Source organism: Molossus molossus, unplaced genomic scaffold (genome assembly GCF_014108415.1).
Source record: "Molossus molossus isolate mMolMol1 unplaced genomic scaffold, mMolMol1.p scaffold_m16_p_6, whole genome shotgun sequence".
Taxonomy (NCBI): Eukaryota; Metazoa; Chordata; class Mammalia; order Chiroptera; family Molossidae; genus Molossus; species Molossus molossus.
Genome location: NW_023425399.1, coordinates 105,318,585 through 105,462,251, shown reverse-complemented (window position 1 = coordinate 105,462,251; position 143,667 = coordinate 105,318,585). Strand labels below are relative to the sequence as shown.

At 44.9% G+C, this 143,667-nt stretch overlaps 2 protein-coding genes across 3 annotated transcripts; both read left to right on the top strand.

Moving 5' to 3' along the window:
- Positions 1 to 56,777: 56,777 nt before the first annotated feature.
- Positions 56,778 to 117,678, top strand: ATP8B1 (ATPase phospholipid transporting 8B1). Its single transcript, XM_036244200.1, has 27 exons — positions 56,778 to 56,958; positions 71,361 to 71,458; positions 72,748 to 72,861; positions 74,965 to 75,063; positions 75,180 to 75,241; positions 77,834 to 77,906; positions 78,005 to 78,075; positions 79,328 to 79,410; positions 79,530 to 79,688; positions 80,166 to 80,254; positions 82,106 to 82,296; positions 84,708 to 84,916; positions 86,264 to 86,307; positions 87,226 to 87,382; positions 94,361 to 94,549; positions 96,822 to 96,934; positions 99,377 to 99,541; positions 100,281 to 100,392; positions 101,418 to 101,493; positions 104,843 to 104,975; positions 105,629 to 105,917; positions 109,704 to 109,927; positions 111,043 to 111,126; positions 112,547 to 112,792; positions 113,104 to 113,242; positions 115,974 to 116,104; positions 116,749 to 117,678. Exons 1-27 carry the CDS (start codon positions 56,778 to 56,780, stop codon positions 116,971 to 116,973), a joined length of 3,756 nt encoding a protein of 1,251 aa, XP_036100093.1. The 3' UTR covers positions 116,974 to 117,678.
- Positions 117,679 to 126,237: 8,559 nt separating this feature from the next.
- Positions 126,238 to 142,622, top strand: LOC118618168 (asparagine--tRNA ligase, cytoplasmic). 2 transcript variants are annotated; one of them, XM_036244194.1, is made up of 15 exons: positions 126,238 to 126,418; positions 127,486 to 127,568; positions 128,998 to 129,063; positions 129,163 to 129,255; positions 129,342 to 129,431; positions 130,567 to 130,645; positions 132,604 to 132,674; positions 133,645 to 133,731; positions 135,975 to 136,196; positions 136,298 to 136,497; positions 137,156 to 137,291; positions 137,931 to 138,044; positions 140,456 to 140,587; positions 140,892 to 141,023; positions 141,538 to 142,622. In XM_036244194.1, the coding sequence occupies exons 1-15, from the start codon at positions 126,376 to 126,378 to the stop codon at positions 141,667 to 141,669; spliced, it is 1,680 nt and encodes a 559-aa protein (XP_036100087.1). In that variant the 5' UTR covers positions 126,238 to 126,375; the 3' UTR covers positions 141,670 to 142,622. The 2 variants fall into 2 exon arrangements, with proteins under 2 accessions (XP_036100087.1, XP_036100088.1); XM_036244195.1 differs by lacking the exon at positions 127,486 to 127,568 and having other exon boundaries at positions 126,241 to 126,418.
- Positions 142,623 to 143,667: the final 1,045 nt, after the last annotated feature.

The following is a 143,667-nucleotide window of genomic DNA, read 5'->3' as shown; positions in this document are numbered from 1 at the left end:
TAAAGAAGAGAGGACAGCCCGGCCACTGGGCTCCGTGGTTGAGCGTCGACCCATGCTCCAAGAGGTTGCCAGTTCGATTCCCGGTCAGGGCACATGCCCAGGTTGTGGGCTACCCCCAGTGGCGGGCATGCAGGAGGCTGCCAGTCAATGTTCTCTCTCATTGATGTTCCCATTTCTCTTCCCTTCTCTCTTTCTCTCTCTCTCTCAAAATAAAAAGAGCCCTGGCCAGTTTGGCTCAGCGGTTAGAGCGTCAGCCTGCGGTCCGGAGAGACCCGGGTTCGGTTCCCGCTAAGGGCACGTACCTCGGTTGCAGTTTGTCCCCGGCCCTGGTTGGTCGTGCGGGTGGCAGCCACTCGATGTGTCCCTTCACGTCGATGTTTCTCTCTCTCTCTCCCTTCCTCTCTCTCCCTCCCACTCTATCTGTACAAAAAATGGAAAAATATCCTCGGGTGAGGATAAAAAAAATAAAAAAATAAAAAAAGAGGGAACAACACAAAACGTGAAGTGGAAGTTCCCATTTTGATCTCTCAGGAGTCCTTTTGTGTCAGACCTAAAATGCCATTCATAACTCGGCCTATTGTTGCAGACCTTATTAAAACCCACTATAAAGGTATATACTGTGCAGAAGATGATTAATGGTTGTTAGCAGATTACTGTCTGGGGAGAAGCCTGCCTGGCCTGCAATTACCTCTGAATTCGCCTAATGGTTTCACTATGTAGTGGGGCTTCCTTCTGCTTTTAGGCACCAAACCACCTTTCTTCACTAGAGAGGCTGGTGCTTTGGTAATTTTTAGTGATTCTTTAAAAATAATTTTTTTTTCTTTATTGATTTTAGAGAAAGAGGAAGGGAGAGGGAGAGAGAGCTAGAAACATCGATGAGAGAGAACACTGATTGGCCGCCTCCTGCACACCCCCCACTGGGGATCAGGCCCATAACCTGGGCATGTGCCCTGACCAGGAGTCGAACCTGCCGCCTCTTGGTGCAGGGGTCGACACTCAGCCACTGTGCCACACCAGCGGGGAGCGATTCTTTGTGTCTGTTATTGAGCGTCAAACAAGAGTCACGCTGCTCAGCACTAGTGAACACAAATGCCATCTGTGAGAGCAGCTGCCGATACTGTCAAGCTTTCCTTCTGGTTTTTATTGTAAGGGAAATGCATACAAGTATGTATGTAGTACTTGCTAGTTACTGAGAGGACCAGGAGGGGTTTGGTGTGTGTTTTTGTAGTCTTTTTTTTTTTTTTTTTTAATTGAGCCTTTAAAATAATGATTTGGTAAAGCAAATGGCTCAACAAAGGAAGATTGCAGGTGTAAACCAGGATTAGGTCCTTGGTTTACCTGGATTTCAGGCTCTGGGATCTTAGCACTAATGACAATGACCAGATCTGGCTATAGAACATTTTTCCCCTGCCTGCAATCCTCCCTCCCTCCTTCCCTCCCTTTCTCCCTCTCTCCCTCCTTCCTCCCTCCCTCCCTCCTTTCCTCCCTCCCTCCCTCCTTCCCACCTTTCCTCCCTCCCTTCCTTCCTTCCTTCCTTCCTTCCTTCCTTCCTTCCTTCCTTCGAGTAGTGGAAAACATATGAATTTAGATTCCCACAGATTTGGTCCTTTTACTTACTTTAAATTATATTTAAGCTTTACAATGTAGTTTTAGTATACTTATTTACTTTTAAATTTTACTCAGGTGAATTCCTAAGTTTTCTGAAACTCGGTTGACTCATTTGCTGGGGTAAAAAGATATCAACCTGCTTGGGTGATTGAGAAAATTGAATGAGAGAACAGGTGAAAGTCTCTTGTACATGGTAGGGATTCGAATGTTGTTTTCTTATTTTCTTTATTAAACATATATTTTTAAAATCAGTATGATGTCCAGGTATTTGGTGTCTTTTTTAATGGTTTATTGCCTTATTAATCTGAATTCCATTTGGATTTTTCATAAAGAACACTCCCGGAATCCAGGTGATCCTTATAGTCCACTGGAGAGATTTTCATCTGCTAGTTACCTTTGCTTTCTAGTTCCATGCTCTCCTGAATGCAGAGGAACTTGCTTTTTAGGCCCCAGAACAAGTTTTATGGGGTTCATTCATAACCCATATCTCTCAAGAGAGGCGCTGTTAAAGTTTCTTAAGCACTTAATTTTAGAATTTGCTTCTGTTTTTGCTTCTAGATTAATCTTGTGGGAAGTTTTTATTTGTGGTGTCTTTAGGTATCTTGTGAGTTTTCAGGCCTGTTTGTTGGCAACATTCAATTAGATTCATTGTATTCATGCCTGTAGGTGTTATGTTACTTATTAAGATAAGTAAAAATTAATTGGCTGCCAGAAGAGTTTTAATAACATAAAAATGATAGCTTGTTCTTTTTTATTCTGTTAACCAAGTTACTCCTAAATCTCCATTCTTGTACCTAGCTAAACATAGTGCCCAGTCTAAGATCTTTTCAGGTCCCAGGTCATTGAAGACCTGGCATTATGGAAGAGTAGTCTAGAAAGCACACACACACACACACCAGTCTCATTTTCTCATTTTTATTCTTAGAAAACAAAGAATATTTTATTGTCTGGTCATTTAGAAACACTTAAGTACTGTTCCTAGTACTTCTAAAATGCATTGCACTTTTTACTTATTTATTTATTATTATTATTAGTTATTATGATTATCATTATTAAGGGCAGAAAGAGAGAGAAACATCAAAGTGAAAGGGAAACACTGATCAGTTGCCTTCTGCATGTGCCCCTGCTGGGGACCGAACACACAATCCAGGTATGTGCCCTGACGGAATGAAAGGACCAACTTTTCAGTGCACAGGCCAACGCTCAACTAACTGAGCCACTCTGGCTGGGCAGCGCATTGCACTTTCAAATAAATTATTGCCAAAACCATGCCCAGTGGGAACTAGTATGTTGGCTAACTGGTCCCAGGGGGCACTGAGCCCAGAGGCAGGGGTAAATAGAGGTGGGTTGCGCACTCTGGATTCCTTTGACCTAGCTTGGAATCCAGGTCTCACCACTGCCTGGATGTAAAACCTCCAGCAAGTCACTTAATCCCTCCCTCTGGCTTCAGTTTCATTATCCATAAAATGGAACAACAGCAGTTACTACCTCACATGGTTGTATGATGGGTTCCAATGGAAAGAATTAATCAAAAAGGCTTAACACACAGCTCAATAAAGAGTAGTCATTACTGTTGTGTTGCTGATATCACTCAGCAAATATTTATTGCTCATCCATCGATTGCCTTTCTCCTACACTGTGTAGGAACCAGGCATTACCCTGCTAGTATTTATTTAGCAAACACAGGTGCCTGTTCGCACCAGGCACTGCTCTCACCCTAGAGCAGGGGTGTGATTCTGAACCTCCGAATCCAGGACTTGGGTTCTGAAGCACAGGCATCCCAGGGTGACATGAAGGACCCAGGTGCTCAATAATCTAGGGACGTGCCCACTCAGCCACAGGCATGTGGTCCCTGGCTGCTCCCACCTGGGTGCTCCCCTGCACGGGGTAGGCCCTTGGGACCTCCTGAGTACTGCTGTGTCTCCTTGATCCCCACTTCCGGTCTGTCTCTCCTCTCCCTCGGCCTCTGTACTCCTGTTTCTAAAAATATTATTATTCCCTTTTCGAAATTCAGGAATTTCTAAACCTTGAGTTTTTTTGTGTGTGTTTGTTTTGTTTTTAAGGATCTGGGCTCTCCAGGTGGTTTCTTAGTGGTGGCACCTGGTAAGTGTTGCTAGTGACAGACCCTTAATACAATGCCGTTCATCCAGTCATCAGTTTTGTTTTTTTAATCCTCACCAGAGGATATTTTTCAATTGAATTTTAGATGGAGTGGAAGGGAGGGAGGAAAGGAAAGAGAGGCGAGAGAGCAACATCTGTGTGAAAGAGATACATCGATTGGTTGCCTCCCTCATGGCCCCAGTTGGTTGAGGATTGAATCTGCAACCCAGGTACATGCCCTTGACTGGAATCGAACCCAAGACACTTTGGTCCGAGAGCCAATGCTCTAACAGCTGAGCCAAACCAGCCAGGGCCAGTCATTAGTTTTTAAAATGGCTTGAGCATCTTCTCCAGGCACCGCACTGCAGATGACCCCCATACTTCATGGAAGCCTGTGCAGTGTTCAGAGGGCCTGCGTTGTGTGTTCTTGTTCTTCTTCAGTAGGAAAGTAGATCAGACATTCTCTGTCTCCCTGCCCTGGACTTTGTCCCTCTGTGTGTGGAAGAATGGTCGCCTTAGGCCCTGGAGGATGGCCCGGGACTCTTCCACCTCTGAAGCCTGTTTCATTATCGGTCTCCAAGTCTAGTGACTTTGCATCGAATCAGGGAGAGCTGGGCCTGGAAGTTGGAGGGTCAAGGTGAGAAGCCCCCTGACTGCTGAGGGGCCAGAGGTCAGTCCTTCGGCGGTGACAGCCACCTGCCTGAGCGGGACTGGGAAGCCTGCCCTTTCTGCACTGAGTGCATGTGTGTCCTGACCTTTGGTTGGTAGCTTAGGTTGTTATTTTTACAGGGCTCTCGTTTATGGCTTTGTCTCTTTGCTGAGTGGCTTTTGTTCACCAGAGCTGAGGTCTGTTTGATTTAGCGCAAGCAGTGTGTGAAACCAGTTTTCTAACCTTTACTCATATTGAGTGGAGCTGAAATATCCCCGTTGGAACTCCCCAGGCACTCAGCAATCTCCGCACACAGTCTGGCCGTCCATGTTCGCTGTTTGGGAAGCGTCCATGGGTTGGGGGCATATTGATTTTATGAAGTGCAACGTGACTTGTACACAAACCCCTCCTCCGTCTTCTTGGGACGCAATGAACTGACACATTCTCTAAGATCTGTACCTGATCGGTGGATCCAAGAAAAACTGTTTAGTCTTTTCTATAAGGAAATAGATGAGCATTTGACTTGGGAGGTTTAAAGTGAGGACTTGGATGGGTCAGGTTTCGCACGGAAACAAGCATGAGGGCCTCCAAGCCAGACACTGAGAACTTTCGAGGACCTCTAGCCTGCAGAATCTGTGATGAAACAAGGAAAACAAGTATGTGGGGTTCATCAGACTGCAGAAACTGCGAGAATTAAGTGAAAATCTATGCTCTGGTTTTGGAGCCAGAACAACTCTGGGAGAAGAGGAGGCTCCTCATCATCTCACCTTAGTGCAGAAATGTATTGTATGGGAGTCGTGTTCATTGTGGGGAAATGTTTATGGAATTTGCCATTTTAGCCATTTTAAAGTGTGAGTTCAGTAGCATTCAGGACATTCACAGTATTGTGAAATTATTGCCACTATCCCTGTCCAGAACTTGTTGATCACCCCAAACTAAAACTCTGTGTCCATTCAGCAGTAAATCCCTATTTCTTCCTCCCCCACAGCCACTGATAACCTCTATTCTGTTTGTCTCAATGACTCTGGCTATTTTTTTTTTTTCTTTATTGATATTAGAGAGAGAGGAAGGGAGAGGGAGAGAGAGATAAAGACATAGATGAGAGAGAACATTGATTGGTTGCCTCCTGCAAGCCCCCCACTGGGGATCAGGCCCACACCCTGGGCATGTGCCCTGACCGGGAATTGAACCAGTGACCTCTTGGTGCATGGGTCGATGCTCAACTATTGAGCCACACCGGCTGGGCGGCTATTTTTTTTTCCCCTTAATCTTCACCCAAGGATATGTTTATTTTAAAGAGAGGAAGGGAAAGAGAAAGAGAGAAACATCAATCTATGTGAGAAAGAAACATCGATTGGTTGCCTCTGTCACACACCTTGACCAGGGATTGAACCCACAACCTGGGCATGTGCCCTGACCAGGAATCAAACCAGCAACCTTTTGGTGAATGGGATGATGCTCAACCAACAGCCACACCAGCCAGGGCTAAATTGGGCTATTCTAATGTGCCTGATGTAAGTGGAATCATGCAATATGGATATTTGCCTTTTGTGACTGGCTTATTTCACTCAGCATAATGTCCTCAAAATTCATCCATGTCATAGCATATGTCAGAATTTCCTCCCACTTTTCAAGGCTGACATTCCATGGTGTGTACATAGTACATTTTATTTACCTGTTCATCTGTCGATGGACACTTGGGTTGTGTCTACCTTCCGGCTATTGTGAATAGTGCTGCTATGAACATGGGCATATGAATATCTCTTCATCGCCATATTTGAGATCCTATTAGGTTTTGTGAGATTTATCTTTCATAGAAACTGGTTAAGATGGGCAGGGATGTGTAGTATTTAACATCACCCTTCAAAACATCCTGGAGATAAGCACACAGGAACAGCGGGGAGGAAGTGGTGTTGAAGACATTTGTAGGGAAGCCACATGCTTCTCCTTTTCACTGGCAGCTGCTCTTCTGAGGCTGGGGGTCCTTTGGCATCCCATTACCCACCCGCCCGTGGTGTGGCCGACCCTGCCCTGCCAGTGTGGGCACGCAAGCTCGGGAGACCTGCACGCACAGCTGCCTTCTAGGCAGGACATTCTGTAATGGAGGGAAAAAATCCTTCACTTTCCTCCAGAATTAGCTTGGATTACAATAATAAATAAATAAATAAGCAAAGATTTTGGTGGAGGGAGAGTTAGATTGTGAGGAAAACTGACATTTAAATGTTTGAAAAATTGAATACTTAAAGTCGGATTGTTTTTCCATCTTGGGATGGAACCCGTGTCTTTCAAAACCAGCTTTCAGGGAAAAGGCCAGTCGCAGGCTGTAGAATGGCAGAACGATCCACTGCCACATCGGTGCAAGAATGTGCAGGTGTGTGTGCAGGTGTGTGTGCAGGTGTGTGTGCAGGTGTGTGTGCAGGGTGGACGCCAGGAGCCCTTCTCTGATGAGTCCATGTTAGTCTGCATGAAAGACATCTCTGCATTTTCTAGAGAACAATAGACTCTCGTGTGAGTTTATGCTCATGCTGTGCCCTGAAAATTAACCAAAATAAGGACTTGCATGTATAATTGTAGCAGGTTAAAAAAAAAATCTTTTTTAAATTAAAAAAAAAATCTTGAAACGAACCCCAAGTGCCACCACCCCTGGGTGTCGTTCCACCTTTCTGTCCTATACCAGGTGCAGCCACGGAAAGAATATTGGGGCTAACACAGCTGGTCTCTCAGCTCTGGTTCTTTGTCTAGCTCAATTTGATTAAGACCATTTAGATTTTTTTGTAATCAGTCTTAGGCTTCCCCCATTATATAGAAAACCACGTTGATAACTCCAATGTGTCTTTGAGATTACTCAGACCAACAATCTTTTTGTTTATTTATTTATTTTTTCCTTTATTGATTTTAGAGAGAGAGGAAGTGAGAGGGAGAGAGAGAGAGAAACATCGATGAGAGAGAACATCGATTGGCCGCCTCCTGCATGCCCCCCTCTGGGGATCGGGCCCACAACCTGGGCATGTGCTTGACCAGGAATCGAACCCGTGACCTCTTGGTGCCTGGGTCGACGCTCAACCACTGAGCCACACTGGCCGGCTCAACACTCTTTTTAAAGCTGATGTTTGCTCAGGCCCTGACCTCTTAGTTAACTCTTGGTCTCATTTCCTGAGTTCTAGCTTGAATGACCAAGGAAATGAACCGGTGGCTTCTGCTAGGGAACTTCCTGTCTCTGCGGTCATTCCACATAGGAGACCCTCCTTGGCCTTACCAAGTCTGAAACACACCGGCCTCACTGGCCCAGCCAGCGAGACGGCCCCCACACCTACAAAGCACACCCTGTGTGCCAGGCTCCGCCCTCTCAGTGAATCAAACCGGTACAGAGCCTGCCCTCAGGGGGCTCACGTCCTAGAGCGGAGAGAGACCCCAGGGAATAGAGATAACAAACAGGTCGATTGTGCTTCCGGGGATAAAAGGAGAAGCTGAAATAGGGCGAAGGGGACTGGCAGAGAGGCAAAGGAGCAGGATGCAATTGTAGCAGAAGTTGTGTTTTGACATTTGAGCAGAGACTGACCACGAAGACGGTGAGTCATGAGGGTTTCCAGGGAGAGTGTGCCTGGCAGAGGGGACAGATGTCTCGGTGCAGAGGCCCTAACATGGGGGTGCCGGCCTGCTCTGGTGCAGTCTGATGTGTTCCTCATGCCTGTGAGGTAGGAGGGAGGGGAAGGAAAGGCCGGAGCAGAGAGGTAGGGGAACCTCCTGGTGCTGGACGTCCTAGTGCAGTAAGGACTTTGGCTTGACCCCTTGTGAGAGGGGGTGGGGAAGTCAGGCCGGACATTGCCCGTTGGAGTAGTGTGATCTGTGATTTGACTTGCGGTTTCAAAGGGTCATGGTTGCTAGGTGGAGACCAGGCTGGGGGAGGGCTCCCAGGTAGGAGACCCTTCAGGAGGTTTGGATCCACCCGAGGGAAGAGTCAGAGAGAGAGAAGGTTGTGAATACATAGATTTTAAATGTAGAGCCAGTAGGATTTCCAGGCAGCTTGGATACGAGGTGTGAAAGAAAGAGGAGCCAGAGGTTCTTGGCAGAGCGGGTTGCAGATGGAAGTCTGAGTTTGTGAATGTGTCCAGATCACTCCTAATCGTTAGGAAGAGGCTCTTCAGAAATACGAGTGTTTATAGAAGGCTATGGGTCAGAAGACTTTAACCGTGTTTATCATCAGAGCATGTCTTTCTAGCTTGGGTGGGAGGGGGGTGGTGTTAAAAAGGAGATGGTGTATGAAGCAGAGGCCTTCATTGTGTTGGCAGGAAGGTGGTCTGGCAGGTGCTGGCCAGACCTGCTCCCTCCCCCTGCTGGGTGTGCCTGGGAAGGCGCACTTCCTAACCCCAAATCCAGCAGCCACCCCCCTCAATGCCCTTAGGTTATCTTTTTTATAGACAGCTTTACTGAGAGAGTTCATATCCCATTAAATTCATCTTGTTAAGAGTACAAGTCCCTGGTTTTTAGTCTATCTATAGATTTGCCCAATCATAACCAGAATCTATTTTATTTTTGTAATTTTTAAAAATATGTTTTTATTGATTTTTAGAGAGAGGAGGGGAGAGAGAGAGAGAGAAACACCGGTGAAAGTGAGACATCAATCATCAGTTGATCGGCTGCCTCCTGCATGCCCCTCACCAGGGATCGAGCCTGCAACCTGTCATGTGCCCTGACCAGCGACCTGTCAGTGCATGGGACGATGCTCAACCAACTGAGCCATACCAGCCAGGGCTCCACAATCTATTTTAGAAAATTTTTATCACCTCCCCACAAAAAGATACCCTGTACCCTTTAGCCATCACTCATGTTCTCTTCTGTCCTCGGCTCCTGGTGGCCTCTCATATGCTTTCTGACTCTGTGGCTTTGCCTGTTCTGGACATTTTACATACATGGAATCAAGTATGTCGTCTTTTGTGTTTGACTGACTTAGCATCATGTTTTCACGTTTCATTCATGTTATAGCATTAATCAATACCTACTTAATTTCTTTATATTGCTAAATGTGCACATTACCTTTGCACATGATGTCTTCTGAAAAAGAACACAGGAAATGGAGCTGTGCTGGTCACAGATAGACTGACGTCCCTGTTACAAAGGGAATTGGTGGTGCCCAGAGAGCTGAATGTGTGTGTGCATTCATTAATTTGTTCTCTGTCGCAGTTGAACACTAAGTCCATGGAATTTGCCAGGGAACATAGGCTAGTGGCTTTCTGGTGCCTAATGATTTTCTTTCATTCAACGATTCAGCAGTTATTTGTTACATACCTATTACACTCCAGGCCCTGTGTCAGGAACTGGTGGTTAATCAGGAATGAACAAAATGAACATGTCCCTCCCCCTCATGGAGCTTACAAGGTTGTTGGGGGTGGGGTGACGGGAGTAGATATTAAATAAAATAGTGAACAAAAGAGATATGAAACAAGCTGATGTTAGAATTCCGACCTATGAGAAGCACGTCAAAGAAAATAAGACATTCCTAAGATAATGAGAGCCTACTTTAAAATGGCCCGAGAGGAATGAAATGGCCTTTGAGGGGTGAATAGATAAACAAAATGTCATGGATCAAAAGGAAGGAAATTCTGATCCAACACGGACGAACCTTGAAAATACAGTGCTGAGTGAAATAAGCCAGACAATAGATAAATACCGTATGATTCCACTTACATGCGGTACTTAGAACAATCAAATGTATGGAGACAGAAAGGAGAGCTTCCAGGGACCTAGAGGAGGGGTCTGGAGAATTATTGTTTATGAGCACAGAGCTTCAGTTTGGGGAGATGAAAATGTCCTGGAGGTGCATGGTGGTGATGACATTACAATGTGAATGTTCTTAATACCACTAACTGTACATGTAAACATGTTTTACAATGGTAAATGTTATGTCTATTTTACCACAATTGTTTTTAAAAAGCTCAGGAGGGTCTTTTGGAGGAAATTATACTTGAGCTGAGACCTGAAGGACGGGAAAGTAGCAGCCCGTGCTTCCCCTGGTCCAGCCGATGGGAACAGCGTGCGCAGAGACCGGCGGCGAGAGGTCAGCGCTGCGACCGTGGAACCGTGAGAAGGGATGGTGGGGCCAGGGACCAAGCTGATGGGGGCACTGCTGTAATTCTAAGCAGTGGGGCGACCCCATGTGATTTCTGATTTAGTTGCTAACTCAGGCAGTGATGTGGAGAACAGACTGGGGGCGGGGACGAGACCAGTCAGGTGACTACTGCAGTGGCCATGAGCGAGGAGGGGCTTGGGCCAGGGGGCCAGGAGGGGACTAAGAAATGGAGGGTGGGAGCTGCGTTTTAGAAGTAGAAGTGGAATCGTGGTCTTGGAGACACATCAGATTTGACAACCTTGTAGAAGGGAAGTGTCCAGTGATTTCCAAATTTCTAAAACAAGTACCTAAAAATCATGGTGTCAGAGACAGAGGCCCAGGCTGGAGCATGAAGAATTTAGCTTTGGGCCTGGCTGGTGTGGCTCAGTGGGTTGAGCATCATCCCGTGGACCAAGAGGTAGCTGGTGTGATTCCAGGTCAGGGCTCCGGGTGCGTTGCAGGCTTGATCCCCAGTAGGGGGCGTGCAGGAGGCAGCCGATCCATGTTTCTCTTCTGGATGTTTCTATGTCTGTCTTCCTCTCCCTTTCTCTCTCTCTAAATCAATAAAGACATATATATTTTTAAAAAAGAATTTAGCTTTGGTCACGTTCAGTTTCAGTTGCTGAGACACCCAGGCGTGGCCACAGGTCAAGCTTGGACAGATTCAGAAGTCTTGGCTGGAGACATGAAACCTTGAGGCATGGAGCTGGGTTTGGGGAACTCTACAGAGACATCAGGAAAACTTAGGAAATGAGTTTCCTATCCTTAGGGTCAGCCTTTAAGTTTTGACTGTTTTTGTGAAATCACACATTCAACTGTTTTTTGAGCTTTATTGCCTTTACATTTGAGCCATAAAAGCACTTGTGCAAATTCACAAAACCAGAACAAGCCCGCCTTCTGCACGAAGGGGACGAGGGAAAGCTGGTGCGGTGATTTCTGACAGACAGGACCACCAAACGCAACGCAAAGTGCTGATCGGACGCAGGAGACGGCCAGTTTGTGTTTAACGGGAACTTGCTCACGTTAGGGGACTTCTCATGGGACACGGGGTGTTTGAATTGGCTTGTGTGGCCTCCCCTAAAAGCCAAATCACTCTTTCTAAGCGTGTGTATAGGGTGGGTGACCTGACAAAAGGGTGCTGCCTTTGCTGGCAGAGTACAGTACTGTCCACGTTGGTATTTACCCACTCAGTCCTGTGGTGCAGGTATGACTGGCCTCTTCTCGCAAGTGAAGGAGCTAGAACTTGCACAAGGTCTCAGAACTAGTAATTAACCAAACCAGAATTTGAACTCAGGTGTCTGCACTCCCAAGATGAAGGTTCTCTCCAGGGCCTCCCAGCTGACCGTTGGAAAAACAGTACAAGGGATCCAGAAGAGATTCGCAAATAAAATCCAGGGCACACGGTTCAATTTGAATCTCAGATAAACAAACATTAAAAAAATAATAATAATCATAAGTATGTCTCATGTTGTATTTGGGACATACTTACACTAAAAATTATTTACTGTTTATCTGAAATTCAAATGTATGCGCGCGTCCTGTATTTCATTCGGCAGCACTACCCAGAAATGAACTTCTGGTCCTAGAGCTGTTGGTCACTTGAGGACTACCTGTATGTTTAAGCTCCGCTTGGCAACTCCTGAATCGTCCATGCAGGTTTTGATATTTGGGGATGAGGTAGAAGGATTGATTTTCCTAGCCTCGCAAAGTGACTGTGCTATGTTAGTCTCCTGGTCCTGAGTGAATATTTGTGATTTATAACAAACAGCAGCCTGGTATTGGGGACAGGCCTTGGGTTCAGAGGGTGTCCCACTCCTTCTCCAGCTCTTGGACCTCGGCTGGCAGTACCAGGGCTGCTTGTTGTTATGCCACTTCACAGACTTGAAATCTCCTTTGGGAGCTGTTAGGACAGCTGTTATCCCCATGGGACAGATGAGAAACCCGAGGGAAAGCAGGGTGTGGGGGGGTGGTCGGTGGCCAGGACTATCTCTGCATTCACCGGTCAGTTCTTGTATGTGCCCTGACCGGGGATCGAACCCACAGCATTGGGAGGATGCTCTAACCAACTGAGCTACCTGGTTAGAGCTCATTGGTTCATTTTCTAAGCTCCCATTTCTTCATGCTTCAAATCAAGGCCCTGATGTCTCATAGGTCATCCTTCTGATGCAATTCCTTGACTTTTTGTGGTCTCATTGGCCCTAAGATTCCAATATGAAATGTACATGATGTAAATTTCAAGCATTGAAGGTTAGGAAGTCAATGAAACATATGCTTTTCTGATGGCAGATAAGTGCAATAGGTTCTGTTTTGATCATTCCACCTATTCACGTTCATAAAGGAATTTTATGTCAACACAATGATACTACAGATCCCTTTCAGAGGTGTATAACATTTCAACTGCAGCCTTTTTATTTTAAAGGTTTTCTTTCTCTTCCATTTTGAGAAATTCTAAATCTTTAGAAAAATAAAACCAACGTTTGTGTACCTGACCGCGGAGATTTGGCAAAATGAACATTTATAAAAACAAGACTCCTTTTTAGCTTAATTCATTTATTTTTGTTACAGATTTTTTTCTCCCACTGACACCCTCCTCCTATTCCCACCCCCACCGGCCAGCATTGTTGTCTGTGTTCACTGGTTATGCTTATATACATAAGTTCTTCGTTCTACTCTTCCCTCCCTTCGTTCCCTCCTCTGAAGTTTGTCGGTCTGAACCCTACTTCTATGTGTCTGGGTCTGTTTTGTTCATCAGCTTATTTTGTTCATTATATTCCACAAATAAATGAGATAATGTGGTATTTGTCTTTCTCTGACTGTCTTATTTCACTTAGCATAATACTCTCCAGGTCCCTCCATGTCGTCTCAAAGGATAAGAGATCTTTCTTTCTTACAGCTGCATAGTTTTCCATTGTGTATATGTACCACTGCTTTTTTATCCACTCATCTATTGATGGACACTTGGGCTGTTTCCAGATCTTAGCAATTGTAAATAGTGCTGCTATGAACATAGGGGTACATATATTCTTTCTGATTGGCGTTTCAGGTTTCTTAGGGTATATTCCTAGAAGTGGGATCACTGGGTCAAATGGCAGTTCAATTTTTAACTTTTTGAGGAAACACCATATTGTTTTCCATAGTGGCTGCACCAGTCTGTATTCCTACCAGCAGTGTACTGGAGTCCCCTTTTCTCCACACCCTTGCTAGCACTTGTTGTTTGATGATTTGCTGATTTGTTGGTGTATAGCATTTTTATATAACAAGACTCTTAAAAAAAAATTTTTTCTTTATTGATTTTTTTTGAGAGAGAGGAAGGGAGAGGGAAAGAGAGAGAGAAACATTGATGAGAGAGAACATCGATTGGCTGCCTCCTGCATGCCCATCACTGGGAATTTGGCCCACAACCTGGGCAAGTGCCCTGACCAGAAATTGAACTGGCGACCTCTTGGTGCATGGGTTGATGCTCAACCACTAAGCCACACCAGCCGGGCATAAGACTCCTTTTTTTAAAGTTGAAAATTCATAAAGCTGTGCAATCAATAAGGCACTAAAAGCCAGTTTTGGAAAAGAAACTCATGGCAAGGACCAAGTGAGAAGAAGAAGAAGAAATCTACAGTGTGCCCGTACTGCCCAGCTTCTGTGCTCCGGGCCGGCTCCTGTGCTCCCTTTTCATCAGATGAAGTTCTGTCTTCTTATATGTAGGTTCCTTTGCATGTGTCATAAGGAAATCAGTGAGTATAATATGGCTTTAACTGCACTTGGCACAGGACAAGGGCATAGAAAGGTTGCAATAACTTAAGTAGATTTTGCTTGCTAGTAAAATTGTGTTTGCTGTGTTGTCTTAGCCTTTGTGTGGTGACTTCCAGTTCAGAGTACCTGTAGAATTTGATATGAATATCATAACATTTATTGTCTTCAATATTTGAATACTTCAGATCTTTTAAATATTATTTCTTCTCTAACATCCTGTTGGCAGTCCTTGTATTCTTTAGAATTTGTCTGACTAAGGTCTAGGTTGTTGCAGATCATTTTTCTGTCCCAGCGTGGTCAAAGTCAATGTTATCGTCCATATCTGGCTGTAGTTTAACCTTTCTTACCAGACAAAGATGATAGTATCTCTCCTTTGTACTCAAGCAAGTCTTGATTTTTTTTTAAACTTCCTTTAACATGTTTTGGGGGCTCCTATTCTTTTATGAACTTTTAGAAGATCACATTTCATTATTGAAACGAAGGGGTTCAGTTTAGAGGATAATCAGCAAAATGTCCAGCTCTCATATCCCTGTTTATGTTTGTTTTTTTTGGATCCTTCCCTCTGCCCCAATCAGTTTCAACTTCAAAGGTGATCCTGGGACTTTTTTATTTCCTCACTCATTTCCTGGACCAGTGCCGGCACTAGCTTTAGACTAACAAAGCGCCCCACGTTTCACATATTCTTAGCAGTGATATTAAAATGGGGGGTTATTGCTATTTAGTAATCCTGCATTGTGATGCGTTCTAAAGCTCGGCTGTTGTATAAGGAGGAAGCATTGAGTACAGAAGGATCACAGTGAAATACAGCCATCCTCGGTGTCTGCAGGGGATGGCCTCCAGGACCCTGCGTGGTTACCAAGTTCATAAATGCTCAAGTCCCTCGTATACAGTGTGGTATTTTCATATAGGCTCCAGCAGGGTGTGTCTACACATCACTTCATTCACTTCATTGGAGTGGATTCAGTGTTCGTGCTTGGCACATGGCGAATTCAAGGTTAGCTTTTTAGTACTGCCTGGGATTTCCCCCCCAAATGTTTTCAATCAGTGGTTGGTTGAATCCAAGGATGCAAACCTATAGATATGGAGAGCCCACTATATTTGATCGTGAAAATGCTTTCAATAGAAGGAACGTTTTTATTCCTGAGGTTAACGGTGTAGTTGCTTCTGGTAACTTTGCCCAACATTAAATGTCATTTCTCATTTTACCTAGAAGTCTGCTGGGACAGGGCATGTTCCCTCTGTCTCAGGGTCTCTGCCTTTGCTGTCCTCCCCTCCCCCCTCTACCTGCTGATCAGGTGCTACTTCCTCCTGGACGATGTCCTAATCTCTCAGCTTTACTCTTCTCCCTCCCTCCCTCCCTCCCTCCCTCCTGGGTCAAAGTGAGGGCCCCTCCTTGGTTCTGGTGCCACTCTGCCCCATCCCTGTCCCATCCCTGTTCCGGCTGGGACTGAGCCATCTCAGAGATAGTAGCTTTTATTTCACTGTCTGGTTACTAGCAGTGGCCCGGACACTGGTTTTCAGAGTTCGATCCCTGGACCAGAAGCATCAGCATAACTGGGGGCCCCACCGAGACTTACTGAGTCAGAAACTCGGGGTAGGACCCAGCAATCTGTGTCTGAATGCAATTTCCAAGGGCCTCTGATGCCTGCTGCAGGTCGAGAAACACTGGCCGAGAGGCTTTTGACAAGTAGGATTCCAAGGTAATGAGTGTCCAGCCATCACGGGGCAGGGAAGGGGTGTGTTAGGGTTCCTCAGTGATCCCACCCTACGGAGGTGAGGAGAAGGACAGACATGGGCCAGGAGCACACCCTTCCTGAACTGCGCTGTCATTGTCGATCTATTTGTCTGTCTGGACAAGGCTGTGACCTTGACGAGAAGAGAAGCGCCCCCCCCTGCCCCCCCCCCCCCCCCCCGGGAATTGAACCAGCAAACCTTTGGTGCGCAGGATGGCACCCAACTGAGCTTCATTGGCCAGGGTGGGAAGAGCAGCTTTTTTTTTTTTCCTCACCCGAGGACATTTCTCCATTTTTTGTACAGATAGAGCGGGAGGGAGAGAGAGAAACATTGACGTGAAAGGGACACATCGAGTGGCTGCCACCTGCACGACCAACCAGGGCTGGGGACAAACTGCAACCGAGGTACGTGCCCTTAGCGGGAACCAAACCCTGGTCTTTCTGGTCTACAGGCCAACGCTCCAACCGCTGAGCCAAACCGGCCAGGGCTAGACCTTTTTTTTGATGGAAACTTCTAGACCATTCTGTAACTCTGAGCTGTAAAATATTTGCACACAAGGGAAAACAGCTAGCACCTATATTCACTCACTGTTCTGGTTTGGGTTTATGTTATTGTCAAAAGACAACAAAGAGAAAGAGTTTTCAACCCTTGAGAGTATTTTGGGGGTCAGTGTAACTATAGTTGTTTTCCATCAGATGGAGCAAAGTCCAGCTTAATACTAGGACTGGCTTTATTCTTTCCATTTTAGGTGCATGTCCACAAAGCCAGAACATGAGAAAGGAGAAATGATTGGTGGAACTCTTACCCTGGGTTGGCTATGAAATTGTTGAGACAGAAGACAGGCACCAGGTTTATGAAAGAGTTTGCAAAAGTATCCATAACTAATAAGCCAGAGGCAGTTTTGGCCCCCAGGGGATACTTTAGGTTGTCACAACTCAGAGGAAGCTACTAGCATTTAGTGGTAGAAGCCAGGGATGCTGCTGGCCATCCTACAATGCCCAGGGCAGTTTGCACAACAAAGAAACCTTCCCCCAAAGAGGTCAGTAGAGCAGAGGTGGAGAAATCCTGCTCTAAACCACGGACAGGAATATCCCCCAAATGCTGGGGTTCTTCAGGACTGTCCCAGGCAATTTCTTCTTCAATGAGATAATCTCCATTTCTGTGGTTCTTAAATACCACGAATACGCCAGCTTCCGGTGAATTCACACTGCAGCCAGCCTGTCACCTCCACCTGTGTATCTCCAGAGCACCCCAGCCAGTTTGGATGATGACTCCTCTTGAGCCGGTGCTTAAGCCAGAACCTTGGCCTTGAACTGTGATCCCCTTTTCTCCCGTTTCCAATCCATTTCCAGATCTGTTCCTCTACCTCCACAAGATCTTGAATCTGCCTGGACATCTGCCCTGCTATCCCCTTAGTTCAAGCCACCACCCTCCCTCTCCTGGGCCATCCCAGAAGTCTCCGAACTGATGTCCCCATTTCCGCCCTGCCCCTTTGACCCAGAGCAGCGCCGAGATCCTGGAGCATGCCCACACCCAGCTGCAAAACCTCTGCCCGTCGCCATGACAACATTTACCTCCTTTCTTGGCTCACCAGGCCCAGCCTGCCGTGACCTCTGCTTCCTCCCTGCAGTCCCATTCTTGTCCTCCTTCATCTTCTGGAGCATGAAAGCCCCTTCCTGTCCCAGGTCCTGCATATTCGTTGTTTTCTCGCCTGAAAAGCGCTTCCCCTTATCTTTTGCTGTTGGGCTCATGTCATTTCCTCAGAGCGCCCTAATTAAAGTAGGCCTCTCCCCTGGTATGCCCTCTGCTCCTTTCCTTGTGCTTAGTACAGTGTAAGCTTTATTTGTGAGATTGGTGGTGTGCTGCTCCATGGGCCTGGAAATTTCCTGAGGAAGAACCATGACTGTACTGCTCGAAATAGCTTAGCGGCTGATGATGGCTGAAGCTTGCCTGAATATTAGGTCAGTGGGATATTAGTGTTGTCTGGTTGGATCAGTGGCACATTGCTCCCTGGGTGGGTGAGTGAATGAATGGAGACTAGCCTGAAGCCATGAGGCTCTGGGAGCACCCAGAAGGGGTTACTAATTCAGTTTGGGATGTTCGGGAAGCTTTCCAAGAAGGGTTACACTGGACGGCAAGCTTGAAGAATGACTTGGGGTTCCTCAGACTTGGGAAATAATAAGATGTTCCACCTGGGGTGGAGAAAGTACTTGAAATTAAGTGGATCCTAAAGAAAATCCGGCCTCTGATCATGCCCCCACATGGACGCCATGGGCCATGCAGAAAGGAAGTCCTTCCACAGTGGCCACCAGTCGCTTCTCAAACGTAGCGTGCATGCCGATCTCCCGAGACAGCTTGTTACAATGGAGATGCCAGGTTTGGTGGGTGGTGAAGTGGGGTCATTCTCACAAGCTCTCGATGCTATAGATGCGACTGGCCAGTGACCTCAGTTTGAGTAGCCAGGACACAGGACATGGAAGACCAGCCATATTGTTGGACGGACATCAGCTGTGTCAGCACCTGCCCTTTGATGTATGTCTGAGGAGAGGGTTCTGTCTTTTCTCCAATACTTAATTTTCTTCTACACTTTCTTTTGTGAATCATGTAAAGAAGTATCTTATGACTTCATTTTAGGCAGCATCTACCAGGTATATTTGATATCTTTAAAGTTCTTTTTGTTGTTGTTGTTCATTCTCACCTGAAGATATTTTTTCATTGATTTATTTTCAGATGGAGATAGAGTGGAAGGACAAAAGGAGGGAGGGAGGGAGAGAGACACATCAATGTGAGACACATCAATTGGTTATTTCCCAAATGACCCCGACCACCAGGGTTAGGGATTGAACCTGCAACCCAGGTACATGCCCTTGACCAGGAATCAAACCCATGACCCTTTGATCCATACCTTAGGCTGTTGCTTTAACTGCTGAGCCAAACTGGCCAGGGCAAAGTTCTTATTTTACATGGGCTCTCCTATATTATTGAAGGAAATGGAAACATAACAGAGCTGTGTTTGCGTCCACCCTGTCACACGCTGGCACCAATGTCACAGGCCCACGAGAGGCACGGAGGTACTTCCGTTAAGCAGAAATCCGCCTCGGTATCTTCTTAGCCGTCCTGCCTGAGTTCCTTCAAGTACTTTCCCTCTCCTAGTATCTGCACATCATCTATTTTATGGTTCCCCTGCTGAGCATTTTTAGTCTGGACAGTCTGTTCTCTGCCACTTGTCATACTTCTGGGCACCCCAACTCCCTATCTGCCTGAGTATCTTCAGAAAAGACTGATTAATATTTATCCAAGCCAGTATCATCCAGAGGGTAAATCTGTTTTCCTGAAAGAACCATATTACAGTCCAAACTCAAACACATGGATCCCACATTACCCGGGGTCAGAGGGATTCTCTGTGTGTGGGTGTGTGCAGTCCATTCTTGGCTTTGCAATAAATGATGTCCTCAAACGTGGCTGCACATGAGAAATACGCGAGGAGCATCAAATATACTTGTGGCTGAGCTCCCACCCGGAGATTCTGAACCCACCGGGGACATCGGGGTGGCTCTGACGTGTAGCCGCTCGCAAGGCAGGGATCGTCTCTCTGTGGGAGGCCTCAAGTGCAGCAAACGTTCCCTCGGGTTTATGGAAATATCGGGATCTAAACACATGGGGGAAGTGATTAAAATGAATGACTGGTGTAACTCCAACATCAGACTGGAGTCTTGGTGCATCAGCTGTGGGTAGCCTCCAGCAAATGGCTTAATAACCTCGGGGCTCACATCTGTGCAGTGATGTGCCGACTGGAAAGCACCATCACACAAAATGTCTTCTTTTCACAAGAATTCCAAAGGGAGAGGGCAGGCACCTTTGCCCCTTCTGCCCTTTCTCCAGGGAACACAATTCTTCATTGTTTGGATTCAGCTGCAACATCCTTCTGGCCTGGAGCGCCTGCCCAGCTCTCCCCGGACTGGGTTAGGTACGGCTTCTCTGAGCTTCCGCTGATTCCGGGACACATCACGCCCTCCCGGCACTTACCATATTGAACTGTAACAGTGCTGCGTGATGGGTTCTCTCCCCATGAGACGAGGGCCGTCATATTTTACTCATCCCAAGCATCGATTACTTAGTGGGCATTCAATAACTGTTTGACGATGGAATTAATACATTAATCACCATTTTACAGATGGGAACACTGAGGCACAGGCCTGATACTCACCTTCCCTAAGTTCTGAGCTCCAGGTTCTTGTGAAAATGAAGAATTTGGAAATTTGCTCTAACAACCCTCAGAGCTCTAAAATAGATGCTGTTGTCAAAACTCAGCAAAGCTCCCCAGGCTGGTATGGAACAGTCTCAAGAAAAAAGAGTATGATCAAAGTAACCAGACTCAAACACATGGATCCCACATTACCCAGAGCCTTCTTTCAGACGTATAAACCAGAGGGGTCAGAGGGATTCTCTGTGTGTGGCTGTGTGCAGTCCATTCTTGGCTTTGCAATAAATGAGGTCCTCAAATATGAGAAATTCATATTTGCACTTCAGCCTAGACCAGTAGCCCAGTTACTGCTGTGCCTCAGGTTCCCACGAGAGACTGAGAAAGTAGGAGCTCCTGTCTCGTTCCCTTATTTCCTCTGGAGTTCCCCAAGAGATTTGGCAATGGACCCACCAGGAGTGGAGGCCCACGTTCTGGTGGAGTGGCGATTGCTCCTGTCTGGCCTGCAGTAGTTCTGTGAATGGTCTTTGCGTCTGTTCTTGTGAATTTCAAACAGCTGGCTGGTGCGAACACAGTCACGTACATCACACTTGCATTGCGGAGACGAGGAAGGTGTCTTCTGCCCAAGTGAAGATGGAGTCAGGGATGTGGCTGCTGAGACTGGCCTCTTGGCCACTTAGAAACCATGTCCCCATCAGCCAGGGGGAGGAGCGGTGTGGGTGTTCTGGAAGGCGAAAAGAAAAAGGAAATGTGAAACTCCACCTTCTTTCCCAGGGTAAAATCATTCACAGAAGAAATATGTTTTTTGCAGAGTGTGCACTATAGTATTTCCATCAGGCAACCCCTCTGGCCAAAGCCAATGAAGAGATTTTTAACAGTTGCAAAGTGTACGGATTAGGCAAGTATATCTGAGAATGTATTTTTTATTTTTATTTATTTTTGAGAAAGAGACAGACAGACAGACATCGATTTGTTGTTCCACTTATTTATGCATTCATTGGTTGATTCTTGTACATGCCTTGACCAGGAATTGAACCCACAACCTTGGTGTATCGGGGCAACTCTCTAAGCAACTAAGCTACCGGGTCAGGGTCAGTATATCTGAGAATTTAAATGAAGGAATTTCTCTGGCCTGACGTGGAACTGCCAAACCATTGAAAATCTATATTCAGATGTAATTGTTTCACCCCCACCACACATTTGCATGTTCCGAGAAATTTTCTTTTTCTCTGTCTCCCACCAACCCAGCCCTGGATTGAAAGCCAACTACCATAGTTTAGCCCAACGATTAAGATTTGACACTTTAATTGTTAAGTTCCCAAAGCTGTTACTCTACGCATATACGCAGCAGGATGTCCTGACAGCTGCAGCAGGGACTTGGGAGCCCAGCCAGAGGGAGCCCCGGACAGGGGAGTCCTGCCAAACCTTCCTCTTGTTCGGAGGAATCACGCATTTTCATTTTCAAAGGACTTTTTAAAGAAACTGACAAATTGAGTATTTCTTAATCTTTTTGAGGATTTACTTAAGTTAGTAAAAGATGGAAAACGATCTTCTTTGCTTTACCTTTTCCAACTTCAGATTTTAATTTTTTTTCTCTATATTTATTGACCTCTCCAAGAGTTTTACATACCCAGGCACACTTGTAAATTTGAAATTCATAATGATAAAATATGAGGATCAGAAATGTGGCCTTCAAAGTCAGTTGATTTATTCAGCTTTTGAACTCTAATATTTATATGCTGTGGTGATTTGCAATGTGCTCATCAAAAAAAGAATGTTTAACGTTATACAAGAGTACTTCATTTCTCTTCTGTTGCACAATACAAGAATTGATACTTAATCGTTCTGAAAAATAAGCTAGAAACACCCTTTTTAGTGTTGCTAAAATAAGAGTGAGCACAATAGATCACAGCTGATACCAAGTTTGATTTTACAAGTTAACTGGGAATTTCCTTTCTGCCTCTGCTGGATGCCCTCCAGCTCGGTCCGCATGCTCACGAGGCTGGCGGCTCCCAATGCTGTTTTGAGTGACGTCATGTCTCTGGTTTTCATTTACCACTAGACCTCTCATGCTTGTTCCATAAGAGCTGTCTCAAAGGGCTTTTGACCATATTTGGGACCCTGCTAAAATGTCAGGATTTTTGTTAAGCGTAAGTTTGAGCTGCTTCTATTTCTGGGTATCTTCTGGCCCGGAGTGCGGGCTGGACCCGCTGCTGTGCTTCTGATGACTAGAATGTGGCCAGTGGGAGGGGGAGTCACCTCCAAGGCCAGTGTGCAGAGGCCCGCCTTTGACTTGCTCTATGAGAAGGCGGATACCATCCATGTTCTGAGCTGCCCTCCGGAGAAACGTGCATGGCCAAGAACGGGGGGTAACCCCTACCCAACAGCCCTCGGGAAGTGAATCTGGCCACAGCCCTGTGAGTGGGCCTAGAGCCTTCTCAAGTGGACCTTTGGATGCCTGCAGCCTTGGTGGTCACCTGGTTGGAGCCTTGAGAGAGACCCCGAACCACCAAAACCGAGGTCGCACTTGGGTTTTAAACTGCTGGATTTGGGGTAATTTGTTGTGCAGCAATAGATAATTAATACAAGGACAGAGATTTAAGGCACGATTGATTGATTGATTGATTGATTATTGATTGATTTTAGAGAGAGAAGAAGAGAGAAGGGGAGAGAGAGAGAAACATTGATCAGTTGCCTCCCGCACACACCCCAACCAGGGGTTGAACCCACAACCTAGTGCCCTGACTGGGAAGAGCACCCGTGACCCTTCTGTGCATGGATGATTCTCTAACCAGTTGAGCCACCTGGCCAGGGCAAGGCACGATTTATTTTTATTTTTTTTATCCTCATTTTTTTGTTAAGATAGAGTGGGAGGGAGAGAGAGGAAGAGAGAGAGAGAAAAAAACATCGACGTGAAAGGGACACATCGAGTGGCTGCCACCCGCACGACCCAACCAGGGCCAGGAACAAACTGCAACCGAGGTACGTGCCCTTAGTGGGAACCGAACCCGGGTCTCTCTGGACCACAGACTGATGCTCTAACCGCTGAGCCAAACTGGCCAGGGCCAGGGCAAGGCACAATTTTAAGTGTCTCTTGCTTCAGGGAGCTCACCATCTGTTTTGTAAGTTCTGTAGTTATCAAGTGTCACGGTTATACCAAGATGTGAAATCATCATTGCTATTTTTGTATGAAGGGTTCCAACAAAAGTAGTTTCCAAGCTTTGGTTTTGTTTCACATATTCTTTGTTTTTCCATTTAATTTTATGAATAAGTAATATATGCAAATGATACAAAAGGATATAAAACAGTGTATCACAAATTTAACTGTCCCCTTTTATCCCAGTACCCAACTTCCCTCTTCAAAGGCATCAGCTATCACCAGCTTATTGATTAATCTTGTAGAGTTAAACTTTTCATGTACAAATGTGTACATACATATTTATCTCCACCCCTCGCCAGAACAAAAACAAAAACAAAAACAAAAAATGCCAATGGAATTTGACTTTCAAGTTCTACTTGAAATCAGGAGTATGATTGATACACAGCAGATTGAAATCTTACATAATTTCTGCCAATGGATTCTGCTCTCAACTTAATAGATAATTAACTTGGAGAAACCGTTGAAAAAGCTTTGAATGAAAGGAAAATAACGTGTCACGTAATGATAGGGCTGGAGTGGGACCTGGAGAAGCTGTCTGGTTAGTCCGCTTGCCTTGGGGCAGATAGTATTCCAAACATCAAGAGGAGCTTCTCTTGAGAGGCTTCCTCCATGGAGTATCTTGTTGGTCTTTGGGGGGGGGGGGATATGCTCTCCAGATCAGAAATGTCCTAGTGATTGCTCCAGCCCTTTCCCGCCTTTGTTTTCCTATGAACTTCTCCCGGACTTCATACTGTGAAAAATTAGATCAATGCGTGTGTGTGTGTGTGTGTGTGTGTGTGTGTGTGTGGTTTGCTTCTGCTCACTTTGGCTCTGGGTTAGATGTGGAATGAGCCCTGAGAACAGGTATGAAGAAGGAAGTGAGGGCTTAGTCTTGCTGCTTTTCTACTTCTTTCCAGTGCCCCAGTGGTGGGGACTGGGTAACTTGGTAACTGTGTGGACGGGGTCCCAGGCTTGCAGGACAGGACTGGTCTCCTTCCCTGGTGGCCCCGAGACCTCGCCACACAACCTGTTCATGCCTCCGTTTCCTTGCTGCAAGGCGAAGACCCTGGAACCAGATGACGCAGCACTTCCACCGTGGTGGCAGTCGAGTTAACATGGCTTCCGAAGACTAATAAACGCTCTAGAAAAAAGGCTCTGTGTGAATTTGAGGTGATATTTTTATTACAGTCATTACCTTTAAAAATTATAGGCGGCATGCCAAACAAGTCGCAGTGGAGGTAAGGGAGTAATTGGACGGCATGCAGCTGAACACAGATGTCAGTTTTGTTTCCTTAGTGGGTAGTATCGGCTTTATATTGAACTGAGTCACAGAGGACGCTCACCGGTTTGTTATGCAAATCCCGAGATGGGCCAGTCCTTTAAATTTATTATTCAGAGAACCATAAAAGAAAGCAGCCAGAAATAATGATGATAATTGTTATTCAGTGACTCATGATTCCTTTGATTGGAGTCCAGTGGATTGCTTTGCCCTGTCCTGACATGGTTACTAGATATTTTCCCTAAAGGAACGTGTGAATGGATATCTTTTAAATAAATGCTTACTTATTTCCCTTCTCTCTGACAGACCGTCTTTCTGTACTAGAAGGACCAATTGTTTGTTTCTTTTAGGCCACTCATGTGCGACCCCGATGATGGGAGTGAGAATTTCTCTCCCCTCTCTCTCCTCCCACACCTCTCTCCCTTCCTCCTCCTCCTTCCTTCCTTCCACTCACTTACCAAACATTTAGATTCTGCTTCCAGAATCAAAAACCTCTCATTCCCTACCGCCTTCCCACTGTGTGCCAGGTACTGTTCTAGGGGCTGTGGATACAGCCAGGAGAAAGAGAGACGTGAGGGGCGGAACCAAGTCCTCTGCTCTCCTTCTGGCTGGTCTAATAATCAAATAGACACGAGGCAGATGAGGAAGAGAAATAACCAAGTTTAATACATAATGTGTATGGGAACCCCACACACATGAGAGCATGAGACCCCCCACCCCAAGCATGAGAGGTTCAGAGACAGACAGGACGATCGAGGTGTGTAAGACATTCTGACCCAGGGATGAGGTCATGCGCTTTGGGGGCTTTGAAGGTCGCTACAGGATGGTGAGAGCGGATGTTTAGTAAATGAAAGTTGGCCCTGCCATAGAGGGGGTCCGAAAGGTTATCGCCGATCAGCTCTTATTATGGGCAAGTCCCCTCGTTCTTCCAGGTGATTAAAGGGAGGGGCAGGGGTTTCTCTTGAGCCAGAAGCTAAAATTGCCTTTAGCTCAAATTAATTCGCATACCACAGAAGCACATCTTGGGGTGGCTCGTTCTGAACCCCTACAAGACAAAGTCCCTGCGCTCATGGAGGTCACAGGCTCACATGGAGACAGAGAATGTGTGTTGGTTGATGATAAACATAAAGGAAAAATCAGTCGGTACATGGGTGGGGTGAGTTGGGGAGGACCCCTCAACAAGATGAACTTTCATCCAACCCACAGTATCTCCAACATGCCTACTTCGAGCTGGGCGATGCTCTAGATGCTGGGAGAGTGTCTGCACAAAGAAACAAAAATCCTTCCTGCAGGAAGTGTGCGTGCTGGTGGGAAGGGACAGGCGGTCCATGAGCGCACGTCAGAGTCTGTTAGAAGGGGAGCAAGGCGGTGGGGAACCAAGTAAAGGACAGTGCGGGGCGTCAGGAAGGTGGGGCGGCAAGTTCACATTCAGTGGTTGTTGGGAAGGTGGCCCAGAGAGGTGCTGTTTGAGCTGTGACAGATGGGGGCTGAGCTTTGTGGGGACTGCAGGAGAGTGTTCCAGGTACAGGGCACAGACAGCGTGGCCCCCAGAGGGCCCAGGGCCAGGGAGGGGCCAGTGTGTCTGGAGCAGAGCGGGTGAGGGGTGGCGGTGAGGCTGAGAGGTAAAATAGCACGTGGATGTTGGGTTTTGCTCTGAGAAAAATGAAAATCCGTGGCAGGGTTTTGAGCAGCAAAGTCCCATGATCTGAATTAGCTTTGCAGAGAATCAGTCTACTGCCTGTGCTGAAATTAGGCTGACAGGGGGCAAGGACAGAGGCAGGAGAGTGATCTGGGGGCTACCTGTAATCCAGGTGGGGGAGGACCATGGTGGCTTAGCCAGGTGGCCAGCAGGGAGGTGGTGAGAGGTGTTGGATTCTGGAAACATCTGGGAGGCAGGCCAGTAGGGTTTGCCGAGGGCTTAGGGACAAGGTGTGGGGAGGAGCCGAGCCGGGCAGGACTCCAGGTGTTTGTCGTGAGCACTGGAAGGTCAGAGCCTCGTTTTACTGAAATGAGGAAGCCCGGGGAAGAGCGGGTTTCAGAGGGAAAGCAAGGGGTTCCACCTTGGTGGGGTTTCAGTTAGAGACCTACAATTCTAAATTTAGCTTCCTTGGGCAACGTGGAAACACTCAGGGGAGCCCCCTTCCTCTTGAACAAAACGCGAGGCCCATTAGAACGCTGTTGCTAAAGTGAGTCTCAATGAGAAGGGAAAACTAGGAATATGCCCCGTGTTTAGCTGCCCACTCTGCCACCCGACCTAGAAGCCCAGTATCCTCCTTGATCTTCATCCTGCCTGACCCCTTGTCCCAACCAAATGAGCTGTGAAACACTGTTGCTTGTCCCCCTGGAGGGTTTCCATGACCCCTCTCCACCGGCACTGCCTTTGCCTGTGTCTTGACCATCCAGAGGTCAGAGGATCCTGCAGTCGCGTCTTGGCCGCAGGTCAGCATCACCTCCCTCTGGGGTGTGGTCAGGTCTGATCAGGCCGGCTCCTGTTGAAGAGGCGCCAGGCTCTCTTGCACGGTTTCCTAGAACAGAGCTCCTTGTCTGCTGTCACTCTGCTGATCCCAGGGCTGACCTCAGTGTCCTTGCTCCTGTGGAACACATCGCTGCCCGTCTGGGCGGACGTAAGCTTCAGAACGACAGGAGCCTGCCTTGCCCCCCAGCAGCTAGCCGAGCGCCTGTCGTCGAGCTCAGAGACAGTCCGCACCTCTGCCGCCCCCTCCAACCACCTTCTGCACCCGCCTGCACTTAGCGCAGCTAACCCGTGTCCTTTCGTCTTTGGAACTTGCTCTTCCCTGTTTCCTCTCCCGAGAGGCCTTTCTCTCCATCTCCCAGCCTGATCGCGGCCCAGCTCAGAGAACCCCTTCTCACTCTGCCTTCTCTGAAGCCCCTGCTCATGAGGCACAATCGACAGCTGTCTCCTGTGGATTGTCCTTCGCGCATCTGTTACACCGAAATACAGGCGGTGTGCGTTTGCAGTGCTGCCCACTGCGGCACAGGGGGACCAGGCCTGTATTTTACATATCTCTGTATGTGTATACATACTTCGTGTGCTCAGGCCTGTATTTTACATATCCCTGTATGCGTATACATACTTCGTGTGCTCAGGCCTGTATTTTACATATCCCTGTATGCGTATACATACTTCGTGTGCTCAGGCCTGTATTTGCATATCCCTGTATACGTATAAATATATCGTGTACTCTGTGTCCTTTCAGACTCTATCCTGCATGCCGTTTCTTCATGTAGTTACATGTAACTATTCATTTGTTTATTGCACTGGTTTCTGGATTAATAGAAGAAATAGTGAAATGTCACCGTTTTAGGAGGGTTGGACCTCACAGAGCACAGGAAGGATTTGGGGCTGGGAACATGGGGTTCTTATCGCAAAACTGAAGGTACAGCCTGCCTGCTCCCTGTCAGGTGCTTCATCATCAGTTTCCGGGCCTCGGGCTGTGTCCCCTCCCGTGTGTTTTTCTGGTTGTTTCAAGGAAAATGCTGAGCATGCCCCTTGATGTGACTGGAAAACGAACTTATTTCTTTGATATAATTCAAATCTTTAGAGACTGCGTTCTGCTCAGGTCATTGGTGCCCCTCGGCAGAGATTCTGGTAAAGTTGAGACCTGAGACAGTGCCTGATAGCAAGCTGCCTCTGGAGGTGGCGGTGGAGGGGGGCCCTGAGGCCCCGACTCTCATCGTGGCCGGTCAGAAAGGAAACTGCAATGGACCGAACGTCCGGATGCCTTTGCTGGCTCAGCGCTTAGGGCGTCGGCCTGCGGACTGAAGGGTCGTGGGTCTGATTCCTGGTCAAGGGCACGAACCTGGGTTGTAGGTTTGATTCCCGAACCTGGTTGGAGTCATGCAGAAGGCAACCAGTCAATGTGTCTCTCTCACATCGATGTTTCTCTCTCTCTCTCTCCCCCTCACTTCTACTCTATCTGAAAATCAATGCAAAAATATCCTCAGGTGAGGACTGACCAAAAAAAGTAAAAATAAATACATAAATAAATAAAGTGCTGATGCCTAAACACAACTCCTTGGCCTGATTTTTGGAAGCTCAGATCATGCAGGAACTACAAAATGAATTGAGGGGTGAGAAGTAAGATAGAGAAGGGAATTGTCTCAAAATAGCTGTGCAAAGCCCAGTGCTGAGGAGTGGCCTGTGTCGTGCTCAGTGAAACCGTCTAGTGGGTGATGGACAGACTGCCAACATATCCCCTAAAGCAAGCCGTTTGTCTCCAACAGAAATACGTCTATTTTGCCCTGGCCGGTTTGGCTCAGCGGTTAGAGTGTCGGCCTGCGGTCCTGAGAAATACGTCTATTTTGATTTTATGAGGCTGTTATGCTAAAAGATTTACCATCTTAACTCCCCATCAGGTGTACCAGCATGAAGTTGACATTTCTTCCTAATAAAAACGGAAGTCCATATCCCTAGTAGAGTGGAGATGCGAACTCACCCATTTCTGACTATCCCTTTTCTGCCCTTCAGCTTCTCTTTGTTTTAATGTTCTTATTGATTTTTTTTAGAGCGAGAAAAAGGGAGAGGGAGAGAGAGATAGAAACATCAGTGAACGAGAGAAGTATCAACATTGATCGGCTGCTTCCCACATGCCCCCTACTGGGGATCAAGCTTGCAACCTGGGCATGTGTCCTGACCAGGAATCGAACCAGCGACCTCTTGGTGCATAGGTCGTCACTCAAACACTGAACATCACTGGCCGGGCTCAACTTCTCTTTAACAGTAGGGTGTGTCGTGATGTTTTCACCTATGGGCATATTGCCATGAATTTGAAATCTGCTGCAGCCAGCAGGCCCCGACATACCTGTTCTTTGCATGTTGTTTGCCCTATGAACAAGCCACCCCTCTGTCTGAGCGGCTGAATGAGTCTCCATCGCAGCCTCCTCCTCTAGCCCCTCTCACCCTGGAAGCTCTTGTCTTCATGGTTTGCCTCTGGGGCACCCTGTTCTGAGTGGGCTGTCTGGAGATAGTGGAAGGAGCCTGGTGTCTCATGGGGGTTATGGGGTGAGGAAGATAAGGAGTGGAGAGGAAGCTTCTGACATTGCAGACTGAACATTAATGGCTTGGTGACTAAGTCTGATGGTACCATTTGGTGAAGAACACAGACTCTCAAAGCAAAGGAACATTGTGCAGGCTACTCTGGAAATATCCCTTCCAATTTCTAGACAAACTAAAATCTGGGGTTGCAATTCCTATCTGCAGCTTGGATGAGTGGGGCACCTGGGGAGGCCTGCTGGGCTGAGGTCCTTCTGAAGCCTGAGAGCAAGACAAAGGAGTTCCAGGCATGACGGTTTTATGAGCAGGATGCTGGGACCAGACCGGCTAGATTGGAATCTAGGCTGTACCATGTGCTACTTGTAAGATCCTGAGCAGGTTTTCTTGACCAGAGGAGATGCTGTAAGAACTGACATCTAAACCGAGACCCATCCTCCCTGTAGGAGTGAGCCAGCTGAAGGGAAGGGCAAGGTCATTCCAGGCAGAGAGCATATTTGCAAAGGTCTCAAGGTGAGAAAGCGCACAGCCTGTTCTCAGAATGCAAGCCTGTCCCTGTGATGGGGGAAAGTCAGAAGGTACCGAAAGTAATGAGCAAGTGAGTGAGAGGTGAGCAGATAACCCAGGGCATGAAGGAGCCTGAAGTCTATCATCAGGGCAACAGGAAACCTGCAAGGACTTTCAGCATTAAAGGCTTTATACTCTAAGAACTAAGGTGAGATCATTCCTTCCTATGGCTTCCATCCAGCAGAGACACTGCCTGGGGAGTTGGGGAGGGGACAGTGGCGTGTGTCCCCTGTCCCTCTGATTCCAATCATCCCAGTGACCCCTATCAAAGCTCTAGCTCCTCAGAAAGCCATTGCCGCCTGAGTTACTGGGTGTAGGTAAGAATAGTCCAGGTCCACTGTGAGGTTCCATCATAGAAAGTTCTACGGGGCAGCACTGGGCCAGGATAGACAAGCAGTATTGGATCTAAGACTTGCCAGGCCTCTTGGTTTTACTGCATTAAACCAGCTTGCAGCTGGGTTGGGCATCATTCATGAAAACACACACACAGAGCTCTAAATCCAGTTTTTAAATTACAGAGTGAAGACCTGGACAACTGGCAGTCCCTCACAATATATATTCAAGCTGCAAGTATCCTAGATAACATTTACATAAGGGATAAAAGGAATATTATTTTTCAGGCCACTAAGAAGAATCCTAGAATCACACATTCTCCAAAGCCATTTCTAAATCCTCAAAATAACTGGCCAAGGGAATTGAGGGAGGATAATGCATCCTAGATTAAAATTCTAGCCCTGGCCAGTTTGGCTCAGTGGTTGGAGTATTGGCTTTCAGACCAAGGAGTCACAGATTCTAATCCGGTTAAGGCACATACCTCAGTTGCGGTTGATCCCCAGCCCTGGTTGTGGTCCTGTGGGAGGCAGTCAATTGATGTGTCTCTCTCACATCGCTGTTTCTCTCTCTCTCTCTCTCTCTCTCTCTCTCTCCCCCCTCCTCCCAATCTATCTGAAAATCAATGGCAAAATACCCTCAGCTAGGATTTAAAAATAAATAAAAAATATCTGCATTTAAAATATCCTCCCAATCTGTCTGAAAATCAATGGGAAAATATCCTCAACAAGGATTTAAAAATAAATGAAAAATATCTGCATTAAAAAAAATTAGATAATAAATAAAAACAAAATAAAATTCTAAAAGGCCATTTCGAATCATGCACCAACAAGCTAAGCTTTTAAGGCCATTTCTCTATTGTGACTCAATTCTCAAGATTCATGTTATCACAGTACCAAGTCTTATGCTAAGTTCTAAAAATAAAAGGCAAGACATATTGCAGGCCGAATGGGTGACAAACCCCAAGGCAACAACAGAGCTGGAAATTGATGCAGGGAGGAAATGAGTTATACTGTGAAATGAAACACACGCCCAGGAGGAAAGCTTAACCCTTGGGTGGACCATGACGGCTATCATTTTTAGCCAGCTAACAAACCCAAGAAGCCAGAGGCGGGTCACGATTTCCACAAAGAAAAATCCAGAGATGTTTTTCTTTTCCCTGCTGTTCAGGAAGTAACTGACCAGCCTGAGTAGAGAGGCGCCCCTGGTGGTATGTATCCCAGGCCGATGCCCAGCGCAGCATCTGCACGTGCTCGGAATAGCTTATTTACCGACAAGTCTCTCCCCTGACATGAGACTTCTCCAAGTGTGGCCCTGGACTGGCAGTAGCAGCATCACCTGTGAGCCTGCTAGAAATCTATATTCTCAGGCCCCAGCCTAGACCTCCTGAATCCGAAACTCTGAGGTTGGACCCAGCAGTCTGTTTTGCAAGCTCTCTAAGGTCTGATGCCAGCTAAAGTTTTGAGAGTCACAGTGTCCCTGGCCTTTGGCACGCTGCCCGGCTTAGAGTAGTCAGTTCTCCAGAAACCCCCCCAGAATGGCTATCTCAGTTATTCCTTGGGCAGCTTGTCCAGTCAGGAAAATTTTAGACGAAAACAATTTAAATCTCTTTGCCTTTCTCCAGAGGAAATAAACAACAACAGAGTACTTTTTTTTAAGTTGAGGTAAAATATACATCATGTAAATTTTAGCATTTTTAAGTGTGCAGCCCAGTGGCATTAAGTACATTTACATTGTTGGGCAGCCATCCCCACCATCCCATGTCCACAGCTTCTCCATCTTCCCCAAATGGAAGCTCTGCCCCCATTAAACAATGTCTCCCCCTCCTCCCCAGTCCCTGACAAACACCACTCGACTTTCTGTCTAAGAATTTGACTCCTCCAGATACCGCATAAAAGTGGAACCGTAGGATGGCTGTCTTTTTGTGACAGCTTATTTCACTTAGTACAATGTCCTTGTGGTTCATCGTGGGGTGGCCTGTGTCAGAATTTCCTTTTTAAGGCAAAGTAATATTCCACTGTGTGTGTGTGTGTGTGTGTGTGTGTGTGTGTGTGTGTATAAGAGAGAGACCGAGAGAGAGAGAGACAACTTGTTCATCTATTCTTCCATCAATGGACACTTGGGTTGTTTCTGCCTTCTGGCTGTTGGGGATAATGCTGTTGTAGGTAGTGCCCAGTTTCCCCGGTCTCTCTAAAAACAGCAAACAAAGAAAAGAACTGGAGATGACTCAGCCTGCCATTTTTGCTGGACTAGTCCTCTATTTTCTCTCGTTTCAAGAAAATCTTTTTAAATCTTTTTTTCTTTGTTGATTTTAGAGAGGGAGGAAGAGAGAGGGAGAGATAGAGACATTGATCAGAGAACATCGATTGGCCGCCTCCAGCATGCCCCACACTGGGGATTTGGCCCACAACCTGGGCATGTGCACTGATGGGGAATCAAACCAGTGACCTCACCCTGGCCAGTTTGGCTCAGCAGTTAGAGCGTCAGCCTACGGTTCGGAGAGACCCAGGTTCGGTTCCCACTAAGGGTATGTACCTCGGTTGCAGTTTGTCCCCGGCCCTGGTTGGGTTGTGCGGGTCGCAGCCACTCAATGTGTTCCTTTCATGTCAATGTTTCTCTCTCTCTCTTTCTCTTCCTCTTTCTCCCTCCCACTCTATCTGAACAAAAAATGGAAAAATGTTTTCAGGTGAGGATAAAAAAAAATCCCAGTGACCTCTTGGTGCATGGGTCAACGCTCAACCACTGAGCCACACTGGCAAAGCAAGAAAATCTTTTTTTTTAGCAAGCTGCTCACCTGGGAAGGTGAAGATACTTTTATGATGTCATGCCTTTTTAGTAATAGAGATGCTTAGTGAGCACGATTCTTGAGCATGTTATTTCAATGAGACATACTGACCCTTTTAAATACTTTCTGTGGAACAGAGCAGCTTTTTCATTGTAGAGGAAAAATTAAATTAGAATCCATTACATACAAATTTGGGGTGTGTGAACCATATCTACTTCTATTAGGCATGTTTTTTTTGTTGTTTTGTTTTTTAAGGAAGAATTTTGGGGCCTTTTAAAGTTTGGTTTTACAAATAGAACATCTTGGTGGACAACAAAGAGGATAACTGGAGTGTGGCCATCCTCCTGGTCAGAAATTTCAGGAAGGGGAAAAGATTTCGCTGCAGGTCTGGGGTTCGAGTCCAGGGTGTGTGTTCCTCGGGAGCTCTGTCTTGTGAAAGCCACTGGATTCTCCTCCCATCCAGGAAGACCAGGGCTCAGGTTGGGGAAGGGGAGAGGGAAGAGGTGAAGGTGGAGGAGGGGTTGGCCAGAGGAGGGGACCTCGGGCATTGCTGGAGCTGGTTCTGCCCGTTGTCACGTCCCAGCCAGCAGGGTCTGAGCAGGACTTTGCGTCAGCCAGAGGGGATGGGGCTGAGCCCGAGCCCCTCAGGTGGCTCATCCACCCAGGGCCTTCTCCGATAGATTGTGTTGCTTTCATATGAATCCCCTGAGACCATTAATTATTATATTATTCTACTGAATTCATCTGTGGCTTTCTTCCCTTCATATGTCTGTATGCTCTTTAGAAGCACTACGGTGGGAATCTCTTGTAATCACTGTTCCCCCTGACATTTCCATGTGGGAGAGATCGGCCAAGTTGGAAAAGCCCAGCACACGGTACGAACCCCCTTCTTGTTGGGAGCAGAAGGTTTGCAGTGCAAGCTCCCTGGAGTGCCTGTGAGTTCGGGTGTGGCCACATCAAGTGAGGGCCTCCTGCAGCTCTCTTCGCCTGGGATGGGGGGAGGAGTCGGAGAACATTGGCCTTGAACTGCAGTTGGCTTGCCAAGGGCAGGGCTGGCAGTGGGTTTCCCAACAGTGGTGCTGGGTTTGTTTTGAGTCATCCTAATACCTGCTTTTCTTCCCTAGTTCCTGTGATGGCCACTTGATACAAGCTGCCAGGTTTAAAGGTTCACAGAGTGATCTTTCCCTTTTATTCCCTATACCTGAATATTTACTTAGTTGTTACTATTGGGGCCCCCATTCTAGATTAAAATTTTGCCAGTCACAAGTCCCTGGAAAGTCATAAGCATCTCACCTAGATGTTAGTAAATTAACTCTAGGCTTGGACGATGTGGCTCAGTTGGTTGGAGTGTCGTCCCGAGCACTAAACGTGGCCGGTTCCATTCCTGGTCAGGACACATACTTGGGTTGCAGGTTCAGTCCCTGGTTGGGGCATGGCAGGAGGCAACTGATGGATGTTTCTTTCTCACATCAATGTTTCTCTCTCTCTCTCTCTCTCTCTCTCTCTCTCTCTCTCTCTCTCCCTTCTTCCCTCCCTCTATTTAAAAAAAAAATTTACTCTAGCCCTGGTGAAGTTGTGTCTTTAAAGACAAGCCAGACTTAGGACATGGAGTGGTGGATGATGACTTCTGTCTTGGAGAACAGAGAGCAGCAAGGGAGCAAAGCACAGTGGAATCTATGGATTTCTTTAAAAAGTTATCCAAGAAAATGATTTAGACACATAGTATGTTTCTCTACTTGTAAATAATGCCTGAAAAGTGAATTTTAATGCTTTCCAGGAGATACTAAGTTAGAAAAGCAAAGTACAAAGGAGCATATATATATTCAACTTCTGTATAAGAAAGATAAAATTAAGAAATACATTTATCTGCTTATCTTTATAAAAGGAAATACAAGAAGAAGAAATGGAACACAGTGAAGTTGGTCACCCATCAGGAGCGGGTGGGAACAAGGGGCCATGTGAGGAAGGGCCCCTTGGCTGAATACCTTTTAGCAATGTTTGACTCTGGGGAGCATGTTAATTTTCTGCATATCCAAAAATATAAATTCAAATCAATAAAATGTGAAGGAAGGGAAAACCCTAAAAATAAAAGCAAAATAAAGTGAATGAACCCAATTGAATTTCAGATGATTAATTCAGTCACAATGAAGAGGAGAAAAAAGAGAAAGAATCCAGGGAACACACACTATTTTACTAGAAATGCTCAGTCTTAGACAAGGTGTGGGAAGAAGGCAAAAAAAAATCCTAAAATATTTTACTGTGTTTTATGTAGTGATATTGGCAAAACAATTCTGAAAAAATTCTGGATTTATGTTAGCATTGAGCAAATGAATGAATGTATTGTTTGGGGGCGGGGGCAGGTTTCTCACTGAGGAAGAAGGGGCCTACAGGTAACATGGAATGGGAGAAATTGTAGGGACCAACTGGAATTGAAGGTATTGCTGTGAACTCATTTGTGAAAATATATGCTTGCACAAGCATTCTCATGTAACATATGTGCATGTATGTTTGTTTGCATGGTCATGTAGATATTTCTTAACTCTGTCCACCAAAGGCCAAGAACCCCAGACACCCCAGTAGCAATGAGCACTCTAGGGCCCAGATCTTGGTCTCTAATATCATTCCCCACTAGAAGGAACAGGACTGGGGCAGTGGAGGTGCAATGAGCCTGGAACATCTTGTTATTGCTACAAAGTATAGAAACGCCCAAAAAATGATGGGGGCCTGTCATAAGGACTTATGTGCTAGCTTGAAGGGACTCCCACCAGCCCAACCTGGGACACATTGAACATTAAAGTAATTGTGGACAATAAGGTATTAAAAACCACTGAAAAAAAATAGAGTGTCTGCATTTATACTGATAACCAATGGATAAATAGACAAGTTAGTGGGAATAAGGGAGACCCTTCTTACAGTGAAATGCTCCAGCCAGCTGATAAATGTGGGGGGAAGGCTGGAGTGGGGAGTCATCCTGGAGTAGATATTGTAAAGATTGGATCAGGCAGTAACCTTCAGTGGATGCCACATCTAGGAGGACTTTTTTTTTATCCTCACCCGAGGACATTTTACCATTTTTTGTTCAGATAGAGTGGGAGGGAGGGAGGGAGGGGGGGGGAGAGAGAGAGAGAGAGAGAGAGAGAGAGAAACATCGACATGAAAGGGACACATCGAGTGGTCGCCACCTGCACAACCCAACCAGGGCCTGCAACTGAGGTACGTGCCCTTAGTGGGAACCGAACCTGGGTCTCTCTGGACCACAGGCAGACGCTCTAACTGCTGAGCCAAACCGGCCAGGGCTAGGAGAACATTTTGATAAGGAACAGGACGTTTGCATGGTCTTCAGATGTCTCTCCACAGATTGAAAGTTAAAAAAAAAATGCAGTGGAGAAATCAGAGAACAGTGACCGAGTGACGAAAATTAAAACACCAGTGAGGGGTAGTGCACGTCACGTGCCTCCAGGTGTGACGTCCTGCGAAGGACACGGCAGCACCTGTGCAGTTTTCCAGCAGAATGCATAGCCTGGATCCAATCGCAAGGGCGCATCGAAGCGCAAGTGGGGAACGTTCTGTTTGTATTTTTTTTTAAGGTGGGATGGGTGGGAACTGTACTATTTAAAAATGTTGGTGTCATCAATGACAAAAAAGAAAGAAAAAAGAAAGTAGGTTGTGAGAGTGCTCCGGATTAAAGGAATTGGCCATTTAAAGTAATTCCTGATTCTAGACTGGATTCTGTCCTGGAGAAAAAATAATACTATAAAAGGCATTGTTAGGTCAATAATAAAATAAGAGTATTAAATAGTCTATTAATGTTAAATTGTCTTATGTTGATGACTAATGGTTATGGTTCTGTAAGGAAGTATGAGACCACTGCTGAAGGGTTTAGGGGTGGGGATATGATGTAACATGTCCTCAAATGGTGTGGAGGGAAAATCACACACATGCATGAAGAGTGAGCTAAGAATAAAGTAAATGGGCCCAGCCGGTGTGGCTCAGTGTTTGAGCGTCGACCCATGCACCAAGAGATCACCGGTTCGATTCCCGGTCAGGGCACATGCCCAGGCTGTGAGCCAGATCCCCAGTGGGGGGCATGCAGGGGGCGGCCAGTCAATGTTCTCTCATCGATGTTTCTGTCTCTCTCTCCCTCTCCCTTCCTCTCTCTAAAATCAATAATGAAAATAAAATAAAAAGGAAGAAAGCAAATGGCATAAAATATTAACAGGTGAATCTGGGTCATCAACGATCCCTAATGTAGAAATGGTCTGTGGTTCTGCAGGTGGGTTTTTTTGCTTTATTTTATTTTTTTCCATTTTAAGAAGTTTCTGACAAATGTGTGGCTATCTTATATATTCTAATTCAGAACACCCTATATTGATTAACTTCAGAGGGTGCCTTTTGCAAATAAAGAATTTGAAAATTACCCAGATATGTGTATCCTGCCCGTCGACAGTCTTGTTCCCTTGTTTAAAAAGGGGCAAGTGAGCAACAGAGTGTGTTAGGCAAAAACCAATTTGGAGCAAAACCGACTGCATGCTGTTTCCGCTTGCCACTTACTGGTTGTATGACTTCGAGGGAACCAACCTCCTTCTCGAAGCCTCGGTTTCCTTATCTGTAAAACAGGACCAGTAAGCGTTTGATGGCCCAGTCCAGTTCCTGCGAGGGCCGGGGAGGGACAGGCTGGCTGGGTGGGGACCGTGGCCGCTGGGAGCACACAGCACTCTAAGGGGCAGTGGCTGCCCAGCCCCCACGGATGGTTGCCGGATTTCCCAATTTAAGAAAATTTGGAAACCTGGATTTCATGCGGAATCAACAGGTTTTTAAATGCACTGAACTCAAATGTAAGTGAACAGGAAACCCTCCATGAGCCAAACCAACACGCGGCTGCAGGTTGCTTTCAGCTGCCAAGTGATTCCTGCTCCCGCTCCGGGGGCGTGGCAAGTCCCGCGTGTGTCCCTGGAAGCCCCGCTCCTGTGTTCTGGCCGGAGGTTGGTGGCATCGGAAGAGCACCCCTGGGAGTGATTGAGGTAGTGACCACTTCTGCCCATTCTTGCCACAGTGAAACGTGCAAACCTCCCTCTGGGAGCTGGCCCGTGTAAACAGGTGAGGCCCTCAGCTGACCAGGAAGGGAGCCCAGCCTGGACCACAGATAGTGAAGCAGTCAATCATTAAACGTGCAAATAATCAAGAACCCACTTGATTAAGGAGCCCATGTGAAATTAAAACCATAGGAAATGTTACCAAGGATGTTTGTCTTGGTAGGAAAATAAAGCGAGAAGGTTTAGTCTCTGTGATCGTCATTCCCATCCCAAATGTTGACATGGTTTTATAACGCACCGAGTTTTCTTTTCTTCGTTCGCATGTGGATCACAGGAATCATTTAATAAAGCAGTTTCGATAGGAGCGTAACATGTGACTATACGAATACGTTCAGCTCGGGTTCTCCAATGTACAATTACACATTGTTGATAAACAGCCCGAGACTATTTTTGGCTGTCTGGTGTAGCGTGTCTCTTCTTGGCAAGATAGACCGCATATATTGTGGCGGAGGTGTCAGATGTAGAGGTTTCTGTTTCTGAAAACAACCCTTTCTCTTTCTGAAAAAAAATCCCATTTTTATTCATTCTGCAAAGACATGGACACTGAGACGTTTTGTGTATAAAATATTTTAAATCCTAGAGTGTGGATTTTGTAACAGTTTCTCCCTTTACTCGGGAGATCTGAAGAGGAGGTAATAGATACACCCAAGTGGCCTTGCTGTGAGCAGCTGGGAGAGTAAAATATTTAATGTCTCTCTCACTACTAGGGTGACATTTTCCTGCGGCCCGAGCATAACAGGTTACCAGCTGGGTATTCCCCTTGCTATCAATGATTCAACAAATGAAGGTACATTTGAGCCTGGTGTGGGCTGTAGCAACTTCTCAGCTGTTCCCGAAGTGTGGGTTTGGTCACACTTTTCTTCTCCTGGTGTTTAACACTCTCACAAAAGAATAACAATGGCCACTATTTATTGTACACTTCCTTTGGCTCTGGTTGTGTTCTAGGAGCTTTCTATGTATCGACTTATTTCGTCCTCACAGCAGCCCTAAGAAGCAGGTGCTATTATTTTACCCATTTTACTGACGAGCAAACCAAGGAAGGGCAATGTTACTTAATGAGCTTTCCTGGGGTCTCCCAGCCGGCAGCAAGTGTGGTTCCAGAGCCCACGCTCTTTGCCACTAGAATGAACTGCGGGCGTGCTGGGGAGGCTGGGTCACCGCACCGTGAAATGACCTTGACAACTGGAGAATTTGGACTTGGCTCCAGTTTCAGCCCTATGGCAACCCGCTGTGTGACCTTGGGCACTCCATGCAACCTTTCTGGGCCTTGGTTTGCTCATCCTTGAAATGGGGATAATGACAACATTTTACTCACATATTGGGAGAGGGAAAAAAGGTGATAAAGGATGAGAACTGTATTTGAGCTAAAAATGATTCAAATAAAAGAGTTAAAATGCACAAAAACAAGTTCTTAGTGATCCAAAACAAACACAGCTAATGCATGTTTTCATTAAAACTGGTTTTGCAACTTGAGTATGTTTCACTGGTTCATATCGTATAGTAAAGACTGTTTGCTATGCAGACGTTGAGGAAAGCAAAAATCTGCATTTAAGTCTAAGTAATTCGATGACTAACTATAACTCTTCTGAGAGAACAAACAGTGATGGTTTTGTTTGTGTGTTTTAATCGGAGCCCACTTTGAACTGGTTTGAAGCTATTATCATCCAGAAAATACATGGTGCTCTGAAAACCTACCCCAGTGGCCAGAGACTGGGCAATGGAGGTCAAAGGCTGCAGGACTTGGATTCCGATGGTAAGACTTGGTTCTGGTCCTGGGCCTGTTATGAGCTCTGAGAACTGGATACAATGTTGCACTCTGAGCTTAGGGATTCTTCATGAAAGGTCCACTGTGGGCCAGACACTGTTCTGGGCCTTGGAGATAAATATTTATTTATTTTAATCCTCACTCGAGGATATTTTTCCATTAATTTTAAAGAGCATGGAAGGGAGGGATGGAAGGAGGAAGAGAGAGAGAGGTGTGTGTGTGTGTGTGAGAGAGAGAGACAGATGTGAGAAAGAGAGAGACAGATGTGAGAGAGATACATCGATTGGTTGCCTCCCGTGGGGATCCACCTGCAACCCAGGTACGTGCCCTCGACCAGAAATTGAACCTGTGACCCTTTGATCTGAGGGCCGACACTCTAACCACTGTGCTAAACTGGCCAGGGTGGCTTATGACAATAATAAACTACTGAAGTGTCATTGAGGAGAAAAATATTATTTATTCTATCATATCTATGCTCGCTCTTGTGTTTCTGATGAATTGGATCCAAAAGTTGCTCACACAATGGATGGATACTTGAGTCCCAGGAACTGAGCACTCTGCTAGAGGGTTTGACATGCGATAAAGACGGTGATTCACAGGACCCTACAAAGTAGGCATTATCCTCACTTAATCAATGAAGGGGCTTAGTGAGGGTGTTTGTCCCAAGGTCCTGTAGGCTGGAAGTGGTAGAGCTGGGATTTTAGCCCTGTCTGTCTACTTGTCTTCAGACAGGGAGCCCAGGACCATTTCTCCATTCTGCCCCCTGGGGAAATAAGAGAACCGGGTTGGTCCTGAACCTTTGGAATTTATACTCTATTAGTGACAAAACAACCACAATATAAGGCAGAATACAAAGAATGGGCAGAGCAGAAAGTAACTTGTTCAAGTGCAAATGAAAAGCCATTATGTGGGGGTTTAAGGATCTGGAAAAGAATGGAAGTGTCTTGTTGCCTTTGTGTGTCCCTGTGTGTGGGCGGGAGGTGGCTGGAGTGGGGAGGAGCCTGTGGTGGGCGGGGCCAGAACTGGCAGCCAGAGCCTCTAACTTCTAATATAGATACGAAACTCTAATTTCTGTAACGAAGCAGGACAGAATCCATCTGTCACCAGCTTTTGAAGACAATCAAGTAATCTCACAGATTCCCCACCTGACCTATGGCATTTCTCGAGAGTCGTTGATTCAAATTTCAGAATATATTGAACATTAATTGTATTTTGTGTCTGTTCTAGATATACGTCTCATTCAAATGATTCCTCTCTGACTGGTTCTCTAAGTGTTTAAAGCCTGGGACGCATCCACAATACGTAAATCCTCCTGCAAACATCCGCAGTGCTGGCTGCATCCGAGTCAGGGCACCCCTGTTTCCTGTGCGTGGGTTCAGACTTGGAAAGCTAACCTACAAGTTCACCTTGGTCAGGTCTCTAAGGTGAAAGGGAAAGGAGCTGTGCCCCTGAGCATGGGTGGGGGTCATAGCCAGCGATGAGTCTAAGGACCCCCTGCTGGGGCAGGTCTGGCTGGGAGCGCTCCCAGGTGGCCTGTTTTGTGGCTGAACCATTAACTTTGGGTCTTGAGTCTAGTTTGGCTCTTCATCAACGGACAAAGCATATGTGTCACAGTTCTGAACTATTGAGGCATGACCTTAGGTAAATCCAGAGCACAGCCGTGTGGGAGGGGTGGGGTTTAAGACAACACACGTTTGTCCGCTTCTGTAGGTCAGAAGTCTTGCAGGAGCGGCCTGGGTTCTCTGCTGAATGTCTCCTGGAACTGAAATCCAGGTGTCGGCTGGCTGCATTTTCCTCTTACCCTGCGGTTTCTTTTTCAAGCTCACTACAGTTCTTGACAGAATGCATCCTCTGTGGTTGTAGGACTGAAGTCCCTCTTTCCTGGGCTGCCTGTCACCAGAGGCCACTCTGCTTCTAGAGGCCTCCTGCATGGCCTTCTTTATCGCCAGACCGGGACCCGCACGGTGACCCTTCTCATACTCGGCTCTGTGATTTTGTCTTCTCCAGAGCAGTCTTTTTTATTTTTTTGTAGTTCAAATCTGTTTTTTTATTAATTTATTTTTGTTATAGATGTTTCTCCTTTTTTCCCCCCATTGACACCCTCCTCCCGATCCTGTCCCCTCCTCTCCCCTCCCCTCCCAGAATTGTCTTCTATGTCCATGGTTATGCCTCTACACATAAAAGTTCTGAACCCTATTTCTATGTCTCTAGGTCTATTTTGTTCATTGTATTCTACAGATAAGTGAGATCATGTGATACTTGTCTTTCTCTGACTGGCTTATTTCACTTAGCATAATACTGTTGTTTTAATGACTCCTTTAAGATTTAAATTTGGAGCTTACAATCACAGTTCTTTTTTTTATTTTAAAAGGGTATTTTATTATATTTTTTAAATCAATTAATTTATTTTTGTTACAGATGTTTCTCCTTTTTCCCCAACTGATTTCCCCTTCCTGCTCCCTCCCTGCCCTGTCCCCAGCTTTGTTGTCCATGTCCACTGTTCATGCACACATGCATATAAATTCTGTGGTTTATCTCTCCCCCACCGTCCTTCTTCTGGGGATTGTCAGTCTGTACCCCACTTCCACGTCTCTGGGACTACCCCATTCCTCAGACTGTTATGTTCATTATATTCCACAAATAAGTGAGATTGTATGATACTTGTCTTTCTCTGTTTGGCTTGAGCACAGTCTTTTTCAAAGTGCTCTTAAAACACGCTTTGAAAAGATTTTAATTGCTTCCAGATATCTAAAGTAAAGTTCAAATCCAGTGATAATTAAAGGCTTTTCGGTAGTTTTCCTTGGGCTGTGCACTGGGCAGACACGGGGCATTTCTGACTTGGCCGGAATGATTTGTGGTTATTTCAACCCCTTGTTTATCTTCTTTTTATTCTTACACTAATTTTTGCTTTTTTCAAGAGCTCTGGGAAGTCAGAGGAATTATTGTATTGAAATATCAAGTTCAGGCCAGTTAGATTTGTCAGTAGTTAGAAATGTGTGCCTGGCATTGATTTTTGACGGACAGTTGAAAGTTTGCTCTTGAGAGGAGAGTTGGAGTGGGAGGGGTTCACAGCGGACAGCACAGATGTTCGACCTGGGCCCTCGAGCGGCTCAGAAAGAATTCAGAGCCAAGACTCAAATACAAGTGAAGGTTTATTTAGAAAATCACAGAGGTAAAGTAAGTGAGCCAGCTGGGTTGCATGGACTCAGGAAACAAGTTACAGAGGCTAAAGAAGGGCCCTTGGAACTTAGGAGAAAGGTAAAGAAAACATGCCTGAGGGAAGGAGGGGGGAAAGGGGTGTGTGTGTGTGAGAGAGAGAGAGAGAGAGAGAGAGAGCAAGCAAGCGCGCACGCGAGTGAGCACTGGGTCCTTCATCTGAAGGGGTTATATCTGGAGGTCTTAGCTGAGGATCTCAATAGAACATTAATCAGCTTTTCCAGCTTGTCCTTTTAGGGTTGTGATGGCTACTGATTGGTGGACACTAGGCGGGGGGTCATTAGCCATTGCAGTTGGTCCTGATGTCAGCCCTGGTGTCCCGGCCTGGCCCTCTGCTTTTCTGGAACTGGAGCTGAAACACACTGAAGCCTAGAGGTTACCTGTAAGGCTTCGAGCCTAAGGGAGTGGTTGTGAGGCTTATCCGGAAGGCACAGGAGGCTGTTCTCCGGCCCCCTGGTTCCTCCTCTAACTCCCCTCCTCTAGGGTCTGCCACATGCCTAGCGACATGCAGGGGAGGAAAGGTCACCACCTCTCACCTTGCAGTTGCCCGTTTCTAGGCACCCAGGGCTTCCCACCCTGGTGCCCTTCTGTACCTGGCCTGCAGTTCCTTTCCTGCTCGCGTTGTCTAACTGCCTGCTCTATCAGGAGGTGGGGTGGGGGTTGGGAGAGCCCTCTGGACAACGGGAGCCTGCTTCCTCCCCAGACCCTTGGGGGCAATGACAGCGAGCCCTGTCTCCTAAATAAAGGAATGACCTTCTCAATGGATTAAGAGTTCTACAGTATGCCTTCCCCCAGTCACGTGATGTCACACATTAAATGTGACACAAGTGGCCCAGTGTGGCTCAGTGGTTGAGCATCGACCCATGCACCAAGAGGTCGCCGGCTCGATTCCCGGTCAGGGCACATGCCCAGGCTGTGGGCCAAATGCCCAGTGGGGGGCGTGCAGGAGGCAGCTCATGGGTGTTTCCCTCTCTCTTTCTCCCTCTCCTTTCCTCTCTCTCTAAAATCAATAAAGAAAAAGAAATAAATATGACAAAAGTGTGTTAGCCGTAGTAATATATGATAAAAAGTTATAAAGAGCATGATGATGATAGGTTTGAAGAAGGACTTTTTCTGTCATTAGAGTCCAGGCCTTACAGGAGAGAGGGTGGAATTTGAGTCTGTGCGAGAGAGGAGAGTGGAAGAGAAAAAAAGATTCAAATGTATTTTGGTAGGTTGGTTTATATTTTATTTCACTTCAGAGTTTACAGAATAAAAAATGTTCTCTCTCTGTCACATGCTTTAGTGTGTGAGGGTTGAGTGGGTAGGTGTTGCTAAATCAAACCCAAGCTCTCATCACGGGGTGCTACTACTCCCAGAAAAGTGCACAGAAATTTTATTTATTTATTTAAATTTTTATTAATTTATTTTTGTTACAGATGTTTCTCCTTTTTTCCCCCATTGACACCCTCCTCCCCATCCCCCCTACCCCATCGCCGGCTTTGTTGTCCGTGTCCAACGGTTACGCGTACATGCATATTAACTTCTGTGGTTTATCTCTTCCCTCCCCCCACCACCCCCTCTTCTGAGGGTTGTCAGTCAGTCCACAGAGATTTTAAAAGAAAGCAAATATTAACTGAGAGGAGAGAACGTCACCACAGAAAAAGGTTCTGGAATGAGTTGTATTTTTCTGGGAGCCATGCTTTTTAAGAGAGGAAGTAGAAAGCTAATTGTATTGGCACTTCTTTAAAAACCTCGAAACATTTTGAGGGTGTTTTAATAAATATTGGATATTTCTGTGGGTTTATGAGTTCTCTTATAAGGCAAATCAGAATCGACATTTGTACAAGGCCTACATTAGCCATCTGTGTTTGAGCAGTCTGTCCTTATTTGCATTAAATACTAGTTGTTTCTTTCTGGTAGGCCCTGCAAATAACTCTTCTACTGTGGTTAAATGGCAAATATATATTTATATGGCATGTTTTAGCTTTGGGTAAGAGAAAAGAAAATGTGGTCATTTACATTTTAATTACATACTTGTTACAAACACTAGCCACAGCTTTTCCTGTTAGGTACACAGTCATGGTGGGAGGTAAATTCTGAATTTGTAGACACACAGTGAGCAGTAGCTGACTGTAACCCTCTGTTTGTAGGAATTAAGGAACTTAACTGTTTTAAAATGGCACATTGAAACAGTGTATCAGTTTGCTAGGACTGCTGTAACAAAATACCTTCAACCCAGCTGGCTTAAACAACAGAAATTTGTTGTCTCCCAGTTCTAGAGGCTGGAAGTCCAAGGTCAAAGCCGGGCTTCCTCTGAAGGTATCAGGAAAGGCTTGGGTTGAGGCCTGTCTCGCAGCTTCTAGCAGTTTCCTGGCTCGTGGCAGTGTAGTTCCAATCTTTACATGTCATTCTCACTGTGTGTGTGACTGTCTCTGTGTCCAAATGTCCACATTTTATGAGGACACCAGTTACACTGGCTTAGGACTCATCCTAATGAATTCATCTTAACTTACTACACCTGCAACGACCCTGCGGCTCAACACGACTCACAACTGTGTGCCTGGAGGCAGCATCGCATTCCTTAAGAGAAGGGCTCAGTCTGACAACACCACACCTCCAACTCCCGTTGCGGGTCCAGGTTGTCATCTGTGCTTCTCACGGACTGGCTGTAGATCGGAGGTTCCAATGACATCATTTCTGTGTCCAATTAATTTGCTAGAGTGGCTCACGGAACTCAAAGAAACATTTGACTACCAAGTTACTGGTTTATTACAAAAGGATGTGATTCAGGATCGGCCAGATGGAAGAGATGTACCCGCAAGGTGTGGGGAAAGGGCGTGGGGCGTCCATGGTCTCTCAGGGCACCACCCTCCCCAGGTCCCCACGTGTTCACCAACCCCCACGTGTTCACCAACGCGCACGCTCTCCCAGCTCCCTCCTGCTGGGTGTTCATGGCGGCTTCATTATTACGTGGGCATGCTTGCTTAAATCACTGGCCTTTGGCGACTGAACTCATTTTCCAGCCTCTCTACCCTCCCCTGAGGTCAGGGGGTCGGACTGAAAGTTCCAACATCTAATCGCATGTTCAGGTCTCCTGGCAACCAGCCCCCATCCTTAGGCTACCTGAGCGCTTTCCGAAATCACCTTTATCACGCTCGTCATTTAGGGAAGTCCCAGGGTTTTAGTAGCTCTGTGCCAGGAACAGGATGAAGACTATATATATATATATATATCTCATTATAAGTCCCAATATCAGACATGTGCTCTCTCCTTCTTATTTCCCTGGGAGAACGGGTTAAGGTAGTGGTCATTGTATCCTTCCTTTTAAAGCCATCATTCTTCAAATGCAAATTCTGCGGCACTCCACAGTCAGATTTAAGAGAGACGGCAGCTGGCTGCTGGGTCCCACAGCAGTTAGGTGACTGCTCAGGAGCACCGCCAAGGGCACCTTTGGGAAACCACCAAGGGAGAGGATGGGAGGAAGCGGGGGAGGGGGAACTGGGCAGCTGGGAGAACCCCTCCCCTCCAGGCGGGCAGAGAGGCCTTTCGTAAGAGATTAGAGACCTGGATTCTAGGTGACAGTGCAAGGACCCTCTTGCAAGGGTGAAACACACTTCCCACCGGTGACCTCCGCTGTACGTCCCTCGCCCTCCTCGGTTTCAGATCAGACCCTGGGTGGAGAGAGCAGAGGATGTCAAGATTCCCGTCCATTGAACTGCATGTCCCTTCATTACTCAGCACCCAGCTGTACACTGGACTGAGCATCTCTTCTCCAGCAAACCCCACAGTGATTTGTCAGGTGCAGTTAGGGCACGGAGTGTGTGACTGAGAGCTTGGAGTTTTGACAAGAGATTTTATCCCACTTTCAACAGTCAAGATAAAAATAAATAAACAAACAAACAAATAAATGTACTAGGTAGCAAAATAAATAGAATGTTAACAATGCCACACATCCAGGCATTTGGAAATGTTAAATGTTTAGAGTAGCATAGACCCAGCTATCTGACAGAAGTATTCAGACCATTTGGATGGGCTTAATACCTAAAAGCATTAAAATAAATTTTTTGATTAAAGAAAGAAAGAGAGAAATTTTATCCCAGTTGCCATCTATATGTCTTTGAACAAAGAGCGTAATGTCCGCTTCCTCATCTGTAAAAGTGAGATAATAGTTTGACCCTCAACAGATGAGATAAGACAATGGGTGTCAAGCCCTTAGCTCAGCGCCTGCTAGCAGGTGTACTTAGTGCTCTTGGAAATGCTCACCGCTTTGTCCCAGGACAACATCGAGAACTCCAGAGCCCTATAGTATAGGCATTGTCCTCAGTCAAACATATCAGATATGTAGAAACTTAGACACTCCTGTTAATTGACTTGTTCAAAGTCTGAAAGCCAGAACAGTTGGAACTGTGGACACGCTGTAGGAAACCCTGGAGATTACATGAGCCAAATGCAAGTGCTTCCAAGGGACATATAAAACATTCATCACATGTTTGCACTGTGGTCTTGGTCCAGAACTTCAAGTGTGAATTCAGCTGTCCGGGGAGAGTCTGTAACCTAAGTTGAGTCCTCTAAGCTGACTTGAAGTGCAGCAGAGGAGAGTGGTTGAACATCAGATGTGGCCTTCATCCCTACACTTCTGGGACCCCGAATTTGTGAAGGTGTTAGCATCCAAAGGGAATGAGAAAGAAGGCTCTGTGACCAAGTGAAGTCATTCGTGAAATCATGACAATGTCTAGAGGAGATGTCTAGAAGGTGTCCTACGGGTACTCGACATGTCAATCAGACATAGTGCCACTTAGACCTTGAAAGGTATTTACACATAAATGTTTGGAAAATGCTGTCCTTAGCGTGCGACACACAGAGGCTTCGTGAAGGGCTCTTAGAGGAAAAGATGGGTGCAGACTATAATCCATGGCACCCAGCAATCTGGAGGAGAAAATTGGAATCTGAGGTTTACTGATGTACTGGGAAAGAGCAGTGATACAAACAACTAAAATTGGTAGGTTTCACCTCTCCTGCCCTGCCCGACATGCAAACCATCCTCTCTCTGAGCGCAGAGGTGGCCTCTGGGTGACAGAAACCGGCTCTCAAGCCACTTTCGGTTTTGTAGTCATTTGCAAAGAGATAAGATGATAGCAAATTAAGTGTCGGTGAGCGTGGCAGCCAAGACAGCAATACCCCGACACAGCTCTTCCTCCCCATGGAACGGTTCTGTGGCAGACTTTAATCGAGTTGGGAGCAAACAGAGTGGTCGAAACCTCATTGGATGACCATGGAGAAGTCACCTAACCTCTATAAAGCCTACAAAATGAGGATAATCCTTCCTTCTGGGAGTGGTGTAAGGATTTCATAAAATAAGCCCAGCACATAAGTGACTGAGTGTTCAATAGTCTTCAACAAGGGGTGGGTAGGTATTACCAATTATTGATTATTTTGGAATGAGAAACACACTGAGGGCCTCCTCTTTTAGAGCCAGTGTTCAGTTCTAACACGTACATACATATCACCTACAGAGCTGCAGTAACGGGACACAGTTCCGCTGTCTGCCTTTCCCTGTTCTCAAATTACTATTGTTTCTACGAGTGTTGTGTTGAATTGCTATACCAGCATCATCCTTTATAAAACCATTATCCCGCCAAACATTCAGGTGGCTTCTTTTCCTGCTTTGTAAGCTAAGGATGACAACCAAAAATTTTGTGTGAATCATTATTTTACTTGTTTCATTATTTCTGTTGGAAACATTTCTATAGATGAGATTGTTGGGTCAAATGTTATAAATATCCGTAGTGTTCTTGGTACATAAAATGTTGCTGTACTGTTTCTATAAGGAAAGTAGCTGTTTCCATGCCAACAGCAGCAGCAGAGAGAGAGAGTGTGTGTGTGTGTGTGTGTGCCTGTGTGTGCGTGTGAACACTCTCATTCAGCTTTGCCACAGCCAACATCCAGTGCAGTCATTGACTATTGTTAACCCAATAGTCGTAAAAGTGGATCGGATGTTTTCATCAGTGCGCCCATCTTTGCTAGTAAAAGCTATCTTTTCCATATGTGTTTATGGTTTCCATTTATTCATCACATCTGCCCCTTCTACTACCCATTTATTCAAACCAGCCGTTGCTATGGAATCTGAATGGGGAATATAGATGGTCACCCTGTAGCCTGAAAATGTCAAGGTTTATGTTCAGTTCTGGAGAACTGTGCTGATTCTTGTGTTTTACTGTAATGTTATCTCCGTTAAGTGTGGCCATCTACCGATAGGTTGGTGACTCTTCTAACATTAAAATCAATTCAACTTGAAAGAATTATATTTTAGTTTACCTTGGAGTTTCTGCTTCCAGGCAGCCATTACTTGTAAAATCCCTGTGATTTTATATTATTTAAGCATGAAGAAAATGCATAAGCCTAATCAGAGAGGCAATAGTATGAAGTAAAAACAGGGCCACTGTCCCTAACAAGTAAGAACGAAGCTTGAATGTAATAATAGCAGTGCTTTTCTCCTGGTAACATTCAGTGTTTTGTTTTGTTTTTATATATATAAAAAATAATTGTGGATTGAGGTTGTCTCTCCAAAATAAACATCTGGGGAATTCTGGCATTATTATCCTACGGGAACCAGTTCCAGTCCTCTGTTTACTTATTTTCTTAGTTTTCCACACAAAAGAACGGCAGCCCCACCCGGTTAATTTTAAACACATTTTCTGGTTGCCAACGCCCTGATCCAGGCGTGCTCCAGAGAGAGAGAGAGAGAGAGAGAGAGAGAGAGAGAGAGAGAGAGCGCTCTGCAGAGACGTGACTGACCTGCCTGGTTGTGGAGATGACACAGCGGTGCCTGGGGGAGTCTCGGTGTCCACTGTGACCCCTGGATGGACTCCCTGCCTGGCTCTCACCTTCCCAGCCACCCGCCCTCCCTCCTCTATCAGGTTCATCTTCCTGAAGCACCTTGAGGATCAGATTTCTTTCCTCACAGACGCCTTCACTGTTTCCTTCTGCTCTCTGGACCTAAGCCGAGCCACGGCCCCGTGGACCAGGGAAAGTGACTCCAGCCAGCCTTCACCAGCTCCTGTACCCCTAAATCTTCCAGTGCGCGGGTGACTCACACTTTACTGCTCCTGCGTCTTGATGCCTGAAAAGCTCTCTCCCATCGACCCTGAGTTCTTTCTCACCCCTGGGAGTCCCATATTGCCCAGCTTAAAACACCTAGGAAATGATTATTTACTTAAATACACTCTAACGTGATAGAAAGTGGGACGCATGTAAGATTTTCCCACTTGTAGGAGGGACCTGTCTGCAGATTCCCGAGTCAGCCTTGTCTTGCTCGTCAGTATCTCCATTTCCTTTGCTTCCGTTCTCCTTGTGACGGATGAGGCTCCAAGGTAGAGTGGAGAGGGGACAGCAGTGACACCTGCCATTGTGGTGCAGGCCCTGCTGCCCCCAGGACAGAGCTTGAATCCCAGTCTGAATCCAGATGTGTTCTCTGTGCCCACCCGGCACAGACCCGGCTCTGCGGTGAGGCGCCCGAATCCAAACCCAAACAACCTTGGGCTTGACGCTTCAGTGTTCTCATTAGTCACGTGGCCGTGACAGTGTGTGGCCACACGTCTCGGAGTAATGCCACGTGATGGTGTGAGATAATGCGTGTGAAAAATACTTGGGGAATAATTAAGGGCTGCCTGATACTGTCAAGAAAGAATCAGCATTAGTAGGATGTGTTGGGGAGCCCATGGCAGAGTGGATCACATTACCCAGAAATCCTTTAAGTTACACAGGAAGATGCAATTTTTAAAAAAGTGCCCTTCTTGGAAAGGTACGAGTTTGAGACTTCCCCTGTACCTTTTCAATGATAACCATGGTAACCATGGAAGCTGTGCCATGTGAAGTGGTAGTCAGTCTTCTTCGTGGCCCAGGGTTCAGGGGTGGACTTTCGGAGGAACAGAGAGGATGAAGCTGTGGACCCGGAGGAGCCTTTTCTACCACGAGTAAAGGTCCTGAATTGTCCCCACAACAGTGATGTTGATGGTCCCTTAGTTTACATTAGTTATCCCAGGCTTCTAAGTTTTCTAGGCTTCAGTTTGGGAGGAAATAAAATATATAACCCTGTTTGTCCTAGGCACAGTAATCATGTTGTTTCTGTAACAGTATAAAAGTTTACATTTAATCTAGATCTTAGATATGTTTTATTACCATTGCTTCGTGAGATTCTCTGTCCAACTACAGCTATCATCAAGCTTGTCAGATTTTCCTCTCCCGAGTACGGGGCCGATTCCAAGCAGGGTGTGGCATGTGTCTGGATGACAGGCTCTGCTGCTGCTTCGATGGGGCTCTGCTTCAGACTCGGTTGGAAACAATAGTGGCCATAGAGTTATTATTTATGGTTAATGACACATGAATTAGTTATCTATAGATACATAACACGTTACTTCAAAACCTAGCACCTTAAAACGACCCGTATTTGTTATTTCTGTGGATTAGGCATCTGAGCTCTGCATGACTGGGTCCTCTGCTTTAGGGTCTCTGCCAAGGTTACAATCAAGGTATCAGCCCAGGCTGCGGTCTCGTCTGAAGGCTGAACTGAGGAAGGACCCACTTCCAAATTCATGTGGTTGTTGGCAAAATTCATTTCCTTGTTTTTTTTCTTAAAAAAACAACAACGCAACTTTTTTTTTTTTTCAGATTCATTAAGATATAGTTGACATATACATGTGTATTGGTTTAAGGTGGATAACAATGATTTGCCATATATATAAACTGCAAAATGATCAGTATAAGTTTAGTTAACACTCACCACCTCACAGTTATAATTTTGTTTTCTTGTGACAAGAACTTTTCAGATCGACTCTCTGAGCAGCTTTCAGATACCCAGTACAGTATTGTTAGCTGTAGTCACCATGCTGTGCATGCACCCGGTTCATCTCCTTGAGGGTGGCCGGGCTGAAGGCCCCCGGTTCCCTGCTGCCTGTCGGCCGGAGCTCACTCTGTTCCTTGCTGTGTGAGCCTCTCCATCAGTCAGCTGCTTTATCAGAGCCAGGAAGGAGCGCTGGCTGCCAAGAAGGGAGTTGCAGTCTCCCGCAACCTAATCGTGGCCAGACACCCCCCTTTCTGCTGGTTAACAGCAAGGCGCTGTGTCCAGCCCCCTCTCAGGGGGAGGGGTTATGTAGAAGATGGTGAGGTCATTGGAGGCATCTCACATTCTGCCAGAGTTGTAATTTATTATGTTTAGTATAGAGTATATAATAAAAAAAATATACAGACTATAGAACATATAACAACATAATACCCAAAGTTATTAAAATGTGTGTTACATATTTTATATTATCTTTAATAATAATAAGCAAATGAAGAAAAATACCTTTTAGAAATACCCTTTCTTGGTGAGGACTTTAAAAGCTGTAAAAAAAAAAAACTGGCAAAGAATGAATAAAAATGGATATTGTGACTTCCTTCCTGTCTAAGCTTGGGTCTTCCTGGACACAGTCACATTGTACAACAAAGGCACCGCTGATCAGGGACTCGGGGCCTTTCCAGCCTGAGTTCCCGGCGCTGCTGTGTGTGCACACAGGTCAGATCCCAGCAGTGACAAAACTCAGCTTTTCTTGGTCCCGTTTCCTTTCATTTGAATCCGGAAACCTTGAAGGCATGGAAGGTTGTGTTTCTATTCTAACTTCAGAGTCGTGTCGCAGATGCAGAGAGGGAATTGTTTTGCGTGGGTCCCCTTTCCTCCCTCCGCGGCCGCTCCTCCCCGACAACGGGGACAGAGGACTTCAGAGCCAAGTGTTCAAGGATGACAAATGATGGATGTGAGAGGTTCAAGTTTGGAAATCTTGCTATGTACCCTCCTGTCCTCTGGGGTTCGTGACCAAGAGGGCTGAATACTCTGGGAGGCAGGATAGGAAATGAGGCACCACTTCATTAAATGCTAGAAAAACCCTTAAGCCCTGGTATAAATGATGCTCTGTGGTTCCTATTCCCCTGCTTTTTCTCCCCCAACCCCAGACTCATTTTAGGCCTGCGGAAAAGTCCACTGCAGACAGCCACATGGGAGGGACAGAACAGACAGAGCGGAACCCTGGGCTTGCCGCCGGGCAGACCACGCCCTGGGGTGTTGCCATGTGGAGATGGTGAGGTGAGGAACAACCCATGCAATAGCTTGAACTTTAAACCGAGGTGACAGAGTAACATGACCGCCCTTAGGGCTGCAGGCTCAGGGCCCTTCCTTAGGGATGAGCGAGGTGGAGGGGAGGAGCTGAGGAGTTTTGTCTGCCTATGGCGGATACTCTTTGAGTCTTTGTCTTGCAAACCTCTGTCTTTTGAAAGCACTGAGAAGGAAGAAATGGAGACCAGCATGTAGGAGAATGGCAGGACTCTGGGACCATGTGGAAGGTCATCGCAAGAAGTCCAGTGAGAGTCCACGTGTAGCATTTGAGAAGGTGGTGGTTGTCTGGATCAGGGTGGAGGCTGTGGGGATGGAGAGGAGGGGGTGACTGGAGGGGTGTGTTTGTGGTTGTCAGGCAGAGTTCATTTATCCGGGCCCCTCAGTAACCTGGAAGTCTCGAAACGGTCCTTTCCCAGGGCCTAGGGTAGTAGCCCGCACCCAGCAGGTGCTCAAGGAGGTTGAGGAAGTGCACACGGGTCTGCAATGTGCTGGAGTGACCGTGAGGCCTATTACAGAGTGTGCAGATCCATGGTACACGTAGTGCCTGCCTTGCGGGGATCACACTTTAGAACCTGGACGACTTCGGCTAGGGCTTCAAAGACATGATTTCTTCCTAATTTTCCTTTCGTCGTCCTGAGATGACAGAGCTAAAGCCATCCCGTGTGTCCGTGTGTCTGGATTGCGCATACTTACATGCATCAGAGAACTTCCCAGGCTGCTCAGAGCCCCTCCCGGCGCCTGCACAGATCCGGCCGGTGCACGTCCGTGTGGGGAGCGGTTGGTGATCAAGGCCTTGCTTACTTTGGATCACATACTCATGGTTGTCGCATCCATTTCTTTTTGTTTGTTCGTCTCCTCCCCCAACCTCGAAGGACTGGGTCCAGTCCTAACGGGAGAGGTGAGCATGGAGGTACTTGGAAGTAATGATGAGCTGTTCACTTATGAAGTGTTTCTATAGATTGTGCTGAATGCCACTGACCTATACACTTCAAAATGGTTTAAATGGTAAATTTTATGTTATGTCTGTTTTACTGCAATAAAAAAAATGTTTCTACAAGGTGTTTTCAGACTTTGCAATATTTTATATGCCCCTATAATGGAGAGATGAGATTCCGACCCTGCCACTTACCAGCTGAGCCTCAGTCTACTTATCTGTAAGATGGGATGATAAGATCTACCTCACAGGGTTGTCCTGCTGGACACATAGTAGGTGCTTAGTGAGTGGTAACCACTTTATAATTTTTGTTCTGAAAGATTTCTGGTGTAAGTTTTGCATTTAAGAGCTTGGGGGTTTTAAAAACAGACTGTGTTGAATTTAAATATTAGCTAAAGCACGGGTGCCACCATATTACAAAACCGCCCAAAGGCCAATTAAACGCTCGTGAAGTCCCAAGAAACAGCCATTTACAAACTCACACACCTTTGGGAAAGAGTTTCCCTCTGCAATTAAAAGGTTTTATAACTGAAAAATAAAGGGGGTGGTTTATAACTGGATATACCTTCCTTAAGTATACTCATATTTTATGATAGCCTAATATTTTACTTCCCAATGAGGGGCAGGTGCATTTTAGAAGTGATCTTTGGAGATGGAAAACCCTCAAGGGATAAACCCCCACATGGTCTATTATAAATAACATTTGTTTTTATAAATAACGTTTTTTCCCTAATTATGAATATAATGGTTAACAGTGACAATGACTAATGTGTGAGTACTTACTGTAGGCTGACCACTGAATCAAGCCCTTACATGCATCATCTCACTTAAAATTATGCATGATAGCCCTGACCAGTTTGGCTCAGCAGTTAGAGCGTCGACCTGCAGACCAATGAGTTGTGGGTTCGATTCCGGTCAAGGGCACATACCTCGGTTGCAATTCGTTCCCGGCCCTGGTTGGGATCATGCAGGTGGCAGCCACTCGATGTGTCCCTTTCACATCGGCATTTCTCTCTCTCTCCCTCCCACTCTATCTGAACAAAAGTGGAAAAATGTCCTCGGGTGAGGATAAAAAGAACACACAAAAATCTCTCTTTGGAAATCAGTTGTTTTTGCCGCAATTTTTTTTTTTTTTAATTTTCTTTATTGATTTAAGAGAGAGAGGAAGTGAGAAGGAGAGATAGATAGAAACATCGATGAAAGAGAACATCGATTGGCCACCTCCTGCACGCCCCCCACTAGGGATCAGGTCCACAACCTGGGCATGTGCCCTGACTGGGAATTGAACCGGCGATCTCCTGGTGCATGGGTTGATGCTCAACCACTGAGCCACTCTAGCTGGGCATTTGCTGCAAATTTTTAATAATCATTGTGCAAGTTATTCAGTGTCACCAAGGCTGGGCTCTCTCCTCTGTCAAGTAGGAATAACAATAATACCTTCACCAAGGTGATGTGGGAAGTTTCAAGGTCAACGTCTATCAAGCACTTCAGGCAGGACCTGGTGTGCCAGTAACACTACATAAATGCGAGGTGCTCCTATTGACCGTCCTGAGTGCATAGCAGTTCTATGCTTATGTAAATAGTACCAGGCTGTATGTCTGTCCTGGAGTGTTTGTGTGTAAATATTTTCCTAATATAAATGTAACTAAGATTGTTCTTGTCACTTGTGTAGACTCATTTCACAGAGTGGCGTATACACAAACTTGAAGTCTAGAGACCGGCAGTGGGTGGTGGCAGTTAGGGAAATTGGCTGGAGAGTCCTCCCTGGGAGTCATTAGCACTGCTGAGGAGCTAAGCTTGTATTTGATGTATCGGAGTCAAGACCAGAACATTCCTGTCAGCAGAAACCAGGTATCTTAGGGCAACGGGTTTAAAATTTTGCGAGCAATCCAATTCCATCAGGACTCACAATGCAAATATGTGTGCGCGTGCATCGGTTCTGCAATACTGTCTCACGAACAGGACTAACTCTCACTGTGGTGCTGTACTCTGGTATTTTATCATCTGTTTCATTGTATTTTCAGGTTGGTTGTGAACCGATCAAATTGATCTGGCTGGATAGGGACTCACAATTTGAAATGCAACCTTATAGATTGTCTATCCTTTTGTTAAAAAAAAAAAAATGTAGCTCCATCTTTGTTGTTGTTCATGCTCAGCCAAACAGTTAATCAATAATGAATGGTTTTGTTCTTATTTGCATGATAATTTGAACTTTAAGGTCATTATTCAGACGTACTGTATCTATATGTTAGTAAGATAATAGTGTGTTAAAAGGGCATTGTAACCAGATGCAGGCAGAATGCTGCCCAGAAAACTGGGCATGAGTCATAATTCACTCTCCTTTCCCTTTCTTTTAAACCAGGTGGTTCCAGTCTGCCGGCAGAATGAGTACAGAAAGAGACTCAGAAACGACATTTGAGGAGGATTCTCAGCCTAATGACGAAGTGGTTCCCTACAGTGATGATGAAACAGAAGATGAACTTGACGACCAGGGGCCTGAGGTTGAACCCGCACAGAATCGAGTCAACAGAGAAGTGGAGGAAAGACGGGAGACATTCAGAAAAGGTAACTGCTCTGGGACCTGGAGACCGGGCACTGTCCTTGTCATCCTCACACGAGCAGTGGCAATGGCTGCAGAGGACGGATGGCCCATGTTAGATGGTCCAAGAGGCACCTTCCTTCTCTTATCTCAGGGTGCACCTGGGAAGTGGGTGATGGGTTTGGACAAGTACACAGCGTCCTCAGAACGTAGGGCTGGTCTACCACACCTGACCAGTTCTGCCCAGGAATAGAAGTCTTCAGTCTTCATTGGAGTCTATTTCTAGAAGGGAGTTGTATGCGGAAGAATACGCTTGTTACTGCACCTGGGACCTCGGAGTTACTATACCTTTTGTTCAGTCACTAGTGACTATAAAATAAGTTTGGCTTTCTGTTCCTCTAGGACAGTTTTATGGGTCTGTGATTGCCATGTGGGGCTGTTATACAGCAAACTGTGCTCCTTGTCCAGAAATCAGAGCAGTTTTGAGGCAGGGCCTAGACCAAGGATGGCTAATCTTTTCTGTTATGGGCAGAGAGTAAATACTTCAGGCTCTGGGGCCACGGTCTCTGCCGCAATTACTCAGCTCTACTGATGTTTCTTGAAAAGGGCCAGATAGCCCGTCATTTAGGGTAACAGAACATAGTGCACTTTCACGACTATGCTTTTCCCAGTGGCTTTGCTATTTCATGTCCTCCCACCTGGCAAATAAATGTAGTCTTTTCTTACAGCTCTTCTGCTCCACAAGGAAGCTCATCCTTTTCTCTTAGGACCCAAAATTTGCCCCAGGCTGAAAATGTTTCTTCGAGGTCCCTCGAATTCCAGCTAAATAACTTTAGTTCCCCATTCACAGAAATCTCCATGAAATTGATCTGTTTCTGCATGTCCAGACACACCTCTCCCTAACCTCTCTCAGAATGACCTCTGGTTTCTCCAAGGTCTGCTGCCCTCACATCACCTCCTGCCCCTCGTCTCCTTCTGGGGTTCCCCTGCCTGGTCAAACTGGTCTTTTTATAAACAGTATGCACCTGGAGGAAAAGGTGCCATGGCATGAAATCCCTTATCCTTCTGCAACGATTCCTCTTGCACTGGGCAGACGGGGCCCCTCTTTGGCTTTTCTGTGTGGGAGGTTCTCAGTGTGACGAAGAGTATGTGTCCACGCAGGTCCCCTCCCGCTGCGGCTCAGAGACCTGGGGAGGCCATCAATTCTCAGCTTTTGAAATCAAACATGTAGAATTTTAGACCTTCTTGCGGACTTCCAGCTGCAGTTTTAAGCTATTGAATATTAAGCTTAAGTGCTTTCTGCCTCTAAGTAGAGGTCATGACAATTGAGCTACATTAAAATGGAATCCCTGCCCTGGCCAGTTTGGTTCAGCGGTTAGAGCGTCGGCCTGCGGTCCTGAGAGACCCGGGTTCGGTTCCCGCTAAGGGCATGTACCTCGGTTGCAGTTTGTCCCCGGCCCTGGTCGGTTGTGCGGGTGGCAGCCACTCGATGTGTCCCATTCACGTCGATGTTTCTCTCTCTCTCTCTGTTCCTCTCTCTCCCTCCCACTCTACCTGAACAAAAAATGGAAAAATGTCCTCGGGTGAGGTTAAAAAAAATAAATAAATAAAAATAAAAATAAAATGGAATCCCTGCCAACCTGAACAGGAATGTGGCTCCCGTCCCAGCAGGTCCCCGCTGGAGGTCCCAATGGGGAGAGTTAGCGAGGAGTTCTAGCTGATTGCCCGCATGGTGCACATGTGCTTCTTCCTCATTCCTTTCCCACCGCACTTCTGAGTTTCATGTCGCAACCTTGGAATCTCTCCCCCATGTCGATATCTGATGAGCTGGCAGAGCGGGCTCAGCGGGTGAAGGTGAACTTGGCTGTTGGTGCTTGGTGTCACGCTCTCAGAGGTGTGACTGAGGACGCAGCAGAGGGATTGCGGTTGGGCGCCCGCAGAAATGCCGGACAAGCACGGAGTGGGTGGCAGCTCTCACCCCGGGTTTTTTCCAACTCTGCCTTCACATCCTGGCGCTCAGGGCTCTTTCCTGATGGCTCGGTCGGCAGGTCATATTTCTTGTCATGTCCACCCTCAGAATACAGGCACTGAGGGCGCTCAGGCTTGATCTTGTCTCTTTGTAGTCTTTTCCAATGGAGGCTTATATTTCTAGAAGAATGTGGTGGTTCTCATTTCTCAGAACTCCTGTCAAATGACTTTGCTCGTGGCTTTTATTACTATTATTGCTCTGACACCTCCATCTGCCCTTCCCAAACACACAGAGGACATTCAGTAGGTGCTAGACCTCTCCCCGCATCCCTTCCTACTTCTGCCTGGCACCCCCCAGCTCCAACCACTCTGCTTTCCCTCCTCGCCTCCTCTTCCCCCTTCTTCCTCTGCACCCCTCTTCCCCTATCTTAACCGCCCCCCCCATATTCTCACTTGGGCACTTTCCCAATTAATGTCAGTATCACTCTCTGTCTTAACATTCTACATGAAGGACAATTTTATTCAAATGACTCAGTTCTTTAGAGCACCAGAGCATGAGTCACCGTGTGAAGTACCGCCAGGCTGAGTGACACCAGGGGCCAGTGCCCGCCCCTGCAGAGCAGTGCCTAACAATGCATGACCCTACACACTTCACAAAATATCATCCTAAGGCACAGCATTGGTCCTCTGTTTGGAAGCACGCCGTAGCCCACTGAGCTTTGGTGTGAAGCCAGTGTTTGGAGGGACTCGTCACTGGTGCTTGCCAGTCAAAGGATGTCTATGTAGAATGCCGGGTATCTGAAGAACAAGTGCAAACATGCTGTTCGAATGTGCCCTGGAGGAAGAGATACCCACAGATTTGACGAAAGGTAATGTACCCTTAGTTTACTTTGAGCAGGACTGACAGAAAGGAGGGGTGTGTGCCATGCTGTGGGATGAACACTCTCTTTTCGTGATGAACACGCTAGCACAGAACAGTGGTAACTAGAGTGTGTTCGGGGAGACACTAGTCCCACGGAACGCTCCCGGACACCAAGATTCTCTGGTCCTTTGTCTTCATCCTGGAGCATAAGGTTGACCATTGGCAGGAAGGGATCCAAGAAGTTTAGGCTTTAAAGAAGCCAGTTTAATTCTACTCAGCGAGAGTTTCCTTAAATTCCTTGATGCTAGAATGCTGGGTGTTTTTGTTTGTTTGGTTTGTAGTTGACCATCCTGGAGCCACTAGGTCAGCTCCGTGGCAATCTGTGCCAGCTGGGAACCAGCTTAGAGATGAAGTCCTCGGGAAGAGGTAGTGCCCTGGAGAGGGTCCCAGACGGGTGCACGTTGGCTCTTTCTTCTGAGCCTGGGGTGGCGTGGAAAAGCTGTCTCCCACCCCCTCGGCAACGTTGCCTTATTATCTCCATCCCCTCGCTCTGGCTGGCCTACCACCCACAGCTTCCCTGTCTACGGCAAACTCTTACCTGATCCTGCCTTCTGACCCAGGCTGGGGTCCTTCTCCTGTTCTCACCGCCAAGTTTCTCTGCCTCCGCATCCTCCATCCTTTTGGGTTCCTCCCCTCCGTGGGCTGCCCCCCGCCCTATGGATAACACTCTCTTAAAGGTCGCCAGAAACCCCGGTGCCAGTCCAATGAGTTTTTATCCGGCATTGCCTCCCGGTCTGCTTTCTCTGACGTGCTTGACCTTCTCAACAGCCTCTCCTTCAGGAAGCGCCGACCTCCTCGGCAGGTGATGCCTCCTGTCCCAGCGCTGCTGTTTCCCCTCTTGCTTCCACCTTGGAAGTGTTCACCCTGCCATCGTCCTGTTCTCTCCCTACAGTTTGCCTTCGGCAAGCGAGCCCTTCAATCTGCCTCGGGTAGCACATCTCTGGGCGACTCAGAGCAGCGTGCACGACGGTGCGGAGGGAGGACCCTGGGTGGAGACTCGGGGTCTCAGCCTCGACTTCACCACTTTCTAGCTGTGCGACCTTGAGGACAGGACTTCCTCTCTCTGTGCCTCAGTATCCCCTCCTGTGAGGTGGGCGTAATATATTAGTACCTATCTCATTGGGTAGGTGTGAGTACTAAATCAGAAAACTTACACATACAGGACTTAGAACTGTTTTAAGAACAGAGTTAGTACTCAGTAAATATTAGCTACAGTCACCACCCTCCCCCACACACCAGTTCCTCCCTCCTTGTCTTTCATATAAAACCTAAAGTGTCTACCTCAACGCCTCATCTCTCCCACGTCAGCCGTCAAATCTTCCTGACCCTCTGCTTCCCTTTGGGGTATTCACTCTCCTGGACCCCAGGCTGAAGCTGCCGTCGTAGTTCTCAGAGGGTCCTCTGTCCCCAGATGAAGAGATGGCTGGAATGAAGAACAGTTCCTTTTCCCAGCAAGGACTTGGCCCACATAGTGAGGGAAATCTGGCTGATTTCATGTCGTTGCTGCCTCTGCCACCGTATAAGCCTTTCCCTCTAGTGCCACCTTCTCCTTGTTCGCAGACCTGTGGGCACTACGCTGACCCCACGCTCTGCTCTCCTAGGCCCCGGTGGTTTTCAGATGACATCTTTGGGTCTTAGATGGTTCAGCACACCTGCCGGCGGTCCGGGCATAGGTCTCTTCAAACAGAGAAGGCAGGAAGCCGTAGTAATGGAAAGCCCACCACGCACGTGTAAAACTATGGGGCGAAGCAGAAGCTTGCAAAGAGCCTTGGGCGTGCAATGACTTGGTCTTCAGACGGAGTGACCTGGGGTTCCCCTCCCAGAGCTGTGACAGAGTCCCCTGGAAGGGGTTAGGAAAGGCTTCCTTCTGGAGCGGTATGGCTGTGCTGCCGAATGAACAATGAGGAGGAGTCAGTTAGGGGAGGGGAGGGGGGCCCTGGAATAGGGGACCATATTCAGAGGGTCTGTGGCAGGAGGGAAGGGGACATGGCCTGTGGGGGAACTGAAATTCAGCCTGGGGGATTGAGGGTGCTATGAGGAGCGAGGATTGGTGCGTGCTCACGCACATTCCCGCACTCATCACACGGTCATTTAAAAACAGAGTAAGTGGTTTTTTGCTGCCTGATCTGTTAGCACTACAAGGGCCTGGGGCCCAGGCTGTCTTATTCTGAGCTGGCGTCAGGACACAGGCTCTGGGTCTGGCTTGCTGTGGACAGTCGGAGGGCACTCGTGATGGAAGGCACTGGAGGGCTTCAGTGGAGGTGTGAGTAGGAAATGAGCTCTCGAGAAGCCTGCCCTGGTCCAGGAAGGCTTCCTGAGGTGAGGGCCCCTGGCCTGGGTTCTGAGAGAGTGTCTTGGGCTTCTCCCCGCATGGTGCTGGGCAATGGGGGTGTCTGGCTGATTCTGATTCTACAACTTGGAACTGGAGATGCTTCACACAAAAGTTTCAGCATCATTTACCTTTTTTTTTTTTTTTAAGCTAAATAATACTGTGCAGACCCCAACGTTCTTTCTTCTTGGCTGGGTTGGGTTGCTCTCCATACTTGAAAATATGAAACTGCTTCTTCAAAAGCCTTTTCCAACTCAGAGTATTGTGTAGGGGTGAAATGATGGTTGGTTGACAGCATTTAGGATGGGCTGTTGAATCTTTGAGAGGGAGGAAGTGTTTTCATGCAACTTCAGACTCAACAAGTAAACCCAGCGGAACTGCTGTCTTCAGAGAGCTTGAATGAGGGGCGTGGCTCTGCAGAGCATCGAATGCTCTCATCTGAACAGGCCGCAGATGAAGCTGGTCCACTGAAACAGGTGAATGCTGGGAAAACCTGGGAGCAAGCTGGGGAGCCACCTTTTCTGCTCCGTTAGACACGTTTTCCATTTCTGACACATACCCCACGTGGAGATGCCACTCTGGTTACTTTCTCGAACTGGCCATAAACTGCCGGCCTGTGGCCACTTCAGCCTTAAGGCACCATAGTAACTGGCAGCTTGTAAACCAAAGGGTGTGTGTTGCCCCCCCCAACCAGCCGAGTGATTTGTAATGGGGGAGGGGTGTGTCATGGCTGAAGCTTAAAAGAGCTTTTGCTTATGGAGACCTAGCATGGCTGTCGTTTTTCTTACTGCCTGGCTGGATCCTGTCTGTCTGTCTGTCCCTCCCCCTCCCTCCCCCTCCCTCCCCTCCCTCCCCCTCCCTCCCCCTCCCTCTCCCTCCCTCTCCTTCCCTCCCCTCCTCTCTCTCACTGCGGGTGCTCAGTCTTGTTGGTGTATCAGAATCACATGTGGCGCTTTTAAAACCCCATGGGCACCTGGGCCCAGTCCCTGGAGATGCCAATAGAATAGGTCTGGAATGAGACCAGGGGAGAATCCATTATTTTAAAATGAACTCCACCAGTTTCTATCTCAAATCAGTATAATAATGCATCATGCCCTGCCTTGCACACCTGCTCCGCAAAGCCTGCTGGTCACCAGCTAGCATCACGCTGGTGCTTGTTAAATGCAGAACCTCCAGCTCCTCCCAGACCAGCCCATCAGAATCTGTTAACAAGATCCCCAGGATTCTCCATGAGAGGGAGGGGCATTTATTTAAAAAGGCAGTTGCAAACCCAAAGTCCTGCTTTGCTCAAACCCTTGGGGTATTGCACAGTAGACAAAGGATATTGTGGAAAGGATCCGTCAACCTCAGGTGTGATGGAGGCAGGAGAAAGGTTGAGAAACGCTGCTCTTGAACAGTGGATTACAACTTCACCTGCAAATTAGGGTCACCTGGGACCTTTGCTGGGCTCACCTAGATTAAAGCTGAAGCCTCTGGGGGTGGGCATCAGAATGTGATTTTTTTTTTTTTTTTTTTTTATCCTCACCTGAGGACATTTTTCCATTTTTTGCACAGAGTGGGAGGGAGAGAGAGGAAGAGAGAGAGAGGGAAACATCGATGTGAAAGGGACACATCGAGTGGCCGCCACCCGCACAACCAACCAGGGCCGGGGACAAACTGCAACCGAGGTACATGCCCTTAGCGGGAACCGAACCCGGGTCTCTCCGGACCGCAGGCAGACGCTCTAACCGCTGAGCCAAACCGGCCAGGGCAGAATGTGATTTTTTAAAAAGCCTTGGATCAAGAGCAGCATATCTCATAGTCAAGGTGCATAGGAATCCATCTGGGGTCTTGTGAAAACAGAGATTCTGGGTGTGGCCTGAGATTCTGCTTGTCTAACCAGATCTCAGGTGATGCCCCTTATCCATACCTTGTGTAGAAAGAGACGGGAATGAGGACTGAACTTGTTTGTTGTAGTTGTTGTTTTGGCAACAGAGCTGAATGCTCCCAAACCACACAGTCAAGCAGATAGACAGGATAAGTTCTTGACTCCAGCTTCTTACCTGCCCACAGTTAACTCCTTTCCCATTTTCTCAAAGCTGATAAAACCTTCATCAGTCTCCTGAAGGTGCCCACCTTGAGCCACCTCATGCTTTATCATCAAGAAACTCAAGTCCCTGCATACCCTCCCTCCCTCATCCTTCTCCCCCCCACACTCCCCTCCAGCAGCCATCCCCTCTCTTCTGATCTTCTAACCACCTCCTCCTGACTCCTTCAGTCTCCCCATCCTGAAAACACCTTCTAATGACCACCCCCCTTTAGTTTCTTATCCAGAAGAAACAGCTCGATAGGGTCACTGATATGATTATCTGATCACCAAACCCCTGCGCATCTTTGCCCCTTCTTAGTGGCACATCCGTACCTGACACAATCGCTCATGCCCCCTCACTCTGTAACACCAGTTCTCCCGTTCCTGCCTGAGCCTCGTAGACCTCCGCGGACCCCTCCTCCTCCACCCACGACGCAGGCATCTCTGCACACTCTCGGCTTGCTGCTCTTCCTCCACGCTCACGTCCCATGTGGTTTCAACCACCATCTGAATGTCGAGTACCTTCAGCTCTGTATCCCTGGCCTGTGTTTACAGCTCCTGCATGGATGTTTCCAGCCAGACATCCTATAGGCATCCCCAGATCGCCACATCCAAACTGTACTGTCCCCCCAACGAGACTATCCCCCCACACTCCAGGTCATTTGTGGTGCCTCTGTCCGTCCAGCCACCCAAAGGAGCATCCTGGGTCACTTTTTAGTTTCCTTTTTACTTCTCATTTTTTCTTGCCCACGTTCAGTCAGCCATCGTCCCGTAGTCCTTGAATCTCTTCTCTGTTTCCAGTCCTTTGGTTCTGGATCAGGCCCTCAGCAGCTCTGTTCAGTGTGTGTAGTGAGTGGTCTCCTGCCGCTCTACTTGTTCCTTTCAAGTTCATCCTGCTCACGGCTGCTAGTGTGACCCTGGCAAAGCACCACCTGCCCGCGCCCCTCCCCCCCGGAGCCCCATGTTGGGTCCCCCTGCTCTTGGCCGGCTGTACAGGCCCCATCCATCTGCCTGGCTCTCGGCTCGTCTCCTGTCCTGCCTGAGAGCCAGTGTGGTTCCCTGATACCCAGCTCTTTGCATTTGAACCCAGGCCAGGCCATTTCCTGCCTTTTGCTTTTGCTACTGTTACCAATCTCTCTACTCTCCCTGTACAGGCATACTTTTAGGATGGCTTTTAAGAGTCCACTCAAGCCCTGGCTGGTTTGGCTCAGCAGTTAGAGCGTCAGCCTGAGGTTCAGAGAGACCCAGGTTCGGTTCCCGCTAAGGTCACGTACCTTGGTTGCAGTTTGTCCCCGGCCCTGGTTGGGTCGTGCAGGTGGCAGCCACTCGATGTGTCCCTTTCATGTCGATCTTTCTCTCTCTCTCCCTCCCACTCCATCTGAACAAAAAATGGGAAAATATCCTCGGGTGAGGATTAAAAAAAAAAAAGAGTCCACTCAAGGGGCACCTCTTCCAAAAAGTGTTCCCTGACACCACCGTCCCTGGCCAGATTTATTTTTGCTCTTTAGGGTCCCCATACTTCCAACTGCTTATCTTTATCCTTACATTGTCTTATACGTTAAACATTGTCTTTGAATGATGTATGTGTTAGGTGTCTCTCCCCACCTACCCTGGGGGACAGTGGGCTCCTTGAGGTAGGGATGGTGTCTGATCGATAGACGGTTTCTCTTCGAAATGGGTTCTAGTTCTACCTTATTCCAAACTGGTGGTTCTCAAACCTGAGTGTGCATGGAAACCACCGGGACCCACGTTGCGGGCCCATGCCCAGAGTTCCTGATGCGCTGGCTCTGTGATGGCAAGTTCTCGGGGAATGCTGCTGGCCTGGAGCCCTCGCTCTGAGAGCCGCTGCTCCAGTAATGATGGGGTTGCAGCCGACCTGCACTTCCTCCATCCCATGTTCCAGAGGCGACGAGTATGCGTAGAGGTTGAGCCCGATCTGGAAAGACTGGGTGCCTGGCACAAGGAGGGTGAGCTCCGTCTGCTTTCCCAGGCAGACTTCACTCTATCAGTTGTGAAGTCTCACCTCTGGATTGTTGGCTGTTCTGGGCCCAGGTTAGAGTGAAAGGACCCAGCACATGTATGGCTCAGTGACCGGTGTGGGTCAGTGACCTGAGAAGGTGCCTCTCTCGGGTCACTGACACATACCGGTCACTGAGTGAAGAGCAGACGAGGCACACTTCACTTTGCAGTACCCCCATCCCCAACCAGGTGCCTCCCAGGCCACACTCGGCCCCAGGCCCTAAGGAGGCCCTTGGCTGACTGGTAGGTCCCAGCTTCCCTCATTCACCTGTGATGGTTCTTCTTGTCGCCATCAGCACCCTGGGCTAGTTCCCTCCTGCTACTACCTTTCTTTGGGACTTACTCTTGCCTCTTTATTTATTTTCCCCCTTTATATTTTTAAATACTGAAAAATGCTTAGAATACAAGTACATAGTTTCACAAATAGTAAGTGAACACGTTTAAATGCTGTTACCAGTTTCCCAAATGTCCTTCCAGAAATATACACACACCTGTATGTGCAAAGAATACTTACAAACATGCACTCTTATATACCCCTAGGTCCGTACACACATGAACACACATGTGTAAGTATGTGCCATGCATGCATTCCTGCTATGCATCAATTCTGTGTGTCACATAGCTGAAGGCATGGTATAGTAGGCACTCTCTGCTTCTGTCACTTAGTGTGATTTGGAGCTTCCCGTACACATGAAGGGCCTCCTGGCAGACGCAGGATTTCATTGTGTGGATGTTGAACCAGCTGCTCATGGTGGCATTTAGGTTGTTCCTAATCTTTCTTTTTTTAAAATCCTCACCCGAGGATATTTTTACATTTATTTTCAGACAGAGTGGGAGAGGGGGGGAGAGAGAGAAACATCGACATAAGAGAGACACATCGACTGGTTGCCACCTGCATGACCCCAACTGGGGCCAGGGACAAACCGCAACTGAGGTACATGCCCTTGGCTGGAATTGAACCCAGGACTCTTTGGACCAGGGGCCGACGCTCTAACCACTGAGCAAAGCTGACCAGGACTAGGTTGTTCCTAATCTTTCTGATAAACAGGGCTGCATTGAATAGCTCTGAGCTATGTCATTTCTCTGGTGCATGAGTACATACATGGGGGGTAATTTATAGAACTGGGATTGCTCAGTGTGTGTGTGTGTGTGTGTGTGAGAGAGAGAGAGAGAGAGAGAGAGAGATCTGCTCAAATTGCTCTCCGCAGAGACTGCCTAAGAGAGCTTGTTTCTCCACTCGTTCAACTCAGCGTGTCATCCGCTTCTTTACTCTTGGCTGATATTTTGCCACTAGAGGATAAAACCGGTACCACACCCAAGAAACTGCACTTCTTTTTTTATGCACTGGAGTATCTTTTCACATATTTAAGATTCATTTGAATGTCCCTGTGGATGAACTGTCTCGTCATATCCTTTACCTATTGCTCTCTTCGTTTGTTTTTTATTCTTTGTGACATTAAATTTTTGATCTTTTTACTCTGCTGGTTTGCTGCAGTTTGCACCAACCAACGCAGCTTGCTGGTTGTTGGTGTGTCCGTGTCAGAACCAGCCGTGACAGGCTGAGGGACCAGGCCAGGCTTACTTCCTCTTCGGATGTCGATGATCAAAGGACTGGCTAACTGTGGGAGCACTCTGAACATTATGTAGCAATATTGACTTGTTTTGAATACACATTTACCAGGTACAGGGGTGATCTTGGGCCACAACTGGCTGATGTTAAATGCATCTCGGGACACGTACGTGTAATGATCAGTTTGCTAGACCCAACCCTTGAGTCATTGACATCTTTCTAGCTTTTAACTAAAGAGCCATATGGTGAAGGTATTTTTGCTAGTAAATATATCAGTTCTTCTCTTTTCTTAGTCAATATTTCCATTCTAGAAAATAGGACAAGATTCCTACTTTTTCTATAAATTGTGGTCCAAGTATCCAGTATAGTTCTCTGTTCCAGTTGGGTACTTAGTAAATGTTTGATCAAAAAGACAGATTATCTCCAAGTACTAGTTAGCTGCCCTTCCTAAAGGCATGTTCTTTAGCACAGCATTTCTCAAACCATACTCATAGGTGTTCTGTGCTTTTTTACGTGCCTGTGGTCACATTAATTTTGAAGACTGAACTATATAAGTTTCTTTATTACGGGACTTCTCAGAGCCTTTAATATAACACTGAGTCCACTGAATGTGTAAGAGAGATGCAGCATGCTGTCTTTGGCAAGTGTATTTGACCACAGAACACTGTTTTCACTTTTTTCATGGTCTCTGGGGAGAGGCGGGTTTGCAGGAAAGGTCAGTCAAAACCGGCTTCATTCGCCCACTCACATGTGTGTCACACAAGGATGGTCCTTGGACACACACATTCCGACACAGATCAGCAGGGAACCCAATGCCAGAGAGGTGCCTTGACTTTTCTTCCTAAGTTAGAATATCCTGTCTTGAGCTTTCATAGTAGCGACATGCTATGACTTCCTGTTAGGAGACCAAGCACGGCCTGGCACTTGGGTGACAATGGAAAAGTTGACTCTAAACTCTTAATTGACCCTCTCGAGTTGGCCCACGGGCAGGGTTCTCACGAGAGTCTGGAGCATAAGTCACCAAAGAAGGGCTGGTCAGTACAGTGCGGTGATGGAGAGGCTGGGCTGCCAGACTTAGGTTCTGATTTTCCCACCAGTCAAGTCACTGTTCCTCTCAGGCCTCAGTTTCCTCCTCTTAAAACTGAGAGGTTAACTACTTGATGTGTTTCCTGGCACATAGTAAGCACTGCACAAATGTTGCTAGAGAGCTATCCATCATGGGACAGTAGAAGGCAAAAGCAGGTGGGCAAGAAACAAAGCAGGTGGGTGGGCACAGGGTGCCAGGTGCACTGTGAAACCCACCCACCTCCAGCAAGGGCTGAGCCAGCTGTGGGCGCCCTGGAGATGATCCAAAGAAACAAGTTCTGAGCAGCCCAGGGGCAGCACCACAGCCCCACCACAAAGGACCCTAGGACGTCCCACAAATCAGGGAGGTGCCCGTCTCCTGCCACCTCAGGTTCTGGAAGTACAAGACCCACTAGGGCCTGGCTCTTCCTTGAGGAACCGAAAAGCCAGCCCTACCACAAAACCGTGGTCGCCGTGAGGTAGAGAGGTGGGTGTTGGGTCTGAAGCCATGGAGGACAGAGGGTGGCCAGGGTCCTGTGTGATGTCCCCGTACTGCAACCTGAGTCTCTGGTCTCCAGCCAGGCAACCCCAGCTCACACTCATGCTCCTCGGAGCTGTGTGGGTCACTGCCCTGCCTCAGCCCTTCCGGGCTTTGGTTGCCCAAGGCTGTAGCTGAAAGTCACAGCGCCGCCACCACCTCCGGCTCCTCTTCTTCCATCTTCCCCCCAAAAGTCCCTGAATGATGACTGAACTCATACCCCTTCAGGGGACATAAAAGAGAGGAGGGCGAAGAGGTGCATCAGATTCATGGGCAACCGAAAGACCGAAGTCATCATCTAGACTTAGCAGTTCCACTCCTAATAGACACCTGGAAAAAAATCTTATGAGTCCCAGGAGACAACCATGAGAATGTTTATAGCAAACTAATCTGTAATAGCAAAACACTAGGAACAGCCCCAATAGCCACTGACAGATTTGATAAACCATGGTGTATGCACACGGTGGGTTACTGGGGCACCGTGGAAATGAGTAGCAGTTCTTCTCATTTGCATAAATGAAACTCACATCACGTTGAGGGAGAACAAGCAATTCACAGAGGAATACACATATCCAGCTCAATAACTGGCCCGAACAATGTACTGTTTGGGGCTCTCGTTTGGTAAACCTGTATAGAAAAGCAAGAGGAGGAAAGGAGGACAATGGGGGGGGGGGGCTTCCACAGAGTGGAGAATTGTTCTGTCAAATCAGGAGACAGCACCTTCTCATAACTGGGGTGAAAACGACCCCCAAGGAGAATCAGGTTAGAAATAGTGTAGGCGGGGCTAGGGAGAAGTGTTTTTTTTTTTTTTTTTTTATCCTCACCCGAGGATATTTTTCCATTTTTTGTATAGATAGAGTGGGAGGGAGAGAGAGGAAGGGAGAGAGAGAGAGAAACATCGACGTGAAGGGACACATCGAGTGGCTGCCACCCGCACGACCAACCAGGGCCGGGGACAAACTGCAACCGAAGTACGTGCCCTTAGCGGGAACCGAACCCAGGTCTCTCCGGACCGCAGGCCGACGCTCTAACTGCTGAGCCAAACTGGCCGGGGCAGGGAGAAGTGTTTTAAGAGGTGCTTATTGAGTGAGAAAGGTTCCCCCAGCAACAAAGAAGCTGTGGACTTCCTCAAGTGCCCTGGAATTCAGACATGGTGAATGAATGGTGAGTGTGACCTTAAGTCCATAAAATCAATTCATAATGATGACAGGTTCTTGAGATCAAGATAGCAGCACATAACACTGACCTATGATCAGGCCTCGAAAGAGTTGGTGGTGCCCTTTTTCTTTGATTTGTTCATTCACTAGATATGCACTGGGTTTCAGATGGTGTAAGTTAGTTCCCTAGGCCTGCTGTAACAAAGGGCCACAACTGGGTCGTTAAGGACAAGTACATGAGTTTGAAAAAATAATGATGTAGCTGTGACCATCTGGGGCTCTGGGACTTTGGTCTGGGCGTTTAAATGAGGTTTGCTCGTTTGGAATCCTAATGTTTTAGGGACAAGTGACAACATGTTCATTAGTGTGCTAGAACTGCTGTAACAAGCTGGGGACCTTCAACAGCAGACATTTCTTGTCTCATGGTTCTGGATTGTTGACAAGTTCAAGGTGTTGACAATGTTCATTCCTTCTGAGGGAGGTGAGGGGATGACCTCTCTCCTTGGTTTATAGGTCTCTCCCCCGTGAGTGCGCATCATCTTCCTCTATGTGTATCTCCATGTCCACGTTTATTTTTTTTATAGGGATATTAGTCATATTGGGTTCAGGTCCATCCTAATGACCTCACTTTAATTGAATCCATCTGCTATGACCCTATTTCCAAATAAGGACATATTCTGAGGTGGGGTGAGGGTCAGGATTTTAGCATATGAACCTAGGAAGGACTCAGTTCAACCCATAACAACATGCTAATTTTCACCTTGATGGGATTTTCTTCTCTCTTTGCTAAAGACTGTACATGGCAAGTCAAAGCAAACGATCGAAGCTTCCACGAACAGCCTCATTTTATGAACACCAAGTTCTTCTGTATTAAGGAGAGCAAGTATGCGGTAAGTTGATTTTAACTGCCTAAATTGTCTTTTCTGAAAGCCAGCTTTCTCCGATGGCCAGCATGCTCCAAAGGCCTCCTGTGACATTCCTTCCAGATGACCCTTAGCCTGGGACCAGGACAGTCACTGTTAGCTCTATAGAATGTCATCCCTGTAAGTCTGCCTGCCCTGAGGTTGTATAGGGGTCCCTTGAAACCAAACCAAACCAAATTGTGTCGATTAAAATTTCCCTGTGTATTTGCAACATGTTTTATGAAAATTCTTTAACATGTTCTTTAACATGTTTTATGAAAGAATTGACAAATCATATCACAGAAGGCTTGTGTTCAAATGTAAGAAAAAATTGAAAGGAATCTTAATAACGTATCTCCCCCTTTTCTGCCTATGATGGATTTAGAGATTTTAAAGATATTTTCACCTCACAAAGGCTTATTACCTTTGAAATATGATGAAGAACACCTGTGACGCGGGGGCTGCAACGTGAGGTCTATGAGCTCCCTAGAGCTGCAGAAACAAAGTACCAGACACTGGGGGGCTGCAGACAACAGAAGGGCTTCGTCCAACAGTTCCAGGGACCAGAGGCCCAGACGAAGGGGTCAGCAGGGTTGGTTCCTGGGAGGATCTGAGGAACAGTCTGTGCCAAGCCCTGCCCAAGCTCCCGCCACTCCGTGGCTCGCGGGAGCATCCCTCTCACTGGGCCTCAGTCTTCACGTGGACTTCTGTGTTTCTCTGTGCCCCATTTCCCCTTCTAAGGACAGCAGTCATCGGCTCAGGGCCCACCTCAGTCCAGTTTGACTTCTTTGTAACTTGATTACATCTGGAAAGACCCCATTCCATATGAAGTGACATCCACAGGTATCCGGGTAGGACTTGAGCGTATCTTTTGGGGCACACAGTTCAGCCCACAACAGCATCTTTAATTCTTTCTTACCCAGCAGCCTCAGTGCCCCTCCTCCTCCTCCTCCTTTGCCGCTCATGTTGACATCTCCCTTTCCTAAGAGGCTCTCAGGGGTCAAGGGTACAGCAGGGCCCATCTAGTCACAGCTGGATTTGTCAGACTTTGGGGTGAAGTGTCTGCATCTTGATTCCGTCTCTGACAGGCCTCTCAGGAGTCAGCTTGAGGCCTGATTCGAATGAAAAGCTGAAAGGCAATCTCAGTAGCTTTCTGACAGATAAATGACGTTTTTGCGTCACTGTTGGTCATAGGACTCCGCGCCTTTTGCAGATGTGTGTACAATGTGATAAATGTGTGGCATGATTTAGAATGACTTCCTTATTTTTTCCAACAGGGCAATGCAATTAAAACATACAAGTATAATGCGTTTACCTTCCTACCAATGAATTTGTTTGAGCAGTTTAAGAGAGCAGCCAATTTCTATTTCCTGGTCCTTCTTATCTTACAGGTAATGCCCTTTGATATCTTAAAATCTGTTTTGAATTGTGGTGACTCAGGAACATGTATGATGTGGGCGCACATAATGCAGCTGATCTTTAAAGTTTCTAGATTAACATCAGGGTCTGTACGCACGGGAACATGCTCCACACGGAGAACTGGCTCCTTCGGTGTCACATGAATGGGGAAAGGGAGCCAACGGAATTTAATTTAATTCTGTGTTTTTAAAAATTCCATTTTAGACAGACGTGAATGTTAAAACTGGCTTCTCTGACGTGAATCAAGTTAAAACCTTCATGTAAAATTATTTGTACCTTAAAGTTAAATCTATTGTTTATGCTTTCTCTTTATTTTATATTTAAATGCTTAATTTCCCCCCCAAAAATATTATTGATTTTTATTAATATTTTGGTCACAGATTATTTTTATGATGTGGTTTTACATTGGAAAAGACTGATTTTTCTGAGTTTTTTTTTTTTTTTTTAATTATGGCCCCCCAAAATTACTTATCTGGAAAGCACTAATTTTGTCTGTTTGGGAACTGTTGTAATAATCAAGGGAACTCGACCACTGGGAGTATGAACCTTTAGCATCTTGGATGCAGGTTGCAAAAGATGCCCCCTCCACTTGGTTTTATCACATTCTTTGTATCAAGCATTGGATTTGGAAAGTTGTCTCCCCTGCTGGGATTCATCCAGTAGTAAGGTTTTGTGAGAATGATAGCATGTGGAGGATGCATGGAACAGAGAAGGAGAGAGAAACAGAGAGAGAGAGGGAGAGAAATAGATACTCATCAGATTTAGTGGAATGTAAGACCTGCTGACTTCACAGTACAGGATGGTCGCGTTATCGGGAGGGACCTTTGAGATAGGCTTGGGGAGATAAACAGTGCAAGTTATAAAGTCCTGCTGTGTGATGAGTGGGCGACTTTTCTCTTCCTTCCTTCTAGCAGGGAGATGGGGAGTTACACCTGTTGATAATAGTATGGGAAATGATCTTTCTCTCTTCCAACTGCTCCAATTTCTTTAAATGTGTTTTTATTGATTTTTTAGAGAGAGATAGAAACATCAATGTGAAACAATTGGCTGCCTCCTGCACGCCCCCTACTGGGGAATCAAGCCCGCAACCCGGGCATGTGCCCTGACTGAGAATCGAACTGGGACCCCTCAGTCCATGGGCCGACACTCAGTCCGCTGAGCCACACCAGCCAGACTGCTCCAATTTCTTTAAAGTACAGCAGTCTAACTTAGGGCAACATGAACAGCCTAGACAGCCTTTTACTTGCACCGTTACCTCACTTAATTTCTGTGGTCTGAACTGAGTACTATCACAACCTGCATTTTGCAGAGAAAAACTGAGGCCTGGCAAGACGAGAGAAACTTGCTCCAAGCTCCATAGTCTGTAAACAGTAGAACTGGGCAGGACTTCAGTCCAGGAGCTGGACTCTGACGCCTGTCATTTTAACCAGTACATTATATGGCCCAATGATCAATAAGACGGTTACGAAAGATCTTCACTACATCCCAATCTTTTATTCCAATTTGTATGCCATCTTGATGGAAATGGGGTTTCCTGTAAGGCCAGCCTCTTTCTTGCCCGGACCAATAGCCATGGCAACGAAGGAAGTGCTTTCTTCTAGTGCCCCCAAAGGTGCCCCATCCAATCACTAGCTTTCAGAGCCAGCCACTGCCCTCTTTGCCTGCATCCAAGACCCCAGGCTAAGCACCTGGCCAGGAGGAGCCTGCTGTACGCGTTCCCTGAAAGTGAAAGGACTCCGTTCACCCACATCCCATGCTGCCCTCCCAGTTAATTATGATTGGCACACAAAAATTGGAGCACTTCTCCTTTAAATGTCATGTTACAGAGCCTCCTTGATGTCCAGTTAGGGCACAGTGAGACAATTCCAGGAGCCATTGTTCTTTGGGCTCCATTTCAGGAGGCCAGAGACTAGAGAGACCAGATGGAGAGAAGGTTGGCTGGATGCTTGGATGCCTTTTCTGTATGCTGTGTGATAAGGAGATTAGACTTCGAATTAGCAAGCTTAGAATTAGCAGTTCCCTGTGGTCAGCTGTACCTTCATGGGCACTCATGTATGCTTTTTTATTTGTTCCAGGCCATCCCTCAGATCACGACCCTGGCATGGTACACCACCCTGGTGCCCTTGCTTTTGGTTCTGGGCATCACGGCAATCAAAGACCTGGTGGACGACGTGGTAAGGATTTCCCACGCAACTTTCCCTTCGTGGCTGCGAGCTTATTTTTTAGTTTGGCATTAATACTTTACATTTTGAGATTATGAAACCAACCTTTCCCTATTTCTCTTCTAAAGGCTCGCCATAAAATGGATAATGAAGTCAACAACAGGACTTGTGAAGTCATTAAGGATGGCAGGTACTGTCTGTCGCTGGTAACCTAGTTACAAGGCTCTAATGTGTTAATATATCTAGAAACATACTTGGAGATGACCATTAGAAAAGGCGAGCAGCACATTAACCCTCTTAACTTCCTAAGACTTTGAAGCCCTTTTGTGGCCTGGAGCCTCTACCCAAATTGCATTATGGGAGGTTGCCAATTAGACTGCATGATCAGCTCTCCTGTGTTCACACAACTCCTGCAGCCTGAAACGTGTTGCTCCCATCCCTGCTGCTACTCCCATCCCTGCTGCTGCTCCCATCCCTGATGTTGCTCCCATCCCTGCTGCTCCCATCCCTGCTGCTGCTCCCATCCCTGCTGCTCCCATCCCTGCTGCTGCTCCCATCCCTGCTGCTCCCATCCCTGCTGCTGCTCTCATCCCTGATGTTGCTCCCATCCCTGCTGCTCCCATCCCTGCTGCTGCTCCCATCCCTGCTGCTGCTCTCATCCCTGCTGCTGCTCCCATCCCTGCTGCTCCCATCCCTGCTGCTGCTCCCATCCCTGATGCTCCCATCCCTGCTGCTGCTCCCAGACTTCTGCTGTTCCGGGCTTTGCTCACAGGCCTGCCCCTTCCCCAGTTCTCCAGCTACAGTGATTCCTTCTTTCACTGTGCTTTCAAAGCATTTTGTTTTCGTCTTTCTCATTATTATCTGAATTTTATTCGAATTATATGTGTGGGTGTCTCATTTCTTTTGTCCCTAACTATAAATCTCTTGAGGAAACTGTCCTGAGTATTTGTTTTGTATCTACCAATGCCTCCAACACACAAAGATTGCTCAAGAAACGTTTAAATTAGCGCAGTCCGCTGTGACCCAGGTGCCAGCTCACAGGCTGGTAATGAGTTGTTTCTTGTGCCTCCTGGCAGGACTCCAAAGTCAAGTGCTAAAAGTAGGGATGAAGGCCCAATTCAAAGACTTTTCACATGCCAACACTGAGGAAAATAACCTGATTTACAGCCTCACTTCCACTATGTCTGATCTGAATATAGATTATGTCATTCTATTAATAGGTCTAGGTGGCTTTTTTTTCTTCACACATAAGTGGATTCTGCTCCAGAATGCCCTTTAAGTCACTTAGAAGCACTGCTCTGAAGGGTGGTGAGAGCGGTAGCTAGCCCACACCCCTCTGGCCCTCGACACTGGTCAAGAGCAGCCCTGAGTTGCTTTGACTTTGGAAGTTGGGGTCAAAGAGCAGGCAGGGCTGTGGCCCTGGCAGCCCCCCAAGTGGGGTCAGTCCTGTGTGGGACTCGAGCATCCATGGGCAGGGCAGCAAGGAGCTCCTCAGGGGACCCAACATCGCAGCGGAAGAGTCCAGCCGAATCGCCTGTCACCCGCAAAGAGCTGTGACAAGAAGGCACTAACGCGCTTGCTTATCATTTGAGACCCACGTGCAAATTGCTAATTTACAATTCTAGAGACACTGAAATGTAAACTATCATTTCCTTTATTGAAAGATAAGCCAATTTAAAGAAATCCTGGGTTTAAGAATTGTGAGTTAAATTATTATAATATTGGGGAAAATCAGCATGTTAGCATGTATCTAAAATGTATTTTAACTCTCTAGGTCTTTTTTTGTCTATAAATTCATGGTGGACAAACATAGTAATTGAATTTCTGCCTCCAAAAAATTAAGTTTATTAATTGTGATAGGCATAATATCTGTTGGGAATATCTTTTCTATATGTGAAAACCTTTAAAACAGACTATATTTTGAAATTTTGAAAAATGTTGATTTGTTAGACATTTAAGTGAGTATTGCCTATGGGATTTAATGCTGAAGGTCATCATCTTTTTATTTATTTTACATTTTATCAATACCCTTATTAGAATGATTGTAAAAAGTGATACATACTCATTTGAAAGGTAATTGAAACTTTAAAGTTCCATGAGGATTTCAGGTGGCCCATGTGGGAGCCATAATGTGTTCTTGTCCTGGGACCACCCAGGACCTGCAGCTGAGGAGCTAATAGATAATGAGATGAAAGAGGTCAGGAGCCCGGCCAGTGTGGCTCAGTGGCTGAGCGTCGACCCAGGCATCAAGAGGTCACCAGTTTGATTCCCGGTCAGGGCACACGCCCAGGTTGGGAGCCCCATCCCCAGTGGGGGGCATGCAGGAGGCGGCCAATCGATGTTCTCTGATCAATGTCTCTCTCTCTCCTTCTCCCTTCCTCTCTCTCTAAAATCAATAAAGAAAAAAAAAAAATGATAGAGGATAGGAAAGGTGAGAACACAGGACATGAGCAAAAACAAAAGGGAGTGGCATGTGCCTCCTTGCCACATGGTTCAGTAGCCCCCTTAACCATTCATTACATGACAAAGGGTGGAAAGGAGACATCAAAGTCGTCACAGTCATAACGAGATTCTCATGACCACTTAATGTGGTTACATCACTCAATGGCTGAACTTTTAGCAAAACTTTCCCCTGTGATTTTCATGTTTTCCCAGAATCTTTGGCTTCCTGAAAGAATAATTCCAAATCTCTTGCCAGTAACTAAAACAAACACACACGCGCGCGCGCGCACACACACACACACACACACACACACACACTAACTTTATTTTTAATGTCTAGATTCAAAACTGCCAAGTGGAAGGAGATTCAAGTTGGAGATGTCATTCGTCTGAAGAAAAATGATTTTATTCCGGTAAGTGGACACGCATTCCTCCGCCTTGCTCTCCCCTCGGATTGGCGCTCGGCCTCGCTCCGGGTCTCTGTGTCACCGGTGTGTTTTGTTTCCAACAGGCTGACATCTTACTGCTGTCCAGCTCGGAACCGAACAGCCTGTGCTACGTGGAAACGGCTGAGCTGGACGGGTACGTGGGTCCCGGGCCTGTGTGAGGCTCAGCCTCTGCGGGCACAGTCGGTCCTTCGAAAGCCGCACTCTGGACAGGGAGCCCTGAGAGCTGGCCGCACCTGCTCTCTGTCCAGGACTGTCCCTCACTGGCCCGCTCCCGGTCTGATTGCCTCTAACGCGGTGCTCTCAGACCTGCCTTCCGCCGGCCGTCGGCGAAGGCCCAGGGCCCGGCGCAGGTGCGTGTCCAGACACGCACGAGTGACGGTCCCTACCGTCTGCTGTAGCACGAAAGAACAGATTTCTAAAGTCCATGCCCATAGACAGTTCTGAATTCTCCCTTTGTCGGCTTCGATTATCATGCTACCACTTGAAAGAGAGTCGAGTTCTGCTTGGACCTGTTTGTAGTACATGTACTGAGTGCCTCCCAGGTACATCAGCTTTACATCACTGAATCCCTCAACGACTGTCCCAGACAAGTAGTATTACTACCTCAGCATTACCCGCAAGGAAACGGGCACAGGACGTGAAGCAGCCTGGCCAGGGTCACGCAGTTAAGTGGCCGAGTTGGGACTCGCTCCACATGCTGGCCCTCAAGGCTACTGCCGGGTTTCCCGCCTTTCGCTTCCGCCCTGGATGCCCAGGAACTGCTCTGTGGCGAGCTGAAATCGCCCAAGGGAAACCCGCTTTCTTTGTTCGATAAGCCAGGCAATTGGTTGTTCTGTCTCCACTATAAGTCAGCTATTATTCCCGTGAGTGGGTGGGAATAATGGGTGGGTGGCACATGCCAAGATTGGGGAGTGGAAAGATAGAATTATCTTTCAGAGATGTGGGATCTACTCATTCATTCCGGGGAACAATAAAGTGAGAGTCTCCCCACTCTGTCAAAAATATGTCTTGTAGAATCACCTTAGTGTGATCAAATGTTAGAAGCTGTCTTTAAACAGCAGTTTGATAGTCTGGGCTGATGCAAGAGTTTAGTTAGAAGGAGGAAGGGACATTTCTGGGTGCCTCTGCCTGGCAGGAATGTCCCACAATAATGAACAGTGAAAGGGACGGATATTTCCCAGGTTGGGAGTTTTTCTCTAGTTCAGGGGATAACGTCATCCAAACCTGAAGTTCCAAGATGAACAGAGAGTTTAAAAATAGAAAAGGCTAATTATTAACTTTTGATTCTAAGATTGCCTAACATTATTTTGTACAATTTTCTTTATATTCCCTTTTGAACTCCAAAATTTGTCTATTTAATTCTTTTTTTTCCCCTCTCTCTTTAGAGAAACCAATTTAAAGTTCAAAATGGCACTTGAAGCCACACACGAGTATCTCCAAAGAGAAAATTCACTGGCGACATTTGATGGTTTGTGCAAAGACATCTTACTTTGGTTTGAATTTTAGTTGCTTAATTCAGTCCTTATTAATTAAAGTTAAAAAATCTTTTCTGTGGGAGTACTCATGTGAATCCTGTCTTTTCTAAAGGTTTTATTGAATGCGAAGAACCCAATAACCGCCTAGATAAGTTTACAGGAACACTCTTTTGGAGAAACACAAGTTTTCCTTTGGATGCAGATAAAATTTTGTTACGTGGCTGTGTCATTAGGAATACCGATATCTGCCATGGATTGGTCATTTTTGCAGGTACTTTCAAAATTTCTTGGGAAGTTGATCTGACAGGTGCTTTCTTCCAAGATTTATTTTTTTATACCTTTATCTTTTTAGTTTTACTTTTTTGTTAATTCTCACCCAAGGATATTTTTTCATTGATTTTTAGATAGAGTAGAAGGGAAGGAGGGAGGGAAAAAGAGAGAGAAAAACATCCATGTGAGACAGATACATGGATTGGTTGCCTCCTGCATAATGCTCACGGGGGCCAGGAATCAAACCTGCAACCAAGGGCATGCCCTTGACTGGGAATCGAACCCACTACCCTTTGGTCTGCAGGCTGATGCTCTAACCGCTAAAACAAACCAGCTAGGGCAAGGTCCTTTCAAGACTTAAAGGAGGGAATTGCTTTCCTCCTCTTTCTCCATCAAAACTCAAAGAAGAGTAATTTTATGGACAGGCCAGTGAGTTGACTTTCCCAATTGTTGATCATAATGAACTTTCTATTATTAGGTGCTGACACTAAAATAATGAAGAATAGTGGGAAAACCAGATTTAAAAGAACTAAAATTGATTACTTGATGAACTACATGGTTTACACGGTATTTATTTTCTTTTTCTTTTTTGTAGATGAGAGTCTAGATTTCTGTTTTTTGTTCTAATTTGTTGTATGCTTTTTTTAGTACAAACAGATCTTACCTCGGTAGGCCCGGTAGAAAAAGGTGTGAGTCACTCGGGGTTGGATAGAGGAGAATAGCTTCCCTGCCTTTGCCCTTCGCTAGGAGAATCTCCTGGGGGATGGAATCCAAGTTGGACAGCACCCTGGATGATTATTTTGATGATTGGCATGACCATTTGGAAAACCAGGGAGCTAGATGAGTTTGGGGGCTAGGCTCCTGAAGTCAATGGAAGGATTAATTTCACTGCTGTTCATTTTCTAGAGGTAGTTCTGTTAAAAGAAAACTTTTCTTTTTAACATACACTGTGTAAATCCAAATATAAGGCAAGCCTACATCTAAGTTGTGGTGAGGGTCCACAAGACCACCCCAAGGTTTGATGAGGGCTCCCAGAATTCACCAGGAGGGCTCCCAGAATCCAGCATGTAGTAGTACTCACAGCTGTGACTTATTAGAACGTATTACAATATTATCAGCAAAGGAAAAGGCTCATGGGGCAAAGTCTGGAGAACGCCAGGCACAAGCCTCCAGAGTCCTCTCCCAGTTGAGTCACATGCACGAGACAGTTAATATCTCCAGCCACAATCTGTGACAGCCCATGTTAAGTGTTGTGTCTACCAGAGATGCTCATTAGAGGCTTAGTGCCTGGGGTTTTTCTGGGGTCTGGTCACGTAGGCACCATCAGCCTAGAATGAACACACGTCCAGATTCCCCAAAGGAAAGCAGGGGTCAGCACAGAGCATGCACAGAGAGACCTAATGTGCCATTCTTATCAGAACATTCGAAATAAGGACTCAGGAAACTATCCCAAAACCTAAACTCCCAGATGCCAGCTAAGGACCAAGCTTGCAAGCAGGCCCCCTAGGGACAGCAGTCTCAGGCCCGAAGAGAACTAATTGTCTTTTCAAGTATTTTGTCTAATTTGAATATAGATAATTTTAAGGAATATAAAATACTTATAATACTCTACTTGCATATACATATTTAAAAATCATAAAAGTAATATGTTAATTTAAAAAATAATTCTTGTTTTCCCTGCTCTGACATTTCATGAAAATTATATTTGAATTTTTCATGTGCATCTTCAATATCATTCTCTTGGCTGCGGCTAGAGTGCTCACAATGAGCTCGTCGTCTCTCCCTCTGTGCCAACTTGTTTTGAGATATAGGACTTTTGGAATCTGTGTCCAGAAATTTAAATCTGTCCCTGGAAATGTTATTACTGCCCACAAGTACCCAAATACTACTAGGACGGTTGACCTTTTTAAATTCATTCCTAAGTATATAATCATAATTTCCACAACAGAACACTTACTATATTGCTTCTTAAATGATCTTAAATAGTAAGTGATCAGTAATTATCAAGTATAATTATCCAAATCTGAGTGAAATTTTCTTGTAAGCATCTCATTAAACATTGTTTGAAATTCTTTTATACTAACGTAAGGTATCTTCCCCAAACAGTATGTTATTGTTTAAAATAAAAGTAAGTGAGAGAATGCAGTGCACTATGAGGGTGTTTAAGGATTTGAACATAAGAGACTATCTTCTCCTCTGAAATATAACTTCGGAGTAAAACCTCACCTCATATATGGAAAGTAAAACACATCAATCATAGAAATCGAGTAGACTGCACTGCTTCTGTTTGAATTGTGTTGTTTTTACAGACTACTAAACTGTCATAAACGTGAAGTATCACGTAAGGTCAGTTAGCATCTGTGAAATGCATGGAGGGGGAAGTCCTTGGGACCCACTTCAATGTTGCATGTCTTCTAGATCTTTGTGGTCCTCAGCCTGCTTTCTGCGGGCCTTGCCATCGGCCATGCTTACTGGGAAGCTCAAGTTGGCAACCATTCTTGGTACCTCTATAACGGAGAAGACACCAGCCCCTCTTACCGTGGATTTCTCAATTTCTGGGGCTACATCATTGTCCTCAACACCATGGTGCCCATCTCCCTCTATGTCAGGTGAGCTGTCTCCACTTTGGCCTTTGGCTTTAAGGGAAGAGCGCAGTACATTTTCGCAACTTCACACCATTCTTTCCAGCAATAGTTGTTTTAAAGGTCGTAAGGAGCAAGTAAGAGAATAACTTTCGTTTCCAAACTGGGGGGTAAGGCAGGGAAAGGAAGTGAACAGTCGAATGTCTGCTCTGCCAGGCACCGCACCTGGTAGCTCAGCCTGTTGGCAGATAAGAGTGGAGGTCAGAGATCGAACACTCACTACCCTGTCGTTGCTCGCTCCGTGGGCTCCAAAACCCATGCTCCAGGAAGAGCCTGAGAGAAGGGGAAGGTTTAGAAGACCATGGGAAACTTACTTGCTTCCTTCTCAGGAGCCTTCCTAACCTCTTATCTGCCTGGTCTTTGCTACCCCCAGCCCCGGCCTCGCCCCATCCATTCCTTGTAGAACTCCCTGGACTTCCTGGCACCGCCTGGGCCGGGGGGTGGGGTGGGGGGGCACACATTTCCCGCCCCCTTTCAGTGTCTCCAAATGTTCTGATCCTAATCTCGGATCACAGCCACAATACCAGGGCCCTGCCTCTGACAAATAGTAACTTCCTGGTTTTACACTTGTTCTGCCTCTTTGGCTTTTTCTTTCTCTAATATCCAAGTTCACTGTCACTGGTCAGTCGGACTTGAGACCTTGGGGAGAGGGATTGTGTCTCATAATGTACTCCACAGCCGGAGTCTGCTTGTAGTTCCAGCAAGTCATAGCCCAGAGGCATACAGGATCACATACACACCTGTAATTAGAAGCATTTATTTGATTTTAATTTTATTACCTGTGCATTTGTTTTCTTTTAAATTTTATTACATGGAGTTACTGTTGTTCTTCTAACGTAGGAAAGCCCCGGGAGCCATCTGTTTGCAGTTATTATAAGAAAAACTGGCAGTTGGTATAAGAAAAACTGAGATAAGTTTTACCCTTGTCCAGGGAACGTGTACACGGATGATTTTGCCTAAAATTATAAATGTATCTTATAAAATAAATTATATGTGTAGTTTTGGGTTTAAAAACGGCATGTCATGAGACTGGTGGGATTCTTTATTTCTGTTGGAAATAAAGGTCCCTTTAAGGTATAGGTCAGATCAGGTCATTCCAGATAGGACCTGTGCTTTGCTTTCAACCCCGCGGGAGCTTTCTGTCACATTCAGAAAGACTGACTGGGGCCCCGCTGTGAGCCACATGGCCCAGCTGATCTGAAGCTCTGCCCTCCTCCACCTCCGACCCAGTCCTGCCCCTCCCGCCCCTCCCTGGGCTCCTGCCACCCTCCCCTCCTGACACTCTCAAGGGTGCTAGTGCCTTCATGCCTGCCCTTTGGAACATCCTTCACTCCTGAGCTGCACCATTGCTCCTGCATTTCCCTCACCTTGCTTTCCGCCCGCTCTGTCTTAACCGTCACTGTTGTTTCCAGTTGGTCTCCGCCTCCCTTATCCTGCTTTGATTTTCTGCCGAGAAATTTCAACACCTGGACTTTCTATAACCCTATATGATATATGTTCACTGGTTTAATGATTTATCTGGTTCCATTAGATGGTAACTTCCTTGAAAGCAGGGACTTGTCTGTTTTATTTACTGACGTGTCCCCTGTACCTAGAATGGTGTCTGGCTCATAGCAGGCACTCAGGAAACACTGACAGGAGGAGGGAAGGAGGGAATTATTCTTCCATCTGTTGAACTTGTTATAAGTCATCTTGGCCTACTTAACACTTGTTAGATATGGAAACAGTTTCCTTATAACGGAGATACATTGAATCACTTAGAGTTTTAGCATTGAGATGATCCTCTTAGAATATCTCCGGACCGCAGGCGGGCGCTCTAACCGCTGAGCCAAACTGGCCAGGGCTAGAATATCTTATTTTGGACATTCTATAACCCTTTAAGAATTTAGGGAAAAACTATGCTTTTTCACAGTATAGAATCATGATTTATTTGCCAAAAGCCCTTTCCCTACTGGAGAGGACACAAGGGTTTGTGACCTAGCGGACCTGCCCTGCGATTGGGTGAAGGTGAACGTGGCCCTTTGGGCTGTGCCCAGGTGCAGTGGGGAAGGAGAGGAAAGAGTAAGAAGAGCCACATGTGTGGTGCCCCCTGCAAGCCACCATGTCGCCCATCCCACTGGGCTGTGTTTGCACAAGGGGCACCGTGGCTGTGGCTGGAAGTGCTCAGGAGTGACTGGGGATGAGAAGGGTGCTTTGACCCTAAACCGGGAGAAAGGTGTGTTTGGTCAGGAGAGCACAGAAGCTGGGCACAGGGCCACTGCCTGGCTCATGCCTTTGTAGATAAGCAGCTCCCTCCTGTATGCACAAGTGAGGATAAAACCCACCACCTGCCACGGGTATGTCAGAATGCCACTGAAAGTAGTCTTTTGTCTTCCCAGCGTGGAAGTGATCCGGCTGGGACAGAGTTACTTCATCAACTGGGACCTGCAGATGTACTATTTTGAGAAGGACACGCCTGCAAAGGCGAGGACCACCACGCTGAACGAGCAGCTTGGGCAGATCCATTACATTTTCTCCGATAAGACGGGGACACTCACGCAAAATATCATGACCTTTAAAAAGTGCTGCATCAACGGGCAAATATATGGTGAGTGGAAGCCGTTTCTCAGCCCCGGGCATGCCTGACCAGAGCCTGCCTGCCCAGAGTTGCTAATGCCCTCCCGGTGCAGAGCCTTTGGTCACCCTGGGCTGAGTTCTGAAGCAGTGTCACTGGTGGCCATGGGAACACATGATGGGAGAGGTCAGCAGTCAGAAGTAGGTACAACTTCCTCAAAAATTAAACTCCAAACTACTGTGTGATCCCGCAATTCCACTTCTTGATATATACCCAAAGGAATCAAAAGCAGGGATTGATTCAAAGATATATTTGCACACTGGTGTTCATAGCAGCATTAGTCACAATAGCTCAAGTGTGGAAGTAACCCAAGTGTCAGTCAGTGGATGGAAAGATAAAGAAAGAATGCTATATATACACAAGAGAATATTATTTAGTTTTTAAAAGGAAGGAAAGTCTGACACACGCTACCATATGGATGAACCTTGAGGACATTATGCCATGTGAAATGAGCCGGTTACAAAAGAACAAACACTGGATGATTTCACTTCTATGAGGTAGCTTATCTAGAGCAGTCAACTCTCTGGAGACAGAAAGTTGAATGGCGGTCGCCAGGGTGCGGGGGAGGGAGTTGTCATGTAATGAGTACCGGGTTTCAGTCTCACCAGATGCAGAGCTGTGATGGCCACTTCATACCATGGAACTGTACACTTAACAGTGGTTACTGTGGTAAATCGCATGATGTATATTGCACCACAATTATCTTTAAGATTTCCATCCTAATATTTTGAAATGTGCTGTATATTTATAAAAACATTAAGGCTAATACTGTATTCAATGAGAGTACTCTAACTTTTGTTTAATACAATTTTTTTAAAGCTTTAAGAACACCGTATGCTTTCCAGTTGTAGAAACCTTTGCTCTGTGAATGTGTTTTCTGGTAACAAGTGTCCACAGGGCAGGTGGGACACGGGGGGCTCAGGAAGTGATTCTCATGTGCGCGGTAACAGTGCCTTCTGAGCTAGGGAAGGAAAGAACCTCAAAAGACATGATCTGGCCCAGAGGACATCGCACTGTGGAAGGACAGAGGTACCCATCTGAACCTCGAGACTAAGTCATCAAACTTTTTCTATAAAGAGCCAGATAGGAAATAGCTTAACTTTTGCAGGCGATAGGCAGACTATATCAAATATTTTTCTGTGTTACATTTCGTTTCTTACGATTCTTGAAAAATATAAATAAAAACCATTTTTGACTCAAGGGCTATCCAGAAATAGGCTACAAGACCCATAGACCCACCACCAACATAGACACAAAGCAAGAGGTGGGACATCTGAACACAGGTGGAGACTCAGTTGGTTTTCCCTGTTTGGTTTTCAGGAGACCATCGGGACGCTGCTCAGCACAATCATAGCAAAATAGAGGTGAGTCCTTTTTTTTTTTTAAATCCTCACCCGAGGATATTTTTTCATATATTTTCAGATAGCGTGGGAGGGAAGGAAGGAGGGAGAGAGACAGACAGACAGACAGGCATGGATGTGAGAGAGGCACATCGACTAGTTGCCTCCCGCAGAACCCCGACCAGGGCCGGGGACCAAACCTCAACCGAGGTTCGTGCCCTTGACTGGAATCGAACCTAAAACTCATTGGTCTGCCGGCCGACGCTCTAACTGCTGAGCCAAATCGGCCAGGGCGAGGTGAGTCCTTTAACTTAAGGAATTGTTGGGGGTGTGTATTAGTTTCCTGTGGCTGCTGTAACAAATAGCCACGAAGTGGGTAGCTTAAAGCAACAGAAATGTATTCGCTCACAGCTCTGCAGACCACAAGCCTGAAGTCAAGGTGTCAGCAGGGCCACATTCCCTCTGAGGGCCCTAGGGAAGCGCCCTGCCTGGCCTCTCCCAGCTTCCGGTGGTTGTCTGCAGTCCTGGGTGTTCCTGGGCTTACTACCGGTGGAACACTCACATGTCTGCCCCTGTCATCACATGGTGTGCGCGCTGTGTGTGTCCAAATTCCCCTCCTGTGGATTGGGGCCCACCACAACCCACTACAGCCTCATTTTAACTTGATTGCATCCACAAAGACCTTATATCGAAATAAGGTCATTCCCAGCTAGCAGAGCTTTGGACTTCAACATGTCTTTTGGGGATATAACTCCAACCCCCAAGAAGGTATCTTTTAGTTTTAAGACAGGTGTGAGCCTCTTGACACTTAAAAATGTGTTAAAATCCTGCAGTGATTTTTGTATAAATACTTGGCTTCAAAGAAAAGTTCTATCATTTGCTAAGCCCGAACTGTTTTTTTTTTAATCACATTTTCTTTCCCTTTTCCACTGCTTCTTTTAGCAAGTAGATTTTAGCTGGAATCCATATGCTGATGGGAAGCTTGCATTCTATGACCATTACCTCATTGAGCAAATCCAGTTGGGGAAGGAGCCGGAAGTTCGACAGTTCTTCTTCCTGCTTGCAGTCTGCCACACCGTCATGGTGGATAGAATAGATGGTGGGTGTTTTTCTTGCACCTCAGATATTAAAGACCAATTTTTTCATTTATAAGTCACTCATGCTTTTGGGACCCCAGTGCATATACAGTGGTATGCATGACAAGTTTGTCTTCCTTACAGCCAAGCAAGGTGCTTGTGAGCACCTGCTGCGTGAAACAAGGTCCTGGGCTCTGGGAATTTGCATCTTCTCCACAGCTGTAGCTCCAGATGTGTGTATCACTTTGTAAATGCAGCCTTACCACTGAAAGAAATGGTTGATTCTTGAGTTATAATAGAAGGATCAAAATCCTCCCAACTGGCCTGCCAGTGTGGCTCACTGGTTGAGTGTCGACCCATGCACCAAGAGGTCGCTGGTTCGATTCCTGGTCAGGGCACATGCCCAGGTTGTGGGCCCAATCCCCAGTGGGGGACATACAGGAGGTGGCCGAACAATGTTCTTTCTCATTGATGTTTCCATCTCTCTCTCCCTCTCTCTCTAAAATCAATAAAGAAAAAAAATCCTCCCAAATGTATTCTTAGTTACATGGTTTATTGAGAAGGAAGAGTCAGACCTTACCTGGATTGTAAGTGGACTTTAAACTTGGAAAACCTTTTCTACAAGATAACTTCAAAGATAAACTTTCCTTTTCTAGATTCAGATATGTCTGGGGTTTGAAACATAATACCGGCTGAAGCGGAGGCCTCCTTAAGGTGCCTGTTTTTCATCAGAAGGAGCGTAATTAATGTGCATTTGCCCGGGAACAAGCAAAGCTGACTCGTAGGCTCCTTTGCAGAATTCTTTTTTTTAGTTTACTTTTATTTTCTGTAGTCTTTTATTTTTCTGTGATGAGTATATGTTACTATTATAGTAACAAAAGAAAAATGTATCCTATGCTCTCCCAAATATTTCATTTAATCCGATGCCAATTTTTCTATGCACTAAATTGAAGAAGCAACAGCTTTTTTTGTCTGCATTAAGAATTCAAAAATATACTTAAAGGTATTTACACACAAAATTGTTGCAAATATAGTTGTAAAGCAGTAAAAATACCTCTATAAGTCTGAAGACACTTTATTAACCCTTGTTGGTATTTCCTTTTTCTTTTTCTTTTTAACTCCAATAATGAACAGGTCTGTTTTTATTTCATATTGGTAGGATCCATACAAAGGAAATAATTATTCTAAGTGAACGTTGACTATAATACTCCATCTATACATCTTTAATGGGATCTCTTCTAAGAACTAAAATTACTGCACAGAAATCTTATTGCTGATAGTCATACTAGTATTAGTATTCATCAGGACCCAAGATTTTCACTGCCAGAAAAAAGCAAGGCAAATATAAAGCTGAAAGTTCAGAAAGATCCCTGTAACATTAAACATAAAATATAAATCCTTTGCAGAGTTAATTTTTTTTCCTTTTTTTCCTTTATTGATTCTAGAAAGAGAGGAAGGGAGAGGCAGAGATAGAAACATCGATGAGAGAGAACATAGATTGGCTGCCTCCTACTGGGGATTTGGCCCACAACGTGGGCATGTGCCCTGACTGAGAATCGAACCGGCAGCCTCTTGGTGGGTCAACACTGAACCACTGAGCCACACTGGCCAGGCTGCAGAATTCTTAAATGCAACTTGTACCTGCTTTGTTACAACAAGTTTGTCCAGTGTCTGTGAAAGCTAGTCATTTTCTCACATGTGAACATGTGACAAATTATATAGACAGACATGTACATTACAGAAGGAGCAAAAGGAAAAATCTGGGCACGTCTGTTACCAAGTGTAGTCTGTCTGTCCATCCTCCACTTTTCCTCAATGCAGCATAGGAAAGTCCCTTTCTGTTTCCTGACCCTGAGCTTCCCTATTTGGCAGGTATTGAAACTCCAAAGAAGGAATGTGCATTAAAACTAAATGGGCAGAGACTGTATGTGATATCTTTGAGCAAGTTTCAAGGGAACCCATTCTCCAAGGATGAATGTAATAGGGCAATAAAGAGAGATAACAGAATTCAAATTGGGGTAGATCCATGGAAGGAGCGATTAGTGGGCAAAGTGGGGTAGATAAAACGGATGACATCCGGTCATGAATGACAGAAGCCCAGGTCAAAGTCTGTTTGACAAGCCAAGCACATTTCACTCATATAGTAAGGATCAACTATGATATTTGTAAGCATCTTGGTTCTCTTCGGTTTTTGACTCAGTAAAATGAGTCTACTGTTTGTTTGTTTGTTTTTTAATGTGTGGTGGTGTGGTGTCATTTTCAGAGCAAACCAGCCAACTTAGGCAACTGCATTTATCTATTAATCTCTATTTTCTTCTCTATTATTATTAATCTATTAATCTCACTTTTCTTCTCTCCACCCTGGGATATTATGGGAAGAGTCCTGGACTGTGTGCTGGAGATGGGCCTTCCCAGTTTGTGTTCCTGTCTCAACACAGAGTACAGACCGGGGTCTCTGTCTGAGCCATAAGCTTCCTCTGTGTTGCAAGAAGAAGGCCGAAGTTCAATGTCTCCTCCCACCTACCATTGTGCAGCTCTTTGGCCCACTGTCTGCTCCGGCAAAGAGTTTTACATTCAGAGGAACCCTCCCTCACACAGTACAGTGATAGGCAAATGCTCTAGCCACTGAGAACGGAGAAAGTTGGATTTCCAAGTGCAGACGGTTAAAAGAGTAATTAGTTTGGCATTGATTCATAAAGTACCTTGAAAGTTTCCCTTGGAAGGGGTCTTGGGAAGCACTCCTCCAAATGTTATAGTTAAAAAAATTCAGACTCAGAAAGTACAGGGAACTGAGCTTGGGTACCAGGTTGAAACTCATTTTTCTAGTTGAGTCCTCTTTGAATTTCACCAAAGCACCTTTGGTCTTCTGCTCCCACTTTCTTTTATAAGAATAATAGAGATTGGCTAGCCTTTTATCATGTATAACATCAACAAGAGGGAGGAGGAAAGCCTTACATGTATGTTGCCACATCTGACTAGTTCAGCAGACAGTGCGTGGCCCTAGGGTTGAATACATGTGGGGCACAATGGGGGCAAAGTGTGGAGCGGCCTCATTGGTTTTCTGTTGCTTTGTAATGAATTGCCACAACTCAATTCATTGGCTCACAGTTCTTTAGGTCAGAAATCTGGGCATGGCAGAACTGGGTTCTCTGCTCAGGATGTCGTTAAAATCAAGGTCAGGCCATGTTCTCATCTGGAGCTCAATGTCCTCTTCCAAGCTGTATGTGACAGGTAACTGTTCTAGTCACTGAGAATGGAGTCAAGTTGGATTTCCAAGTATGGGAGGTTAAAAGAGCTGAGCTTGTGGCAGAATTCAGTTCCTGTGGTTGTAGGACTGAGGTCTTCATTTCCTTTCTGTCTGTCAGTTAGGGCTACTCTCTGCTCCTAGACCCCACTCTCCCCCCCATCTTCAAAGCCAGCAGTGGGGAATCTCCCTTCCATCAAACCCCTTTATGCTTCAAATCTCTCTCCCTAGGAAGAGCCCTGCCACTTTAATTTTTAATGCTCTTAGAGAGAGAGAGAGAACATCAGTTGGTTGCCTCCCACATGCTCCCCAACCTGGGTATGTGCCCTGACCAGGAATTTAACCCAAAACCTCTTGGTGTATGGGACAATGCCCAACCAACTGAGCCACACCAGCCAGGAGCCTTGTCACTTTTCATAATTGACCTCATTAGATTGGAAATACCCAGCTAATCTTCCTATCTTAAGATCAACTGATTTTATCTCTATTACACCTGCCGAATCCCTTCCCAGCAGTACCTACATTAGTGCTTGCTTGAATAACTGGAAGAAGTTGTGTGCATACCAGGGGTGTGGAGCCTCGGGCCATGGTACACTCCTGCCTCCCTCAGAGGCCACGTGAACGCAGAGTGTGAAAGAATTGGAGGCTTTCTCTTTACCTGAAAGTCTTTAAGTTGGGGTGCACCAGGATTAGACAGCTGTGCTTTAGGAGGTTGGATGGAGAGACACAGGAAGTTGATGCTGAAGTTGAGGGCCTGGATTGGGGTGAGGTCTTTGGGAAGGATAAAAAAGCCATGGATGTGGGGGACCTTTGGCAAGTGGTTTGAAGAGAGGTGGATGATTGAGGGGAGAGTCGTCTGAAGGTGACTTGTTTCAAGGGTGGTGACTAGATGGGGCTTGCTGTTACCAACCAGAGGAAGCTATGAAATCGGTATACTGAAAAGTGGAATTTGTAGCGTGAGCATCTTTTTTATTTCCATCAGTTTCGTGATCCACAAATTCATCTTTTACAGAAGTTCTTTCTGGTTGCCTCTGAGTGCGTAGTCAATGGTTTTATATGTGGTTTCAGAGGATCCTTTTTAGTCCAGGTTGCTTCCTTGAAACATCAGGCTGGAGTTGGTTTGCGCCAGGTCTGTGCAGTTCCTCCTGTCTCTCTGTCTGTAGTTCTGTGGTTCCATCACTGGAGCAAAATGGAAAGGTTTCCTTTCATGAAAAAATATCAGTGTTTGCTCTAGATATGATTCTTACTCTTGGGAACTTTACCACCTTTATCATTTAGTTTCTTCTATTGGAAATAAGTTTGCCATCCATATGATGCAATATATGTATCCTTGTGCCAGCTAAGCTTGGTGGGGGTGGGGTGGTGCTTTGTCCCCACTACTGCTTGTTTAGCTTGTCTAGCTCTGGTTAAATATTCTGCCCCCTCACCTGGCAGGTGTGGCTCAGTGGACTGAGTGTTGTCCCACGGACTGAGAGGTCCCAGTTCAATTCCCGGTCAGGGCACATGCCCGGGTTGCAGGCTCGATCCCCAGTAGGGGGTGTGCAAGAGGCAGCCAATCTATGTTTCTCTCTCACATCGATGTTTCTATCTCTCTCTCTAAAAAAAAATCAATGAAAATGTATTTTATACACACACACACACACACACACACACACACACATATATTTTGCCCTCTGGAGTGTGTGTGTTTGTAGAATGGCTGGATTTAGTAAGTGGCAGCTGTCACTCCTGCTGCATGACACACAGAGAGGGAGAGAACCTAAAGTATCATTTTTAAATACTAATTGGGAAGTGACTAACACTGACTTAATTAGAGTGAAGCTCTGTGCAGGATTGTGAAGGGAGGAGAGAGGGAACAGATACTCAGCTCTACCTGCGGTGCTCCACCCAGAGCATCCTCGTGGGCTGCTGGGGGGAAAGCTGCCCGTCCACCCATGGCTTGCCCCCTGGTCAAACCATGGTGAGTGACTGGCTGCCTTTTTCTGTAAGATTCATCTGAGGCAGAAGGACGAGAGCAGAACATTGGAGTGAGGGCAGGTAGAAGAGGTTATAGGGGTGACAAATGGTGATGGAAGGAGACTTGACTTTGGGTGGTGAACACGCATACAATATACAGATGATGTACCATAAAACTGTACCCCTGAAACCTTTATAATCTTGGGTAGGCAGACTAGGTTTCTTTTTTTAACCTTTTACTATAATAAAACATGTATACAGAGACAAGCATATATACCTCAGTGAACTTTCACGAACTGAATACTCTTGTCACGACTACTCAGATTTTTAATCAGAGAACATCATCAATGCCCTAGAGGTCCCTTTTGTGTTCCCTTCCAGGCCCCGCCCCTCCAAGGGTAATTACTGTCCTGACCTTGACCAGCACCGGTTAGCCTGGTCGGTTCTGTGGTCTGTACAGAGTCAAATAGTACGCACTTGTCTGTGTAGCTCCTTTCACTCAACGTGGGGAGACTAATTTCTATTATTGAAATGTGTTGTAACTTTTTTTTTTTGGTAATCCTCACCTGAGGGTTTGCTTACTGATTTTAGAGAGAAGAGAAGGGAGGGAATGAGGGGGAGAGAGAGAAACATGGATGTGAGAGAGAACATGGATCAGCTGGCCTCCATAAATGCCCCAACTGGGGGGGTTGAATCCACAATCCAGGTATGTGCCCTGACCAGGAATCAAACCCACGACCTTTCAGTGTACGAGACAATGCTCCAACCAACTGAACCACACCATCAGGCTCCATTATGTAACTTTTAAAACATAAATGCATTAAAAAGATTGGTGAATTGTGATGTGTGTGTGTGTGTGTGTGTGTGTGTGTGTATGAATATAGCTAAAGTGAAATAAGTACACTCTTCTATAGGGGTGATAAATGGGAACAACCCTTTTGGAAAACAAATGAGTCATATATACCAATAGGCTTTAAAATTATCTGTATTCTATAGCTTAGTATTTTATTGCTAGGAAGCTATCCCTAGAAAATAAAGTCAGAAAAGCCTCTGCACACATACAAAAGTTTATGACAATGTTATTATTGAGAACAAAAAAATGTTGTAAGTAAACTAAGTGCCTATAGTAAGAAAATGGTGACATGTTAACTACCATTAAAATAATGTTTAGAATGAATTTTCAAAGCTGTGGCAACATACCTAAATATAATATTAAAATACTCAGGATGAAAGTTTATATTCAGAATGATACAAACTATTTCAGAAATTGGCTTTTTCAAAGGACCGGAAGGAATTGTAACAAAATGCCAGTGTTGTTCTTTGTCTAATTTAGGTGGGATGATGGGAATATTTTTCCTATTGTTGGCCAGTTTTTAAAAATATGTTTTTATTGATTTTTTTAGAGAGAGAGGAAGGGAGAAGGTGAAAATTATAGAAACACCAATGTGAGAAACATCGATTTGCTGTCTCCTGCACGCCCCCTACTGGTGATTTAGCCTGCATCCCAGGCATGTGCCCTGACCAGGAATTGAACTGGGACCTCTCAGTCCATGGGAAGATGCTCAATCCACTGAGCCACACTGGCTGGGCTCTGGCCAGTTTTTTTAACTTCCAGTTTATGTTACTGTTTATAATTTGAAATAAAACATTAGAGTTTAAAAAGTGTTAATGTCGGCACACTCCTGTCTTGGGGAGTTTTGAGCTCTGTAGCATGCCCTCACCTCACCTGCACCTCGGGGGTGAACTCGGTGGTGAGCTCTGCGTTCGGTCTTACAGCTTGTCTGCTTTTCTCCTTTGCTAGGTCAGCTCAACTACCAGGCGGCCTCTCCTGATGAGGGCGCTCTGGTCAGCGCTGCCAGGGAATTTGGCTTTGTTTTCCTCTCCCGGACCCAGAACACAATCACCATCAGTGAGATGGGCACCGAGAGGACCTACACGGTTCTGGCCATATTAGACTTCAACAGTGACCGGAAGCGAATGTCTATCATTGGTAGGTCTCTCTCGGGAACATGTCTGTGACTCTGTCTCATTTAGATGCTGCCTGTCACACATTTTCTTTAGGACAGCAGGAGAAAGCAACCAATGAATGAACGACTAGGCTCCTCGGAGATTTCCACAGACCTGCTGAAGCTAGTGCTTTTTTTTTTTTTTTATTCTACCGATGTCTGTTGCCCAAAAGACAATTGCAGTAGATCTGAATCTTGCAAATGTTGACACTCTTCATCGATACAAGCTGGCAGCTGCTGAATCTGGGGTGGCAGATGCACCGTGCTGAGTGGCAGGTGCACAGCGTGAGCTTTCACTGTGTGAGCCACTCAGAACTGCTCTGGTCTACCTTGGCATCGGAGAAGGAAATTCAGCAGCAGAGGAGGTCTGAGAAAAGCAAGGATGTGCTTATGAACTGAAATCTTACCTCCAGTCCAGACACATTACAATAGGCCATCAAATGGAGATGAGGGTTGCTTCCTAATAGAGACATTTTTTTAAGTTCGCATTTTAAATAATTTTAAACTTATAGGAAAATTGCAAGAATGGTTTAAAGAACTCCTGTATGCTCCTCCATGTTCACCAACTATTAGCATTGGCCACATAGTTCCTGTCCTTTTCATTATATAGAGGTTCTTGTTTTCTGAACCATTTGAGAGCAAATTGCAGATCTAATGCCTTTTCCCCTAACCACTTACATAGGTATTTCCTAAGAACAAGAGCAGTCACTCTCCCTGGCTGGTTTGGCTCAGCGGTTAGAGCGTCAGCCTGTGGACCAAAGAGTCCCAGGTTCGCCCCCGGCCCCAGTTGGGGTCATGCATCTCTCTCATATCGATGTTTTTTTTCTCTCTCTCTCTTTACCCCTCCAACTCTGTCTGAAGATAAATGTATGAATATCCTTGGGTGGGGATTAAAACATAAATAAATAGCTCTGGCCAGTTTGGCTCAGCGGTTAGAGCTTCAACCTGCAGTCCAGAGACATCCGGGTTCGGTTCCCACTAAGGGCATGTACCTCAGTTGCAGTTTGTCCCCGGCCCTGGTTGGGTCATGCGAATGGCAACCACTCGATGTGTCCCTTCACATTGATGTTTCTCTCTCTCTCTCTCTCTCTCTCTCTCTCTCTCTTCCTTGCTCTCCCTCCCACTCTATTTGAACAAAAAATGGAAAAAATGTCCTCAGGTGAGGATAAATAAATAAATAAATAAATAAAAGAACAGTTACTCATATATACAGACAATGATCAGAATCAGAAAATTTAATGCAATACCGTATTATTATCTAATCTATGGAATGTTTTCAAGTTTTAGCAGAAATATTCTTCCACCCTCCCTCTCTCCTTCCCTTCCTTCCTTTCTGTCTTTTATATTCAGGATCCAACCCAAGATGACGCATTAGATTAGGTGATTGTTATTCTGGTTTCCTTCAATCTAGAACAGTCGCTCAACCTTATTTTGACCTTTCATACATTGACATTTTTGAAAAGCACAGGCTCGTTATTTGGAGAAAGTCCCCCAGTTTGGCTTTATCCAATGTTCCCTGATGATTAGATTCAGGTTATGCATTGTTGTCAGGATGAACATATAGATGATATCATATCAGAAGGCACATAATTATTGGTGATGTTAGCTTTTGATCACTCAGTTAGGTGGTGTCCACAAGATTGCTCCATTATGAGATTGAATTTTCAACCAATAAAAGATACAGGTTTAAGTGTCTGCTGGACTGTGACTCGGCCATGTTGCTGATTGCTTTCTCTGTGCCTCGCACTGAGCTGGGCTGATCAACCTGCCTGGCATCTACCTTGGAGAGCTTAACATCTACTTAACTATGAGGCACATCCTACAGTTAAATTAGATCAAAATATTTTTTTAAAATGGTAATGAGGAGTCATGGTATTGTCTAAGTATTAAAGGCAATAAGAGTTTATTGGTAAGAAAGAGTCCTGTTGGTTGGCGTGGACAACGAAGTTTCTGTGGAAGAAACTAGCATAGCGCATGAAGCACCGTAGGGAGTCTGTAAGTATTTGCTGAAAGAATAAGTAAGGATATGCCAAACTGAGTGACCAAAGGAATCTTCACAGTTATCTCACTAGTATGTTCCTATGCAGATAGTGGCTTACCCACTTTGTGGAGAGCAACATTTTTCTAGGTGCATTGACGATTTTAAAGTAATAGCGAATTATTAGCACAGCGATGCATGAAATTAACTTTGTCAATGTTTTCTATTAAAAAGCCAAACCTAATTCTATTCTCTGCTTTTCCTTTCCTTGCTGCTAGTAAGAACCCCAGAAGGCAGTATCAAGCTTTACTGTAAAGGTGCCGACACTGTGATTTACGAACGGTTACATCGAATGAATCCCACAAAACAGGAGACCCAGGACGCCCTGGACGTAAGTCTCATTTCACTCTTTATGCCAAAGGCTCCACACTTACTTTCTGCTACTGTTCCTTAAGCTCGAGGGAAAGCTGTATGTTAACTGCTGGTCCTTCCCTGGTCTTGGTGTAGTTGAGCGGAAAGAGCACCCAAGTAGAACTGTGGCAGGTGGGCTCCTGTTTTCCCTGAGCTGACTTCCTAGGAAATGACCAGGGAGACTTTCCCAGCACCCAGGTTGGCAGAAACGGAAGGACTGGCTCAGAGGAATGACTAGTCTCTTTTCCAGTGGCTTCGAACAAGCTACATAACCATGCTGAGCTGTAGCCTTAATATCCGCGTGGACCCTAAGAACTCCTAGTGAAGGAAAGAAAGCATTCATACATGATGGAGCATGACAAAGCCATGTGTTGGATAATTGAGTTCTGATACCTTGATTAGTGAATCTGTTTGGTCCTCATTCCTTCAAACTTGTTAGCTGGGAGGACTGTGTACTTAGTCCAGTGATACTGTGATTATTCAGACTGCTTCTGGAAATTTCTCTTGTGGGATTGCTTACCAATCCTCCTGTTGTTCTGGTTCTATATAATGATGGCAATGAAGTATGGAGAACATTCCTCAGAACTGGTGTCCAGGTTCTGCCCCTTTACTTGTCTTGTGTCCTTGGGGGAGGTGATTGATGTGCAGATGAATTGTTAATTGCCCATGTGAAAGAGGAAGTGGAACCCTGGCCGAGTAGCTCAGTTGTTTAGAGCATCATCCAGATACACAAGATTGCAGGTTCGATCCCCAGAGAACATATAAGAATCAACCAATTAATGCATAACTAAGTGGAACAACAAATTGTTGTTTTTTTCTCTCTCTCCCTTCCTCTCTCTCTGTCTCTCTCTGTTAAAAAAAAAAAAAAAAGAGGAAAGTGCCCTGGCCAGTTTGGCTCAACAGTTGGAGCCTCGGCCTGTGGACCAGAGAGTCCCGGGTTCAGTTCCCGCTAGGAGCACGTACCAAAAAAAAAAAAAAAAGGAAAGCATCTTACACAGTTCCCAGTACTTAGTAAGTGCTTAACAAAGGGTAGTTTCTTCCCTTTACTTGAAGGGCCTAGTTGAGTTCTGAAGTCACCCAGAGGTCCATCAGAAAGAAGCCTGATGAATATGTTATTTATTAATTGGGGTCATGTTTTAAGATTAGATACACTATTAAAACTGTTATGGTGGGTAATTATTTCTCATGAGGATACGAATTTAATCAATTTAACTAAACAAATGCAGAACCTTCCAAACAATCTTTGAGAACAAACACTCAGTTGGGCTAGGATGATGAGAGTGTAATGTAATGAAACATTTTTTTTTTTTTTTTGGTTCCTTAGCAGGAACCGAACCCAGGACTCTCTGGTCCGCAGGCTGATGCTCCAACCGTTGAGCCAAACCGGCCAGGGCTGTAATGAAACATTTTTACTGGTTCACATTTAAACTATTTAAAATAGCTTAAAGCTGTTCTCTATGATTACATTTTCCAGACACTCTTTTTCAGTAAAATGTTTTGTCTCAGCTTTAACAGTGGCTCATGTATTTCAGAACTGGTTTGAGAGAATCATGCTCACTTGAGAGCTCATTGGGCTTGTAACACCGTTTGTGGGAACAGATTACAAAGATGTCAGGTCTGTGTTTACAACATCATTAACACCCTCGAGACAGCTTCCTTTGCTATTTTCTTAGTCATTAAGGGAAAAAAAGGCTTTGCCTGGCTGGTGTGGCTCAGTGGTTGAGCATTGACCCATGCACAAGAGGTTGCTGGTTCGATTCCCGGTCAGGGCACATGCCCAGGTTTGGGGCCAAATCTCCAGTGGGGGGCATGCAGGAGGCGGCCAATCGATGTTCTCTCATTGATGTTTCTCTCTCTCTCCCTTTCTCTCTCTCTAAAATCAATAAAAAATAAGGAAAAAGGTTTTCTTCACTCTGATGACTTGATTTAGAAGGAAGGTTTAGCCCTGGCCAGTTTGGCTCAGTGGTTAAAGCGTCGGCCTGCGGTCCGGAGAGAGCCGGGTTCGGTTCCCGCTAAGGGCACGTACTTCGGTTGCAGTTTGTCCCCGGCCCTGGTTGGTTGTGCGGGTGGCAGCCACTCGATGTGTCCCTTCACGTCGATGTTTCTCTCTCTCTCTCTCCCTCCACTCTATCTGTACAAAAAATGGAAAAATATCCTCGGGTGAGGATAAAAAACAAAAAAACAAAAGGAAGGTTTAAGTTTCCCTTTAACTAATTTGGGACCTAGAACTATAGTCTTAGGATCCCAAAGACACTAAGAAAAACAAAGTATTGGAAAGTGTATTTGTCTGAATCCATCATTTTTTCATGATGTCTTTTAAAATTCTCTTACTATATTCTTTCAAGTAAGATTTCAAATTTGATCTTCAATTACACAAAATTAATTATCCTTTGGGTGGATGGTTGTCTTTTAACTAAAACAGGTCTTTGCAAGTGAGACTCTCAGAACCCTGTGCCTTTGCTACAAGGATATTGAAGAAAAAGAATTTGAAGAATGGAATAAAAAGTTCGTGGCAGCCAGTGTGGCGTCCTCCAACAGGGAGGAAGCCCTGGATAAAGTGTACGAGGAGATTGAAAGAGGCTTGATTGTGAGTTTTCACCTTCACCACCATTCCCCTTGATATGCTAAACCAAATTGGAAATTTTATGAAGTTGTATTACATTTTGCTCTCATGTTTGAAAAATAAGTCAAACTTCGGCATTTGAAACTAGTACAATGAAACTAGGTCGTTTGAATTTCTTTTGTCTGGCAAGCAAAATAGAAGTTGCCATTATGAGACACAGAAAACATTAAAAGAGGGTCTCTTCTGATTAATATTTTTATATCACTTACTAAAATGATGATTTTTACACAATAATAAGCCAGACTATATACTTCATACATTGTGAAAATTACTGAAGTGACTTATTTTGCAAAATCTTGAAACAAGAAAAAAATATGTCATTTGTAAGTTAAATTTTTCAGAGTTTAACATTTACTGCCGTAGACTTTGGATGAATGGAAAATATTCGACAAATGGTAGTGACCTTTAGCAAGAATTGGCTTATGTCTGTATAAAGTAACATAGACTTAATGAAAGTGTGTTTTTATTGTCCTTGATTTTGTTCTTGCATTATTGTCTTGGTCAGTTACTTTAAGAAAAATGATTTTGGTTGTTTTTCTTTAGGGTGTGAAACAACCTTCCCTGTTAATGCCAACCATCACCCCAGAAGAGAACCAACTGGGCTACATAATTAGGCCTTCTTCTCTTTGTAGGTTGCAAATTGTTATTACAGAACATTTACTATTTATTTGCTCATTCTTTTTTTATTTAATGTTCACTGCAGCTATTAGGAGCTACAGCTATTGAGGACAAGCTACAGGATGGAGTCCCAGAAACCATTTCAAAACTTGCAAAAGCTGACATTAAGATCTGGGTGCTTACTGGAGACAAAAAGGGTAAGTCATTGAGTGGGGAGGCATATCTGTTAACTCACAAATATTCATAGCTCCTGTTTCCGTGCCCTAGATGACCTTCTCGAACTTTCCATCCTGCACAAACACTTTGGGACATCAACACATTCCTTAAGAAATCTTTCTTCTGTTACTCCAGCCCACCCTTATTCCAGTCCCTGCCCAAGCTCCCTCAGTTATTCCTTATAACTGAGCTCCCGGTCGAGTCTTGCTGATTGTGGTCAGTCTGATCTCTCCAGACATGGCTTGTTGTCCTGAGGGCCATCCTTCTTGTCCCTTCTGTCCTTCCCAGCACTGGCATTTGTTGGCATCTGTTAGAATACTACACAACACTGAACAACTCGTATTTTCTTGCCCATTGTATTGCTTGAAAATAAATTATAATTACAATCTTATACCCAAGGAAAGATTTTAATTTTTTCATTTGGAGCTGAACAAAGAGTTGCTTGGCATTGATACTTTAATCCACAGCGTCCCAAGGGAAACCAGATAATTTCTCTTATTCTGACTCACATCGGCTCTGGGTTCCACACTCTGATAAGCTGAGGGAAGCACCACCCTGACCTTAAACTAATACCAGTGGATGGTGATGGAAAAAAGCAAAAAATCTCTAGTAAGAGCCCCATGTGAAGGTTGATGAAACTGGTTATCCACCCCAATAACAGGATAATCAAACTGGTTATTATCCCAATAACAGGATAATCAAACCACATGAACTGAATGTGTTTAATATTTCAATGAACACCAATTTATTAAGTAGTCAGTTAATGTATTTGATGATATTGCACATTTTATTATTGAAAACATTTCAAACCAGACTTTGGATTGCACTTATTTCATTAAAGAAAGGGGTTTTTTAAATGTGATTTCTATCCATCGCTACAGATAAACAGCATACTTGATTGAATCTGGCTATTTTATTAATTGAAAAAAATCATCATTACTAGATCAAGTCGATCATTAAATTCATCAGTAGAAATGACATTTGACTTAACTTTTTTCTGTTGTAGAAACTGCTGAAAATATAGGATTTGCTTGTGAACTTCTTACTGAAGACACCACTATCTGCTACGGGGAAGATATAAAGTAAGTAAAGGGTCTAGAGGATGAGACTATCTAATGTTTCATTTTTATGAACACAAGACTGGATGTAGAAGACACAGCAGATATGGAGAGACGGGAGGTAGATGATCACTTCAGACGGTTCTTCAGGTTGACATGATGCAGGAGAACAGGCAGCTCCGAGTTACCATGGTTGCACTGTGGCCTTACGTTGTAGGGAAACTTGGGGCCACACTTGCCCTCCAGGGGCCATCTTTCTCCATTCCTTAGCTGTCCTCTGGGCTTTTCCGCAGATACAGGAAGTGGGCCTGTGCCATCACTAACACAATACGAATTATATTCATGTATCGTCTTTTCTAGGAATTTTACTTTTTCAAGGGAAAATAGAAAAAAAATCCCACAATCCTGCCCGGAGGGAGATGTTTGGGTTGGTTACAGCTGTAGCCTTGTCTAGAGGGGCAGGCCTGCTAGCTCAATGCTGAAATATCTCATTAGCCCTTCAGCAGAGTTGCAGAAGACCTAGAAATATACAGGGGAAAGGCCCTGACTTGTTACGAAACTACACGTATGCTGTACACAGTTGTCAGGGTGTGTTTGCTGCTGGCTTGACAGTTAGTTCCTTGTATTCCTCAAGATTTTTCCTTAAGATGCCTGAAGGCCAAATGAAGCTGCTAACATACAGCCTCGTCTGGTAAGATGATGAGGGAGTTGATGGTTGTTAGTCCTTCCAGTGTGTTAGGCACTCTGCTAAATTAGACAGACAAAACCAGCGGGCTTGTATTCGCAATAGGCCAGTTCTGTTTGAATAGAGGTACATGCCATGCCACTTTGTGCTGTTAGGTTATGAAATACAGTATAGCAATGGACAAATACACTAATATGTTGACTTCAATAGTTCCTTGATTTCAAGTAATTTGCTTAATTACCATGCAGTTTTGTTTATTTCTTGTAGATGAGGGACCTAATATAATTCTGGTCTCTCTTTTGCAAGTGCTGAAAATTGGGCCCTGAGCTAAATTAGACGATAAGATGAATGCAAGTAGCACATGTGTGCTCGTGCTCTTAGTCCCGTTTACCTGTACAGAGATGAGCCACCTTTCTAGATGACTCCTGAAGGGACAGTCCTGTAGAACAGTGTGAATGGGTAACTTCATGTTTTCTTCTTCCAGCCTTTTAGGGATTTGTCTTGATCACCCCTTATTTTCCACTTGAAAATAAAAAGTAAATGAGTGTGGAAAAGGGATAGGAGATACCTAACCCTCTAGTGCAGCGGTTCTCAGCGGAAGGCCAGTTCACCTTCCAGGAACACCTGGCAATGTCCAGAGTCCCTTCGGCTGTCACAGTGGGGGAGGAGAGGTGCTATGGGCTCCCGGTGGGTGGAGGCCAGGGAGCTCTGAACATCCTGCAATCCAGTGGACAGCGCATTCAACGAGGAATGATCTGGCCTGAGACTTCAAGGTGTCAGGCTGAGGAAGCTGTTCTTGAAGGTGAAAACGACGGCTCAGTGTATATCATGAGGAAAGTCCTGGGCTGGGACTCAGAGGACCTGTCTTCAGTCCAGTTTTCCATCAACTTGCTGCAGGCAAATCAAACCATCTCTGCCGGGCTTCATGTCCTTATTTGTAACATGACGAGACTGGATGAGATATTTAGAGACTCTCCCACTCCAAAATCATGGGACTCATTTTGCTATCACATAAATGTGTTAGACGTGGCCTTCTCAATGAGAGGTTGATAGAAAGCACAGCATTTCTCAAAACCAGACTTCATGTAGAAATACATTTCTTCCTGCCAGACAGTAGCCCCGTTTTGTAATAGGGTAGAGTTCACCGCAGTATTGAAATTCAGATTAAGATTTCCTTTCTTCTGTTGTTTGTGAACATATTTTCAATTGTATGTTCCTTGGGCTGTTTTGGGGAAATAATGAATCACCAAGAACATGGTGCGCCCAGGTTGGAGGAATTCAGATTTAGTAAGATTGTATGTCACCCACTGAAAAATGGGCAAAGGACCTGGCCAATTGGGCTCAGTGGTTAGAGCATTGGCCTGCGGAGAGAGACCCGGGTTTGGTTTCCGCTGAGGGCACGTACCTCGGTTGGGGTTGTGTGGGTGGCAACCAGTCGATGTTTCTCTCTCTCTCTCTTCCCCCCTCTCTTCCTCCCGCTCTGTCTGAAGATAAATGCAAAAATGTCCTCAGGTGAGGATAAAAAAAGGGGGAGGGCAAAAGACTTGAATAGACATTTCTCCAAAGAGGATATAGAAACAGCCAACAAGCATATGAAATGATGTTTAACATCATGATCATGAGGGAAATACAATTTCAACCCACACAAGATATCATGTCACATTAGGAGGGCTACTCTCAAAATATGCATATGTGTAACAAGCATGGGCGAGGGTGTGGAGCAGCTGGGACTCCTGTCACTGCTGGTAGGAATGGGAAATGGTGCAGTCACTATAGGAAACAGTAGGTGCTTCCTCAAAAAAATTAAAAATGAAGTGATTATATGATCCAGCAACCCCACTTCTGGGTATAATTCCAAAGAAGTAAAAGCAGGGACTTGAAGAGAATTTTTGTACTCCATGTTTATTTTTTTTTATTATTATTTTTTTAATCCTCACCTAAGGACATTTTTCCATTTCTTATTCAGACAGAGTGGGAGGGAGAGAGAGGAAGAGAGAGAGAGAGAAACATTGACGTGAAAGGGACACATCGACCCAACCAGGGTCGGGGACAAACTGCAACCGATGTACATGCCCTTAGTGGGAACTGAACCTGGGTCTCTCTGGACCGCAGGCCGACGCTCTAACCGCTGAGCCAAACCAGACAGGGCTTTGCACACCATGTTTACAGCAGCAGTAGTCACAATTGCCAAGAGTGGAAGCAAGTCCATCAGTGGATGAATGAATACACAAAATGTGTTATAGTCATACAATAGAATATTGTTCACCCTTAAAAACAAAGGAAATTCTGAGAAATGCTACAACATAGATGAACCTTGACGACATTATTCTAAGTGAAATTAGCCAGTTACAAAAAGAGAAATATTGTATGATTCCACTTCCATGAGTTATCTGGAGTAGGCGGATTCACAGAAACAGAAGGTGGAGTGGTGAGTAGCAGAGTCTGGGGGGAGGGGAATGGGGATTAATGGGTATGGAGTTTTAGTTTTGAGAGATGAAGTCGCGGGCATTGGTTATACAACAATGTGAGTATATTTAATACTATTGAACTGTACACTTAGAAATAGGATGATAAATTTTATGTTATTTTTTTACCACGATTTTAAAAAGAGGTGGCATGTCAAAATGATCTCACAGTAAGGGCCTGCGCGTGGCCTCGTACTTCAAACCCTTACATTTCTTTCCCCAGTGCTCTTCTTAACACGAGGGTGGAAAACCAGAGGGAGAGAGGTGGAGTCTATGCCAAATTTGTGCCCCCAGTGCACGAACCCTTTTTTCCATCCGGCGGAAACCGTGCCTTAATAATCACTGGCTCTTGGTTGGTACGTATATCATGAGGTTATCTGTGCCTTCGGCTCAAACTAAAGCCACTCATTGTGGACCAATTTTAGATGGTTTGCCATATAAACTGCCAACCCCCAAATCCTTTTTATTTCTTTCTTTATTGATTTTACAGAGAGAGGAAGGGAGATGGGGTGGGGGGAGGGGGGGAGAGAGAGAGAGAAACATCGATGAGAGAGAACATAGATTGGCCGCCTCCTGCACGCCCCACACTGAGGATCAGCCCACAACCTGGGCATGTGTTCTGACCAGGAATCAAACCGGCAACCTTCTGGTGCCTGGGTCAATGCTCAACCACTGAGCCACACTGGCTGGCCCAACCCCCAAATCTTTTCGCCTATAAATGCAAGTGTAGTTTCCCACGTTTGAGACAATGTTCTATGATATATGAAGGAATTATACCAGACTGGTAACAGTGGTTATACCTGGTTTATCGATGAATGGTTATTTTACATTTTCTTCTTTGCACAGTGTTCTGTTTTCTAAAAATTTTATAGTAAATGTTTTCTAAATAGAACAATGCAATCAGTGATATAATCCAAGAATTATCCTTCACGTCATCAAAACGTTGGGGAGCGGGGCTCTTGATATAAAAACCAAAATAGTTGTAATCCTTCCCTCTGTGATTTCACAGAATGAAATTCTTCTAGAGAAAAAGACCAAGACAAGTAAGATCCTGAAGCTGAAGTTCCCCAGGACCGAAGAAGAGAGACGAATGCGGACGCAAAGCAAAAGGAGGCTGGAAGCCAAGAAGGAGCAGCGGCAGAAGAACTTCGTCGACCTGGCCTGCGAGTGCAGCGCGGTCATCTGCTGCCGGGTCACCCCCAAGCAGAAGGCCATGGTGGTGGACCTGGTGAAGAGGTACAAGAAAGCCATCACGCTGGCGATCGGAGACGGAGCCAACGACGTGAACATGATCAAAAGTGAGTCTTGCACAGACAGCCCAGGCCACCCGAATTGCCAGAGGAGTGGCAGGAACATCTCTGATTTCATTGCTCAGGCTCTTGTACAGCAGATGTTTAATAAGGGTACCCCACTGTGAGGGCCCCACCTGTGACCCTGCCCTCAGGGAGTCACAGCCCACCCAGGGGGAGAGAGCGGGCATGACCTTGCTCCTCAGAATGCCAAGCAGAAGCCGAGTTCCATCTAGGAGAATGTATCCTTGTTCCTTCTTTTATGTGTTTGGGTTTTTTCCCCCTCTCTTTCTGCTTCCCCCATATTTCTTAGGGCTTATTTAAAATCCTACTATTTAATAAATTTTGTTTAAAATTCTGCTAAGCATGGTATGCACTGTTGAACCCTCTCTGGTATTTGTTTTGAAAATATTCTCCCTCCCCTAAGCATTATTTTCTGGGGCTTTCTTCTTGCCTTGGTCAGTCTGCTAGAAGGTCACCATTGGCAGACCTGCAGTGAGCTCAGGGTAACGGATTTGGCACTGAGGCAAAACTCCAAAATAGTGTCTCCATCCTCCTGACCTCCCTGCAAGACTGCCAAGGCTCCTCTGCTGGTTGGAGGACGCTAGGCTCCCACCAGTGGAAGGATTCAGTCCCATCATACAGAGAAACACAGTTGCATTGGTATTAAAGCACGTGGCACCCAACCCTCAGCAACATGTCTGAATCCTGGTCCTTTTCTTCTCCCTATGTTACTATAAGGGAGATCTTGTAATGAAAACACCCAAACTAGGGAGACCTGAATACTTCTCATCCTACTGCCAACATGCTCATCTGGAAACAACAACATTATCTCCGATGTCACCTCCAGCTTTGTGATGTTGTTATTAGGATGAATGATTACATGACTACCTACGTATATGCACGTCCTGTCGTGCCGGGTGGCTTAATGCGTTATGTATACCTACGTTTTATACTGTGACTCATGCATCTGTCTTTCTTTTCTTAGAGTCTCTCTCCTCCTCCTTGATATATACTAAGAACATTCCAACTTTATCTTCCTCGACAGGAGTCAGCTGTATGATGTACGTCTTCTTGCTTCTTTATTACGTGTCTGTCGTCACTGCCAGTTTAATTCCTCTCCACTGTGTCTTGCATGTGATCATGCTACCATTTAAGTGGCATTTCTTGCTCTGAATTAGATCTCTTTCTTTCCTCTGTACCCAGCTTTTTCTCCTCCATTACGTATCATTAACATAACTAGTGGAGCCAAAAGAGCAAGGCCCTCGACCATTATCTGTATTGTTATAAAGCAGACTCCTAGGTCTTTGGGGAGAGGTGTACCTTGCAGGTTTACCCTCTGATGATATGACTTAGACTTGAAAATGTTTTTGTTCCTCTGAGTCCACCAAATGATAGCAAATGGACCGCAAAGTCAACCTAGATTACCTTACAGAGACTCGTTTTTTGTAAGTTGTCTTAAGAATTATCTTAAGCTCTGTTATATGGCAAGTGCTTTTTGCACATAACCTATGAAGCATCCATTTGGGACCAAAATCAAGGAAATTCTGAGGTCCCCTTGGAAGTCAGTAGCTTTATCCAAGTATCCATAGTGCCTTTATGTGCTTTGCAGAAATTGTCATCTCTTTCAACAGCACCAGGAACAATATACAGGGAGAAAAAAATGTCGTTTATAAAGAAATAGAATGAAACTCAAGTGTAATAAAAAAAAAATCTGACCATTTGCTGAGAGGTTTCTTGTGTAGCAGTGCAGGGAGGGAAGTGGCGGGAACTGCAGCCCCCCACACTTGTGCCCTGGCAAGGACCCAGGGGCTCGCACAAGCTGCCCCTCTCTCGTGCCTGAACATGTCTGCTGGCTGGTGGGTGGTTCTTCTTGGTCTGAGACCCTGAGAACGAACAAGCAGCATAAAAGAGGGTAGCTAGAGGCAGAACGGCTTGAGGAAATTATCTGTTTGTTGAGGAATTACGAAGGAGTCTACTGGTGAGGCATTTGGAACGAAAGGAAAATCTAGATGCCTTCATTTACTTATTTATTTATTTATTATTTATTTATTTATTTATTTATTTTTTATCCTCACCCGAGGACACTTTTCCATATTTTGTTCAGATAGAGTGGGAGGGAGAGAGAGAGAGAGAGAAACATCGACGTGAAAGGGACACATCGAGTGGTTGCCACCCACACGACCCAACCAGGGCCGGGGACAAACTGCAACCGAGGTACATGCCCTTAGCGGGAACCGAACCCGGGTCTCTCTAGACCGCAGGCCGACGCTCTAACCGCTGAGCCAAACCGGCCAGGGCTAGATGCCTATATTTAGATCTTAGGTGAAAAGCCAGTATGGCCTTATGAAGCGTATCTGTTTGGTTGCCTTGAATCACCCTGTGAATCATTTCACAGGCTGTGCTTCGTCTGCTCAGCGGAAAGCTTGGACCAGGTACCAGGGCCTGTGGCAGGCATTCCTCGGCCTCAGCCCCAGCAGAATCTCATTGCCCTCTGGTGCTTGATCGGGAAAGAAAGCCATGGTTTGGTAGAAAAGAACAGTTGGCAATCATGACTGGTCAATTGAACTATTTGTGTGTTTTGAAAGAGGCCATAAATAATGAAGAAGATGGGATTTGTTCTATTTTTTAGAATTGCACAGTGTTGTGCAATTGGTTTGCACAAGACACTGCATTTTTTATTTTCCACACCCTGTGTTCTGCAAATAGGGAAGAATCTGTGGAGCTTTTTTTAGTTGGAAACTTTGCAGAGTTGGCAGGCACTTCTCAGGGTCTGAGTAATAGGCTGTGGTCTCCAAACACGTTCTCTAAATGATCTCACTGTCTGTCTTCACTGATACTTCTGAGGCCTCAAAAAACTGTGCAATTCTCTACACTGAATATGCGATTTGATGACTACAGGAACAATAGATAAAATTGTGACTTACATTTTTTTCTCCTCTGAAAACCTTCCCTCTACATTTTTTTTTAAAAAGGGGTGGTGTCTTAAGGTAATGGTAGGCCATGAATAAGTTTTTGAAAGGTACTAGTATCTTAGTTAAAACTCTCTTGATTCAATGTGTTGGCAAACAACTAAAGCTAGCTTAAGACAAAAAGAAATTTATTTTATGTATTTATTTAAATCTATTTGTATTGATTTTTAGAGAGAGAGAGGAAGGGAGAGGGAGAGAGAGCTAGAAACACTGATGAGAGAGAACATCGATCAGCTTCCTCCTGCACACCCCCTGCTAGAGATCAAGCCTGTAACACAGGCATGTGTCCTGCCCAGGAACTGAACCAGTGACCTCTTGGTGCATGGGTCCATGTTCAACAACTGAGCCACCCTAGCCAGGCAAAAAAAATAAGAGATATATTTTAAAAGATATAAAGATGTCTCGTGCTGCCCAAGAAGCCTAGCATCAGAAGATGCTGGAGCCATGACCATGAGCTTCCCCAGGAGCCCAATGTCTGTCTGTCGCTCTCTCACACACATGGGTGACTGGTGCTCACCCTGACGGTGGGAAGAATGGTTTATGAGCTGGGCAGATAATCTGAATGGAATTCCCCACCCACCTGAGATCCTGTCACAAACATGATGGAGGCCCAACCAGGTGCTCTGTTTAGTACCTTGTGCCTCTGACTTTGAAATGAGTTCAGAAGCTGGAGCTAGTGAGCTGGGGCTAGTGAGCAAGAATTTTCTTATTTATTATTCCATATGTGTCAATTTTTCTGTTTTTCTATAGAAACATTATCATCTCAATGTTTTGCCTTCACACAGGCTTATGACTAACAGTAACTTCTCCCTCTGCCCCATAGCTGCCCACATTGGTGTTGGAATAAGTGGACAAGAAGGCATGCAAGCAGTCATGTCAAGTGACTATTCCTTTGCTCAGTTCAGATACCTGCAGAGACTGCTGTTGGTGCATGGCCGGTGGTCTTACATCAGGATGTGCAAGTTCCTCCGATACTTCTTCTATAAAAACTTTGCATTTACTTTGGTTCATTTCTGGTACTCCTTCTTCAATGGGTACTCTGCACAGGTAATATCATTATTATTTATGTATTTGGTTCGCTGGTTTTGGTGTTCTGTCTCTTAATAGCTGAGACACAGATTAAGATGTGGATTATTTTTCTACAGTGTTTCTGGTGCTTTACCAATGTTTTATTTTGCCTGTGAAAGAGTAAAGTTTGTTCCTGGTCTGTTGGCTTTTGTTTGTGTCTTTCCCTTCACCATAACTGTTTTTCTAAGTTACCTTGCCACTAAAGAACTGTGACAACAAATGGTTCAACTTTACAAGTATAAAATTATATTGTGATCAAGGCTGAAGGCATTATATCAATTTTAGATCTACTATCATGTTTCCATTTGTTGTTGGGTTTTATTATTTTTAGTTTTTGCTGACCCAGAAGTAAGTGGTGGGCGTATGCAATATGTTAAAATGGTGATACGGCAGTGAGATAGCATTAGTCAAAAATGAACCTAAGTCAGCGTCTGTGATTGTCTGAACCTCTTTGGTGCTGTGTCACAGACAAATGGTATCTGAACAGCCTCAGAAACCAGGGCCAGGAGTGACCTTGAGCAAGGTTGGAGCCTTCTTCCTGTTTCTGTGCAGGACTGTGTATAGCTGGTGCCGAATACGCCCGTTCCCTCTGTCCCACCCCGAGGATGGGTGTGTGCACAGCCTCACTTGTCCCTTTCAGAAGCATAGTTCTTATATTCCGTCCAATTCTGTTTTACAAATGTTTGAATGGCCATGCTGGATTTGCATGATAACACTAAAGAAAATTTGAATGGGACTTATGTGCTTTTGAATGGGTTTATGCATTCTAATTCATTAAGGGACATAAAAAGGATTTGGATACTGATTGAATTTCCAGCTTTATTCAAATAGATTAGACTCCTCTTCCAAAAACTCTTTGGGCTACATCCGCCCACTTATTTAAATGGAAAATTGGTTTCTGTGGAATGGTTTTTTATTCTGTCCGTTACATAGAAACAGACTCACCCCACCAGTGGGTATAGATGAGGGGAGTTTACCAGGGCAGAGGTCCCCCCTCAGCCTGGGGACCTCCCTGCTTTGTCAGAGCTGGTGCATGCATGTTGACTAGGCTGCCATGCTTCTTGGTTGGTGACCACCTTGTAATCTGCTCCCAGACCGCGTATGAAGACTGGTTCATCACCCTCTACAACGTGCTGTACTCCAGCCTGCCTGTGCTCCTCATGGGGCTGCTTGACCAGGTAAGAGCCTTGTGTTGATGGGACACTGGGTGCCTCTCAGAGAAGGTCAGAGCAGATAAATCAGTGTGTTGCTTCTGAGCAAAACCTATTCTAGTTCTGTTGTTGAGCAACAAGAGTAACTGCTGTGCTTCTTGTTGAATAGTAAGAAAAGGGGTGTTTGTGCCAGGTTGAATTCATGGACAGGAGTTGATAGATTCCTTTGGACACTGAGACTTTCTTTTTCTTTTTTTTTTATCCTCACCTGAGGATATTTTTCCATTTTTTGTACAGATAGAGTGGGAGGGAGAGAGAGGAAGGGAGAGAGAGAGAGAAACATCGACGTGAAGGGACACATCGAGTGGCTGCCACCCGCACGACCAACCAGGGCCGGGGACAAACTGCAACCAAAGTATGTGCCCTTAGCGGGAACTGAACCCGGGTCTCTCTGGACCGCAGGCCGACGCTCTAACTGCTGAGCCAAACTGGCCAGGGCTGAGACTTTCTTGATAAGACACTCGACAGTATAGTATGTCTCTATAATAACTTAGTTATTTTTAAATAGATTATTTTATTTTATTTTTCATCCTCACCTGAGGACATTTTTCCATTTTTGTTCAGATAGAGTGGGAGAGAGAGAAACATCAACACGAAAGGGACACACTAAGTGGCTGCCTCCCGCATGACCCAACCTGGGCCGGGGACAAACTGTAACTGAGGTAGATGTTCTTAGTGGGAACCGAACCCAGGTCTCTCTGAACCACGGGCCGACACTCTAACCGCTGAGCCAAATGGCCAGGGTTAAATAGGTTATTTTAACACTTTCTAAAACTTACGTGTTTATTTCCCAAATTAATCTACATTCTATCTCATGTTAATTCTTAGAGAAAGTGTTTTTAATTAATAAAAAAAATAATAACAATTTGAAATGAACTGATCAACTTGTATGTGAAAATACTTTCCCAAAGAATTAGAAACAATATATTCTCTGAAAAGACAAAAATAGCCTCCTTACATTTTTTGACATTAATAATTTGCTTGCTTTCCATCAATAGCAAAACAATGCAATTCCTTGGGCTAAAGTAACGATGTTGATCTCTGAACAGTGAAACTACTTGTGACTTATCTTGTTTAGTTTTGCCTTCATAGAACCCAAGTTGAATCTCTCTGTGCCCTGGCCAGGTAGTTCAGTTGGTTGGAGCATTGTCCCCACACGCCAAGGTTGCAGGATGGATCTATGGTCAGGGCACATACAAGAAGCAACCAGTGACTGCATCAATAAGTGGAACAAGAGATCTCTGTTTATCTCTCTTCCTCTTTCTCTCTTTAATTCAATGAAAAATAAACAGAAAAAAGAAAAACACTTTGCGATGTAAAGTTGTATTTCTGAGTTCTTTGATTCTTGATAGACCATACACAACTCTTCTTGTGGTTTCCCCTGAAGGATGTGAGTGACAAACTGAGCCTCCGATTCCCTGGATTATATGTAGTGGGACAAAGAGACTTATTATTCAACTACAAGAGATTCTTCGTAAGCTTACTGCACGGGGTCTTAACATCGATGATCCTCTTCTTCATCCCTCTGGGAGCTTATCTACAGACCGTGGGACAGGATGGAGAGGCACCTTCAGACTACCAATCTTTTGCTGTCACAATTGCCTCTGCTCTCGTGATAACAGTCAATTTCCAGGTACGTGGTTGTAGTGCCCTGTTGTCAGTGTCTGTGGGACCTGTATTTCCATACATAGAGAGCGGGCACATCCAGCTGGCTCCCACTCTCCCTCCAGCTGAGCTTCTTCCGCTTTACAGAATAGGGATGCTGTTTCCCCCTATAACCAAGCACATGTCCTACTTCTTGCTTGAGCCCAAGATAGATGGATTGTTCAGTATTCTAGCCAAATCATGCCTAAGTTGCTGAATTGTGTTTTCAGAATCCTTAGATCCTTATTTCTTGCTACTTCCCCAAAGTGAGTGCTCTGTTTTTCTCGGGTTTCCCAACAGATTGGCTTGGATACTTCCTACTGGACCTTTGTGAACGCTTTTTCCATTTTTGGAAGCATTGCGCTTTATTTTGGCATCATGTTTGACTTTCACAGTGCTGGAATACATGTTCTCTTTCCGTCTGCATTTCAATTTACAGGTTGGTATTTTCTCAATTCCAAAAATAAATGTACAGAAAAATATCATTAGAGTCTGCTATAACTTCTGGGTAAGTAAAAACACAGGCAGTCAATTACTGCTAGTGAAAATGATTGCTAGTGGAAATTAATGTCCTGAGTAAAAATTGAATCGTGGTTGTGTGTTGGAAAGATGGTAATGTGATGGGAGGAAAGCAAATTAAAATAAACTGAAGATGTAACTGTGTATCTGTCAAGTTAGATAAAAGCTCCCCCTCTCATAAAACCTCATATTGGTAGCTTATTGGGAAATTGAGAATACAAGTATTGCTGGTAGCACTATAATACAGTTTAATTGTTCCAAAACACTATCTGGAAAAACAATGAACTATAAAAATCTTGGTATTTTCACTTGGGGAAAATGCTTGACCAGTATTTTCACTTGGGGAAAATGCTCTAAGGTAAAACACATCAAATTTTGAAAAGGTACTCTGTACAGAGATTGTACCATAACTTTTCTATTTTTTTTAAATGGAAATCACCCAAAAACCGAAGAATATCAGATTAGCTAATCAAAGTACGATCCTCATATGAAAGAATTCTAGAACTCAAAAGTGGGTTACATCATTAGAGATGTATGCAGAGCAATAAATACACTCATAGCATACACAATTGTTTATAACAGCATATAATATGTGATAAATTGACAAGTGCTAGAATGAATTTCAGTTGATAAATATCATACTTATTATAAATAAATATCATGAATTGGAAATTATAAATTTATTTTGAATAGAGTAACTTGGATTTACAATGGTAAAAAAAATCCCCATAAATTTGTTTTCCTGTAAAAGACTGGTTGTTTCTTTTTTAACGACCAATTGTTGAATTATAAAAGACCGTTGCTGTGGTAACCTTTTTCTTCTTGGAATTGAGATCACTTTTTAAAATCACATTTTTCTTTACTGACTCTATTTTAAAATGTTAGTACCCAGTGACTTAGACTATTTCCATAGGGAGTGATTTTTAAAACCGTACACTTTTTGTAAAAACCACATTTACAAAATAAAGACTAGCCCTGGCTGGTTTGGTTCAGTGGTTGGAGCGTCAGCCTGTGGACCAGAGAGTCCCGGGTTCAGTTCCCATTAGGGGCATGTACCAAAAAATAAAAAATAAAGACTATCCCTGAAACCTGTCTAATTTTTTTTTTTTTTTTTATTTATCCTCACCCGAGGACATTTTTTTTTCCATTTTTTGTTCAGATAGAGTGGGAGGGAGAGAGAGAGAGAGAGAGAGAGAGAGAGAGAGAGAGAGAGAGAGAAACATCGATGTGAAGGGACACATCGAGTGGCTGCCACCCGCACGACCAACCAGGGCCAGGGACAAACTGCAACGGAGGTACGTGCCCTTAGCGGGAACCGAACCCGGGTCTCTCTGGACCGCAGGCCGACGCTCCAACCGCTGAGCCAAACCGGCCAGGGCGAAACCTGTCTAATTTTATTAACCAATGTCACCCTAATAAATTCAATAAAAAATAAATTAAAGCTGGGCCAGTGTGGCTCAGTGGATTTAGCACCTTCCCAAGGACTGATGGGTGTCTGTTCACTTACCTGTCGAGGCACATGCCTGGGTTGCAGGCTCGGTCCCCAGTAGAGGGTGTGCAGGAAGCAGCCAATCAATGTATCTATCTCTATCTCCCTTCTTCTTTCTCTAAAAAGTCATAAACATATTAAAAATAAACAATTTAAAAAGTAAAAACCATTATCTTTAGCAACTTACAGCGTAAGTACAGAAAATGTGACAAACTTGGCTCTAGTTTGAAAACTGAGTACTATCTATGATTACTTCATTGGATTATTGATGTGAATTGTTACTTCTTCTGACATAAACTAGAAGCCAAATTGCAGTGGAAAACACAAGGCTGTCCTCACTCGGATGTGAATCTGAATTCAGGAGTTGCCATGACTGGTTCTCTTATCTTGGGCAAATTACTCCACAGCTCAATTTCCTTACATGGCGAAGAGGGTAACAGTCATCTCTCAGAACTGATTACCTGGCATGGTCTGCGTCAAACACCTAGTACAAAACCTAGCACACAAATGGCAGTGCCAGTTAGTAATTGGAGTTTCAAACCAAAATCATAAATTGGAAGGTGCTCTTTTAAGTTCCTGAAAAAATGCAGAAGTATAGATTGCCTATTTTGCTTTTTCATCAGTGTGCGGTGAACATATGCATTTTTTTTCTTTATTTGTTCACTTACACACATTGGCCTTGTTCCAGAGAATGTACCTTCCAAGTTTTGCTTCGCTTAATCTGATTTTATTTTATTTTATTTATTTATTTATTTTTTATCCTCACCCGAGGACATTTTTCCATTTTTTGTTCAGGTAGAGTGGGAGGGAGAGAGAGGAACAGAGAGAGAGAGAAACATCGATGTGAAAGGAACACATCGAGTGGTTGCCACCCGCACGACCAACCAGGGCCGGGGACAAACTGCAACCGAAGTACGTGCCCTTAGCGGGAACCGAACCCAGGTCTCTCAGGACCGCAGGCCGACGCTCTAACCACTGAGCCAAACCGGCCAGGGCGCTTAATCTGATTTTAAATTGTTGATTCCTTGAGTGGTGATGGGATGTTTTGTGAGGTAATCGGGTTGTGAAACTTCACCAGAGAAGCCAGTTTTGGACTATGGAACAGGGACTGTGCCCTTAGGATGAAAGGGCCCTGGTGACTCCTTTTCCACGTTTCTTGCAGGCACAGCTTCAAATGCTCTGAGACAGCCATACATTTGGCTGACCATCATTTTGACTGTTGCGGTGTGCTTACTGCCCGTCGTTGCCATCCGTTTCTTGTCCATGACCATTTGGCCATCAGAAAGCGATAAGGTATAGAAAAATAGTCTTTCTCCTAACTCTGACTGCCCCTCACAGAAATCAAAACAGCCTTTCCCCAAACCAGCTTTCCTGCACAATTCTAAGCTTTTGGGAAGTTTGGTATGAACATTTTTTTATGACGACTTCTCCTTCTTCAACTTCATCTTGCAAATAGTTCCTTTGGGGTTGGCATTTTTGGTGGCTTGCTTTTTGTTACAAAAACTAGCAAACAAAAATGTCACATAAAAGGGAAAATAGTGTAAACCCCACCATATCTATCCTCTCGATAATTATACTATTTACATTCTGCCATGCAAACAGGTTGGGTTTTGTTTTTGTTTATTTCTTAATTTAAATAAAAATGTTACCTTGTATCTGGATCCTTGGAGATACAAGTAACAGAAACCTGTGGCTGCACAATAATGTATCACCTCAACTCACATACTTAGCAGGCTCCAGGCTCTGTTGATGAGCTACTTAATGTCATCAAAAAGTACTGGGGTTCCTTCCATCTCCCCTCTGCTGTGTTCATTTTTAGCTTCCTCTTGAAGCAGGAGGGTGGCTCTATATCCCTTCTGGGCATCTCATCCTGAATGGTCAATATTCAGGGAATTGCTCTATCACTTTAGCCTCGTCCCCTGCCTCTCCCTCTGCAGATTCAGAAGCATCGCAAACGGTTAAAAGCAGAAGAGCAGTGGAAGCGGCGGCCCAACGTGTTCCGCCGCGGAGCGTCCTCCCGGCGCTCGGCCTACGCCTTCTCCCACCAGCGGGGCTACGCCGACCTCATCTCCACCGGGCGCAGCATCCGCAAGAAGCGCTCGCCCCTGGACGCGATCATCGCCGACGGGACTGCAGAATACAGGCGCACTGTGGAGAGCTGATGCCCGGGTCCCCAGCGGGCCTGCAGCGAAAGTCGCCCAGAGCAAACGTCTATTTTTTTATGAAACTCTCAGGATTCGTTTTAAAAATGCAACCTGTCATAAGGATTTTGAAGACATAACCTTGATGACAAACGACTTGGGTTGGACTGTTCAGCACTAGCAAAGCCAAGAATGCCTTTTTATAAGTCCTCTTGTTCAACTGTTTATGTTCATCAGGATTCCAAGGGAACTTTGTAACCCAGTCTCACTCTAGGACGACAGAAATAGAAAACATTTTGTGTTTCAATCCAAATGGTATTGCATTATGAAAGCAGACTTCGATTTTTCAGTCTGGGATCTTCAAGAATTTCCCAGAGGCTCCCTTTTCTCCTGGAGGTCCCATTTTAACAAAGATCTTTCATTCATAATGGTAATGACAAAAGATTCATGAATGTGTATCCCCTGGAGCTCAGTGGTCCCTGACTTTTTCAGAGCTGTCAATGGGCTCATGGTGTCATGCTCTCACATTGGTTTAATAATTCAGTTCAGTCAAGGAAAATTAGTTCAATTTCCTAAGTACAAGGTTTCAGTCTTGCAGTTTACTATGAGGTTAAAATAGCACATTACATACCTTACCTCTTACTATTTCATATTATTTTAGTACACTTCCTGTACTACATTGGTGAGTTTGTTCCCTACATTCATTTAAAAAACAAACAAACAAACAAAACAACAACAACAACAAAAACATAAAAAGCATTAAATACTTTATGGGCTTTTTAAAAAATGTTTTTAAAAACTGAGAATAGCCCTGGCCGGTTTGGCTCAGCGGTTAGAGCGTTGGCCTGCGGTACAGAGAGACCCGGGTTCAGTTCCCGCTAAGGGCATGTACCTCGGTTGCAGTTTGTCCCCGGCCCTGGTTGGTCGTGCGGGTGGCAGCCACTCGATGTGTCCCTTCACATCGATGTTTCTCTCTCTCTCTCTTCCTCTCTCTCCCTCCCACTCTATCTGAACAAAAAATGGAAAAATGTCCTCGGGTGAGGATAAAAAAAAAAAAAACAAAAACTGAGAATATCAGTGATAAAATGCAGAATACTTTTCAAAGCTTTCTTTTGAAAAGCAAACTTTGTGCCTGCCTATGTGTAAAGTATTTTATAAGAGACTTGAACAGAGACCTCACTCTTTTTCAGTTGTTAGATCTTGAGAGAAGAGGCTGTTGGTAGCTACATTTCTAAGACTGAGAGGCAAAAGTTATTTTTCCACCAGATTTTCTCAATCTTTCACACACTTCCCATATTTTAGTGAAGATGCAGAAGTGTTTTTGAATAATTCTGTTCTTTAGGCTGCAAACATTTACAGTATCACAGCATGTACATACTTCATTTTCTAGGTATGATAAAAGAATGTATGGCTCTTTATGGAAGCAAATTTCTGAAAGTTTACAACTTCTCTTTATCTTGTAAATAAAAAAAATCTAAGTTGTTTTGTCTGTGTGTGTATGTGTGTGTGTGAGTGTGTGTGTATGTAAAGAAAAGTTAGCTTCTATAATTCTGTTTCAGATTTCTCTCCCGTTTTGTGAATTGTGGGAAAGGTCGACAATGCAAATGTGTCAAAGACTTATGTTGCTGGGTGCAATATTAACAATTTTAAAATGCAAATTGCTTTGGATAAATTATTTCTACATTCTGTAAATCTGAGATTTAATGTATATTTTTGTTTAAAAAATAAATGATTTAGTAAAATCTTTGGAAAGTGTAATTTTTTAAAATATCTTGTAAGGTGGGCTGTATATTTTACAGTTGAATACATGACAAGACCTAGGCCTGCAAGGTTACTGGAGGAACTAAGGGGTCCTCAGGTGGGAGACATAACGGGAGGGCCAGAGTACTGCGTTAGGGAGAATAGACTGAGAGAAGGTGATTGGACTTGAAGGGCAGATGGTAAGGATGCCTAAACTTGGCTGATAAAGCAGTGGCACAGTTGGGAGGATCAACTCTAATTTCAAATGAAGTGTTACTGTGGGTCTAATGCCATCGAATCACACGATACAGAGAAACCTCTGAGGAAAGGAAATGTCAGTAGATGTGGTACCCAGCCTTCAGCAACCACCATCCTGGTCAGTCAGCAGCCATCAACACTGAGGCAAGAGCCTCCGTAGCAAATAGATTACAACTCACTCAGGCTCACGTGATAGGCAGCACTTCTTCTTGGCAATATTTTAAAATTTAGGTATGCACATTATTTATCTTGAAGTATAATGCTACTATACACCTAATGGACTACATTATGGTGTGACCATAACTTTTCTATGCACTGGGAAGCCAATATATTACTGTAACTTGCTTTATTACAATCCTCACTTTATGACAGTGCTCTGGAACCAATCCTGCACTAGCAACAAGGAACGCCTGTGTATCATTTATACGTCAGATGAAGCTGTTTAAAACTAAAAAAAAAAAAAAAGTGGGGAGACTTTTTAAAATGAAATTTTCTTTTTAAATATGTTTTCATATTGAACCACCTAAATATATTATCTACTCCAAAAATTAAATGACAATTGAAATTATTTTTAAGCCAAAGAAAAAGGTAGTCTGAGTTGATATTTCCCGCTGCTTACGTTACAAATCCTCTCAAACTGAGACTCTCACTAGCCCACACATTTCTCACTAGGCCAGCAACCCTCAGTCCACCCTGCCCTTTTGGGTGACTGCGAATCCGAAGAGATGGCAGCGTCCTGTTCATGGCTGTAGACTGCGAGCAGTTTGCTTTGTTAGGCCACTCCTATGCGGACAGGTTTTCTTGGCCTTCAGAAGAGTCTGGGTAACATTTTAAGGCCACATCAAAAAAGTTGAAGCACCAACAGAATTTGAGAGAAAGTTCCAGATTGAGAGAAAAGACCAGTGCAGATTTGTCTTATGCTGTCCAATCATCAGCTGAGATGACCTCAGATGTAAGATGCATGGGAGAAATTACTGTTTAAAAATAATCAGGAGCCCTGGCTGGTTTGGCTCAGCCCTTAAAGCGTTGGTCTGCGGACCAATGAGTCACAGGTTTGATTCCAGTCCAGGGCATATACCTCGGTTGTGGTTCGTCCCCAGCCCTGGTCGGGTGGTACAGAAGGCAAACAGTTGATGTGGCTCTATCACATCGATGTTTCTCTCTGTCTCTCTCCCTCCCTCCCTCCCTCCCACTCTATCTAATAATAAGAAAAAATATCCTCAGGTGAGGAATAAAAAAATAAAAATAATCAGGAGCTGGGCCTCAAAACGAATAAAATCCTAAAATAGCGGTTTATAATCAATGTAAGAGGAAGGGAAATTATAACATGAAAAGAAATCCAAACTGCCAATCAAGGATGCTGCTTCAACCTGAGCTGCCACTTCCGGTCAAGATGGCAGTGCAGGTAACCGAGGTCTCGCCTCCTCCCACAATCACATCAACATCACAACTAAACTACAGCACAACCATCATTCAGAACTGCTTGAAATCGAGCTGAATGGAAGTCCTACAGCTACGGAATTAAAGCAGCAGCCACAGGAGACTGGTAGGAGGGTGGAGGTGGACGGGCTGGTCCCACACCCACGTGTGGCGGATAAAAATCAGGAGGACACCTCGGCTGGGAAGGTCCTCCCTGAGGACTGAGGGGTCCCCGTCCCACACCAGGCACCCCGCTCAGGGCTCCAGTGCCAGGAAGAGAATCCCCATCACTTCTGGCTGGAAAACCAGTGGGAACTGAGGCTGAGGGAGGCTGAGGCTGCGGGAGACCCAGGCAGCTTCTCTTAAAGGGCCCGCGCACGGACTTACTCATGCTTGCTCCCTCTGAGCTCAGAGGGGAGGCAGCTTGAAAGGCGACCGAGACATACAGGGAAGAACTGAACTATTTGGCCTCTGGACAAGGGCTGGAGAGGCAACTTTCTCTCAGACAGACATGCTGGCGGAGGCTGATGTACCTTTGGTGGGCCCTTCCCCAGGGCATCAGACTACCTCCACATCTGGGACTCCAGCACCCTGGCTCACACTGTTTGCCCCACCCTAGTGATTCCCTGAGGCCCTGCACCACCCAACTTCCTAGCTGTTTCCACTGGCTTTACCATAGTATTAGCCTGTCTTAGATCCTGCTTCAGATTTTCATAAAGTCTCTCGAACAAACAGCATCTGGTCTCAGGGAGGCCCATACATCTCGTTAAGTGGCCCCAGGTCTGGCACTAGAAGCAGCCAGTCTTGGTTCACAACTTGGTTTTTCCTCGGTAACTCTAAGCCCGGCACAAGAAGCAGCCATCTGCAGATCACTCTGAAGACTATCCCGGGTGGCCCTGGATAGAACACAGACAGTGGCTGACCTTGCCCCAGAGCCAGCACACTCAGTGGACATCTTCAGACCACATCGAAACACCACTACCCAATCACCTCCACAAGTGACACACTCAATGAGCAGACTAAGTAGGTACCAGCATCCTGCTGAAGTAAGTCTTGCTCTGTGTGGTGGCCCCTACACAGCTGATCATCCAAGGTAATCAGAGGCCAGTGGTCAGTGGGCACAGCCAGTCCTTGCAGCTGATCAGCCTGCGTAAATCCCTCCCACTGATGTGCTAACAGCAATCAAGACTCAATTACAACAGAAGAGTGTACTGTCCATACTAGGAGTGCACCTGGAAGGCCCAGCTGGGTTGATCAGGGAGGCTGTGCCAGTGGATCCTACGGGACACCTATAACAATAGGCCACACTCTACTAAGTCTAGGAGACACGGCAACTCTGCCTACACATAGAAACAGTCACGGGGAGGCAGCCAAAATGAAGAGACAAAGAAACATGTCCCAAATGAAAGAAAAGAACAAAACTTCAGAAAAAGAACTAAACAAAATGGAGATAAGCAATCAATCAGATGCAGAGTTCAAAACACTGGTTATAAGGATGCTCAAGGAACTTAGTGAGACATTCAAGGAACTTAGTGAGAACATCAACAACATAAAAAAGAACCAGTCCGAAATAAAAATTTGCAGGGAATCAATAGTAGAGTAGGTAAACCCAAGAAGCAAACCATCAATTTGGAATATAAGGAAGCAAAAAACACCCAGTCAGAACAGCAAAAAGAAAAAAGAATCTGAAAAAATGAGGATAGTGTAAGGAGCCTCTGGGACAACTTCAAGCATGCTAACATTAGCATCAGGGGGTGCCAGAAGGAGAAGAGAGAGGGCAAGAAATTGAAAACCTATTTGAAAAAAATGACAAAAAAATTTCCCTAACTTGGTGAAGGAAGCAGATATACAAGTCCAGGAAGCGCAGAAAGTCCCAAACAAGATAAACCCAAAGAGGTCCACACCGAGACACATCATCATCAAAATTCAAAAGGCTAAAGACAAAGAGAAAATAGTAAAAGCAACAAGGGAAAAGCAGTTTGTTGCCTACAGCAGAGCTGCCATAAGACTGTCAGCCGATTTCTCAAAAGAAACTTTGCAGGCCCGAAAGGAGTGGCAAGAGTTATACAAGGTGATGAAAAACAACGACCTCCAACCAAGATTACTCTATCCTGCAAAGCTATATTAGAATCAATGGACATATCAAGAGTTTTCCAGACAAGAAAATAAAGAAGTTCATCACCACCAAACCAGTATTATTTGACATATTGAAAGGTCTTCTTGGAGGAGGAGAAGAAGAAAAATATGAACAATAAAATGACAATTAATACATATCTATCAACAATTGAATCTACAAATAAAATGAATAAGCAGAACAGAAAGAGACTCATAGATACTGAGAACTTTTTGTTGCCTGCCAGCTGGGTGGGGACTGGGGGAATGGGTGAAAAAGATGAAGGCATTAAGAGGTACAAATTGTTGTTAGACTGATGAACCTCAAAGGAAAGGAGGAGGGGAGAGGGCGAGATGAGATAAACCAAAGTACTTGTATGTATATATGCATAACCAATGGACACTGAAAATAGTGTGGGAAAGGCAAGAGGGGGGTGGGATTCAGGAGGAGGGGGTCAATGGGGAAAAAAGGGGGAACAGCTGTAATATATTCAACAAAAAGATAACTTAAAAATAAATAAATGAATAAAAATTTAAAAAACCTAGGATGCTCCTACCAAATTCAGGATATCGGCTACTCACTCCAGACAACCTGTTTAGGATCCCCAGCTGAAGAGATGACCAATTTTCCTTTTAGCTCCTGGTACTTTTAAACAACAGAGTCATCTGGAAGTGCTATCATAAGCCACGGAATGTCTCCATTTCTTTTCCACCTAGGGATTAAAGATACTGGATATGGTTTGTGAGGCCAACATGGGAGGGTTCTTTACCCCAGTATTTCTCATCAGAGATTAGTTCTCCCAGGTGATTAACCCTTAGAACAGAGGTGGATTTGCCCACCAGGAGTCATCTTGCAGTTTCATTCTAAAGTGGTTCTGCTGAGCCAAGGTGCATAATGAATAAGCCAGCCTATGGAAATCCTGTAGGAGGTCTCCGGTTACCTTCAGCTTTGGGATTGCCAGCTGCCTTCAGCTTCCTTATTTAAGCTCTGTGTGATCAACATGAAAATGTATGCTCATTGAAGAGTTTAATAAAGTAACACTAAGGACTATTTCTAAAGGTAGAGATTTTGATTCAAGTTTCTGGAAAATTTGCATCAAGAGTTCATCATTGGTCCGGCCGGAGTGGCTTAGTGGTTGAATGTGGGCCCATGCACCAAGAGGTTGCTGGTTTGGTTCCTGGCTAGGATACATGCCCAGGTTATGGGTCCGATCCCCAGTGGGGGGGGGACACAATGTGCAGAAGGCAGCCATGCGATGTTATGTCTCATTGATGTTTCTCTCTCTCTCTCCCTCTCACTTTCTCCCTCTCTAAAAATCAATAAAGGTGGGGGGGAGTTCATTGTTGAAAATATCTTAAGTAAATTTGGACCAAGAAGAGCTCTTTTCAATTAACTGGGTATGTCCAAGTCAGGGCTATTTCTTAGGATTTTGTGGCTTCAGGTGAAAATACTTTCTTGAGCTGCTCCAACAGCAAAACCCTCATAAATCAAGAAATCGTCAGCAGAGCCTCAGATGTAATGACCGCTCTTCAAATTAACCTGGGGGAGTTCTTCCTCACTGCTCGGAGGACACAACTCCTCCATTGCCTTGTGGAGAACCCACATGGCAAGGAGCTGCGGGTTACCTCTGGCTAACAGCCCACAAGGAACTGAAACCTGTCAATACCCACTTGAGCGAGCAAGGGAAAGGATCTACCCCAGGTGAGACTTAATCTTCCCTTTCAATGACTGCACCCCCAGCTGACACCTTGACTGTGGCCTTTTGACCGAGCCAGAACCTCCAGCCAAACCACTACCAAACTCCTGACTCTCGGGAACTGTGTGAGGTATAAATGTTCATTGTTTTACACTCCTGTGGATTGGGGTAATTTGCTTTGCAGATAACCAATATGTGGGCAAGCAGAAAACAGTCAGCAAAAAGGGAAGGGGAAATTCTGTGAAATATTGAAGAAACATTCTTGATTCACATTCTTGATCACCTCTGAACCTATGTATGGAGTTATTTTTAGATTTCTTTTATAAGAAAAATATGTTTTCCTTTGACTCAAGGACAAATTCTGGTATTTCACTAAGTTGAGAATGATGATGTTAGCTACCCTTTATTTAGTACTTATTAGCTGCTGGGCAGTGAACTTACATCATCTTTTACAAATAGGAAAATTCAAGCTCAGCGAGGTTATGTAATTTATCCCAAGACACACAGTTCTTGAATGGCAGAACCAGGATTCCAACCAGGTTTGAAGCCCTAGCTTTTTCCACATTATTATGGCCTCTCTCTAATGATCTTTATAACTTTAAATAAAAATATACCATAGTCCAAGTCCTAAATACAGATGATATTCATTAATTGAAGTTAAAAAGTTAAAGTATCATATTTCAAAACAGGCAATGAATGTGAGCTAGGACTACTCTTATCTATGTTTCTCACCCCCAACCCCACCCCACCTCATTCCTGGTGCTCAATATATCTGATGACAGAGAAATTGGGGGTACCTATGATTTTGATCAAATTTAATTTTTAATCTCAGATCTAAAAATCATCTCTCACTCTTTCTCTCTATACCCCTCAGAGACCTAGCCTTTCCCCCAGATAATCAGCAATCCAAAGGCAGCAGGATACAATAGCCCCAACTTGAATATTGGTCACCAGGTTAAGACTTCTGGAAGGCTAAAGATAACATCTTTATACACACACACACACACACACACATATACATATACACATATATGTATACATATACATATGTATGTGTGTGTATGTATATATATAGTTGATTTCAGAGAGAAGATGGGAGAGGGAGAGAGAGAGATAGAAACATGGAAACATGATGAGAAGGATGTTGTTTGGCTGCCGCCAGGCATTTCCACTGACCAGGAATCAAACCGGGGACCTCCTGGTGTATAGGTTAATGCTCAACCTCTGAGTCACTCTGGCGGGGCTAAAGATGACATCTTGACCTAAGTTATGTTTCATTCTGAGGCCTAAGGTGGAAGAATCCCCTGGTTACTTTCCCTTGAGATCGGACAGAGGGGCGTAGGGAAGGACCTAAGAGTTGTCCTCAAGGCCTGAAGAAATGATTCATTACTCTTACATCACCTTGGACCAGTCAGCTCTCAGCAGGACTCTGAACCTCTAACTCACATTGTCTCTTGATTTCACCCCATATAATTTGTAACCTACAGCCATCAAGAGTGTGGTTTTGAGCATTAGCTTCCTGCCTCTGTATGGGCCAATTCAATAGCAAACCAAATTGTCTTCCTATATAGTGCAAACTCCTGCTTATGCATTTATTTGGGCCAGTAGGTGCAGACAAGCGGACTCAAGGAAAAACCACTGAGGTTTAGGTTAAGAAGATACTAATTCCATGAGCATGCCAACACCTAGCAATATGGAACACAATCCAGGGTCTGCCTTCCCAGCGGGCCCTGGAACCCGCACCTGGGGGCAGAATTATAAAATTCAGCGCAGAAAGTACGAAGGAGGACGGTAGAGACTGAAGGGAGCGGGTTGATGCACCAGAGGAATCTGGACATTAGGGAGGCCAGAGCCAGGGGCACCAGGGGACTCCAGTACCACAGACTAGGCAAGGCGAGACGGGAGGCGGGGCTAGGGCAGACCTCGAGGGGCGGGGCAGAACAAGGGGAGGCGGGGCTTGGGAAACCAGAGAGGCAGGGCGGGGCACTGTTGGCAGGAAAATCGTCTCTGCCAGGCTGAAAGATGGCGGCGACAGCCTCGCTCGCCCTTGTGCCCTAACCTCCAAGAACCAATGGTGCCGCGACGCTTGGATGACTCATCGCGGCGACCGAGGCACGAGGTCATATGATGCAACACTGGAGTCCAGAGGTCCGCTGGTGCGCCTTGCAGTGACAAGCCCGCGCCCTGTTGGGAGAAGATGCCCGTGGAGGTGACCGCGGCGACCGCGGGGATGGTCCTAGGTAAGTGGGGCTCGGGACCCGGGGTGGGGGGAGGTAGCAGGTGCCCCCGCCTGCGCAGGGCCGTGGTCCGGGCCTGCCACCGGCACTGACTGGTGGCCTGGTGCACAGTGGGCGCGCCGCCGCTCTTTCCACGTGAATGATCCGGGGAGGGCGGGGAGGGCCGGGCCCGGCGGGACTGCTGGGCTCGCCCCGCTTCCTCCTGGCCGAGTGTCCCGGGCCTCGTGTGGCCCCGCTCCCCGCCCTGCCCCCCACGCCAGTCCCGTGATTCCGCGGAAGTGGGCCCTGTGGGACACGAGGGCAGCCCTCCTACGTGCCACTCTTCAGAGTGACCGTGGGGAAGAGGCCTTAGAATTCTAATCCTCTCACAGAGCCTCGTTTGTATTGGGGATTCCAGGCCGACCACCTCGTTTGTATTGGGGGTTCCAGGCCGACCACCTCGTTTGTATTGGGGGTTCCAGGCCGACCACCTCGTTTGTATTGGGGATTCCAGGCCGACCGTACCGGGCAGCAGAAAAGGAAAAACGAGGCCTGGGTTGACACCAGATTTCCTAGTCGTGAGGCCTTCCGCAGTGTTTCACCTCGGAGTGTAGGTTTCCTTTAAAGACCAGAGAGGAACTGGTGTTTATTTGACATCTGTGCATTGGCACTGGGTTATCTCATTTGAATGTGTGATTTTATTTTGCCCTTGGTACAGCCCTTCAAGATGGTGCTTGTTTTACCTATTTTATAGCCAAAGAAATAACCTTAATAAGGTTAAGGGAATTCTCCGGTATGACCCTTGCTTTTAAGGTACAACATCCCAAGTTTCCAGGCTGGTCTGGCCAACTGGAAGTGATCAAAGCTTATTTTGAAAAGCTAAGTTTGTAACTAGTATGTTTTTATAAGATGGATGTCATTACAATAGGGGTGTAGGAAAATAATATCTTTTGGACTGTGGCAATTTTTTACTGCAGTAAATCAGATGCTTGTTCTGTTTACAGAGATAAAGAATGGATAAACTAGTTGAAATATGGGATGACCGATAATTATTCCCCACATAAGTAACGTAATCTTGTTTTGTAAAACAGCAGAGCTGTACGTCTCTGAGCGAGAGGGAAATGATGCTACAGGTGATGGAACCAAGGAGAAACCTTTTAAAACAGGTCTAAAGGTAGTGTCTCATCTCGTATGAAATCGACTTTATTAGTGACTTATGTCAATTATCATGTGACTTGTCAGTGACTTATTTCAAGCACTAGGTTTTGAGGAGCGTTTTCAGACAAAAAGAAAGTAAAAATTGTATATAGATATATGTAGCTTTAAGGGTATTAGATCTAAGTCTAAACTTACTTGAATATTTTCAAAAGGTGTCTTTATGTCTCCCCAATGGGTTAAATGGCCAATTTTTTCATTCTTGTCAAAATTATAATCACTTTTTCTCAGTTACACAGGCCTGGCCAATTCCCCTTTTGTTAGCTATGTCAAAACACTTCTTAGGTTATTATCAAATGTTCCTGTCCCAGCAGAATTCTCTCTAGTTATGCTTTGTTGTATAATAGATAGGTCTTACTTTTGAACTCTTAGGGGGAAAATCTTCTCTTCGTTTGTTGGTATGACTTGGGTTCCCCGTACTGACAACACTATTTCGGTGACTGTTTGTAGAATGTTGCAGTTAGCAAAAGTGTGCCATTCTGATTCAGGGAGTTTGGCTCCTTCAAGTTCAGTGATATAAAGGGAGGGAATCAGTAGAGATTGTCAGGTATTAAGTGAATTTCTAATGATTTGCAAATCTCCCTACAAAGTCTAATTGTTAAAAAATTGAGTTCTTGGATGTTTTCAAAAGATCCAGGATTCTTCCTCCTGTGTACCATTCATTGAACTGGAACTGCTATTAAAACAAGATGAAAGGTGTTTTGTAGATTTTGAAACTAGACCTTTAGAAAAGGTCATTTTTTGTAAGCTTCAGATCTTATGATTGGAGACAATACTTCATTCCATTTTTTGGCTGACTTAATAACTTGGGAGAAAATTTGAAGGAATATTTGAAGCAGTTAATAAAACAGCTATCTTTTACATATTTTCACCTATTTATTTTATAAAAATACAAGCTATAAAATATTAAATACCTGCTGTGTCCCAATGTTAGAGAAAGAGGTATTCTACCTACGGTAATTTTTCAAAGTACTTTGTTCCTAGAGTTTCAGAATTGACTTACGTGTTTCTTGGCGAGGATTAATCATATAGATGTGATCTGTAATTGGCTTTTGCTATTAGCTGTCTCCTATTGTCAGCATACCTCCCTCTGGTCCTTATGCCACTTAACATCTGTTGCTTCTAGTGGGCTTGTGCAGGGAACTCTATACTATGTAACTGCACTTGCTAGAATTGTTGCAAAAGGACCTGAGGGCTAAGCAAAATGTTCTGAGTACTTCAAGCAGTCATTCTATCAACATTGAGTTTTGAGTCATGGGTTCTTTATGGCTCTGCTTGTCTCTTGATTATGTTGTAGATGGATGAAGTTGCCCCATAATTACGGTGTTATTTTGATCTCAAGTATTGTACAATGTTAAGGCATTTTCTTTTTCTCTCTCCCACCCAAGGCTTTGATGACAGTGGGAAAAGAGCCATTTCCTACCATTTACGTAGATTCCCAAAAAGAAAATGAGGTACGGTGACCCAAAGACTTGACAGCATTTTATTTTCTGAATAAATTTCCATCAGAACACAGAGGTCTTGAAGAATTAAATACCTGTTTTCCTCTCCAGCGGTGGGATGTGATTTCTAAATCACAGATGAAGAACATCAGGAAAATGTGGCACAGGGAGCAAATGAAGAATGAATCCCGGGAAAAGAAAGACGTGAGCAATGAATTTGCAGCTGTGAACATTTGAAATGCTGGAACACTAGCAACCAAGTTAACAACTTGCTCTGTCATTCAAATTAGGCAGAAGACAATTTGAGAAGAGAAAAGAACCTGGAAGAAGCAAAGAAGATTACCATCGAAAACGACCCAAGTCTTCCCAAGCCAAAAAGTGTAAGAGTGACATGTATTTTTGCAAACACGTCGAACTGTTGTTTCAGTATCGTGGGGCTGCTCGGTGGTTTGTTCCTTTGTATTGTCTGTCTTTCCTTTTAGAAGGGAAGAGAGAAGCAATGTTTCAGAGTTTTGAGGTTGGTGGTTCTTGTTGGGGTTCATTTTCTTATGAAGTTGAACGAATTCTGGCTCGATCGCAAACTGGCAGCCCGAGGATCCAGCCTGGCTGTGCTGCGTGCTGTTGGTCTGGTGATCTTCCCCTCCCTGTGTCCGCTCGCTCACTGTGAAACGAAGACATGGAAACCCATGATTGTCCTGATTTTTTAAGTATATACAAAGTTTTGTGATTTTATGAAATTGCTTTCTGCTCTATTGTTTCTAGAACAGAATGCTGGACTGTGAGTGGGCATGCTTAGATTTCAGATGGTTCTGGTTGTTGATGAATTGTCATATTTGCCCTGTTTCCTTAGCAATGAAGCTGTTTTCTTGGCGTGTTCACCAGCCCCTTTACTCATCTTCTCTCTCCTTGATCCCCCAAACAAAAAGCTAGCTAGCCTTTCTTAACTTCCGCCTCCCAGAGTGTCTGGAGGGACTGTGAGGTCAGGGAAAGGTTCTGTGTGGACTTCGCTTGTTGTTGCTGTGAATTCATTTACTCATTGATTTTCTATAGCCAGACCTGTACAATTCAGCGTGTTTCTCTTTGTTGGTTTTGCAGTAAGAGAAAGAAGAGTCAGATTTTTTTTTAAGCACTCAGTATGCTGAAATTTTTTGTTTCTGACCTGCAGTAGAGTAACTAATCTGTAGTTTAGCACCATAAGTGAATTTTTAATACTTTACTGCCATCTAATATTAGTGAAAAATTGATGTGGGGCCTGGCCGGTATGTCTCAGTGGTTGAGCGTAGACCCATGCACCAAGAGGTTACTGGTTTGGTTTCCGGTCAGGGCACATGCCCAGGTTGTGCGCCAAATCCCCAGTGGGGGCATGCAGGAGGCGGCCAATTGATGCTCTCTCTCATCAATGTTTCTATCTCTCTCTACTTCTCTCTTCCTCTCTCTCTAAAATCAATAAAGAAAAAAAGTTGATGTGTGATAAATGACACTGTTGGTTAAATGTTATTTGTTTTACTTTGACAGGTGAAGATTCATGCATTAGAAGGATACAGAGGCCAAAGAGTAAAGGTGTTTGGCTGGGTCCACAGGCTGCGTAGACAAGGTAAATGCCATAGCATTCCTTTTTTCTCTTTTATTTATTCATTATTTTTTAGTGAGAGAGGAGAAGAGAGGCAGAGAGAGAGAAACATTGATGAGAGAGAACATCGATTGGCTGCCTTCTGCATGCCCACTACTGGGGATCGGGCCCACAACCCAGGCATGTGACCTGACCGGTTTTCGAACCATGGGTCGAACCTCGGTGCATGGGTCGGCGCTCAACCACTGGGCCACACTGGCCATGTGCTCTCTCTTTTATTTTTAAATATCCCTGGTCTTGGATGAAGAGTAATGTAAAAATATTTACTTGGGGGTGTTTTGATTTTTGCATGCTAGCTTTTTTTGTTGTTGTTGTAATATGCCCCTAGCGGGAACCGAACCCGGAACTCTCTGGTCCACAGGCGAACGCTCCAACCGCTGAGCCAAACCGGCCAGGGCTGCATGCTAGCTTTTAAAGGAGATAGTGATTTATATCCTAAATGTGTTCTTATTTAATATGACTATTAAAAGTTAAAGAATTATTTAAATGCTATTTAACTGTAATTGATCACAGTGATCAGAAGGTATCCTACATGTTTATCTAATTGAACTGAATTCTTTCATGAAGAGCAGAAGGTGGAGAGCCAAAGCTGAAGCTTACTTACGGCAGTAGCGGTGACACTTATAATTCATATCATTGCATTTTGCTTTTTTCTGAGTCCTAGTGTTTTGCTTTCTTTTTCTCTTTTTATTTATTACACGTGTTTTATTGTAAGTGCTTATCAAGTCATTTGTGAAGAGTAATGGGACATTTGCCCTGGCCAGGTGGCTTGTTTGGTGTGTTGTCCCATGCACCTAATGGATGCGCGTCAATTCCCGGTCAGAGCACATACTAGGTTGGGGGTTTGATCCCTGGTCACAGTGGGTAGAGGAGGCAACTGATTGGTTTCTCTCTCACATTGATGTTTCACTCTCTCTCTCTCTAAAAACATACCCTCAAGTGAGGATTTTTTTTAATTAAATTAATTTATTTATTTGGTACCTGCCCCTAGCAGGAACCGAACCTGGACTCTCTGGTCCGTAGGCTGACGCTCCAACTGCTGAGCCAAACCAGCCAGGACTCATTTTTTTTTAAATGGACATAAATAAGCAAAAATGATTCTGTGCCACAGTATTCCTGCACCTCCCACTGAGTGCACAGTTCCAGTCAGCATTGCCAGGGATAGTGGATGGTAGGACATAATCCGTCATCTCAGGTTGCTTACTGTCTTGCTTTCCCATGATCATGTAGATCGTGTGGATCATGCTGGATTTGAAGCACAATGAAGATCACATGCTTCACAAACACTGAGTACAGTCGTCCCTCATTTATCGAGGTTAATCCATTCCAGATTAGCAGTTGCACCTGGCGTTAGAGGATTCCTGGGGTGTTCAAATACATAGGCCTACAGTCCATACGTACAGTGATTTTAACTTTAATTGTAATACAGGGGTGTATAATTGATTCAGACAGCCGAGCGCGCGCTGTATCATTTTCACTGTCTCGATCAACTTTTTAATGAATGTATTTCAAAACACCACAATAGAGTGAAGCCACAAAAGTCAAAGCGCAAAGTGGTGAGGGGCGACTGTAGTGCCCTGGCCAATTTGGCTCAGCAGTTAGAGTGTCGGCCTGCAGACCAAAGAGCCTTGGGTTTGATTCCGGCCACAGGCACTTACCTCAGTTGCGGTTTGTCCCCCACCCTGGTTGGGTCGTGCAGGAGGTAACCAGTTGATGTGGCTCTATCACACTGATGTTTCTCTCTGTCTTTCTCTTGCTCCCTCCCTCCCACTCTATCTGATGATGAGTAGGGAAGTATCCTTGGGTGAGGAATAAAAAACAAAGAGCAAATACTGAGTAGTGATATAACCAGTGGACACTTCAGAGGAAGGGGACCACTTGGCAGTGTGAACTTGCAATACATTTCTCTTTCTCACTTTTAGGAAAGAATTTGATGTTTCTGGTGTTGCGAGATGGTACAGGGTATCTCCAGTGTGTCTTGTCAGATAATTTGGTAAATATTTTCTCTTATTTGTGGCTAAAATTTTGATTTTTTTAGTAGGTTCCTTTATTCTTAGTTTGGGGAATTTTGGGATCTTTATACATATTTTAAATGGTTATTATGGAAAACATTTATTTGTTGGAATAAATCTGGTAGCTTGTCCTATGGAACTTCTCACAGTCTAGATTTGGTCAATTGCCTCCTGAGGTATAGTGTAAGCTGGAGGTTAGGTCTAATCAGATTTTGTGTAGAGGGTGGAGGCATCACTATTTAATGGGCAAAGATGTGTTCTTCCAGGTCATCATTATGAAGAATATATGTCTGGTTGGGTTTTTATTATGACTTGTGGACTCAAATATTGATAGCCTGATCCCTCCATTATAAAGTTCCCCATCACTTTTCTTCTAATAATTTCAGCAAGTATTGATGATCATAGCTTAGATGGATTCTGTGTACTATTTTAACATTCTCAATTACAAAGAAAAAGAAAAATGAACTTTTCAGATTTTATTTTTAATTTTTTTCTTTATTGATTTTTAGAGAGAGAAGGTAGAGGGAGAGAGATAGAAACATCAATGAGAGAGAACATCGATTGGCCGCCTCCCACATGCCCCTAATGGGATGTGGCCCACAACCAAGGCATGTTCCCTGACCAGCGACCTCTTGGTGCATGGGTCGATGCTTAACCACTGAGCAACACTGGTCGGGCTTACTTTTCAGATATTTTTAAGAGATGTGGGCTTCTGTCATTTATGCCCATGTAAGTATGTAAAGTATTTCTTTACATATATTTGTATATTTATATAGAGAGAAACCTTTTATAAGAATAGCTATTTGTTATTGATACTAAAAATTGGTGGCCATCTTATTTTACTAGTTTTGGACCAGATAACCTGTTTGTAAATAATCCCCTTTGCTCTCAGTACATTAGAATATTTCAACGTAAATATGAATAACTAAATCTCACCTTGATCTTTTATAGTGTCAGTGTTACAATGGAGTGGTCTTGTCCACTGAGAGTAGTGTTGCAGTGTACGGAATGCTAAGCCTCACCCCAGAGGGCAAGCAGGTGAGTGGACTGAGTTTCTGGCTCGGTGCATTGGTGTTTGTTTATTTTCTAAGGCTTTATTTGTACGTTTGGTACTTGGCATATAAATACACAAATATGATGCACTTATTAAATGTAGTGTGCCGTTTTTATTCTGGTGAAATCCCACTGTACAGCTCATAGCTGTAACAAACTCAGGGATTTGCAGCCTTACAGAATTTCTCAATAGTCCTCATGGGCCATAATGCAGCCACTTTGCTGTGGCTTGTGTGAATAATTTTTCAGCTAGGTGGAAATAAAAACTTAACACTTGTCTCAGAAATTTCAGCAAAAAACAGTAATCTAAATCTGAAAATATCTGAATGGAATTTGTAAACCTCTTTTTAAAAAATCAAATTTAGCCCTGGCCGGTTTGGCTCAGCGGTTAGAGCGTCGGCCTGCGGTCCGGAGAGACCCGGGTTCGGTTCCCGCTAAGGGCATGTACCTCTGTTGCAGTTTGTCCCCGGCCCTGGTTGGTCGTGCGGGTGGCAGCCACTCGATGTGTCCCTTCACATCGATGTTTCTCTCTCTCTCTCTTCCTCTCTCTCCCTCCCGCTCTATCTGAACAAAAAATGGAAAAATGTCCTCGGGTGAGGATAAAAAAATAAAATTTGTAAACCTCTTTTTAAAAAATCAAATTTAAGCCCTGGCCGGTTTGGCTCAGTGGTTGGAGCATGGGCCTGCGGACCAGAGAGTCCCAGGTTCGGTTCCCGCTAGGGGCACGTACCAAAAAAAATCAAATATAAGTCTGATGTGAATTCAGAGAAATGTTTGTTCCCTGGCCAACAGGCACATAACCTGTACCAGTTACAGTTACTTGCTGGTGATTGTTGCTCAGATAATTACTACTGTGGTTGTATTCGTTGGCTGGGAAAGAAAAAAAACAAAGGTGCTATTAATCATCAGAAGGGGCTCTTGGAGTCTACCTAATAGGCTAGAAATATTGATAAAAAGAGTCAGAATTCATGCAAAAGCACCTATGTTCAGAATAAGCATCTGATCTAAATTCCCTGGATTTTCCTTGGAATTAATGTGATTGGTAAGTGGAGTGGCTATTGTGATGTTACTTGCTGTCCAGTGTTTGGCACCAAGATAATTATATATTCTGTGACATGTGGCTTTTAAAATGAATTGCTTTTAATGGAATTATCAGGGAGAATTTGAATTTTACTATACATATGTTCCAAAGAGAAAGCTTTTAGTAAAATCTTTACATTTAAGGAGTTTTGCAATGTGAGTATTGTGGTATTTAAAATTTTTTTTTCTTTATTGATTTTAGAGAGAGAGAACAGTGATTGGCCGCCTTCGATATGCCCCCATAGGGGATTTGGCCCACAACATGGGCATGTGCTCTAACCGGGAATCAATGCTTAACCACTGAGCAACACCAGCCAGATAGTACTGTGGTATTTTAAATTGTTGGCAAAGGGTAGAAAGATAAACCAAAATGTTACTACTAGTTAGTAGTTGCTCCAAGTTGTGGGATTACTTTATTTTTTAGTTTGTGCTTTCTGATTTTTAAAAAACATGTATGTATATTTACTCAAAAAGGAATATTAACTATATCAATGTAAAATTGAATTACTGGGCCTGTTAGAAGGGTAGGCTAATTGATGAGGTTCTTAGAAGTATCAGCTTATTGTACAACAGCCAATAAGTTGAGTGACAAGGAGTTGGAGTGAGGAAAGCGACTTTATTTAGAAAGCCAGCACGCTGAGGCGATGGTGGACTAGCGTCCTAAAGAACCACCTTGAGAAAGTACAGAATTCAGATGAAAATGGGAGGTATTTCAGGTCAAGAGGTGATTGATGACTGCAGACATGTAGACGCCAGCAAGGGTCCAAGGAGGGTGGTGAAACTTGTTTGCTTTGTTCAACAGACTGCGGTTGTCCTGGTCCCAGTCATGAGGTTCCTATCAGTCTTTCAGTGAACAGTCATTATTTTTGTACATGCCTTCCTTATCTCCTTGGGGACAGTGGTGAGCAGGGAGGTTGTTTCAGTAACTCCTAGCCTACAGGTTAGATCCTTGACCGATTAGCATATCTATGTGCATCACTAAGCAGAAGATTCTAACCCCCATTTCTGGGAACTGGGCAGGTTGGAGCAAGGTGGAGTCAGAAAGACTGGAATGTATTACTTTTTGACGTAATTTACAGTCCTTACTGCTGTAAATTTTTGTTCCCTTCTCCTTCCCTTTCATTCTCCCTCCCTGTTAAAAAATGTAGGCCCCTGGAGGCCATGAGCTGATTTGTGACTTCTGGGAACTGATCGGGTTGGCCCCTGCTGGAGGAGCTGATAACTTGATCAACGAGGAGTCTGACGTAGACGTCCAGCTCAACAACAGACACATGATGATCCGAGGAGAAAACATGTCCAAAATCCTGAAAGCACGTTCCATGGTCACCAGGTGCTTCAGAGATCACTTCTTTGACAGGGGGTACTGTGAAGTAAGTGCACTCGTCACCTTCCGCCGTGATACCCTTTGCCGTTCTCATGCCTGAATGGAGGTGCTCACAATAGGCCTTCTTGACCCCTCTCATCTGCACAGGTTACTCCTCCAACATTAGTGCAAACACAAGTGGAAGGTGGCGCTACGCTCTTCAAGCTTGACTATTTTGGGGAAGAGGCCTTTTTGACCCAGTCCTCTCAGTTGTACCTGGAGACCTGCATTCCGGCTCTGGGAGATGTTTTCTGTATCGCACAGTCATACAGGGCAGAACAATCCAGAACACGAAGGCACCTGGCTGAGTATGAATTGTATTTTTATTTTAAAAAGTGTTTAAAGAAAATATGTTTGGACAACAATCTATGTAGGCAGAAGATGTCTGTATGTCTGTTGGTATATTCAGAGGATAGATGAAGGACAGTTGATTAATTTAATTGAAACCATGTAAGAAGTGTTGCTTCTTAAGCCATATAGCTGAGGCCTTCCTTAGACTTACCTTGATTCTTTCTGTGTTAAGGAATAAACAAAAGTTCATTATTTATTTATTTTATTTTTTAAATGGTATGTACTTTATTATTTCTTTATTGGTTTGTTTAGACAGAGAGGAAGGGAGAGAGATTGAAACATGGATGTAAGAGAGGAACATTGATCGACTGCCTCCTGAGCGCCCCCTACTGGGGATTGAGCCCGAAACCTGGGCACGTGCCCTGACTGGGAATGGAACCTAGACCTCTCAGTCCCTGGGAGGACGCTCCATCCACTGAGCCACACCTGTGGGCCAAAAATTCATTATTTAAATAGGAAAGGTAGGTGTGTGGCCTAAGACTAATATGCAGAATTGGGGGTGTTTAGCAAGGATGGGATTTTACTTTTCTGGACAGTATCCCAGTGTTAAAATCCTTGCTCGAGAGAAACTTAGTCGAAACGAAGAGCAGCTCTGAGGTAGTGTCTCCCTTTCAGATACACCCATGTGGAGGCAGAGTGCCCTTTCCTGACCTTTGAGGACCTCCTGAACCGATTGGAGGACTTGGTTTGTGACGTGGTTGATAGAGTCTTGAAATCACCTGCAGCAAGCATAGTGTATGAACTTAACCCGGTAAGTCTAGTGTTTTATGGAAATACAAAATTATGATTCTTCCTTGGAAGGAAATGAAGTTTTCACCCTCGGTATTTGTAGATTAAATGAGTTGGTGAACTTTTTTTAATATGTTTTTTTGTTGTTTTTTTATTTTTTAATTTTTTTTTATCCTCACCTGAGCACATTTTTGCATTTATCTTCAGGCAGAGAGGGAGAGAGAAACATCAACGTGAGAGAGACACATCGATTGGTTGCTACCCACATGACCCCAACTGAGGCCGAGGACAAACTGCAACCGAGGTTTGTACCATTAGCAGGAACCGAACCCGGGTCTCTGGTCCGCAGGCCGACCCTCTAACCACTGAGCAAAACCGGCCAGGGCTTTTTAAATATGTTTTTATTGATTTTTTTAAAGAGAGATAGAAAAATTGATGTTACAGAAAAAACATCCATCGGCTGCCTCCTGTACACCCCCACAGGGGATCGAGCCTGAAACTCGGGCATGTGCCCTGACCTGGAATCGAATCGGAACCTCTCAGTCCCTGCGACAGAGCTCAATCCCCTGAGCCACACAGGCCAGCTAAGTAGTTTTCCTTAAAATGGAAATTTTAGTGTTAATGGTTTCTTACATACACTGTATTTTTCCTTCTACTGTAGAACTTCAAGCCCCCAAAACGGCCTTTCAAACGAATGAACTATTCAGATGCTATTATGTGGCTAAAAGAACACAATATAAAGAAAGAAGATGGAACTTTCTATGAATTTGGAGAGGTATGTATTCCTTGCTGATTGTTTCAAAGGCAGCATTGTGCTTAAGTGGATTGCTACTTCTGCTTAATTAATCAGAGATGCAGGAGGCATCTGCTTGCTGACAAATAAATGGTGACAGACCTTCCTGGGGTTGGCTGAGGATGCATTGACTTGAAGATGTAGACTAAGCCTTAGAACAGTGCCTTTCTGTAGTGTTCCATAAATATTAGCAAGTTTTTAGCCTTCACAACTCATCCTTCGCCTCTTTTCTCTTCTTCCGTGATCAATCATGAGCTCTGGTTGTAATTTTGTAGGCTGGCAGTATGCTTCAGAAAGTTGTGAACTGTAAAATTACATGCAAAATGTTGGCGTGTGTATATATTTGTTTTATTTGTCTGGAAAAAGTATCTGGTTCTTTCCAAAAGGAGTCCTCCCCCCAAAGCAGTAAGTCAGAACTCCTTCATGTGGAAGGAATTCAAAGAAGTAAACGGCCTTTGGTTAAAATGCAAAACTAAGAGATGCTTTGATAGGGAAGGTGTCCTGTGCCCCAGATAAACTGAGTGTGGATCTGTTTTGCCTGTAGCCACCCTACTAGTATGAATAGGGGATGTTGATTGTTTTTGTTTTTTAAATTTTTATTTACTGATTTGAGAGAGAAAAAGAAACATTGATTTGTTGTGCCTTTTATTTATGCATTCATTGGGTGATTCTTGTACGTGCCCTGAGCAGGGATCAAACCCTCAACCTTGTGGAATTGGGACGGTGTTCTAACCATCTCATCTGCCAGGGCAGGGGTATAGATTGTTAACACGATTCTAAGTCCTTTCCCTGTGCCTTTAACCATTCCTTAGATAGTATTTGCAAACCCAATCTACAGATAAAATGAACTACTGCTACCTAGAGGTTTTTTGTTTTTAGAAGGAAAAACAGAACAAACTGTAGACTTGACCTATATAAATTACTCCTTTTGTTTCATGAATTCAGTTGATGATGTGTAGTAGAATTTTTACTGAAAACTTGGGAACTGTTATTTTATCTAATACTTAGCAAAGTGGTGTGATTGAGTGGAAAGAGTACGAGCTTTGGAGTAAGAAGGCCCCCTAGGTGGGCTTAGCTCCCACCTCTGTCCTTACTGCTGTATAACTGAAGGCCAGTACCCTGCTGTCTGGTTCCTTATCTGCTGTGGCGGTAACATCCACTTTGCAATGTTGTGAGGACTCAATGAGCAAAATGCTTAGCACGGTCCCTGGCCCAGGGAGCCCTTGGAGCATGTCAGCCCTTACTCTACCCCTTACTCTACACCTATACACATGAGGACTCTAGAGTAGATATGCGGTCTCAGATTTTTGGAATATGCAATAAGACTTTTTCCCCAATTAAATCTTATGCAGAACTCTACTATGCAAAATAGACAAAAGCTGAGATAGTAGAGGTCTCCCACTCACCTCCCATCTCCTACCTGTACTTTATTTATTGTTTAATCCTCACCCAAGGATATTTTTTCAAATATCTTCAGATAGAGTGGGAGGACTGGGGACACACTGCAACCAAGGTATGTGCCCCTTGGCCGGGTTTTGGACCACGGGCTGATGCTCTAACCGCTGAGCCAGACCAGCCATGGCATCTCCTAACTGTACTTTAGCGAGCACAGGGCTCAAATAGCAGGGCCAGCTGATTGCTGAGCTCCATTTCAGTTCCTGCATTAAACAAATCAATGAGTCTTGTCCAGTTCTTTCATCAGTTTTTACTGGGACAAGAGTTTTTACTGGAATTTATGTGTGATTCACTGAAGAATGTTTTGAGAGAGAAACAGATTCATCATCATCCATCTAACGATTCTTCTCTAACTATTCCAGGTGTGGTTATACATAAAGTTTGACATTGGTTATTTGTCTAATTACTGTGCCTTACTAGCATTGTAGGCATATATATTTATTATTATAGGAAAGAAGTGCAGATACCAGGAGAGTTTAAAGATTGTTGTTCTTAATAACATACACTGTGTACATCAGTGGTGTGGGAGCATTCACAGATGATCTCATGCTGTGTGGGACACAGTGGGCCACGTGTGCTTCAGAGCGAGATGAAACTGGCCACTGACAAAATGACTGCAGTATCTTGTCACAGTGATAATGACTTGGGGGATGTCTTTGTTTTTGAGGGTTCATTCTGTAAGCAGTGGGGCACGTGTGATATACTGTAGAAGGAGGCAGACCTTTTTACAGTTCATTTACTAATACCTGTGAGTTTTTAATATATTGATATGTTTGAGAGAGGAATTGTCCCTTTGGCCTGCGTGTATGGGTTCTGGTGGGGGTGCATCACCTCCTGTGTTGCATGAAGAAGATGAAGGGCAGCTGCTGGGTGAAAGAGCTGCTTCTGTGTCTTGCACTGCGAGCTGTTCATGTTCATGAAGACTCGTTTCACCTCAGGATATCCCAGAAGCCCCTGAGAGACTGATGACAGACACCATTAATGAGCCCATCTTGCTGTGTCGGTTTCCTGTGGAGATCAAGTCCTTCTATATGCAGCGCTGTCCCGAGGATGCCCGCCTCACCGAATCGGTCAGTTGTGATTCCAATTGTATCAGTTATTTTGCTTTTCAGGGGGGTGGGGACTGTCACTGGGGAGAGCTCACTGCAAATATTTCCTTATAAATCTAGAATGTCAGTATTTTAAGAAGTTTTTGCCCTCTATTAGGGCTTAACATACCTTGTAAATTATAGAATTTTGATAACGTTTGAATTTTGCCTGATCATAGTACTCCTATCGCTATAGGAGCTTAATTGTGATTTTCATTTAAACTCTAGAGCAATGCCATGACTGATAGCCTGGTGGTAAGTACATGTGATTGACTTGTTTTTAAAGGTCGACGTGTTGATGCCCAATGTTGGTGAGATTGTGGGAGGCTCGATGCGTATCTGGGATAGTGAAGAAATACTGGCAGGTTATAAAAGGGAAGAAATTGACCCCACCCCCTATTACTGGTACACAGATCAGGTAAAAACCATTTTTGAAATACTCTGAAATGTTTTCATTGTAATAGTTTTGTATACATTGAAATTTCAAAGGAGAGTATTCAGGGTGTGACTCTGTCATTTGAAGAGCTGTATTCAGCATTCAGCTTCATGGTTATAATAATGTGTCATGGGACTACTGCTAATTTTGTTTTTTGCTAATAATGTGGTAACCTCATATGAAACTCTGTTTAACTGCTGGCCTTGCTGAGCACGTTTTTTAAATTTTGTCATTCGATCCAGTGTCTTGTGCTATTTTCAGTTTCGTCTTATAACCAGAGACTTCTGACTTAGTTTAAAAGTTTGAACTCTCTTCTTTGCAAGGTGTTACTTAATCCCTGATTTATTTTGCATATTTCTTCACACGTGGTCCATGAAGGCATATGGATTAAGGGTTGAATTCTTAACCACAATAAGCTAACTCATTTCACAGTAGAAAATTGTAACTATTTTAAGAAAAAAGGTAAGCTAAGCATATTTCTGTCTCTTTTAAACAGAGAAAATATGGCACCTGTCCTCATGGAGGATATGGCCTGGGCTTGGAACGATTCTTAACCTGGATTCTGAACAGGTACCACATCCGAGATGTGTGCTTATACCCTCGCTTTGTCCAGCGCTGCCGGCCGTAACCGATTCCTCCCGAAGCCAAAGGCAGGAACGCAGTTCCTGAGAGCAACAGAGTGCCTCCTTCCGAAGAACAAAAGCCAAGATCTTCCCTCCTTCATTTCACGGGGACATAGCGGGTTCTGTTTTCTCTTTGCTTTCTATTCCCGCTGGCACAGATAGCAATCCAGAACACTGGGACATAGGGTGACATTAATGTCATTTTAGAAGAAATATCCTTTACAAAATTTGGGAGAAATACGTGGCAGGTAACTCTGCTGATATGAACACATTTTATCTAATTGTAGGTTATAATTTTTGCACCATATATATAATTAAACAGTTTTCATTTTGATCCAACACATTCTGCTTACTTAACCTCTGTCCTTTTAAATATAACTGAAATTCTTTAATTTGTATCATTTTAATGTATCAATGAGTTAAGCATCTTGGGAAGATTGACACCACGGTGTAAAAATTTGCTAGTCTTAGAATAGACTATAATTCAACAGTAGGTACTGGAATCAAATGAATAGTCTCTTGTATCAGCTATTCATCGTTTCTAAATCTGTATAGCTGCTTATAATTCTGAGACACACGCACTGATACGGAAGAATTTGTAAAACGTGAAATTGCCTTAATTTGAGGAGGAAGAAATTTTTTCCAGTAGTTCAGTGAATAGCATCCTTCCTAGCATTATTTACAGTAAAGGCAAATTGATCTTCCCTCTTCCCTGGTAGCTGCTAACTATTTAAGAATAAATCAGTTCCAAAGAATTTGCAGCCAGATCTTAATGACAAGTGTAAGTGACTGAGCCGTTCACCCTCATATCTAATCTGTACTCCCTTATCCCTGATTAACTCCCAGAAGGCTTTTTGAATGGCTTTGTTTCAGATTTGGTAATTTATCCTCCAAAATGCCTGTCATGTATTCTCAGCTGTATTCCCAGCAATCAATAAATGGATACATGTTAAAACTCTTTGCTGGTTTAATTATTTTAAAAGCTGAACATCTCTGTCTCACATTAGCTCATGTGTTTGCATTTCTTATCTTTTTATTTTTCATGTGTGTATAATTTTAATGATGCCAGATTAGATATTGCTATATTTAGTAGTTATTACTAACATTAGATGGTAGTGAAATAGAATGATTTTTAAAACTTAGGTGTGGGTCCTAATTTACATTTCTGTTAAACTTTTTTGTGTTATTTTTAACACATTAGATTATATCTTACTTTGCAATAAGTGAAATGACAGATGGAAATGAGGCTTTTGTAGTATATTTGGCCTGTATTTTTACTGATATTTTTTAGAGAGAGAGCAAAGGATCGGGAGAGAGAGTTAGAGACATTGATGAGATAGAACATCTATAAACCACCTCCTGCATTCCCCCCACTTGGGTTTGGGCCCACAACCCAGCATGTGCCTTGACCACGAATCAAACCTGTGACTCCTTGGTTCATGGGTCAAAGCCCAACCACTGACCCACACCAGCCTAGCTTTAAATAAAAAATACTCATGAAGTCCGGCTAGTGTGCTTCAGTGGTTGAGCGTTGACCCATGCACCAAGAGGTCACCAGATTGGTTCCCGGTCAGGATACATGCTGAGATTGTGGGCCAAATCGCCAGTGTGGGGCATGCAGGAGGCGGCAGTCGATATTCTCTCTCATAGATGTTTCTGTCTCTCTCCCTCTCACTTGCTCTCTCTAAAATCAAGAAAGGGTGCCCTGGCCAGTTTCGCTTGGCGGTTAGTGGGTCGGCCTGCAGTCCAGAGAGACCTGCGTTTGGTTCCCGCTAAGGGCACGTACCTCAGTTGCAGTTTGTCCCCGGCCCTGGTTGGGCTGTGTGGGTGGCAACCACTTGATGTGTTCCTTTTATGTTGATGTTTCTATCTCTCTCTCCCTCCCACTCTATCTGAACAAAAAATGGAAAAGAGTCCTCGGGTGAGGATTAAAAAAAAAATCAATAAAGGGGAGAAAAAATATAAGAATGTGGATGAGCTGTAATTGGATTCAAGTAGGCAAT

Excerpts from the sequence above, each read along its gene's own strand:
- ATP8B1 (XM_036244200.1), top strand. The coding sequence starts at position 56,778 with ATGAGTACAGAAAGAGACTCAGAAACGACATTTGAGGAGGATTCTCAG. Across the intron at positions 77,907-78,004 it reads AGAAAAATGATTTTATTCCG|GCTGACATCTTACTGCTGTC; the intron begins GTAAGTGGACAC and ends TGTTTCCAACAG. Across the intron at positions 99,542-100,280 it reads AGATTGAAAGAGGCTTGATT|CTATTAGGAGCTACAGCTAT; the intron begins GTGAGTTTTCAC and ends TGTTCACTGCAG.
- LOC118618168 (XM_036244194.1), top strand. The coding sequence starts at position 126,376 with ATGCCCGTGGAGGTGACCGCGGCGACCGCGGGGATGGTCCTAG. Across the intron at positions 129,064-129,162 it reads ATTCCCAAAAAGAAAATGAG|CGGTGGGATGTGATTTCTAA; the intron begins GTACGGTGACCC and ends TTTCCTCTCCAG. Across the intron at positions 136,498-137,155 it reads ACACGAAGGCACCTGGCTGA|ATACACCCATGTGGAGGCAG; the intron begins GTATGAATTGTA and ends TCTCCCTTTCAG.